At 32.7% G+C, this 109,334-nt stretch overlaps 12 protein-coding genes across 17 annotated transcripts; 5 read left to right on the top strand and 7 right to left on the bottom strand.

Annotated features, from left to right (window-relative positions):
- The first annotated feature begins 2,240 nt into the window (after window positions 1-2,240).
- On the top strand, window positions 2,241-3,411 carry WRKY5 (probable WRKY transcription factor 11). The gene is made up of 3 exons (NM_001305754.1): window positions 2,241-2,809; window positions 2,903-3,028; window positions 3,258-3,411. Exons 1-3 carry the CDS (start codon window positions 2,241-2,243, stop codon window positions 3,409-3,411), a joined length of 849 nt encoding a protein of 282 aa, NP_001292683.1.
- Window positions 3,412-13,604: 10,193 nt separating this feature from the next.
- Window positions 13,605-14,488, top strand: LOC101204143 (transmembrane protein 230). The gene is made up of 2 exons (XM_004146291.3): window positions 13,605-14,020; window positions 14,123-14,488. The coding sequence occupies exons 1-2, from the start codon at window positions 13,831-13,833 to the stop codon at window positions 14,242-14,244; spliced, it is 312 nt and encodes a 103-aa protein (XP_004146339.1). The 5' UTR covers window positions 13,605-13,830; the 3' UTR covers window positions 14,245-14,488.
- Window positions 14,489-18,256: 3,768 nt separating this feature from the next.
- LOC101203895 lies at window positions 18,257-19,015 on the bottom strand. The gene has a single exon (XM_004146290.3). The coding sequence runs from the start codon at window positions 18,815-18,817 to the stop codon at window positions 18,611-18,613; it is 207 nt and encodes a 68-aa protein (XP_004146338.1). The 5' UTR covers window positions 18,818-19,015; the 3' UTR covers window positions 18,257-18,610.
- Window positions 19,016-26,169: 7,154 nt separating this feature from the next.
- LOC101213124 (protein SMAX1-LIKE 4) lies at window positions 26,170-30,926 on the bottom strand. The gene is made up of 3 exons (XM_004146326.3): window positions 29,170-30,926; window positions 28,862-29,075; window positions 26,170-27,992 (listed from the first exon to the last, which is right to left on the bottom strand). The coding sequence occupies exons 1-3, from the start codon at window positions 30,507-30,509 to the stop codon at window positions 26,484-26,486; spliced, it is 3,063 nt and encodes a 1,020-aa protein (XP_004146374.2). The 5' UTR covers window positions 30,510-30,926; the 3' UTR covers window positions 26,170-26,483.
- A 5,343-nt stretch (window positions 30,927-36,269) lies between these two features.
- On the bottom strand, window positions 36,270-39,615 carry LOC101222755 (probable inactive purple acid phosphatase 28). Its single transcript, XM_004151159.3, has 4 exons — window positions 39,325-39,615; window positions 39,100-39,247; window positions 37,165-37,589; window positions 36,270-37,006 (listed from the first exon to the last, which is right to left on the bottom strand). Exons 1-4 carry the CDS (start codon window positions 39,508-39,510, stop codon window positions 36,539-36,541), a joined length of 1,227 nt encoding a protein of 408 aa, XP_004151207.1. The 5' UTR covers window positions 39,511-39,615; the 3' UTR covers window positions 36,270-36,538.
- Window positions 39,616-51,949: 12,334 nt separating this feature from the next.
- On the top strand, window positions 51,950-55,994 carry LOC101203659 (transcription factor bHLH35). Its single transcript, XM_004146289.3, has 5 exons — window positions 51,950-52,167; window positions 52,287-52,440; window positions 52,556-52,795; window positions 52,883-53,053; window positions 55,643-55,994. The coding sequence occupies exons 1-5, from the start codon at window positions 52,097-52,099 to the stop codon at window positions 55,730-55,732; spliced, it is 726 nt and encodes a 241-aa protein (XP_004146337.1). The 5' UTR covers window positions 51,950-52,096; the 3' UTR covers window positions 55,733-55,994.
- Window positions 55,995-58,671: 2,677 nt separating this feature from the next.
- Window positions 58,672-63,327, bottom strand: LOC101212653 (proline-rich protein PRCC). The gene is made up of 2 exons (XM_004146325.3): window positions 61,970-63,327; window positions 58,672-59,206 (listed from the first exon to the last, which is right to left on the bottom strand). The coding sequence occupies exons 1-2, from the start codon at window positions 63,251-63,253 to the stop codon at window positions 59,048-59,050; spliced, it is 1,443 nt and encodes a 480-aa protein (XP_004146373.1). The 5' UTR covers window positions 63,254-63,327; the 3' UTR covers window positions 58,672-59,047.
- A 687-nt stretch (window positions 63,328-64,014) lies between these two features.
- On the bottom strand, window positions 64,015-66,247 carry LOC101203411 (macrophage migration inhibitory factor homolog). The gene is made up of 3 exons (XM_004146288.3): window positions 65,977-66,247; window positions 65,479-65,679; window positions 64,015-64,369 (listed from the first exon to the last, which is right to left on the bottom strand). Exons 1-3 carry the CDS (start codon window positions 66,085-66,087, stop codon window positions 64,334-64,336), a joined length of 348 nt encoding a protein of 115 aa, XP_004146336.1. The 5' UTR covers window positions 66,088-66,247; the 3' UTR covers window positions 64,015-64,333.
- Window positions 66,248-67,144: 897 nt separating this feature from the next.
- Window positions 67,145-74,167, top strand: LOC101203167 (tRNA-specific adenosine deaminase TAD2). Its single transcript, XM_004146287.3, has 7 exons — window positions 67,145-67,412; window positions 67,776-67,813; window positions 68,053-68,119; window positions 71,920-72,079; window positions 72,233-72,329; window positions 72,996-73,096; window positions 73,288-74,167. Exons 1-7 carry the CDS (start codon window positions 67,347-67,349, stop codon window positions 73,332-73,334), a joined length of 576 nt encoding a protein of 191 aa, XP_004146335.1. The 5' UTR covers window positions 67,145-67,346; the 3' UTR covers window positions 73,335-74,167.
- Window positions 74,168-75,270: 1,103 nt separating this feature from the next.
- LOC101212408 lies at window positions 75,271-93,935 on the top strand. Of its 4 annotated transcripts, none has more exons than XR_004216781.1 (8): window positions 75,271-75,664; window positions 76,468-77,498; window positions 90,203-90,263; window positions 90,371-90,486; window positions 91,033-91,123; window positions 91,887-91,976; window positions 92,365-92,412; window positions 93,436-93,529. XR_004216781.1 is itself a non-coding variant. In XM_031885724.1 (7 exons), the coding sequence occupies exons 2-7, from the start codon at window positions 76,591-76,593 to the stop codon at window positions 93,532-93,534; spliced, it is 1,323 nt and encodes a 440-aa protein (XP_031741584.1). In that variant the 5' UTR covers window positions 75,274-75,664; window positions 76,509-76,590; the 3' UTR covers window positions 93,535-93,935. The 4 variants fall into 4 exon arrangements, 2 of the variants coding, with proteins under 2 accessions (XP_031741584.1, XP_011656989.1); XR_004216782.1 differs by lacking the exon at window positions 93,436-93,529 and adding an exon at window positions 91,743-91,791 and having other exon boundaries at window positions 75,272-75,664; XM_031885724.1 differs by lacking the exon at window positions 91,887-91,976 and having other exon boundaries at window positions 75,274-75,664; window positions 76,509-77,498; window positions 93,436-93,935.
- A 1,876-nt stretch (window positions 93,936-95,811) lies between these two features.
- LOC101212164 (pathogenesis-related homeodomain protein) lies at window positions 95,812-104,365 on the bottom strand. Of its 3 annotated transcripts, none has more exons than XM_031887609.1 (12): window positions 103,684-104,365; window positions 102,161-102,317; window positions 101,456-102,064; window positions 100,158-100,323; window positions 99,533-99,656; window positions 99,332-99,444; window positions 98,843-99,196; window positions 98,066-98,293; window positions 97,877-97,966; window positions 97,475-97,525; window positions 97,015-97,212; window positions 95,812-96,237 (listed from the first exon to the last, which is right to left on the bottom strand). In XM_031887609.1, the coding sequence occupies exons 3-12, from the start codon at window positions 101,995-101,997 to the stop codon at window positions 95,959-95,961; spliced, it is 2,145 nt and encodes a 714-aa protein (XP_031743469.1). In that variant the 5' UTR covers window positions 101,998-102,064; window positions 102,161-102,317; window positions 103,684-104,365; the 3' UTR covers window positions 95,812-95,958. The 3 variants fall into 3 exon arrangements, with proteins under 3 accessions (XP_031743469.1, XP_031743474.1, XP_004146371.1); XM_031887614.1 differs by lacking the exon at window positions 102,161-102,317 and having other exon boundaries at window positions 103,684-103,729; window positions 103,819-104,365; XM_004146323.3 differs by lacking the exon at window positions 102,161-102,317 and having other exon boundaries at window positions 103,684-104,364.
- A 1,203-nt stretch (window positions 104,366-105,568) lies between these two features.
- Window positions 105,569-108,666, bottom strand: LOC101202935. Its single transcript, XM_004146286.2, has 2 exons — window positions 108,304-108,666; window positions 105,569-105,861 (listed from the first exon to the last, which is right to left on the bottom strand). Exon 1 carries the CDS (start codon window positions 108,595-108,597, stop codon window positions 108,325-108,327), a length of 273 nt encoding a protein of 90 aa, XP_004146334.1. The 5' UTR covers window positions 108,598-108,666; the 3' UTR covers window positions 105,569-105,861; window positions 108,304-108,324.
- Window positions 108,667-109,334: the final 668 nt, after the last annotated feature.

The raw sequence follows: 109,334 nt of genomic DNA, 5'->3' as shown, positions 1-109,334 counted from the left end.
TTAGTTAAGAAATGATAAACAATTAACATTGACTTTAGAACAAAGATCTAGTTTTTTTGAAAGAAGAGATTTTTTGTTTGGTAAAATAAAAGCAATTCAAAAACACAATAATATAAATATTTAACCAAATTGATAGTCTTTTTCATTTGAGCTGTTTTTCGTTTCCAAATAAAATAGTTTGATTTTGTTTGGCATTTGGCAAATTGTGATTTATATAATATAAAGTTGGGTTTTTATTTTAGTTTCTTGGTGGTTTCCCTTTAGTGCTTCTATGGACCTTATTTATTCTTTTAATTTTGTTAGGAACAAAGTGGTGTATGGACTTAATCATTAAGAATATGTGCATGCCATGTAAAGACACACTTTTTTATGCAAAATGCACTATTAATCTTTCTCTTTTTGGTTTATATATCACATCCCCCACTTGCATGCTAAAATGCTATTAAATAAATATCAAACACAAAATATCGTTTCAAATATCACATTTTTAAGTATATTAAAATTAAGATTAGAATAGATCATTTTTATGTTTTAACTTTTAACCTTCATTTTTCAATGAATTTAATTTCACTTTTTAAATTTATTCTTTTAATTAATTTTAAAAATCCAAACAACCATTTTTCATTTCCTCAGCTAATTTTAAATGTTAACATCAAAATTACCCGATATTAAAGTCAATTCTAAAACGATCTATTTTGTTAAAATCGAAGTTAAAAGTATAGAACTGGAAAAATTTAAGGATTAAATAGAAAGAATAATCAACTCGGAACAAATTGCAATAATTTATATTCTACCATTAAATTGAAATGGGAAAACCACACCCAAAATCTGGAAGAAAAAAAAAAGTTTTTTCAATATAAAACCAAAAATATAAGTTTAATTTTGGAGAGAGTATTTATTTCTTAACAATAATTTTTTATTTTTTTCTTTTCCTCTTCTTCCTTTTTTTTCTTCTTATTTTAAGAACTGAATAGTAATGATTATAAAACTTTAAAAGTATCTAAAAATGTAATTTAACATATAAATAATGTAGAAAAAAATTGATATTCTCCATCTTTGAAAAATAACAAAAAAAAAAAAAAAAAAAAACATAACAAAATTTGAATAGCATATACTTTTAGAATGTATTGTTTCTATCCTATACTATATTATAAAGAAGAGGAGTGAGATATAAATGGTTTAATTTGTATCCTACTTAAATATTTAACTTGATGAAGAATATATTTGGAATAGGTAAAAATGGAATTGATATTTGAGAAGATGGTGGGAAAGGAAAGGATTTTACTTGGAGAAATTAAAAAAAAAATGATTAATTTTGTTATATTTTTCCATTTATTAGAGAGTCAAAACTTGAACTTGGTCTAGAAGCAAATTAAAAAAGAAGAATCAAACCTAGGAAATTTAATGAAGGAAAAATAAACAATATGTTTATTTAAAAAAAAGAAGAAAAGAAAGAAAGAAAGAAAAGAAAAGGCTCGACTTTTGGGAAATTGTCAATGTTGACCAAAGAGAAAAAGGAGAAGTTTCGATGGGTTAGGGCCTGCAGTTGCATACCTTGACTTGGATTCTTTCCCTATTAATTATTATCTATTTTACATATTAAATAAAAAGAAAAAAAAAACATAAATAAATTGAATTTGGGTTTAGAAAATTAAAAAGAGGGGAGTTGACTTTTGTATTCCCAATGTTTCTTTGTAGACAAGTTTTATTGGTTTTTCTTACCTGCTTTTCCCTTTGTTGGGAACCACCCACTAGCATCCACTTTTACATTTCCCTAATTTCTTTCCCACTCATTCAAACTACAATACCCACTCTTTAGCTCAATTATTATAGTTAGGGTCCCGTTTTCTTTCTAACCTATCCTGCATAACAAAACAATGTGACATCAACTCTATCAACTTTAGTTAGACTCTTCACGTTTTTTATTTCATAATTTTATTTTAAAGTAAAGAATTTTGAAATTAAGAAAACAATTATAGGAATTATGTATATATTCTTTTTATCTTCTCTGTCTTCCACTCTCTGCCAGTAAAACAAACAAAACTTTAATTAAACTATTTGGGAATTTAAAATAAATAAAGAAGAAGAAAAATTATTTATGGAAGGCAATATGAGTTGACCAAAATTGCATTGACTTTCTTTTTTCCTCACCACTCTCTTTTATAAATCTCTCCTTCCCTTTACTCTTTCTTCCCTAAATTACATTTCTCTCTCACATTCCAATCTTCTTCTCCAAATCCATGGCCGTCGATCTAGCAGCTTTTCCGGCCTTCTTCGACGATCAAACAGCCATTGAAGAAGCCGCCACTGCGGGTTTACAAAGCATGAATCATCTAATCCATCTCTTATCCAAACAACACCACCACCACCACCACCACCACTCTGAATCTCCTAATAACATCGATCTCAATTCTTCTCTTCTCACCGATTTCACCGTCTCCAAATTTAAACGGTTGATTTCCCTCTTAAACCGAACCGGCCACGCTCGTTTCCGCCGTGGACCTTCCGATTCTCCAAATCCCGTTCTGAATTCCCTCGATCCGCCTCAGAAAACCCATTTCTCTAAACTTAATTTCTCCCCTGTTTCGAAAGTCCCTGAGTCTAGAGATTCCACTACTACCTCTTCCTTTGTGTCTACGGTCACCGGCGACGGTAGTGTTTCTAACGGTAAGCTTGATCTGTCTGTCTATGCAACGCCGCCGGCCAACGCCGGTAAACCGCCGTTGGCGATGAAGAGCAAGTGTCACGATGTATCTGGATTTGGTTGTAAGGTTCCTAATTCGAAGCTCTGTCACTGTGCCAAGCGAAGGTATTGATTGGAGATTCTTGATTTTTCTTTTTTGTTTGGGATTTGATTTGGGATTTTGTTAATTAATTTGAAATTGAAATTGAATTTGTTCAGGAAATCTGGAATGAAGAAAACGGTAAAAGTCCCGGCGATCAGTTCTAAGATCGCTGATATACCCTCCGATGAATACTCATGGAGAAAGTACGGCCAAAAACCCATCAAAGGCTCACCTTATCCTAGGTAATTCCTCAATTTTAGTATTATCTTTGATCAAATAAACGCTAAAAAAAAAATACCAAATTGAAATAATTAATTCCGAAAAGAATTGGTCAAATATGAATATTTTTCTAATTTATTGTTACGATGAAATTGAAAGTAAATGGTAGAGAGATTGATAGAGAGAGAAGTAATGAATCAAAGTCAAATAGTGAGGATAATGAATTAATGTTATTTACTTTGAATCTGGCAGAGGGTATTACAGATGTAGCAGCGTGAAAGGATGTCCGGCGAGAAAAAAGGTAGAAAGAGCTCGTGACGATCCGGCGATGCTTCTCGTAACATACGAGGGGGATCACCGTCACCCGCACCCTACGGTCACCGACGGCGTTTCCCAAAAGAGTTGAAAAAAGAAAAGAAAAGAAAAAGTGTGGAGGAATGAAAGGCCTTTACCCATTGGGCTGTGACGCAGTTTCATGAAGATACCTGGTGACTCTAGCTAGAGTAATATGAAAAAAAGAATGAAAAGTGTAAAGTCAAAAGTAGCCTCGGAGTTGAGGGAAGCAATCGCGTAGGTCCAAGTCAAAGCCACGTTCGGAATCTCTCGTGATGGAACAACGAGGTGGAAGGGTATCCATGTAATTTTGTTAAATGTATTATATTATATAATATATATATATATATTCTTGAAAGCTAATTTGACCAAACAATATGAGGGTCCCACATGGTTGGACTTTTTTACTTTTATTTTTTTATTTTTATTTAATAAAAAAACAAAAAATGTTATACTTTTAATTAATATACTATAGAAATTCCATGATAATGGCTTTATAATTTTTCCTCCACTATTGGACTTTTTTTTCTTTCTTAAAGGGTAAATCAGTCATTAGCTAGCAAAAGAAAAATACAAATTTGCTTGCATGTTGCATGCATCTTTAAATACATATATATATATATATACTTTTGCAATAGTTCAATCACAAAGATAACATAATTCTAAAGATAATAATTGAAAACAAATATTGGCCGTATATAAGGTGGAAGATTCAACTCTTACTCTAATCTTGACCCAATAGTATAAGTTTTATGTTATTTTCATATGAGCTGTGCGTATACTGATAGATCAATAGATTTGGTCGATGGAGTCCTCTAAGTTTATTAAAAAGAAAAATTTGTGTGCTTCTCTCTTTACCTTTTTCATTAATTACATCTCTAATTTGTTAAGAACCCTACTTTGTTCAAGGAATTTCCAATTTTCTAGCGTGTGTTATGGCAAAAAAATAATCATTCCAATAAATCTTTGAGATTAACTTACAAAGATGAAAACAGAAAATCTATGTCCACCATTATTCAATATTTAATTCATTTTAAAACTTATTATTTCATAAATTTTGTTGACTTATTTACATGTTAATAGTTTTACCAAATAAGTTTAGCAAAATCGATCATTAAAATTGGAAAGCAAATTTTTAAAACTGGTTTTTTTTTGTATAACATATACCTCTTTAAACTGAGTTTCTTAATATTTATAAACATTAATTTTAGGTCTAAAATAATCTCCGACAAATTGATACACAAATTTATTTTCATTCATCCATTTCATTCCTTTCTCTAGCAAGTAGAGTATGCATTTGAGCTAACTTTGAAAGCATCCGCAACCGCAACCGACATATACAATTTAGCACAAATGTCGCATCAATTTTTACTTTTAAAACCACAAATTTCTCAAGACACAACAACGATTACCATTTGGTTCCAACAACGAGCACTCATAAAATCAATTCAAAGACACACTTAGTTTCGTCTATCACAAAAACAAAATGTTATATCTTTTTTATTTGAAAAAAAAGACCACTTTATACATGTACTAAAAAATAATTTGAAGAAATACTACTTGTGTAGGTTTCATCCACTGACTCTGTAAATTGAAGGGAGATTATAAAAACGGTTACATGAGATTTGGAACTATGGAAATAATTAAATAGGTAATCAAATTGCTAAAAATAATAATTAGAAAATTGATTTCTCATTTTTCTTTTTAAAAAAGCCTAAAAAGAAGTGACTTTCTTGATTGTTTGTGGGCCATTGGCAGATTCTTGGCTACATCTCAATAAAACCGTGTGGAATATAATTAAATATTTCCTAAAGTTTTCATTTTTAGATATAATTTGTATTTTCTACCATTGACTTTATATGTATATATTATATTTGTAGCTGAGAAGCATAGAGGATGGAGGTAATAGGTACAATATTTCACCAAACGAGAGAGCAAAAGGGCCGACTAACCATGCCTTGTTGGGGTTAAAAATGTATTGAGCCCATGAAGGTTTGTACTGGCCCAATAATTTTTGTTTGGACTTTAATACCCGTTAATAGTTTGGCCCATTCTTTTGATTTCTTTCAAAAAAAAAAAAAAAAAAAAGAGAGAAAATTGATAAAATAAAGGGTTGCCAAAATAGAAAAAAAATTATTCTATTAAGATTAATGTAACTATATTTTTTAAATTGCAACATTAACAAATTTAAAAGTCTAGTCAATATTGTCAATGGGCTTGAAAGGAAAAGAGGAAACTTTTGGATTTAGTATATTACACACATATATATAATTATATTACAATGTTTAGTTACATTAGAAGTGAATGGACAAGGTAATGTACAATACATACTTTCTTAAATAATTGTAATTAAAAAAATGTTATGGATTTTCTTAATACACACACACACACAATATTTCCTACATATATAATTAAAGTAATCAAAATAAATATATATATATATATATATATATATAATATATATATATATATATATATATATATATATATATATATATATATATATCCATTTAGCTAAATGACCCACACCCGACAAAAAGTTGATGTCATTTGATTAGTTCCATTAATTTTTGCCTTCAAAGTACTAATTATTTCCATTCATTCATATATATATATATATATATGTATGTATGTATGTATAATTTCAAAAAAAAGAAATGATTAATAACATATTACCGGCCAAAATTTGAAATAAAAAAAAAACCCACTCACAACCATTACTCAATGCAATCATTCATAATGGTTTTTTTTTTTTTCGTTTTAGTAAATATATTCCTTTCAAATCTCACCTATGCTAAGAAGTCCAATTATAAGTAAGGATTAAAATATTAATGTCAATATTGGTATTGATATCAAAATTTTATTTTTATGGATATAACTATAAAATGTCAATATATATTTAATAAGTTATCACATAACAAAACTTGATATATATTAAATATAATATTCCTTTTCTTTGTGATGAAAAAAGATTTATATAGAGTTAAAGACAATGTATTTCACATATATATTTTTTAGCTGAGATAAAAAAGTGTTAGATTTAGGTTAGGGTTTTGATAAGTCGTGTTTTTTAGATGTTATATAGAAGAATACGAGAGACCAATCTAAAATTTAGGCATTAAAAATGACAAAAGCAGAGTGGGAAACCCCATGTGATGAGTTTTGGCTAAACAACAAACCCACCATTTTTTTTTCTTTTTAAATTATGACTTAAATAGGTAGAGATTTTAATGAAAAAACTCTAAAGAGAAAAGAGAAAAGAGAAAAGAAAGAGTTTTAATTTTGAAATAGACAAGTTTTTCATAGGATGCTTTAAGGGTCTCCCTCAACACACTCTCTCTTCATATATCTTTCTATTCAACATAATGTTTGTCTATTAAAATTGCATGTATTTGTGTACTTGTATGTGTGTGTGTTTGTTTAATTTTTCCTTTGGGTTTGGCCCACTAGGGTTTGTTTATTTATTTATTTATTTTCCCTCTTCATATTATTATTGTTATTGTTAATTTAATTAGTTTCTATCTCTTTCAATCACACATAGGATTCTTATCTTTGAGAAAGACTTGAAGAAAAACATTATTATCAATTATGTTACTGTGTTGACATATTAACTTCTGCCCTTTAAATTACATTGGACATAAAGATCAAAACAAAGAAAAGAAAAGAAAAAAAACCTTCAAGCCTTTCTGCTAGCTTCTCAAGATCTGAATTTGACTTGCTGTGAGAAGTTTATAACTCAACTTTAACCCTAATTTATGTTAATCAATGTCTCTCTATATATATATTAGGGGTATGATCAGAAAACCCTAAGGTGATTATTGAGAGAAAAGGAAGAGGAGGTGAGTTTTAGAGACGAAGATCTGAAAACATATATTTGATTGGAGAAAAAGAAAAGAAAAAACAACAACAACAATTCCTCAAAACCACAATCATGTAGGGTTTTTCTGCCACCAATAATGAAGAATTTATCCAAGACATATTATTTATGGAACAATCCATTTTATTGATAACTATTTGACTTTTCAAAACAGCGCTTAATATTTTCTTTTTGTCGTTTTTTTCTAACGGTTTTATATCTTTTAAATTTTTGAATTTTTAGTCAAAATCTAAGAAATACGAGCTTTTAAAACCTAACGATATATGGTAATAAAGAGTTAATTTTTTAGCTAAAATTGACGAGAAGGAGTTCTTAGAAAACTATAGTAGAATGTCAAAAACAAAATATCAAATCCGATTTGGTAATTATTTCGTTATTTTAGATCAACCCTATTTACTTTCATTTAATTTTCTTACTATGGTTTGTGTCAATCTTATGTAGACTTATTGTATTCTTAGTCAAATTCTAAAATCAAAAACAAATTTTTTAAAACTATATATCCTTATTTTTAGTTTTTAAATTTTGACTTTGTTTTTTAAAACATGAACCAATAAAATGTAGATATCAAAGCAAGAAATTTAGAGGTGAAGAGAGATTTTGTAGAACTAATTTCCAAAAGTCAGAAACCAAAAATCTCGTTACCAAACACGTCTAGCCATTCTGTTTTTGGTTTTTTGGTTTTCGATTCTTGAAAACCGTATATTTTTTTTCTCAATTTCTTACCATGGTTCATATTGTGTTTTAACAAAAAGAGTTGTATTCTTAAAAACTACATATAGTTCAAGAAATTGTATTACATGACAATTTTTTTTTTAAAAAAAGCAGCTCATAGCACATTTGTTTTGCATATTGTAAATTTAGCAAATATGACGGTAATCTGCTTTTAAATTTATAATTTTAAAAAAGTAAGTGACACGAGCTCTATTATCATAAATTGTTTTGCTATTTTTGCAAACTCGCCGGTGAAATATATCTCAAAAGCTTAAAAGTCCAAAAGGAATTCACATATCTAATTTTAAAAATCATATGGTTTAGTAAAGGAGCCCAAATAATTACCAAATCTACCAACTTTGCTTTTATTTTAGTTTTTCAATTTTTCAGTTTTCAAAACTCCCTTCAATCTCTATAGTATATATAGATAAAACATAAAAAAACTCATATAGTTACAAAATAGTACATAAGTTTCCAACTCTCATAAATGATGGGTATATATATATATATATAATATATATGGTTTAAATTATTTTACTTTTTTCTAAGTCTAATATTCTTCTCATGAATCTAATGTGCATATGACATCAAGACACTATGTCGGTTCATTTCATTTAGACTTCAATTTTAAAGAAAACGATAAGTAATTGTGTAGTAATTAATTATTTAGACTTTTCTTCTTTGTTTGTATATATACTTTCTCTTCTTTTTCATTACTTTTAATAATTTTTGTTATAACAAAACTAAACAAAGCTCATATGAAAGCATGTTATCCTAAGGCAGCTTTTGTCTGCAAAGTGTTTGCTTAATTATTAGATTAACTGAGTTGGATCTTAATTAATTAGGCAATAATCCCCTTTTTAATCAAAGAAACAAACTACACTTTAATTTAATTTTAATTTGTTTGTTTAAGACATTCTAAGCAAAGATCATCATCATCATCATCATGTGTTGTTCTTCCAATAGCTCGTGGTCCCTAATTAATTAAGTTCTCGTGATTTTTATTAAATACTTAACCAAGATCTCAAAATTATATAACACTAGTGAAGGTTAAATAAATTAATCAAATTTAATTTTGACTAATTTTGTAAACTTTTTATACTAGAGATATTCTAAAAACATACATGTGCTAACTAATTTACATTATAATAAATTTCCACCAAACTATCACTCTTCTTGATTTATTGGTCACCAAAGTAAGTTTAGTTTTGTTAAGCACATGCCAAACTATTCCTAAAATTTATAGATTATATAGTTGTGCGGTGTGGTTATAATTAAATGTTGTAGAGTGTGGTTGGATAGACTTGTGAGTGGCTATAGTTCCACTCTATATGTAGCTAGCTTTGGAAATATTTGAGAAATATATGCAAACATTCAAATGAATATAAATATATACAATACACGACGACATGCTATAATCATCTTAATTTTATACATTAATATTATTTGTTTTTAAGTGATTGTGTGAGGTGGTTTTTCACCTAAGTTGAGATCATGTGCTTGGATGGCTATGCATCACTAGTGTATTAGTTTTTTTTTTTTTTAATTTTACCTAAATTAGTTTACTCTAATTATAATTAAACATTAATGAAGTTACCGTACATATAACTATGATCTATGATCAAAGATAGAAACGAGATATTTGTTAGAAGAATTAGAAAGTAATGGATGAATATAATGAAAATAATAGTGAAATTGATAGATTTGTTGAAGAAGAGAGAGTGAGTTGCTAAATTGACCAAATGTGTGAGTGTGTGTGTTTTCTTATTATTTCATTCACCTTTTCCCCTGAAAAGAGGAATAAAGCCAAAACATAACTAGAAAACAAAGAGGAGGGCATCTCTCCCACACCTATTACCCAATCTTCCACTTTTGAAGTGGACAAAAATCATCAACTTTTTACATAAATGAAAAAACAAATAATAAAGTATGAGAAAGAAAAATAAATGTTTTTAAGAGTGAAGCCAAAGAGAAGGAAATTATATAAAAGTAGAGTGAAAAAGAAGGAAGTAGAAGATGGGATATATATATATACACATATAGATTTGAGTGTGTGTAAGTGAGTTAAAGTATAATGGAGACAAGAAGATGAACAACCCTTCATTTACTGTTTGTCAGTGAGTTTAAAGGCTGCTCTTTGGCTTTGTTCCTTCCCATATTATTTCATCTACTGATCTTTAGCCTTCCACACATATATATTATATTTCTCCTTTCTTATCTTTTTGTTCCCCTTTGACTCTTCCTTCTCATTTCTTTCACCCTCTTTTCTTCTTCAACCTAGTTTGTACAGTGAACTGTTCAACAGAATATATATATATATATATGTATATTTGTTTGGATACCAGGTTAAGAAATGTATCACTGTAAATTTCTTTTTAATGTATAATAAGAAAATTGAAGCTAAATCATGGTTGAAAAAAAACCGTAAGAGTACTTGAGATTAGCAATGAAAGTGGAGAGTTGATGGAGATGTATCAATGTAATTGAAACATGATCTTGATATATATGTAGTGATCTCTGTATATGTTATATGTTGTTAAATTAGATGACGTAGGATGAGAATATTGCTAAATTGTTATTATTGTTTTCACTTTTAACTGAAAAAAAAGTCAAGATACATTTAGTAACCTCACTTCCAAACAAAGAGTGAAGTGTTTCTCTCCTAGGGTTAGCCCCACTGAAATAAAACACTATTTGAATTGATGATAGTCCCCACCCCATGTTCTCTCCCTCACATATATCTCTATCCATCCCTCTCTCTCTCTTTTCTCTTCTCTCTTTCATCACCATTTCAATTCCCCTTCTCATCAACTTTACCCATTATTATTATTATTCAATTTCCATTCAATATTTCTCCTCCAAACTTACAAAAATATGGGTATGGAAATTCTAGATGAATTCTCCCCACTTACACCATTATCCTCCCTTCAATTCATCATCCCCAAACATAAAACAGAACAACAACAGCAAGAAGATCAGGAAGAAGAATGTCTCACTCCCACCGCCGCCGCCGCCCGCCTGAAGCCCGCCATCATCTGTCCACCGGCGCCAAAGAAACCCCGTCCCCCTCGAAGGAAATTGAACTTTCTGCCTCCTCCATTCTTTGAAGCTCCACAAGATCTCAATTCTGTATATTTTCAGTTCCATATTCCTTCCAAGAAAATCAAACCCATTCACTAATTCTTCTTTTCTTTTTCTTTTTAATAATTATTGATTTTAACGTGGGTATGTGTATAAATGAACAAATTCATGAAAACAACCATTGTATTTCTAATTCATTATCTCTTCCTCTCTAGACTATATATTTTATTCCCTTTCAAGTTTGTAACTTTGTTTTGGTCAAGACCTTTTTTTTCCCTTTGTGTTAGTTTCAATGTAATTAAGACTATATATATTTATGTATTTTGCCAAATCATATTCATCTTTTTGCTTATATATTGTGTGATTGTGTTTTTATTTTTCACATAATTCTTATGGATCCAAAGATTATTAGAAATTCTAATTAGTTCAATTATTGAATTATGTTTTAGCTAACTTTGTTTTTTTTTTCTTTCTTTCAAATATTTGGAGTTAGAGATTCCAAGGATTATTATAAATTGTGGGTGAATTATCAGAGTTTATGTTGAGTTAAGAGTTAGAGCTTTATTAGGCTTTTAAAAAGGGTATAGATCCCTTTTCTTTTCTCTTTTAACATTGATTAAAGGAAAAGCTAACTAAAACCAAGCTGGAAGTTGGGTGTCAGCATGTGAGGGTTAACTGCTCTTCTTCACTGTTAAAAATTGACAAATATTTGAAACTAAATATATTGTTATTATTTATAATAATTAAGTTTAAAGGGAAAAAACACAATTGGGATATATTTAGAAACAAATTTAGAGAGAGAAAAGAAAAGAAAAGAAAAGAAAATGAAATGATCTAATAATTACTATATATTCATGTCTTCTTCTTCTTCCCCAAATCTTGGGAGTGAAAGTTTCTGTAATTTATTTTGTATAATTGTGTTCCCCATGCCTATATTCTTTTGGGATTTTGGTCTTTAGGATTATGAACTTAAAAATTAATAAATGTCATTTTATAGTATTATTTTTCTAAAATATTATCATCAATGTTTGAACAATATTCCAATATGAAAACAGTTCAACCAAGAGAATCAAGAACTGAATTGTTTAAATGTTTCAGTGTTGATTACTTAAACTTATACTATAACATATAACACTTAGAAATTGAAAAAAGAAACTACTTCAAACTTTGATTTGTCCAAAGTGGACTTTTGAAAACCAAGTCGTAATATTAATTTAAAGGGTTTCGAGTTAAGTTATCTTTAATAATAGGTTTAATAAGGATCTTAATGCCTTCTTAACTTAGTTGTCAAAGTATATATGTGTTTGTGATTGTCACACAATGGAAATATAATTCCTTTTGTTTTGCTTCTCTTGCTTTTCTTCTTTGAATTGATTGTGCCTAAATCTTAGGAAGTCCACAACTATTTATGATTATTGTAATTCGTTTCATAATTATTTCTAGTTTCTCGTTTATTATACGGTTTTCTTTATTATTTTTTGGTTTTCCTTAGTTTCATAGTTTAAAATATAATTTAAAGAGTTTAATGGGTTTAAATGAATCATAAGATTCACACAATACAATACAAGAATGGTCAAACAAAAAATAAAAATTAAAGAAACATGTAAATTGATAGAATCATTAGAAAAAAGTTATAATGAAATAAAATTTCTAAAATTCAAGGCTACAAATTAATAGTAGAAAACAGGCCAACCCCACCAGATTAATCAACAAACATATATACCTTATTTTCTGAGAAAAAAAATAAAAAGTATGAATATCCAAAGGTATGTATATATAAAGAATGAAAATATGGCTAGTTCTGAAAATATAATTAAACTAAAAATTGGAGAACAACTTTCCATATGTATGTGTGTGAGATGTCAAATCGATGAGAAAAGTAGACAAGAAAACTCTGAATGACCAATACAATACAGATTGAAATGTGATAAGAATGGAGTACTACCCAAATTAATAATAATAATAATAAAACTCTACTTTTCTTATAAAGAAAAATGATCGTTTCAAAGCAAATCAATTAAAAGACAAAGCAAAGGCACATATGATCGTCTTTAGTATGACATATACTTTCTGATTAGTTATACCATAGCAAAACCCCATCAACCTCCTATAGTTTCATAACCATTAACATTAAGAGAGCACATGAAAATATCCTTCAACTTTCTAGTCTTCTCATGAAAGATTGGTTTGATTTTGGCCAAAACCAAGGATGGAACCAAACACAAACACCTCTGATTTTGAAGTTTTGGGTTGGGTTACAAAGGTATAGGTTTGGGCCTCTTGATTTGTGGGCCTCTAAGGCTGGGTTAATCAATTGGGCTTCATTGACTTGGGGTCTCTTTCTTTTAGAATTCTTCTTTATTTTTTTAAAGATTGTATTATTGTAATATAATTTTGTTAATTGAAATGGAATTATCATCATAAACTGGTTGATTAACGTTATCTAAATAAGACCTTTTCCAAAACAATGAGCAATCTATTGAACGGATCAAATATTAATTAAACAAAAACAAATGGATTATCTTAAACTTCAATTTAATATTCCTTTTGTTTGAATATAATTAAATAATTCATTAATTAAGACTTTAAATGTTTTTAATTTCCTTACACGCTGACGTGGAAGTTTTTGCCTTTCTTCTCACTCAATCCTTCGCTCAGAGTCAAAATCAGGCAGAGAGCTTTTCCCTTCTCTTTGCTTCAATTATCGTATTTCCACCGTCGCATTGCCGCCGCCGCCGCCACTACCTCCACCTCCCTTTCCTTCACCCAATTCCGACACTCTTTTTCTACAGATCCAACCTCCAACCCCTTCTTCTCCCAGAAATGGCGTATGTGGATCATGCGTTTTCCATAACAGATGAAGACATTATGATGGATTCTCCATTCACCGTCAATAATCGCCCTCCTATCAAAGAGATCGCTCTTGCCGTTTCTCTTCTCGTTTTTGGCATGATTGGAATCATTGTTGGTGCCTTCATGGCCAGTAATCGGGTCGGTGGTGATCGTGTTCACGGTACTCTTCTTTTTCCTTTATTATTTTTTCCTGTTCTTCCTCCAATTTTGCCCTAGTTCGTTCGAGGGTTAATTTTTGGTTTTGTTCTTCAAATAATTTCAGGGGTGTTTTTCTCGTTGTTGGGAGGTCTCCTGTTTATTCCAGGCTTCTATTACACAAGGATTGCCTATTATGCTTATAAGGGTTACAAGGGTTTCTCCTTCTCCAACATACCCCCTGTCTAAACTCTCAAAGTTCAACCAGTTCTTTACATTTGTACAGATTTTCTTCCACCTTCCCCTTTCTATGAAACTGTATCCGTTTACTATAGTTGAAGAGTGAGGAATTCTATGTGGATTTGCGTTGTGCATTATCAAGATAATTCTTCTTCTGTTTCTTGAAGTTTTTCTTTTTAGTGGTCGTTGACATAGCCATTTCAATGAATGAAGGCCTATATATAATATAATATACACAGTAAATTTCTGATCAGGTTTTTCTATCTCTATAATTTGAAAATTTCCTACTTTTTTGCCCTTGTCTGTTTGTTTGTTGGTTTGAACACATAGTTTATGATGTATAGGAAACAATGAATTAAAAGAACTAAATTAGCTTGCTAGTTTCAAGTCTCTTCTGGACTTGGCTTATCTAGCCCTAGGAGAGATACTAAGGAGGTTTTTATGGAAATTAGTTTATACATTGGCATCTGTCTTTTGGAAATTAGTTTATACATTGACATCTAGCCTTTTGCTTATATCTTATATCATTCACATACAAAATGTTGTGAATTTGTTGCACAACCCTTGCTTGGCCTCTTGCAGTTAATGAATGAGTTTTGTGTTTTTTGTGTTTACTTTCTTGGTTGGTAAAGATGCTTTGTGGAGTGATTTGTAGATTTGCTAGAAGACTATTGTTTTTGTGATAGGACTTGTCACAGTGAAATGAATTTTAAGGCATTGGTAATTAGAAACTAAAGCTTGGTTCTACGTGGAACTTTGGATGAGTAGTGTCCTCGGGAAGTTTGATTCGTCATGAAACTTTGGACGAGTAATTTGCATCCTCGGGAAGCATTCTTATCCTTCAGTTACTCACATTGCGTATCAATATTTGTTTTGTTCAAAATAGAGGTTTGTAGATTTTTATGTTCCATTATTTTCCAATTTGCATAAATTTGAAATACTTTGGAACTTTAGCTATCCTACTGGATGAGATGAGATGAATGAGGACAATAATGGATGAAGTAGTATGTCAAAGTTGGGAAACTAGTTAAAGTTCTTTATACAAACAACTTAAGTTCCACCAAGGTTTGGTGCAACTTTGGGCTGTGGAATAGACTATAGCATGAAGGTGCTAAAAGAGCTAACATGGATGGTACAGTTGAGTACATAAACCATTATTGTTTTGCTTGTTTATTTCATATTTTGTTCTTTTTTTCCCCATAAATATTGATTAAATTTCAATAGAGCACCCTTTGTAGGACCCGACAAACACAAATTCATTCAGGATATTGATTGGCTTTAGAAGTTTGTCAAAAGTGCCTATTCATGACTCTTTAAGCAGCATGCCTACATGCTGGTTGTTTAGCTATTCTCTGGATATGTAGTTATGGCTAGTACAAGAACAATCCTTTACTGCATTGTTATAGCCTGTAGCCTTCAAAGTTGCTTATGTGCTCTGCTGGTTTACTTCTGCCAAAAATTATTGTTCAGGGGAAAATAAACTTTCAGCCTATATGTTCCTCTAGCTCTACCTTTGATTATATAAATTAATCGGATTTTTCTTGTAGGTCTTTTCATCTTCAGAAACAGTTTTAAGGATCCCTGATAGTGAAACTTTTGATACAATATTACCCCTCAATTTCTAGCCTCGTAGCTCCAATTTGATGGAGGAACTTATTATATCCCCGTAAGTGCATATATATATGTCAAGGAGGAACAGATTGAACATTTTTGGTTCCATTGCTCATGCTGTTCGAGTAACTAAGGCCATTGCACGAACATTTCCTTCTCGATCATAGTAAGAATGAAGCACATCCTTTTTCTATCACATTTCACATGGATGGTTGATGTTGATATTGATATTGATATTGATCAAGTTCCTTTTTTTGTGTCGGAGACAAACTTAATTCTTTAGCCTCTGTTTTTCACTCCTTTAGTGTGCTATCTGATCTGCTAGTTCAATTCCAAGAGTTTCACATATACTAGGGGTGGTTTATTTGCAAGGTTGAAAATCTGTAGTAGCTAACAATCCTTGAATTGGATTGTAACTTACTAGATGCTTTCCCCCACGTTTAGATGCATCTGGGTGGGTCAGGTCAGGTCGGTTTGCAGAAAAATCAACCTAGTCTTGTCCATTTTTTGACCCCTAATAAAGCCCTCAAATTTAATGAAATGTGTATGTTGTTATTTGAGCATGAGTTGAATCCAGGGGCTGGGACACTTCCTTCATCATACATATAGTCAATTATAAACGTGGATGTTTGTTTGGTGGGAATCAATCTTTTGATATATATATATATATAATGAAATATATGTATATTCACAAAAGTCAAAATCTTGAATAATTAAAACACTACTATAATTGTTTGAATGTTTGGTTCGAAAGTTGGATGATATAATTGAGATTAAGTTAGAAGTTCATTTCATTAATTGAAAAGGGTATTGCGTGAGAATTAACTCAACTAATCTAATAATTATGGTCCCTATTCGAATTCTTAGCTAAATTAAGTATGGGATAATGAAGTATTGGTAGGCTTCATTTCTAAAACTAAATATAAAGAACTGCACTATTACTTTTTGTTTTTATTATAAAGATAAGTTTATTAGATGAGTACGTGTGAGTGAGTCGGTTGAGATGTAGGACACGTGTTACCAAACTTGGCCTTTAAAATAGAAGTATGTGTAAAGAGAAACGGTGAAGAAGAACAATGGATGTGAATAAGAATCACCAACAACAGAACCAACAGAAATCCAAATCGAACAACGATACCGGCCGGGAAAATGAAGCCATGGATCCGACGACGAAGCTGTTGATTCGACAAGCAATTGTAAACGGCGGCGGCGGCGACGATGACAACGGCGGCAGAGCAGAAATTCGCGGCCCCTCGGAGGTTTTAGCCTTCACCAGATCAGTCAACAAAACTGACTCTTCTCTCGAATGATGGTTTTGTGTTCTCTTTGTTTTGTTTTGATTTTTTAAATTTATGCTTAGAAACAAACACTAATTACCATAATGCTTAATATAATGTTTTAAAAAGAATAATAATAATAAAAGAAGACATATCACATATGAAGAAGAAAGAAAACATGGTTTAAATGTTTAGGTCCAAGTAAATGTTGATGTGCCCAAATCCTTTATCTTTTCATTTAAGTTTGACCAAAAACAAAAGTGGGAAAAGAAAAAAGAAAGTATGAAATAGGAATAGAAAAGGATGGTGGTTTTGCTTTTTGTATCTTTTTATAATTACTCTTTTGTCCTTTTTATTGATGAATTATGTTGTATGCGACTATGTTCTAGATCATTATTAATTATCAAAATCTAATCATCCAAATACATCACACTCTCATTTCTATGGTGGTTTTAAGATTTTGTAGCACCCACACTTGGTTTGTATAAGGTCTTTAATCTGTCACCAATTTGTAGATCTTAAAACCAAAGGATGGCCGTATGATTTGAAATTTTGTATAGACAAAAAGGTTAATTAACAGTTTTGTTTTTCTTCTTTTTGATGAACTAATTAAAGTAAAGAAAATATAGGATAAATTTGTGGACATTATTGAAAAAATACATAAGATAGAGCGGAGTGGGCATTGTGATACAAAAATGAGCTTAAAGAGAGGATTTGCCACCCTAGTAATCCACATTGAAATTTCAATCACATTAATCAAAATATGCTTTTTTTCTAAAAATTTGAAGACTAAACATGAACTTTTAAAAGTTCAGGAACCAAAAAATTAATGAGGAGCAAATCAAAATCAAATAATATTTTCTTTAACCCCCTCGTGTTTGTTTTCTATTTTTTAGATCTACAGAGAAAAAGAGATTTTCAACTTTGAAATGCTATTTTTCTCGGATCCAAAATCATAAAGTTTCAATCGAATTATACCTAAACTTTAATTTAATTTAATTGTATCCATTATCTATGTTAATTGTTACAAATTTTATCCATTAAATATGGCCCATGAAAAAGAGCATATTCTATACATTGAAGCCATCTAAATCAGAGAGCATAAATTAAAAGCAACCACATGCAATGGCAAATCAATCAAGAAGATGAACCAATATTTCAATTAATATAGAAACGCCGAAGATAAATGTGTCTTCCTCTTATCTACAACCTTTTTTTTTTTTTTTTTACATTTTACTGTACAAAAACAAGATTAGAGTAGAGATATATATCCATCTGAATTCGATTCAGATCCAATAACTCCTGATCCTGATCCTCATCCGTTTCATCAAAATTCAGTCAAACACTTGAAGGAAGAACAGCCACACATGAATTTTACCAGTAGCGGTTCCAATAATTAGACGATTAATCGATCGATGAAGAAAATTAAACCGATCGACACGTACGACCTAATTTAATTTCTTTTAGATTATAATTAATCAGTACTACTACCAGTGGCACAATTCGAGGCGGCGAGAACAGAGAGTACAGAGATACTTCCTCTTGATCTTGAGACAGAGAGGAAGAAAACAGAGCTTCCATTGCCTTTCCACATCAATGGCGTACACTTTTCCTTGACAGAAAGGACATGTTCCTGGCGCTTGTTGCCTTCCGAGCTCTTGCTCTTTCTCTTCCCACACGCATGCTAGCCACATTCTTCTACAGCTAACGAGAGAGGAGATTCTGCGGCGGAGCGACCGAGCGAGCGAACAATCTTGGCCGGAAAGCGAGAGGGAAAAAGAGGGGGGAATCGGAAAGCGAGAGAGAGAAAGAGAAAAAAAATAATAAAGAAGAAGAAAAAGGGAAATTTGGTGCGAAAGAGAAAGAAAGGCGCTTTTTAGTTGTAATAATAATAAAACGAAGATATGAAATCCGATATTTATAGAGAGAGAAATTCAACTTTTATTTATTTATTTATTTTTAATATCCATTATACTCTTTTTAATTTATGAATTATCACTTTTCTTTTTCTTGAATATACTAGATTACTCTTTAGGGTTCTTTTTCATCATTAAATTTTCATTATTTTTGTAATTTGTTAAGACTAATGTTTTCAAATTATTCTTTTGTTAATTATTCTAATAATACATATACATCATAAAAAAAATTAGAACACGATGCTTATCAAAATCAAAATGTAGAAAATAAATGGCAACTTCTAAGTTACCTTCTCCGCTCGACTATGATGACGTGGGTCAAACCCATTACTTGTTTTCCAATGCATTACTTGGAAATACCTCATTTGGTCCAAATTATTCCATAACCAATGTAAACTTAAATGTATTATTGATTTACACTTACAATTGATAATAAAATTTTAAGAAAAACTAACTTTAATTACATATAATCAAATTATTAATTAAACCATATGATTTTAACATTGTTATTCTTTTCATAAATAAAGAAAAAAATATATCATAAACTTAATTATGACATTTTTCAAAGAGTTTATCTTCGTTTTTTTTTTCCTTCTAAAAGGTTAAACAAGTCTTTTTCTCTTCAAAATAATTAATTTCCACTTGAACCAACCATTAATCTAAAAAAAATGTTAAATATATGTACTTTATTTTAATATCACTTAAGTGGATATTTGAAAAGAAAAAAACAAAAACAAAATTGCATAGTCATGTGAAAGCTTAGAGTTCATACTTTGTCTAATAAAGTTTCAACAAAACCATAATTATTTTGAAATATAAGATAATAATTATTTTAGTTCATTCAAATTGAAATTATTATCTATATTTTAATTTTATACATTTACTTTAGTTTTAATGAAAGTCTAAGTCTTTAGTCATTTTTTAATTAGTGTCAATTTTTTCTTGATCAATGGATGTGTGTATTAAAACTTGTTAGTTATATTTAATAAGGTGTAAAAACATTCGTTAAAACCCTTTTTCTTTTACTTAATGTAAACTGAAAAATTGAACAATCAATTCAGCATCTAAATTAATAATTTCAATTATTTTTTATTATTGTTATATTCATCCATTTTAGCATATGTTTCATGAGTAGTAAATGAAATTCAATAATAATGTAAACATATTCGTATTAATAAATGTGATCTCATTAATATGTTCTTTTCTATTTATAATACTAAGATCAACCCATCTAATTTTTCTTTTTAAATTTTAGTTTGAGGAATTACTATGGATATAATACAACATTGAAATTATTTCCAAAAAAAATGTTTTCTTTTTATGTATTGTTCCCATTATTTATTTACATCTTTATTTTAGTCCTAGAATTTTGTGGTTTATTTTTCTCTCCCTAAAATAGAACCTTTTCTTTAAAAAAAGACCCAACAATTATAGACCTTTTACGCAATATTCTATTTTGATATTAGAAAGAATAATTTAGGGATAATAATTGCAAAGTAGAACAATGATTTAGGATGCATCCACATACTTTACTTTTATTAAAGTTTATTAAATTATTGCAACACTATTATTATAAGATTAAGAAAAAAAACTATACAATTCTAATTAAAAAAATTTAGGGATAAGAAATATTTACTTATGTTTGCCTATTATTTTTATTGCAATTCAATGGATTAAAAGAAATGAATATAGTAGCTTTTTTTTTTTTTGTTCTTTTTGTAAAGGATTAAAATTTTAAAAACTGATTACTAAAATTGGGTAGAATAATTCAGAAAAAGAAACTGAAAGTACAAAAATTAAAAAGTAAGTTTGAAAAATTAAAAAGAAAAAAGAAAAAGAAAAAGGGTAGGAAAAGAAAAGGCCAAACTGAAACAGAATAGTTACGTGGCGTCACTATCAGACGGGGGTTTCCACGTAGACGTTAGGAAATCCACGTCACGCGTTGCCATAAAAACCACAAGCCTAACCTTCTACGATTTTATATCCCTTTTTACCAACTCACCAATCTCTTGAAAACGACCTCTTCATTTTTGTTCTCTCTCTCTTTTTCATTTTATTTTGTTACATTATTTTCATTATTGTTTTTTCTTCAATTTTTTTAAAAATATTTTTACTATAAAAATTTGGAGAAAAAAACTTAAGTATTAGAGTTTATGAATTAAAAACAATAATTTAAAAAGCGATATTTAACTCAAATAAATAAAATTTGGACATATTTTAATTTTCACGTTTGCTTATGTAAAGGAAAATGGAAAATACTTGTGAGTTGTGATGAGAGCGTTGGACAGGTCATTTACCATTTAGGAAAACACGATAATATATTATTGTTGTGATGGAATTTTATTTGATTGTGATGTTTTCTCAATTAAAATATTATTTTATTTAGAAAAATTGCTAAAATTGCTAAAATATTATATTATTTTATTTACAATGGAAGATCAAACTTTCAATTTTCAAACTTATTAGTGTTATGTAGTTTTTAACATTTAGACATATATTATAAGGAAAAGAAAAGAAAAGTTCATATGTTTATTAATAAACAAACAATAAAGTTAAAAATCATTAGACATATTACCTGATACCACGAAGCTCAACCACCTAATATTATTTAACATTTTGTATATTTTGAATTGGATTTTTGCAATAAAACAAAATATACTTATTAATTGATTGTATTTTAATAATAATAAAAATATTACATTTAAAGCTGGTGAATATTTTGGACTAACTTCCACCATCTTTTTATTCCTTACACATGTCTGTCATTTTCCTCATCACAAAAAGAGTATATATATATATATATAAACATTTATGCTATTCATTTAGTTTTATATCATTTTGCTTTTCATCTACAGTAAATATTTCAATTATATTAAAGAAAAAACTATTTTCAATTTAATCCATAGTATAATATAAAATTCTAAAATATCTTATTGTGAAATGGATGTTTGAAAATGATTACATGGAGGAGGTGTTTTAATGATATTTAATTAACTTATAATTGCTAGTATAGTTTCAGTTGAATTCACGTCGACGTTTATAAAATATTTCTATAAAACAACGTTTGTACCGTTATAATATAAGCAAGATTTGGTACCGTTATCTTGTTAAATGATGAGTTTGATTCATTAAATTATATTATGGTTGTGTGTGGTTATATTGTTATTATTGGGTTTTTAGGATATTATTATTGTTATTAATAAGACCACATGAAACCTTGCATGGATAATAATAATGAATTGTGTATTACATATTTTAAAAACTATAAATATATATATAAAAAAAATATGTTATAGTCTATTCAAGATATAAATCTATCTCACTCATATATACTATAAGGGTACGTTTGGGAGGAGGAGTTGGGTTATGCAACCCTTGTTTGGGGGAAGGGTTATCATAACCTTAGTTTTACCCCTAACCCCTCTCCTCAACCATTTCTTAATCCTTCCTCAACCCTTCTCCAACCCTTTCTCAACCCTTCTTCATTTATAATTAATTCATTTATTTTAAATTCCATTTTTTTTCTCATTTATAGTTTCTATATACATTATTAAAATTTTAATTTCTTCCGTTACTTTTGAATTAGATAATTTATTGTAAATTACACAATTAAAATTTTAATTTAATTACCTTCAATTAACTCTATGTTAGAATTCACATCAATATATTTATGAAATTAAGATTTTGATATCAATCTCAACTTTACTGTATTTTGTTAATTAGCTTAAATATCTAAAGAATATCAATTCAATAAAAAAAAATGGTACAATTTTTACAAATTACCATAAATTGATTACAACAATTAACGAATTATAAAAACTATTTGATTAATTAAAAATTAGTGAGGGTCGTAAGTTCAACAAACCTAGAGGTGGTTGGTCTATATTTCGTCACTTTCATAATGTTATTTTGGTTATTAAATTAAGTTTTGTTAAATTAACATAACAAATCTTTTGTTATAGAGATGGTAGATTCATGATTTTTTTACCTAATCATTATTGCAGGATGACTAAAATAAATATTTTGAAAGCATATAAACCATCGTTAAAAATAATAAAAATTAAAGTTGATATTTTAAAAATATTCTAAAATAAATTGAAGAGAAACCTAAAACTAGATTTATTGTAATTTTTCACCAAAAACAAAACTAGAATTGGTAAAAGCCTTGATTGTTATTTTCTATTTTCACGACTTCGTAATTTGGATAGTTATTTGCTTTTATTTACATGTTTATGGGTCATATGTCACATTCATAAAAATCAATTTATTGAAACGTAACGTTACTTACAAAATGTTGAAAATGAACGTTGTAGTTAAATAAATCAAGACAACTTATTTTACAAAATCTAGGACAATTTGGTAAATTAAATAAATGAAATTTGTGTTATTGAATTTAGAATATGAATTAAAAAAGAAAATTATTTGCACATAACCACTACTTAAAAAAGATTAAAGAAATTAAGGAATTTTTTTATGAAAACTAGAACGATTTGGTAAATTAAATATACAAAATTTATGTATTAGATTTTGAATATAAATTTTTTTATCCTTCTAATTATTGTTATTATTTTGAGAAAATTATTATGCTTGTTATCAATAAGAGATGTATGTTCTTAAATATGGTGATGCCATGACTCACTTGTTTGGATCAATTGACTTGCTGAAAGGATCATTTTTAGGTTTTGCTTGTTTTTCACGTAAGTTTTAGAAGAAAAAAAAAGTAATTTGAGTACATTTTCCTCTCTTAAATCACTGATTGATCTAAAAAAATATGTTATCTAATGCTTCCCTCTACTTGTGAACTTGATATATGAAGAATGTTCAGCAACTTGGAATTTCAATGTAAATCGGGTAGGAAAAATAACATTGCATCAACTTTGAATACAAGACCTCTTTAAAACCATCTAATATACTTTGATATCATTTCACCGAATGACCCAAAAGCTTAAGTCAATAAATGAAGGTAAATTTCAACCTCTTTTCTTTTACTTGAGAGTCCAAATTCCTTCGCCTTCATCCTTCGTGTGATTCAAGTTTTAATTTTCTTTCTTTTTAGTCGTTTTTCTTTTTCTTTTTCCTCGTGCTATGAATCTTTTGATCGATTAATTTGTTAGGTGATTGTTTTTGTTGCCTTTGTCAAAAGGGGTGGATAAATTTTCTAATTTTCTTCATGGATTAGTTGTGCATATGGTGTCTTTGACCTTGAGTTTTAGCCCTTTGTGATTAAGATAGTGATCTGTTGTTGTGACTTGACCATGAATTACGAGATGTTTCTGCTTAGAGAAAATTAATTAATAGATGCAAAATGTTTTGAAATAATTTATGAATTTAATTTATTATTTAATCAACAAAATTAAATATGAGTACGTACCTAATATTTAATTTTATAATTAATAAATGTTTAATACAAAAGCAAAGAAATCTTACCATATCCATATTGAATGGACACAGGCACCGACAACAAACCTTCTTTGTTTGGTCATTATTAATATTCACGTCAAGAAATAGATCAATCTTAAATTTGATTTATAATAAAAAATTCATTTCATTATATGCTAGAGAATTTAATCACATACACTTGAATGCTCAAATCAATCTCGTATTTATAAGTAACTAAATAGTAGCTATTTAGATCTACCAAAATTTAAAATTATAATCCTCCTCTTAAAATCTTGTCTACCAATAACAATTGTATTATTGCTCAAACTCGATCTCAAGCATATTTGTTATTAATATAGACAAGTTCAACTTGAATTGCTCAACCAAGCTCTCTTAAGCTCCTCTAGGCTCCATACATGGATCTTGAAAGCTCAACTCTCTTAAATTGAGCTTTCCATAGGTTGCTCTAAGTTTAAACTTGGGCTAATTTCTTATAGATTCTTCCAAACTCTTTTCCTACCAACCAAATAGTTACCCAAATGGGGTATGATTGTGTTAATTATTTTAGAGAAATTATTATAGTTTTCAACATAAGAAACATGTTGAAGAAGTAACATCACCACACATATGTTTAAAAATAATTAATATGGATACCCCGCAAGCTTGCTGATTTCAAAAGTATATGTTTCCTTCTCACAATAATTTTCAACTTTTCAAATTATTTCCCACACAAACAGTTTTTCTATTTTTAAAATGTAAAAAAAAAACCTTACCTCACACATCATTCCAACCTTAAGAATTATTTACTTTGAAATTTTTTTCATCAAAATTGAAGTTGAAATTTGAAAATGAAAGGTGGCCAATTCAATTTCAAGAGAGCAATTTGGGTAATTAATTTTGAATCAGCAATAGTAATATAATAGTATTTGAAAATTTAATTTGCACGTTGGAATGTATTAATTAAATGTTTATGGATCATTTAGTCAAAGTTGATGACTTAAAATTCAAGTATTTTTCTAAATTGTCCAAATAAATGGTTTTCTCGTTTCAATTACTTTTTTTAATAATTAAAAAATTGACCCAATTCAATTTTTAATTCTTGTAACCATTTTAGGGAGGAGATTATAAAGATTCCGATACCGATAGATATTGGAATAGATATTCAAACATTTTACTTTGAAAGTTGGTATGAATTATGGTCAAATTTATTCTAACATAGATATAATAATTTTCTCTTTAAATTGTTTATATTTAATTTTAATATCAAGTCGATTCTCTTTTTTCTAAGGAGAAAAACTTAAGCTACGTGTAAAGATAAGGTATACTACTTTTGTATTCAACTTTTTAATCGTCTTACTCCAAAACATAGACCATACATTTACATGAATAGATTTTGAATCCACACAAAAACTTTTGTTTTTAAAACATTGATTCTAAAATGGTTTTTCATGATCCTACAAGTTTAACAAAATTTGTAACATAACTTTGTCACATTGCACACGAGCTATGTTGTATAAAATTGCTTAGTTCAGGTGGGAGCATGTCTTCTTAAAAGACAACGTTCTATAGCGTGTATTGGTCCAAGCTACAAGTTTTTTCAAATCTTGATGGATTGATTTGCATTACTAAATTTATACAATAGAAAATATATCGATTAAAAAAACGAGATAAAAAGTACAAAAAAAATAATATTAGACATACATATACACATTTTCATTAAATTTCACTGCACACTAATTAGAAAAAAATTCTAAAATAATGGACGTGTCATTTCATTACTAATCGAGACTTTTAAATAATAGATATTATTTTAGTTCACGGGTCTCACATGGAAAAATTAAATAAAAAATTATATAAATACTCAAACTCAGTTCTATTGATTATCTTTTCCAAAATGAAAAAGAAAAAAAAAACTTTGGATTAGGGAAAAAAAGACCCAATAATAAAATCAAGATCAAAATTAAGAAGAAGAAAAAACTGAAAATGAAAATTACAAAAAGGAGATTTTCCATTGTGTGTTCTTCCAATGGATGAGTAGCAGAATAAGAAGTCGTAATTTTGTAATTCAGTCCATGAAAGAAAGCCTTATGATTTGAGGCAAAGCTGTTCCTTTAAACCCATTTTCAATGGCCCCATCTTCTTTCCCACTCAAACACAGCCTCACATCGGCTCCTTCTTGCCCGCCAAATCCAACCCCTCTCAAGCTCGTTTCGAAAATCTCCGTTAACCATTTGTTGAACACTCCATTCCCGAAACAATCCGACCTTGATGAAATTGATTCCAGTACTCTCTCTTCCACGCTGAAATTCGCTTGTTTCTTTAATCCGAACACCCCTTCAAATGATCTCACGATCTTCGACTTGAACCATTCTCTTTGCTCTCTTTTTGATAATGGGGTCTCGTTGAATACGAAGCGGTTGTGAATTAACTGCTGAAATTGGAGTTTCTTTGGTGGGGATTCTGGATCGGTTACCAGATGTATGTTGTCGTCCTCTGTTTTTTCTTGTGCTTCTTCGTCTTCCTCTGCTTTGAGATTTAGGTCGAGTTTGTTAAAGCTTGATTGTCTCGATAGGCTTCCACTTCCATTGATTTTCACTGCATCGATCGTATTAGTATTGGGGTTTGCATCTTCTTCCTCTTCTTTGATTGTTCTTTGATGCTTTGTGTTGATTGGGGATTCCCATTCAGCTCTGCGCTTTTGATCTAAACTAAGCGCTCCAAAGCCAGTATTGATCGCAATATTCATTGTCATTGGGATTATAGAATCTGTTTCCTTATCTCCTCCTTCTCCACCGCTGGTTAAAATGAATATGAATTGCCTTGTATCTCTATCTTTTTCATCCATTCCTCCGAATTTCCCACTCTGGAATCCATCTGCTAGGAATTTCATGAACTGAGGATCTCCCTGATCGATATCTTCAACTAAAACAACTAGTTTTTCTTGTGTTTTCATGGCGTTTTCAACGATTTTAGAAGGTGGGTTTTCCTCATTATTACCTCTCGCATTGATCTTGCAGAGTTGTTCAACAGACCCAAAAATAGATTCTGCTATAGCTCGAGCTAACCTTCTTTTCCCAATTTTATCATTCCCTTCAATCAGTATCCAAAACAACTCTTCATTTTTGGATTTGAAACTCATCAGTGCTTTTGCTATTGAAGGAATGGTGTCTGATTGCCAAGGAACATTCTCTGCCAATGATTTGCATAGATGATCTCTTTGTATAGTTGCTTCACTCTTCTTTGTCAAATCTTTTGGATCTTTGAATAAAGAGTCACCTAGAGATAGAGAAATGTCTACTTCTTTGTTATCTTCTTCCATGTTCTTGAGATTGTCTAAGCTTGGCGTTGCATCTTGATATTTGTCGAAATTGAACTCGGTGATGCAGGATTGCTGGCGTCTAAATTTAAGCATCTGGTTTGAACTTCGTGACATTTTTAATGATGGTTCGGTGAAGCAGATTGTATTTGAATCTTGGAACATTGTGTTCTTGGTTGAAAATGGATTTGACCAAGTGTTGAGGAAGTTGCTTCCACTTGAACTTTCATTGCTCTGCATTGTGGATTTCTCCTGACTCTGATGACACAAGAATGGAAACCACGTTCAGATGTTAGATGAAGATCAATCCTTTGAGAGCTCATTTGGTTAATAACATAAAACCTAACCAACTTAGCATAGACTCTTTCACTCGTCTCAAATTTTAATATGAAAGTTGAAAGGATCGGAACCTCAACTAGGATATGTTGTCATGCGAAATTGAGGATTGAGAATTGAACTATGCTCATAGCTACTATGAAACATATGTTATAATTTCTTTGCATAAATACTAAAATGAATAAATTTTCCTTTGGATGTAGTCCTAGAGCCTATAAAAAAAAGTTAATTACAAATGTTGTATTTGATAATCAAAATTCAAGTTTATTAACACAATTCCACCTCTACCTATTTTTGCTACTAATGTTTTAAAAACAAAACCAAGTTTCCAAAACTATAAATATATAAATAGTTTTTAAAAACTTTTGTTTTTGTTCTTTTGAGGAAACAAAAACAATTTTTAAAAATATAAAATTGATTATTTAAATGTTTTGATTTCTAATTGAAGTTTAATTTTTTTTTTAATAGAAACATTAATGGTTTAATTTTTTTTACAAAACAATCAACCTAATCGATATAAAATTGAATTTTAAGCGTAAGTGAGATAAGTAACAAATTAAAACTGCAGAATTATTTAATTTTAAAATATATATAGAGAAACAAAATTGAAAGTCGTTACCAAAATAGAAACAAAGAGACAAATTTTGTAAATTGAACTAAAGCAAATCATTGATACATGATTCCTATTGGTTTGTTCAAACCAACTTAATTGCATTGGTTTTCTCTACACTAAACTTCATCAATCAATCAAGTTCTTCATAAACGAGATGAATTCTGTTTCGTATTTGTACCTTAAGATGGGATAGTTGGGTGCTGAAGGGCTGCAGCCAAGAAGGCAACTCTTTCTGCTGACTTGACTTCAATGGATGAACTTCCTTATCATGATTAGAAGAACAATCACAGCAACTGAGCTTCTCTTGCCCCTCTTTACCAATACCAAATGGCTTTGTTTCCCACACTTGTGATGGATTATGACCCAAAGCCGTGGTCCTTGACCCATGAAGACTGCAAAAAAGAAAAAGAAAAAAAGAGGTAAGATCATCAACCAACTTATAATGCTATCTATCTTTATACTTCAAGTGTAAATAGTCAATCATACCTGAAACTGTGCAGGCTTAAGCCAAGTGATCCATCTGAAGGAACAGGTACTGCTTGAAGATCCCAACGAGTTTCGAGTGTCGGATGTCTCATTTGACATCTCATGTAAGTCTGGTAACTTGCTGTTCCTACTAGCCATAACTTTGTGCAGGAAATACTATGGAATGATATTAGTCTCGAGATTTCTTCAATCATGTGATCGATTTGGCTGTAACTTGAAGCTTCTTTACTAGACGAAAAGCTAGTTTCTTCTCTTTCTCTAACATCTGTTTCTACCATCCATTTCAAATCTCCTGTATATATTATGGCTCCCCATCCTCTTGATGTAATGGAGTCAATGTTCCTTCTCAGCTCTGCTACCTTCATTTCAATGTCTTCTCTTTTCATGGAGCTTAAAGAATCGGGAGATAGCAAAAACTCAATGAATTTTGTAGATTTTAGTTCATTTGGGACCTCTCCTCTTGCTACTCTCCCCATAAGCTCTGAAATTAAACCTTCAATCATTGTTATGGAATCACCAATTATGACAGTGTTTTTTCTCTTCCTCCCAAGCATTGCTTCAAACACTAACTTGATATCTAGCTTTAAGGAAGAAGCAGATTCAGCAATAACATTAGTGTTGGGTACTCTCTTTTGTGGGGAAAATGGAAGCGGGTTTTGCTCAGAGGAGCGAGTCAAGAACTGGGTTTGCCAAAAATCCCCTGGATTGAAAATCAAGTTATCTCTTTGGTCAGAATGATGATCGGTACGAGAAGGGGAAGAAGGAGAAGAAAAGATGCCACCAGAACTACCATAACAATGAAAAACAGACGAAACAGAGGAATCCTCTAAGTTACTCTTGACAAGAGTACTAGAAAAACCAGCCTCTCTCATAACTCTACTAACACTTGGATCATCCAAAATGGAAATTATGAGCTGCTCCAATTCTACTTTAATGGCTAACACTGGCTGATGTTGTTGTTGTTGTTGCTGCTGCTGCTGTTCTAAGCAGCCTCTTCTTTGGTTGGCTTGAGCTCTTTTAAGTGCTGCAATGAGTGCATTAGAGAGTGAAGGTTGTCCATGGAATAAAGGACCAGGTGTAGTTGGGAGTCTATTGAGAGCTACATTGAAACAAAGCTCAAGAGCTCTACAATGCAGAGGATGTGAAGTTTGATGTGGTTGAGACTTGAGGCATGCTTGTCTTAACAGATTACTACTCCTTGAGCTGAACAAAGTAACAGCCACATGAAGAGGAGTGAGCTGAGCATGACCTCTCCTCCTTGCTAAGCTCAGAGATTGCTTCAACACGGAAGCAGCCTCCGGTGTGAAGGTCTGATTCGCTGCACAACCTCCCGATCGCATCACTTACCCGAAAAATCCCACCCCCACCAAACAAGTTTATCCTTATCGTCCAAAAGAACAAGAACAAGAACAAGAAAAAGAGTTCCTTTCTTTCTTTAGTTCAGTGAAGGCCTCAGTTTGTGATTGGAGGAGAAGTTTTTTGTTAAAGCTGTTGTTGCTGTTGTTCTTATTCTTCTTCCTCAAAGTAGGAGTTAGCAGAAGAAAAATGGAAGTGTCTAAGAAGTTGATGAGCTGATGTTAAGTTGTGAGAGTGAGTTTTTGAAGAATATGGAGAGAGAGTATATGGTTGAAAGTTGAGAGTTAGGCTTTAGAAAGATGAGATTGGACCAAATCCCATTCTTTTTATACTAACTTCTTCTCATGTTTTTGTTTTGGTATGAAATTAAAAAACTTCCTTCTATTTTGGCTTCTCTCCCCCTCCTTTAGGCTTTCTTTCCATCTGTTATCTCATCCTCTTTAACTTATTAACCTCTCCCCACTTATTTTCCCTACTTTTCCACAAGTAACTTTTCTATTACGAATATCATCAAACAAAGAATATAAAAACCGTAAAAGAAGAGACAATCAACACACTTACGTAATCTACTAATAACGTATTAGCTACAAAAACAATAACACCCGACTCATACTAGATTATTAGTAATACTAAATAACAAATTCAAAACATTTCCAAACAATCTTATTTTTAACTAACAATTCACCATCAAATGAATTAATTAATTAATCCTAATTTATGTTATCTGTGTTATAAAAAGAAAAGAAACAGAAAGGGTGTAAAGATGAATCATAGAATTAATAGAAAAAAGAAAAGTAAAAACATAAAAGAAGAAAAAATAATAATAAATGCATTATTATGTCAGAGGAATCAAAATGTGATGATTGTATGAGATTAATGATCAAGAACTTTATGAAATGCTGCAACTTCTTTTGGTATTCAAAATGAATGAATAATATTATTTGATGAGAAAAGAAGGGGTCCATAAGCAAAAAAAAAAACAAAATAAAAATGGTGATTCATATTTATATATTCTTCATAAAAAGCTTTATTGGGAGAGAGTGAGTTTTGAAAATTTTTACACATCAGCCTTTGAATTGGAGAAACAACAGGAATTCAAAAGAGAGTACTACTAAAGGCTTAAATTAAAAAAGAAGATTTTTTTTTTCCAACTTTTTTTCTTCTTCTTTCTTTCACTTTATTTTTTTTTTTTCACTTTGATTCAATGTTTAATTATCAATGTGTTCTTTATATGTAATAAAGGATGCAGAATGTTGGAATGTTGTCTGAGAAAGAACAAATAAAAGGGTTTTGAGTCTTACCAAATATTCTACTTCACTAGTGAAACACACCATTTCCTATACTAAAATCTTTCTCTCTCTCTCTCTCTCTATCTCTATCTCTACAAATTCAAATGACCAATCACGAAACCGTTCTCGAGGATTGTTTTGGGTCGCTTTAAATCGTTTCGATGTGTTTTTTCTTATTCTTTCTTTTTCAATAGGCTAAAGTGTGTAAAAGAAATGCCTGGACTTTTATCCTTTGATTAAAAAATACTTATGTTCTTTCAGTGGTAACGTAGCGTTTCTAGACTATTTTTGAAGTAGAAATCTTTTATATAACGTTGGATTGAGAAATGACATATATAGAATGATTAGGGTCACTACAATAATGCATGTCTAGATTTAGTTCGAAATGTTCAAGAAAGGATATGGGTTAATATCGTAAGTACTTTTGAAACAATGAGTAAATTGCATTCATCTCCATCCATTTTCTCACTTACAAAAGAAAAAAAAAAGTTTACCATTTACCTCGTGACAACTTATGATTTGATATCCAGGTGAATCATATAAATTAAAGACGAGTATATATATCTCGAGAAGCACAAAGTATTTTTCTTTATAATTAGCCTTTTTGATATAATTTTTTTACAAACTTTCAAACTTGTGTGAAGCCTAGAGTTTGATTGATATGTATAATATGAATGATTAAGATATTCAAATAAGTGACCAAAATGATGAAGAGAAGAAAAACATAACCCCCCAAGCTGCAATCCCATAGACATTATTACTCAAATAAAGAGAGAAAGAGAGAGAGAAATAGAATGAAGAAAGAAGAAAAGAAGAGAGATAAACGTAGAAGAATCTGAAAGAAAAAGAACAAAAACCAATTATTTGAATTAAGACAAGAAGATTCAAAACATTATCAAAAACTTTGTGATTTTTGAAAATTATATACAAAACCCAGAAGGTCACTTTTGGGTCAAAAGTGATTTACCAAAAACTTAGGTCTCCAACAAGCTACATATATTCACATTCACAAATTAATATATATCCCCTTCTGACCAAACTTTAATGTTCCACACACCATTTTCAATTCATATATTCAACCTTAAGCTTTCACTTTCATAGTCAAAGTCATCAAATTCCTCCCTCCATTAATCCCTATGCATCAACCCCTTCACTTTGGACTTTGTGTTATTTATCTAAACTTTATTCACATAACTTTGGATCCTCTCATTCTCAACATTATTATTTCTTCCCACATACATATACATAACTATATCGACCTTAATATACCGTCTTTGTTTGATCAACTTGCAACTCAACAAAGACTAAGTTATTGGTTTTATGAATGTTTAGAGACCAAAAGTGTTTATAATCCAAAATTTACAAATTCTTTTAACATGATTATACCCGGAGTTTCATTTTGTCATGAGAAATCATTGGAGCATTATACTTAAAGCAAATTTTTTTATATAAAAGAAAAAAAAAACCTTATAATTATTATTAATTGATTTGCTCTAGTTACAAGAAAAGTATCAAATTGCCCTTTTAAATTTTATGATCCAAATGAAGCTAATGGATAAATAATAATTGAATCTCATTTCTTTCTAAAAATGTGAATGATTTGGTCCACATTTAACCCAACAGATTGTCAACATAAAAAGGAAACAAAATTAAAATCAAAAGTTATTAACTGTTTGTTTCTATATGAATTTAATTACAAAAATTCATATACCAAACTTATGTCCCAAACCTTACCATTTTTATAATACTCACATCCCAATGTCAAAGTTGTTATGAGTTTTTTTTTTTTTTTTCTTATCGAATAAGTTTCTTACAAATGTATCTTCACATCTAGATTTGGAAAATATGATTGGTAAATCATACAAATTATAATTAAAATTAACTCTAAATTATATGAAAGAGATGGTAATTTTTATTTTATTTTCTTTTAGAAAAAGAAGAGTCAAAACTAGTTAGAGATTTGTAGAGATTAAAAAAAATAAGAATAAAGCTGGCTCAAACTTTAACACACAAAAAAGAGAAAAATCAAAGCATCCAACACAATTGGAATTAAAGCCAACTAGTAAAAATAGTTTCATTTCAGGTCAAATTATTACAACTTTCAATTGCATTAAAATTAATATGATTATACAATAAGATATGTCACTCTTCCAACTAGCTTAATTATGTTTCCTTTGATTAATTTCAACAACCAATCTAACGAAGAAAGTTGGATTAAGGTTATAACCTTTTATTGATCACCAAATAGGTCAATTCCATGATAGTTAGGATCGATAGATTTTGAAAAATATTGACTTACAATTAGAATGTGAATTCAGCACTATTTGATGCAAAATTAGTTAAACTCATATTAAAAAAAAGTTCAAGGAACTATTACAGTTGAATTGGAATTAAAGGTTAATTAAGAACACATCCATAAACCTAATTAAACACAAAAATCTTAGTAAGTTTCAACACCAAACTTCTAATTTAATTAACTCTAATTAAAGCTTTAATAAAGGTTGACACATTGAGATATTTAATTGCATCACTAACTAATTTCTAACATTAATTAAATGATCAATCAAATTCAAATTTTCAAAGTTCAATTAAAACCTGTCCACATCAGTTTAGGTTAAAAATTTTGAACATTTGCTTTTCAAAATAATATATATCAAATAAATTAACAATTATAGTAAGATGATTTTAAAAAGAAATTACTTAATTGGATTATTTTTTAGTTTGTTGAAACAAAAATCTAGAAGGTGCATTTAGAATTATAATAACAAAAATTTCTTGAAAAATAGAAAGTTTTAGGGGAAAAAGAAAAGCATTTTGATGCTGAAAGAAAGGGAAGAATTTCTCTTTTTTACTACAATTTGACTGTCAGGTTGAAGACAAAAGTTTCAATGTTTTTCTTTTCTTTTCTTTTTTCTTTCTTTCTTTTTTTTCTTTTTTTCTTTTTTTTTGAAGAAACAAAAGTTTTTCAAGGTTTTAAATCATTAATGTCTTATAAAGATATAAAAGTATACAAATAAAAATATATATACACATTGTATGCCACCAAAACTTATATTTCAAAAACATAATAATAACCTTAGTAGATTTTATTTTTCCATATTATTCCATATTATCCAATCCATATATCTCACTTGGCGGTCTTAAATTTTTAAATTTTGTTTAATTTTGTACTTAATCATGTGGTGGTTTATATCATTCGATTATCAATTTATTTTTGCATTTCATTCGTTATGTTTCTATACTATATCTTAAATTTAGATTTGGAATTTGACGTAAATTTAAAAAGTCACACAAAAACATTTCTACACCCAACGTTCTTTTTTGACATATTTAAAAACGTGTGGATGTTATTTAGATCATTAAAAAGAATTGAACTTTTTATTTATATAGACGAGTAGAACAAAATTTTGTCGATTAGCATGTTAATTTTCTAGTAGTATATACAATTTATATGTTTGAATAAGTTGAGAAAATAATGTGATTAAGATTAGGATTGAAGAAGATAGATAATCTTTTACAAAAATATATATATATATATATATATATTTAATATAAAAGCTACTACAAATGGATTATATATGTGTTCTATCTTTCTTTATCATACTTATACATAATTACAACTTTTGAGTTATAATTTTGTAATTACAACCATGGATTTGAATCCAAAACCCAAAAAGGAAAATGATTATGGTTGTAAAAATTATGAATATGAAAATCTATATAGCTTTCCATCCAAAATCTAGAAAATTATTTGATGAAAGAAACTATAATTTAAACTTGATCATCAACACAATCTTTACTATTAAAATAATAATAATAAGAATAACTCTTACAAGAATATTCAAATCATAGAGATTAAGCTTTATTAAAGTAAATGGCACTAATTTTAAAAAAAATATGTAGAAATTATAATAATAAACATATGGTCTTTAAGAAGAAAAAAGAAAAATCCTCATAAAAAGATCGATCCAGCAGCCTCTTTGGGCTCTCCTTTTCAAGTAACCTTTGGATTCGCACTGCAAAACCCATCACTTTTGATCACCAAAGATTCTAAATATTTCATTTTTTTTCTATTTAAAAATGAATTATATGCAGCTTTCATTAGTTTCAAATTCTTTTATTTTTTACTCTTTCATCAACTTTGGTACTTTTGCATGGGAATTTTAGGGCTTAGCTACTTCCTAGAGAATGATCGTTTTCATCATTATGTTTTGTCCTCTATTCCTCTTTTGGGAGCCCTTTTTACATAATATATATATATAATAATAATAATAATCTCCTTTTTCTAACATCAAGGTTCTTTTTCTCCTTATAAAATTTAATTAAACAATTATGAATTTACTGCCCACATGAAATTTTGCTATTTAATTTCATAAAGATGCCACACTTGAATATGCTTTTGAAAATTCTACACTTTTTGATTTGTAGTCAAATGGGTAAATTTTGAAAAGTGTATTTTCAATCGAACTTTAGAATGAAGTAATCCAATAAAGAAAGGCAAGGTTTCGTTCAACGCTTACAAGTTGCTCATGTCGTAATTTCATTGCTTAGGATCATGTTTTTAAGTTATGCAACTAAAACCCAATTGAACATCATTCTAATCTCTAGACTATGGATGGATACAATGATCAAGAATTCTAGGGTATAAAGATATTTGTGTTCGTAGTTCAACACTTAGACATGGTTGGTTTGATGTTTGTGATGTTGAGCATTTCAAACGGTAGTTACTGAGGTTGTTGATCGCGTTCCCACAAAATCTGTTCATCGATCTTGGTCAGCTCTTCGTCATCTAATCGTTTCCATGTCCTGATCCTCTCGACTCCCATCCAACTCTTCTTGTTGTTTCCAAGTTCTGCTACGATAACACGGCCTCTCCTTGACCATCCGAGCCTCCCGTAACCATGATATCCGAATCCTCCACCATAACAAAACCATATACCATCAAGATTACCACAGAAATCATTGGTATGGTCATGACCGATGAATACAGCTTTGACATCTCCCATGGCGACTAAGTTCTGTAGAACTCCCGAGTTCACTGAAGAACATGCCACGCCTTCCTGAAATTGGCCGACGATTTTTTTATAATAAAGGTTCCATATTTCTGGGATCGGTATATGGAAAAATGTCAGTGCTAGAGGCTTCCCTTGGGCCAAAGCATCCATTGAGGGAAAACGTTCCTGATTAGTGCCCTGTTAGTGTGTGTCCTGCAAGACGTTAATGAAATCTGAATCTTGGAAATATCCCTTTTGGGAATTACAATAAAAATCATAACCAAAATTACCTTTTTCAGCTTCCCAGGGATAAATAAATGAATATATAAATAAACCTTAAATATATTCTACTATACCTGATATCTTTGAGAAACATCTCTAAGCCACTTAAGCTGTGATTCCTTAATCCATCCATATGTTCGGGCTCCTTGCACTACAGCTTTGTCTCCACTGTCGAGGAAGTAAAGATTAAGGACGCTGGAATTTGCCAAATGTGAACCCGGAGCACCGTAGACATTAATATCATAATTCCCAAATCCGTCGATGTTCCGTATCATCTGATTTCCATTTGAAGGAAGGTTATTGGTCGATGGATTGGTTTGAGATACTGAATAATCCATGAGGGAAATGAGTGACATTAACTCTTCTCGAGTCATAGTAGACTCTTGATCGTGGTTTCCCAAAACTGCTGCCCATGGAACTTGATGTTCAATAGCAGGACGGAAAGCTTTAAACAAGGATTCAGCAGCATCAGCAGTGCTTGGCCCAAATATGTTGTCACCTGGTCAGCGAACTAAATCTGATTATTTTCACACAACGGCGATGCATACTCAATTACTCATTGTATGGAAAAAGTTCCATATAACCAAAACGAGTAAGCACCCAAGCACTAGAGTTACACAATGACAAGAAAGGGGATATCTTCACAAAAAATTTGTTTCAGATTTATCTATAAATAACTGGTTCGACCAAAATCAACAAGGTTAATGTCCAGCTCTACCAAGTTCTGACAAAGACATTTAACATACAATGAACAAATGTTATAGTACTATATTAGAGACATACTAATGCATTCTGGTCGATCTAATTACCAGAGTTCGCTTGCATGTGATCACCAATAGGCAATACTTGAAAATAACAAGAAAGAAAAAGAATTTAAAGCTAGGATTAGCTTTCATCCTATGTGATTGTTTAAGACACCATCATTTCACTAGACAGAAAACGTGATTCTGGGACCACCAACCAATCTCCCAAGTAGTTTAAAGATTAAAATCCCCTTTTCAATTGTAATTATTATGCTCTGTATCTCATAGTCCTAGTAACAGCTACTCCTTACCATTAAAATAGCTGGAGCTTCCACAATATATTCATATAGTACAAGTTTGATAATTAAAGGGGAAAAAACAGCATTATTTCAAACAATGATTGGCAAGATCAATCCAAAGAGGTTGTTATAACAAATGAGACCAAACTGTGGCCAAAAGAAAAACTAAAATAACATTGAATAACAACCTTTAAATTCAAAAGTAGCTGGAAAACTATAAATCTCTAGAAGGAACGAGTTAGAATTGCAAATAAATATTTAGAATAGGTTAGAATTGCAAAACCGTTAAGTGAAATATACTCCCACATGATTGGAAGGGCTAGCTCATGGGCAGGAATCGATTTGGTGCACATCATATACCTTACCATAATCTTCCACGCCTAATTAAACTTTTTTGAACCTCCAAGCTCTTGAATTTTCTGGCTCAAATTGAACCCTTTGGATCAATCCCCTATCATGTTTTCATGAAGTTATATAGACTTATTGCAAGCAATGTTTACTAAACTAACCCCTTCAACCCTCCTAATTTTTCCCTTTCTCCAAATTTTGATAAAGCTTCTGCTATGCATCAGAAAAGCAATAGCTCTCACTTCGCTGAATTGCCGCTACTACATAGATTAATCTTACAGTATATTCCTTATCATCAACCCTATCCTTCTCAGTATGCATTCACCTTTTAATGGACTAACTCTTTTTATTTCCAACAAACTGCAGATCCAACTCCTTCTCATCCTATTCTAATTATGAGACAGGACGAAGTTAATTTCAAAAAGACACCTACATAACAATAGTGGGTTTTTTTGTATGAACTTAATTTTAAACCAATAACCAATCATTTTTCGGAACTATCAAAAACAGCGTACACTGTGTATGCCAAAATCCAGTAAGACAATACTAAAGAGAACTTCATAATGAAAGAACAAAAACAATCAAAGATCGAACACATGGGCAGGGTTAAAAAAAAGACCTGTAAAAGCAATGAAATCAGGATTTTCCGCCTCGATCATTCGCTTGAAAAACCGAGTCGTGTTAAGATCCGAGCAATGTTCAAATTCAATATCCAACACATCTCGACACCGCGTGTTAACTCCATTGCCAAAATGCATATCAGCGACCTTACATAACAAAAGTCTCAGTTCCGAACAGAGAATCAGCCTGAAATTGAATTGAAAAAAAGACCCATAACACAAACCTGTAGAATCTTGAAGGTACCATCAGAACGGAAGCGGAGAGGAAGATCCGGGTTCTTCTTGATGTGAACAGCTTGATATCCCAGAAGTAATTTATGGGAAATGAGAGAATGGAGGAGGAATATAATTGAATAAATAAATCCAAGATAGAGAATCGAGAACTTCCATTTCTCTGCCACAAATTCCATTAGTTTCCAGTAAAGGCAGAGAGTAACAATGTTCAAACTGATTCATAGGTTTTTGTAATAGTGTTTCGTTGGTCCTTTTGAAGATTCTCATTCAATGTTCATTCCGAAAGAGAAACATATGAGAAAAAGGTATTTATACAATGGATAATAATAGTTGGGTTTTCTTGAGAGATTAAAAGGCCCATTAGGCCCAGCCCAACTACATAAAAATTTGTCTATCGGCCTAGTCCACACAAATGGCAAATTATATTGATAAAGGCTAATATTTAAAGTTACAACTTTAATTGAAAATGAAGTATCAATTTAAATTTACATTATTATGTCTTTCTTTCTTTTTTCTTCTTTAGACATTTATTTAGTATATGTCAAATTTAGAAAAAAAATAATTGTTAGATTCGTTGAATTTTCTAAACTAATGAAATAAACCTTGATTTTTATTATAATCAATAAAATATTAAATATGTATATCATTTTCATTGATTTTTCTTCCTGTCCCCTTAATATTTTATCAAAACACTCAATATTTTATATTAAATTTAAAATGTTTTTTTAGTTTTTAAAATTAAAATTAAAATTTTGAATGATTTATTTATTCTCTATGCCTTAAATTTTATAACATCTAAGTTTGGTGACCTCTTTAATTATCTAACATTCTCAAGATACTCACTCTTAACTACTATCAAATTTACCTTATGCTTCTTAAATTACCTATAAATAGTGACGTTTGGTAGATGAGTAAGATATACATACATTATATAGAGAATTCATAGAATTGATAGCCACTGATATGCTTCTAATAGTGACATTGATAGCGAAGTTATTGGTGGTTATCATCGATAAAATTCAAATTTTAATATTTTAATTTATTTTTCTATTTTAAAAAATGTTCTTGTATTTTATTTATTGTTTTTTAGAGTTCCATTCATCCTTAAACTTTGTATATATTCTCTTCTCCATCTCTCTCTTTTTTCTTTTTTTTAGAAAATTTGCATTACATATTCAATTTTTGTCATTTCTTAAGTATTGAATTTTTTTAAAAAAATTAAGGATAGTTAAAGCAAGAAAATAGGGAGAACCGATTGAATTTAAACATACAAACATATTATCAAAGAAAAGTATCGAATTCAAACATAATCAAAGAAAAGTCAAACACAACTAAAAAAACATGTCTCGATGAGGAGAACGAATTTTGAGCCCTTTTGATCGAGACACCAAACCACCTAAAAAAATAAAGAAGACGTTCGAACCATACCTAACTAACCACCTTGGTTCTATATATAAACATAAAAGGCTATCACATTGCATTGTATGAACAAGAAAAAAAAACATAAAATATAATTGAAGTAATAAAATGTCTATACACTGTCCTAACAAAAACTATTTTGTCATTAACGTTTTCTATTTTACCACGACATTAAACGTACAATACCACACCTTTTGACGATCATTTTACAAAAATGCATCAAGTCATATAGACTATGTTCTTTCATATTATAACTACCAATTAAGTTTTCAAATCATAAATGCAAAATTTTCTACCTTTCTTCCTCATCTCTTCATTTTCATAATGTTTATCGAAAGATTTCTCGAGTGAAGCTTTTGTCCTCCATTTGAAGAGAGGGTAAGTTTCTTTTTTTTTTTTTTTCTTTTTCTTCTTTTTTTTTTAAGAAAGAGAACAAGAAAAAAAGAAAATTATTGTAGTGGTAAATTTGGCTTTGAGATTTACTTTGCCATTTGAATATGATGTTTATAGATATAAATTGTTTAAATAATGGTGTATCTATGAAATATATAGCATATTTCATTAGGTAGTTTTCCAATTCTATCCAATATAAATTTATGATTAACTTTACTTTTAGAGTTAAAAAAGGTTGGTTAGTCTTCTAATTGAAAATTAATTGATCAAATATTTATTTTATCATTGAGATATAATATAATATCAAAATTGTAATAAATAAAAATACAATATTTTGTTCTTTTAAAAATAAATTATGAGTTATCTCCTGTTAAGTGAGACAAACAAATAAAACTACAATGATAATTCCAATCATATACAATAATAATTGTATAAGTTAAGTTGCGAGAATTAAATATTTAATAATTTTAGAAGTTAAACAAGATAAATTGTTAAAATAGATTGTATTTATCAAATTTTGGTTAATTCATGATCGTAAACATTAAACTCTTTCTAAAATATGCACTTATTTGGTTATTGAAAATTCTTTAATAAATTATGTTATAAAGATTTTAAGTCACGTACGCCACATCGCACGTGTTGTAATAACTTATTATTTATTGCAGTTAGAGGGTTTTAAGGCCTTTAAATCCAACATGAGAAGATTAAGACTCCTTCTATATGAAAATATTTTAAGTTTCTTTGTGGGGAACATAACTTGTGTGTGTGATTTGAAACAAAGGGTTAATAATTGACATTAAAAACATGTGGTGATTGAAAGTTTGAAATTTCCTTTTACATTTTTTGAACGAAAATCTTATTTTTGGATTTAAAATTATTATATTCAACTTATCTTGGACATCTAAAACAAGCAACACAAAATCTTCTTCTACCGTTTTTTCAATAAAGTTGAAATATTGTAGTATCCTTACGTAAGTTTAACCTAACATGATCGAAGTTCTTTATTTGATTATTTAAATCCTTTAATTTCCTTGATGTTTAGTACGTTTGAGAGAAGAGTCGTATTGTGTTAACCTTTGAAGATTATCAAACGTTGCATGCGTTGAAATTACTTTCAGAAGAAGTATTTACTTTTTCCACAACATATATGTAATTCAAACTCAATCTTACCCACCATATGAATAAATTATTAATCGTTATTATTGTTTCTAACACATCAACAACACACGAGAATAAATCCAACTGACGACTTGTTTTATCAACTTCACATATTTACGTTCAACTTTTTCACCTTACATATTGTGACTAAAAGAGCATTTTGTTTCAAATTGAGTAGAACAAATATAAGGTAATTGAAACTGTCAAGAAAAAGATTGTGACCGAATAGAGAAAGGTTGCAACAAATATGAAGGAAAAGAAGAAAAGGACGAGAATAACACACACAGTCATTTTTATATACAAACAAGCTAAGACCCCTATACAAATTTAAGGTCAAAATCGGAGACAATAATAGAACAATCTGACTATATAAAATAGAAGTTACAAACTTTATTCTTTTACATTAAAAAATACGAAACTCTCTTATAAAAAGAAACTCTCTCTATTTTACCCCACACGTACATTGTTGGAGATCATGATCTTGAGATGACAAATACTTAGTCACTAAACAAAAGCTAATAACTCTAACAACTCCAAATGTCCTAGTATGATGTAAGAATTGTAAAAGCGACTATTGATCTAATTTTTTTTAGTAGAAAAGTCTCATGAATAACCAGAATATTTATTCATAATTGTCCACCTAAAACTTCACTATCACCTTTTTTCTAACCAAAAAATACTTCTATATATATATAAATGAAAGCCGTTTTTTGTTACGTGATCTATAGGTTAGCATGTCCATTCCCATTTAACATTATGGTTTATTATTAAACCATATATGTATATGTGTGGGTCACCATATTTGAAATTATGTTATTTTCACACCAATGTATAGACGAAGGGCGGCCATCCTAGCTGTCCTATTAACATCATGTCTAATTAAATGCTATTTTCTTTTATAAATAAAACAAATAACTTATTTTTCAACTTTCAAAAGTTTATAAACTTTGTTTTCCTAATCAATCCAACTAATTCCAAATAAACAGTAATTATATATAATCACTATATTTAATTTCAATCTTGATTTGACCAAAGTATTACAAACAGTCTCTTTCTTCACTCAAATTCCAGGTATGTTATAAATAATTGAGTGAAATAATCTTGTTTTGTGTTGTTTTAGTATTTTGGTATAAAGTAAATAAGATCATAAATAAATATTCCGTCGATTGGTTGGGTTGGTTAGTGTAGTTTTAAGGTTACGATAAAAATTGACATTTATGTATCACTATTTTAGTTAGGGGTTAAAAATATAATGGGAAAATATGATGATTACGAAATAGTGAATATAGTATACAATAAAAGTTTTCAACTATTTATGGGTTAGTTAATAATTGAATTGTTATAGTGAGAGACATATTCTAGGAGAAGGTCGATAGTGATCTATAATATATACCAACTACGTTCTAAATAAGTTGACGTGATGTAAATGACTCTTTGAATTTTGTTGATGTATGGTGACATTTTTTTAATGTGATAGACAACCATTTATGAATCAAAATAAACGTTTGCTTATTAATGTTTGAAATTTATATCTAATTTGTTGACAAAGTTTTAAGATAATCGTTAAGGTTAGTTGATTGATGGAAATTGGCACATAACCAATAACATTTATTTATTAGAGGATAAAATATATTTATTTTTATATTTTTTGGGTGATTTAGGCGGCGACATGGGTGACATGGCAAATAAAGTCAATCTTCTTCCATCTCCATCTCAAACAATGATTAGGTGCATCGTAAGACGACATATCTCACGTACTTTCCATCTCTCCGCCATGTAAAAATAAAATTAAAAGTTTAACTCTGATTTAATTTTGGGTGGTAGAGTCAAGTTGGTACACTATTGTCTCGGTAAGAAAATCTCTAGTCTTATATTAATATGAAGATTTTCACCGCAGGGCCCGATTCATGAAACAAATGAATAAATCATTTAATAAAACTTATCAAATCATGAATGAAAAGAGTAGAATGTAATAATAGTACGTACTAAATATTTTCTTACAACCCATAGTGTATCATTATTTAATCAATTAATAAATGTTAGTCATATCACTTGTTTGTTAGTCAACTAGCAATTATATCAACTTACTAGCAATTATATCAACTTAATTGATGGAGGACCCATTTAGCACAAAAAGAAAATATTTCAAATTGATACACATCTTGAAAACGTGTATTTTGTCTCAAAACTATAACTAAAAGAGAGGGTTATATTTTAGAGAATAAACTCTAACTATAATAATAAATAGAAAAATATAGACAAAGTATATAGCTGGAAATGTAATGAAGTATGTCACGTATAATATCGTTATCACGAAAATTGTGTCCAAGAGTGCGTTGTAAATTTACAAGGTTATGTGTGTAAGAAACATTCAAACATGCATGTGTCACATGTATCTAAACATAAAAGTGCATGTGTGTGTATGGTACATATTGTCTCAACATAAATAGCTATAATAATTCATGCTATTCTTTTAGCCATGTGTATTATTAATTTGGTTTCACACCACTTGTTCATGTGATATATTTAATGAAAAATATTCGATCTAACTTTAATATACGCCTAAGTTGATATGCTTAATTGATACAATAATTGTTTAGGCCATTCAATATTGCACAAAATATATATTTTTTTTAAAATCTTTATATCAACAATATATATTTTTCAAGTATAAAAATATAAGTAAATAAAATAATATGTATTTTAATTCTTATAACGGTTTATTTAAAAATAAATAAATAAACTATTTTAGAAATGAATTATGTTTTATTATTGCAATTATTCATATAGAAGTCTAACATCTCTCATGAAATGAAACCATAACAAAGTTTATTCTCAAATTATAATTAGACTTTGATCGTGACATTTCTCAACATGACCTTAATTCAAGACTTTATAATTAAATAATATAATTGATTGACTGGAATTTTGAATTCACATTATCATTGAATATGCAAATTAATGTGAGTATTCAATATGCTTTTTAATATAATCAACATTCTTGACTTTTTATATTTCATGTCATTTTATTCAAAAGCATTGTATGAACCATACAATGGACCACAGACAATGGACAAATGCAAAGAGCAAAGGGATAAGAACAATAGAAAAAGTAGGATCACCTTACTCCTATATGAATTAATTGAGGGCGTGCTTAAGGGAAACTTGACATTTTGGCTATATATATAAGATTTTCAACACACAAAAGTCCATCTAATCTTGAAAATTTCATTGAAAGAAAATATAATAATCATTTTAAATGACAAAACCAATTAAACTATTTATAAATTTAGCAAAAATATATCATCTTTATCTATAGTGAATCCATATAGATTGTAACGGATTGTTGTATGTGTCTATGTATGCCATAATAAACACATGTGATAGTCTATTGCGATCTATGATCACAATATAGACTCTGATGTTTGTTAAATATTTTAGTTCATTTTACTATATTTAAATATTTTGGTTAAACACCCATAAATTGACATATAATCTTTTAAAAATTAGTTGAATCTTCTAATGTATTATTGATAATTTGATCTTTTAAGTAGAATAAATACATGGATGATTACACAAATTGAGGAATAAGTAAGGAAAGAACTAACTGACATAATTAAGTAATAAAATAAGCTAAATTACAAATTACGCTTCAAACTCAAGGTAGTAAAGTAGAAACGATTATGTGACAATTCTTTAGTGAAGATATGAATAGATTGCTCTATATAGTAGAGATAGATCGATTTAAATTATATAATTTATAAGTCACGTTCAAAAGTTAATGATTACAAATTCGATATTAAGAAAAGATACCGAGAGAAAGTGTGAATGATTAACATGATTTGTTGATGTGAAATTAAAGAAGTGTATTTTGGGAAATTGACAAAAATAGGCCAAAAATGGAGTAGATAAAGACTTTTAGGATTGATTGTAAAAAAGTTGACATTTAGGACAAATTGAATGTGAAATGACGAAAATACCCTTATTTCAGATTAAACATTTCAATTTAAGAACCTGCGAGATGTCTGCGAGATGTCTACCAGATGTTTGCGAGATAAAATAATAATAATAATAAATTGCTAACATCCTTTGAAACATCTCTAAAACAACCTTAAACAACCACAAATCAACTTTGAAACAATAAAAAATAATATTTGATTTATACATTTAAGATGCAAATATATATACATATAACACAATTCATATTCGGATTTAAAAAAATAAAACAATTAAAACAATTTATTATTATTATTATTTTATCTCGCAAACATCTGGTAGACATCTCGTAAACATCTCGCAGGTTCTTAAATTGAAATGTTTAATATGAAATGAAGGTATTTTCGTCATTTCACCTCCAATTTGTCTTAAATGTCAACTTTTTTACAATCAATCCTAAAAGTCTTTATCTACCCCATTTTTGGCCTATTTTTGTCAATTCCCTGTGTATTTTTTGGTGGTTTGGAAAAGTAGAGTAGTTTTATATTTAAATTAAAAAAAATGGATGATTTTAAAACAATTTAGGTAAAATGAGTTATTTTTTTTCATTGAGTGGATTCCTTTTTTTATTTAATTTTTTTTTTTAACTCTAACTTCATCACTTATTATTCTCTCTCCTCCTTTCTTTATCATTATAATTTTTTAATTTTAATAATGTATTAACCAATTATATACTTAATGATTTTTTAATATTTTTTCACAAATTCATATTTACTATTATATACTTAACTATTTTTAACTGAATGATTTTGTAATAATTTATTATTCTTAATTTTTTTTAAAGTTTTTTTCACAAATTCATATTTACTCACTTTTGTAATAATTTATTATCTATATTTTTTGTATGATGCACTTCCCTATTTTTGGAATATGTTTGATAATTTATTCTTTTATTTTTTTTCTCCTCGATCTCTATAATGTTTTGTTAATAATTTAAAATTTAGAGAATAATTTTTAAAAAATTTTATATAATTAATCTATATATTTTCTTTTCTTTTCTTATTTTGAATATATCGAGTTTATACTATAATTTTTAAATTGACACAGTTTTTAAAAAAGTTTGATCCAAAGATTGGCACAATATATGTATTATGAACATTGTTAATTCTTTTAATGTTTTATTTATAAGTATGGTCGATTAATTCTTTTAATATTTTAATTAAATTAAATTTTTATGTATTTGGATGCATTTTTTTTAAAACGGCGTCGATTTAAGATTTGTAATATGAACTAGATACATCCAAAATAACAAAAGAAATGAAAAAAATAAGAATAATAAATTATTATAAAAACATTAAGTTAAAAATAATTAAGTATATAATAGTAATTATGAATTTGTGAAAAAAATATTAAAAAATCATTAAGTATATAATTGGTTAATAAATTATTAAAATTAAAAAATTATAATAAAAAAAAAAAGAGAGAATAAGAAGGGATGAAGTTGTGAAAGGAATATTTTATTGATGAAATTTCTGTGTATTACAAGAATATCAAATGATGCATAAATAGCTAAATTATCCAACTTAATTAAGGAATGTAATATAATTAGCCTAATGTAATGTAATTAGCCTAATTTACAGAATTTACATTAATAGATGTTTAAAAATATTAAATAGAAAAGAAATCCATTAAATAATAATAAAAAAAAACTCATTTTACCTAAATTATTTTAAAACAACCCATTTTTTCTAATTTAAATGTAAACTACCATACTTTTCCAAATGACACGTGTTTTTTACCACACTTCATTTTGACATTTAAAATCTACTGCCCATTAATTTTATAAAGTTGAAAATTGCGTAAAGCGGAAAAAAGAGAAAGAGAGAAAAGTAATTTACAAATTTAATCTTTTTTTAAAATAATAAATAAATAAATAAAGTAAAAAAGGGTATGACGTCAGCGTAAAATAAATGCGGTGACATAAGCCGATGGCGTAATATTTAGATTATTTGTGTTTTCTTTCCTTTTTTTCTTTTTTGAGAAGTTTGATTCTTTAACTATCTTTACCCTTTTTTTGTTTTCCCAAATTGTAGATTTATACCAAACCATTAATCCAATTATATGGTTGTTAAAAGATATCAAATCTTATATTAATCATCGTGTTGTCGTGTAAACTAACACGAGTTCTTTTAAAATGTTTTGTCCTCACTCTCATTCAGAAAATCATCCAACATAAAATTGCTTCAAACTCACGTTTAACTTTGAAGCTCATATGATCGAACTACCAAAAAAGAATAATGTACACTTGTTGATATAGGTAGTACCTTCTAATTCATTAATGTCTTCCTTTTAAATTCGAATATGCAATTAGTTAAATTGATTAGATAAATAAAAAGCGAATATTTAGTGAAAATTCAAGAATAATTATATATTAGTAGAAAAGCACAAATAAAAAGTGATTTTTTTTCTCCTTTCATTTACTTAATTTGCATTAAGCTTTGTGATTTCTGTTTTTAATACAATAAAATAAATAATAACTTTTCTAAAGTCTAATCATTTCAATTATTTTAATGGAGTGGATTGGATTCTATATTGTAATTGGTTCTTGGATATTGATTTGAAGTCATCTTATACACTTTGTTTATGGTATGGTGGTTAGACTCATATCTTTTTTGTATCAAACACATTGAATAATTGTCTTCAATTAAACACATTCAATAACAATTAAACTTTTTCTAAAGTTTCTCCTCCGTATTATTTTAAATAATTTTTAAACTTATTTCAATCCCATTATTACTCACTCTAATCCTTCTAATAAATTTTTATGATTAGAAGTTCATAGATAAATAAATAAATAAATGTGTGGATTTTAATATTAAAAACTTTTAAGTCAGTGGAATAAAGTAAAACTAACTAAAATATTACAAAATGAAAATGATATATAAATAAAAAACAATAGATTATCTTGATCTATCGAGATTCATTACCGTTAAATTATGATATTTTGTTATATAATTATCTAAAATCTCACAAGTCTTAGTATTTAAAATAATATCCTTAAATTAACTCAAAAAGTATTTGAAAATGAAAAATTATATTAAATAACAAAAAATACAGCTCATAACATTTTTTTTACGTATTACAAAATTGACAAATATGACTAGTAATTAATGTTAATTTACTTTTAAATTTGTTATTTTTATAACTTTTAATTCAGAAAATATAAACGACATAAGATCTATTATCATCATTTTTTTTCTTTTTTCCTATTTTTACAAACTCTCATTTGAAAATGAGGAAAGTCTACCAAATTAACAAATAATAAAATAATAAATGAGTGATCAAGGGGTCAAATTATTTTGGTTTGATTTGAATAAATAAAATAAAAGGATTATTGTAAGAGAGAGAGAGAGAGATTAGAAAGTTTTTGTTTGTGTTTTTTAAAAGGTTTAGACAAAGAACAATTGGTAAACGAAATGATTCATTTGGAATATAATATGAGCAATAATAGAAGATTGACCAATGAGTGGACGCCACGTAGAATGTATAAAGAAAAAATAAACATGAAATCAAGAGCATACGCCTTTGGAAATTAATACCAAAGTTCGTTCTTTTGAGGCACTGTTTCCTTTGCGGCCTATTCATTACATAATCAAATATTTCAATTCTTTTTTCTAAAAAAAATTTATATTCAATTTCAATCTATCTATTTTTTCTTCAAATTTTATACAGATAATACTTTATGATTGTGCATTTTTTTCATCACCCCTGCCAACAAGTGATTGAAATATTTCAAAAGATGGAATAAAAATAATTTGAAACGTCCCAAGTGTTTTTTCTTTTTTTTCTTTTCAAATATATAATATGTTTTTTTAAACTTTTATTAGGGTTATGTTTAAAAATCTGAATTAAATAAATCATTACATTTAAGATGAAAGCAATTTTGTTTAAATCCTTCGTTTGGATTTCACCAATAATGATGCTATGGATGGATAAAGTATTTGAAAATTTACCCATTTATTTTCTTCCTTTTTTAAGAAAAATAGAGTTTTGAAAGGGTGTTTCTTTTTATCTCTGTTTGAGGTGTAAGTAGTACGGTTTAGCTTGATTATTTGTGCAAAATTGGAATCGAACAAAAAGTTATAGAAGAAATGTTAAAAAGTTGAAGAAGAACCTCTAATATCTCAAAGTGCCATAGCATAACTTATTTGTTAGTTTAGTCGTCTAAAGTTATAATCATGTCCAACTGTTGATTGAATCTTAATAGTAAGGACTAAAACAAGGACTTTCTTAAAATTTTAAAAGCTAAAAAACTAACCAAAATAAAACAATAATGGAAGTTCAAGAACTAAAGATTTGTACTTTTTTTTTTAATGTTTTCAATGCATTGAAATAAAAATTATAAAAGATATTAATGGAGAATAAAAATAAATTTCTATGCCTGCGTTTACATTTGCTTTACATAAAAACGTTCTTACAAATGTTAAATTACTAAAAAGAACAAATTTTAAACATTATGAGAACTATAGTTGATAGTCAAAATTATTTTACGTGATTATCAAACACCATAATCTCATAAATGATTTGTTTCTTGAAATCAAAACATTTTGAAAAAACAATCCGACTGTTATAAAATCATTAACTCATAATTTTATCGAGTCAAACTTTTGATGGTCATCCCATCTCGTGACTTATTGTAATTCAATTGTTTTGATCAAAGTGTTGATGTGAAAATAAGTAAGCCAAAACCAAAAGTCAATTTGATTGCATTTGGTAAGTCGTACACATTTAGTTGCAATTTCCAAGTTTACCTAATCCAAAGATATATAGTTTATCTTTTTTTTTCTTTTTTTTGTTCTTTCAAAATTTTTCAAAACCTAAAAAAAAATCTTCATGGAAAAGAAACTTATTTTAACTTTCTTAGTTAATCATTTCATTTTTTAAAATTAATCAATAAAAAAATCATTCTACCCATGATTTTGAGAAAAATAGTTGGAACAAAAACGTGGAAAAAAAACCAATTAAAAGTTTGAGAATTTAGGCAAATGGTTTTCAACAAGACCATAATTCTAAAATGGTTTAAAGACTTCCAAAAGTGCATCTTTTGAAATCCTATTTTCAAAGTCATCCAAATAGAATATTTGACCTAACATAATTGATAATTAGGAAGAAAACAATATTCTCAAAATGTACCAAATGTAAAAAGAGAAAAGGAAAAGTAAAACCACCTCTTAGAAAAAAATATATTATATCATTCACACAGAAAAATTGATAGAAAATGGGATGATATCAACTTTTAAATTTACTATTTTTGCAATCTATAAAATATAGTGAGATGTGTTTTATTATCATAATTTTTTTTTTTGTTATTTTTGGAAGGTTGCATTCATATATAGTCACATTCATACGTTACAATATTGTTAAAGATGTTTAGGGTAAGGAATTGGTTATTTTAATTCTAAATTATTAATGATTTATGTTGAAATAGTATTTAGGGTAACTAAAACAAAAAGGGGGAAAGTGAGTGAGGAAAATGAAGGAATCGTTCCCACGGGGAATTGGACGGTGGAGATCTTTCGAGGAAGTATCAAGAGTTTCACACAAGAGAGAAGGTGATTGGAAAATTGAATAACCCGCATGTAACTGTAGCATCACCCGTGTCCGCTCTATCAGGTATATATATATATATAATATTATATAATGAAATTCGATCACAGTGATCAAATCATTTACTAATACTGAGATAGCAACACATAATAATAAGAAATATTAACTTATAAACTCATCATTAACAACAACGATAACGATAATAATCATATCTTCCTCTCCGTCGAAGCTACCTACAGCCACCGGGGTATGGATATTATCGGAGACGACTACTTGAATCCCTTCGGGAATGAAATCTTCATAGGAGAAGAGCTCGACAGGTCTTTTCTATTTCTTTATTTCTTTATTTCTCTTTTTAAAATGTTGGTGTTAATGAGGGTTTTAGGGATTTTTTTTAAAAAAAACTGGAATTTGACGCCCGTGTTTTTGCTGATTACAGTTGGGGATTGGAAGAGCCGTTTTCGGGTGATTATGATTCGAGTTCGCCGGATGGATCGGCGGCTTCGAAGAACGTAGCATCGGAAAGGAATAGAAGGAGGAAGCTGAACGAGAGGCTTTTTGCACTTCGATCGGTTGTTCCGAATATAAGTAAGGTTAGGTTTAATTGATCAATTCGTTGCTGGTGTTTGATTTTCCATAACTAGGCTAATAGGCTTGGTTTTTTGGATTTTTGGGAATTAATCGATTGACAAATTTTGGATTGAGCAGATGGATAAGGCTTCGATTATAAAAGATGCAATCGATTACATCCATGATTTGCATGACCAAGAGAGGAGGATTCAAGCTGAAATTTACGAGCTCGAATCAGGAAAGTTGAAGAAGATAACAGGGTATGAATTTGACCAGGATCAACTTCCCTTACTGCTAAGATCAAAGAGGAAGAAAACTGAGCAATACTTCAGTTATGATTCTCCTGTTTCAAGAATTTCCCCAATTGAAGTTCTGGATGTAAGTTTCTTTCTCTCTTGCTAAGTTTCATAAATGAATTCGATAAGCGATTTTGAAAGTGAGGGGGATTTTGATGAATTATTGCAGCTTAGTGTAACATACATGGGAGATAGAACAATAGTAGTGAGCATGACCTGCTGCAAAAGAGCAGATTCAATGGTTAAACTCTGTGAAGTTTTTGAGTCACTCAACCTCAAGATCATCACTGCCAATATTACTGCTGTTTCTGGAAGGCTTCTGAAAACTGTCTTCATTGAGGTAACCACACTCTCCTCACCTCTTAGATCATTAATATAATCCATATAAATCAAATTGATTCTGAATTCGAGATACTATTCTCTCAAAGTCAGTCACATTGTGGCGCTCTCACCCAGTAATTTTAAAATTTGAACGGTTTTTGTGCTTGAAGTATTTTGTTTCATTATTCTCTTAAGATGTTCAAATGGGTATTAAATGAATAAGAGAATTCACTTATTAGCAGAATCAAACCAGTTTGTCAATGACTGTAAGAAGAAATGAAATGGAAAATGAATTTTTAAGAGGAAAAATAAGGAACTCGTGGCCTTTGCTAGGAAATGGAAATTGGGTATGTTTCTTTTGTGATTTGTCATGTGCTACCATACGCATAATACCCATAATTGGTCCTCAAAAAAAGGAGGAGATCAATATATGAAGATATATGCTTTTGTCTAAACCTATGGTGGTATCAGTGGAATGTTTTCTTTCTCTTTTTTTAAATAAACCTTTTATTATTAGTATTGTGTCGTTTTCTTTGGGCAGTTGCTTGCTGCTGTTTATTTTGGTGGTTTTGAATTAGAAATGTGCGTTTTACTGTGACGCTCGTTTTTTTCTTTACCTAATCTTCTTTTGAAAGACATTTATAAAGAAAATTAAAGGTTAAAATTCTCCCAAGTGTGTGTTAATAATCTCTTACTGAACAAAAAAGAAAGGTAAACTTCTATTTTAACGAATGAATATTTATCAAAAGAGAGGGTTTTGTGGATGGGTATGTTGGGTGTTGGATGAAAGAACTGTTTTGGAATTATCTTTGAAAATTGCTTACAATTTCTAAATAATGATAGTGAATAAAACAAATAAAGTCAATGATGTTTTGTTTCCGCGTGGGCCAGATTGTGTCTTTTCTCCCCCCCCCCCCCCCCCTCCTAAATGAAGTTCCTATCCTTACATTTGGCCTGTGTATTTTTCCTTACATAGAATTGGACACTTTGGTACTAATTTAGGAATATTTCCAAAATTTTGCAACATAAATTACGAAATTGGAAATAAACTCTTTTTTGTAACACCATCCACTTTCTTGGGGTTTTTGAAAAAAAAAAAAAAAACTATTTAAATGAAGTGTAAATATTGTTGTCAATTTTTTTTTGGACAAATTTTCCTACCTCCACATCCCTAAATATAGAGACAAACTCGTATTTGCCTACAAAATTTTAGAACTTAGACCAGATAATTATTTCATCTTTAATTTTTTGTATTTTGAACTTCATGTCTGTTTGCCTATGAAGTTGCATCTTGCTTCTCACTTATCGAATATGATTTTTCACATGAATTCCTAACTAAATTCTAAAAAATAAAAATTAAAAACAATTTTCTTAGTTTTCAAGACTTCAACTTAGTTTTTTAGAACGTTGAAAAAGATGGGATATACAACATGGAAATTCATGTTACTGGTAGAACTAATTTTAAAAGTTAAATTCTTATCCAAGTGAAATTCATGCTTGAAACACTACTTTCAAGTAAAACTTTCATTTCCATTGAAATTCTAAATACATTATTTTTGAAGATTTGTTTTATTATTAGTAGTAGTATTATTTAAATACACGAGTGGGAGATTTATTTGTCACTTGAGCTATGTTTTGGAGAACCTTTTCTTTCTTTTTTTTAAAGGCAAACATAGAAAATACACCACAAAATGGGGCATAATCTAAGTCTTGATTGCTTTTGGGTGAAGAAAGGTAGAAGTTGGTCTACGGGGAATTCTTCTGTGATGAGCTGTCCAAGACAAATTTATAGTGTGAGAAAGGAAAACAAAAGATATTGTCCAAATAAAGAATAGGCCATAATTTGTGGACTTAGTCAATAGAACCACTTTAGTAAAGTGGAAAATTCACTTACGATGCAAATTTTGTGAGGTTGGGAGTGAAAGCCATTTTTCGATTACCTCACCTCATCACCCCCACATCTTTAAGAACATGTAATTAGCTGACATGTCTATTGCTTTTCTCCTCTTCATGATTGTGCTTTCAATTATATACACATTTTCCCATAGTAAACGGGAGCCTCACCGCAAACTTAGCACATCCAGCCAGTGATAATTTTACGTTATAGAGGTTAAGTCACATAGCAGTGAAATTATATTGATAATGATAAAGCACTTAAACCTTATATTAATCTTTTAAATGATAATTAATGGCATATTCACGAATCAACCTAAAGTATGAAGACTACAAAAGTTCATACAATACAATCATTCCTTTCCTAGTAAGGAAAATAATTGTCGAATAAGTGCCCCTACTTTAAATAGTTATAAATTATTAATAGCTTTAACTTTTACTTCTTTCTAGAAAGCAATCAGACAAATAGAAAAAAAGAATAATCATATAGCAACCACCTATTTAAAATAATGGCCAAATCAGCTAGAACACTAATGAAAAAATTTCTTACTATATTCCTTCCTTGTTTGAAAATATAAGGAATATGCAATACCATAGTATTCCAACAACTCCAAGTATAGTATAGGGAAAAGGTTTTGGTGAGATTCAAGCAGAAGTAACTCTTCCCAAGCTGAAAATGAAAATGTAATTGAAATTATGCTTTGTGGCATTGCAGGCTGAGCAAGAGGAGAGAGATTGCTTGAAGATTAAAATAGAAACAGCCATTGCAGGTCTTAATGATCCACATAGCCCCATGAGTATCTGAATCTACAGATGGAAAACACACACAAAAAAAGAGATCGGACGGCTGGAAACTAGTTCTCTCCCTGATCAGAGTGTTCCATTTTGCTCTTTCTTGGGGTTGTCATGTCACATAAAATTGTTTTCCTTGTTGAGAGAGTTCTCCTTTCAGGGGTTCCGAGATTTTTTTTTTTCTTGGTCTAAGCAGATGTCTGTAGGAATGTATTTACACAATGATATTATAGAGTATTCACATAATGATGATTTCCCTTTGTCGCTTCAGTTTCTATGTACAGAATCTCCTAATAATGCCATTGCACAGCATCAAGATAGCAATATCCAATTTCTTAACATTTTTATGAAAAGGAAGGGGAAAAAAGGTGAACTTCTCCTATTCGACCAACTGCAATATTGAAATGAATCAATATACTTCAAGAATGAACTGAATACTTGTGGTTTTGACTTGAAATACAAAGTATAACCATCTAAGGATAATTGATAAGAAAGTTTGACAAAAGAATAAAAAGACAGAAAGGTGGTAACACATCCATCTATTTCCTTTAATAGTATATGGGTGGGGGTTGGGGGTTGGGGTTGAGGGTTGAGGGTTGAGGGTTGAGGGTTGAGGGTTGTGGGAGGGAGGGAGGGCGGATAGGAGATAAAACCATTCCCAATCTCTTCTAATAATAACTATTCAGATGGATCTAAATCAAAAGGCACGGAACTTCCAAAATGGAGCTTGAATGTGGTTCCAATATTTCTTTTAAAAAAAAGAGAAATCTCACGTCTTCCTGTGTTTTTTTTAAAGCTTGAGGTGCAATTAAGCGCAATAGTCTTCTAGGCTTAAGCGCATAGCGCAAAAGAAAGTGTGTGCTTTTTGCAGTACTACATTAAGTAGAGAAAGCATAGTTGAAGCAGGAATATGAAGAAAAAACCTCTAACCACAGAAGTTTGGCATTTGGGCTTACTAGATTAATTTTTTTTAGTTAATAGAGAAGGAAAACCCCTAATTACTACTATTTAAAAATAATAATGAAAAAGCCTTAAGGCGTAGGATTTTGAACTTTGGGGCTTCACAAAAGGCAAGCCTTGCCTTAAGAGGTACTAGACTTGAACCTTGAGACTAGGCGTGCGCCTGGGAGGGCTTTTTAAAGCACCAGTATATATCATTTATTTTATGTATTAGGATTCCACCCTAAACAATAGATAAGGGTGACACAAACACCCATAGACGTTAAAGTTTAATGATTGGCACAACTAGAACCTTCTCTTTCCCCTGATGACAAAGGGATGGATGAGGAACAGAGACAGTGGAATGGCTAAAGATGATTTGGGAAGTGGAAATGATGGTTAGGAGAAGGAAGAGAGAATACAACGGAGGCCACGAAGGTCAGTTTGAGCAACGACATTGTCTCCCTATATCTCTTTCTTACCAATTATCATCGTCTCCCTACATCTCTTTTTTACCAATCTCCATCTTTAACCCTGTCTGATCAATGACATGTCTCGCCCTTTTTTCCTCTCGACTTCCGTCCTTCACTATCGACAAAAAAGATCTTCTCCATTGAACTTGACCATGGCTTGTGCATCATGAAGATTGGAAAGAGAGATCTTTCAGTCCATCTCAGAAGGAGTTTTGTTGTTGGATAGCCCTTGTTTATGTCGCATTGATTGACAACCCCGTTCACCAAAAGTTCTTCCAAAAATGTTGTCTTGATGAATACGACCTATGAGTTGAAAAAGTTTACCTACCGGAAAGGACATTGTGTAGAAGTTGTTAAGCTTGCCATTAATAGAGCCTTAAAAAAGTCATCATCCCTCAAGGGAATGAAAAAGAAGGTTTGAAATTCATCTTTCTAATTAAAGATTCCAACCAGCTTTCACTATCATCTATTTTTCTGCCCAAACAATAACCTCTCTCTACTGTTGACTTATCCCATGCATCGTCTTTTGATTTACACTCGGAACAAGTCTTCTCATCTTTCTCTTTCAGCCTCTTCGGTGACAAACTTATTCTCTCTTTCACAATCAGATACACTCATACAACTTATTCTCTCTTTCACAATCAGATACACTCATACGCATTTTCTTCCTTCATCCAGTCCAAATTACTTCTCTCTTCACCTTTCCTCTTCTGCTCTTTTGAAAAAAACCTGTGCACAAAACAAATCATACCACCAACAATCTTCCTAAGACAAATTTTTGCCCTCGTGTTAAGCACTTTACTGCCATTATGGTGGTGCCATCGGAACCCAATATGAAATTCTACCTTTCCAGCCCCATAGTCCCCATCCCAACTCCACTTAACTCCCCTCATCCTTCATCTTTTAATGAACCTCATGAAGCACACTGGTATGACTTCATTCGCATAAGAGTTTTTCAATTGGATGCCACACGTACTTGCATTGGCACCTTGGTGTAGAGCAACTGTATTATAGCTATTTCCTCTAGGACAAAAAGAAATGAAAAGAAAGAAAAAGCAGATGATGCAACAAAAAAAAAATAGAGTGATACAAAATCTGGAATGCTCAATCTCATATGAGAAAAGGCTACATACTTGCTTTGAGAGGGGTCTGACAAACAAATCCTGGCTCTTTAATATACCTTACCCTTTTTCGCTTTTCTCTTTGTATCAGTTTCTTGTCACTTTGTTATGGATCACTGGTGGATGTTAATGGCTTGGTTTTTGTTCCACTTTTGGGGTGCTTTGGTTTTATGTTCCTTGGATTGTTGGTTCATTTAGTTTTCCTATTTTGTGGGCTTCTTGCACGGGCAATCCATTTTACATTTCTCTGGTTTTCACTCCTTTTTGTCAGCCCTCTCGTTGGACTAAATCGTTTTCTTCTCTTCTGCTGCCCCTTAAAAAACAAGTGTATAACTATCATAGAACAATATTTAAATCTATGAAGAAAAGAGGCCAAGAATTTGAAACGCAAGGATCAAATAGAACTCACTCAACCTCGGTGACCAGAAAGATCATTATCTCAACAAAAAATAATCCACATGTCCTTCAAGTCGTTTAGACCGCCACTATCAACATTAACCAGCATTCTCAAGTTTACTACACCACAGATGTCCTATAACTCAAAGACAGAGAACTAACAAAGCTTAAAACGTAACCTCCAAGATGAGCGTTGTATTTCAATGAAGGTGTTGAAATCCATCATTCTTAAACATAGAAGAAACCGTGTGGCAAAAAGATACAATGAACCATTCAAGTTACACAATTGCACTAAGACCAATAAAGTGTACATTTGCGTATATAAACCATGCATGTTTAAGAATTTTAGCATGCCACCTGTGTGAAGCACATGACTTACATACAACTGTAGTGAAGGGGTCACCAGCCATACTTTCCTTGTGTTTCAGCCTTTGTTAGTAGACCTCTAGCACGCCTCTCTGCTAGTTCTGTCTCTTTCTGCTTCATATCATAATACAACGAAGTAATTTGGTGCTTTCTCTTGTGCAACTTTGAAGGCTTCCCCTTTGCTGAGGCAGGCTACAGAAAACGCAATGCAGACAATCATACCAGTGCAATGGAGAAAAAAAATGAAATATAGCACCTTACTCAAAGCATTCATATTTTAGACATCATTTTGTCCCCCCCCCCCCCCCCCCCTCCAAAAGAAAAAATAATAATAATAATAAAATGAGCGCCTTCCAACTGTTGGTAATCATGAGAAGGCTGTAATTAAAGAATGACTTTGTGTAGTGTGTACACCACCAAGAGGCTGTATGCTGCACAAGAGCCCAAAAAGAATCACAAGAGTGCACGGGTTGCACAACTCCACAAAATTTTTCCTTTTACCCACAAAAGCTGCCACCATACAAACCCTCCATCATCCAGCCATTGACCCGCAAAGGGAGACAGCCATCCAACCCAAAGGTCTCAAAATTCCTATACCACCCTTTGGGTGCAAACTTGCAGGTGTAAAAAAAGGTGATAAAGTCTCAGCCTCCTCCTGGCAATGCGGGCCTAAGGAAGGGGAAAGATTCCAATTAGGAAACTTCCTTTGGAGCTTTCCTGGGTGTCGAGACTTCTATAGGTGAGGGAAGGGACCAAAGGAAAAACTCGTTTTCTAGGAATTTCGTTTTCCAAATAAGATTGACCAAAAGAAGGCTAACTTTAGTAGCCCCCTTGGTCAACTTCAGGAAAGTAGACTTGTTAGAAAACTGGCCCGAAGCTTCCAACCTCCACTGCGAGCAGTCCTTTGCTCTAGTCAGCAAAAGCAATATAATTGCCAATTTCTCTATCAAACAATCTCCTTCTCAACCCAAGATCCTAAGCTTGACTAGAATCAACCCAAGAATCTGCCATCACAACATTCTTTTTTGAGGAAATAATGCAGATGTCACAGTACAGGGAAGCATGAGGCTGGGTTGCACACCACCTATCCCCCCAAAGCTTTAGGTGCCTCCCATCACCCACCACAAAATCAACAAAGGTAAAAAATGCTCATTTTGTTTTAGAATGCCGTTCCATAATCTGAGGCTGCCTTTGTCTCTAGGCTTTAGAGAACTCAACCCACGCTCCTCCACGTCGTAAATAGCTCTAATCAATTTCCTCCGCAACGCTTTTTATTCATGACAAAACCTTGAAAGCCACTTCCATCAAGAGAGCAGAATTCTTCTGATTGAGAGAGCCGATTCCCAACCCTGTAAATTATGGGGAGAGAGGTCCACTTCCAACTGACAATATGGGAGGCCAGTTTATCAGATCCACCACCCCAAACAAAGTCACGGATTAGCTATTCCACGCAAGAAATAAAACCTTTCAGGGTCTTCAATAAGGAGAAAAAGTAACACGGTAAACTTTGAAGAACCCAATGAGCGAAAGCTTACCACCTTTGGAAAGGACCAATCCATGCCACTTATCAATTTTAGTTCTAAATTTCTCCTCAAGAGCAACCTAAGCCTCCTTAGCTTCGACCTTCCCACCAAGAGGACCCCGAGTAAACAAAAGGTAATCTATCAACTTTGCAACCCAACTCACTAGTTCTAGAAGCAACCTCCTCATCACAAAGATTAATTCCAATAAGAAAAGTTTTGGCAGCATTGAGGGGTAGGCTTGAACAGAGTAAGAAAAGATTGACACCACCAAGCCCTAAGATTTTCATCACCCTGAGAGCAAAGATGAAAGTATCATCCGCATACTGAAGGTGCATTACCCCTCTCTAATAGTCAAAAGTCTTCTAACGAGCTAGCATAAAGTTACACAAATCTCACAAACTTGCAACTCCAAAGAAGGTGATCCAACAACTCCAATTTTTTTATCTTTTCGCTCAATGATAAAGTTCTCCAAAAGGACAATCCATATGATGAAAGCTTCCAAATCTCTGTTTTTGTATCTTATTTCAATGATGTTCTTCCAAAATGCTTTAGACTTTTTCTCCCCAAAAAAATCTCAACTCCTCTCAAGCTAGAGAAACCATAGAAAAGGTCTCAGGTTAATCTTTGCATTCCTTTTGCAGGTATGCCATCCAAAGTGTAACTAAGGAGACATGTACTGTCATTCAGAAGTAGTTCGCAAACAAAAAGAGGAAAGAGTAAAGCTCTAATAACTGATCATAAATAGCAATAAATTAGGGGAGGACCAATCAAAGGAAAGTTGAATCTAGTTCTTATTATGTATCATTGTAATTTGAGCATTAGTCACTTTTCATTTCATCAATGAAAAGTGATTAAGGAAAAAAAAAATCTTGACTGTAGATATTGCTTCATATGCACAGCCACGAGAATACCATGATTCTTTTTTGGGTATTTACCTTTGTTATAACTATTCTATTTCGATCATCCATGCAAATCGGAGAGAAAGCACAACTCCAGTTAACTTTTTGGGAGATTTTCCTCTTGATACTTCATTAATTATAAAAGTGTTTCCTTTATTTTATGAGTATCCCCAAGCTAGCTTGCACATACCTTGAATAATCTCACAATTCAATTGGTTAACCTAACAACATTTAAACCCATAACTGATAATCTTAAATATTTACGCATAAAAATAAAAACCAAATAAAAGCCCTATGGAATGGTGGTTTTACCTTCTCGGTGTCATATAATATAAATATCCAGTGTCCTAACGTAGCTCCAATATTTCATTAGATGCCACATTTTAATCTTCTATACTAGCAGCCAATGTACATATGAAAACTAAACCAAGAACATAGACTTGCTAATGCAAATTTCAAAAAAGATCCAGACATAAACTACCTCATAAAACCTCATTGTATGTTATTTTGCCATGAATTCCTAACTGACATACCTGGTAAGAAGGACCAAAAGCGATTCCAGTTAACTTGACCTGGTCCTGCCTCGGCCGATTCTTAATCAATTCATCCTGCTTCACCTCAACTATTTCTAATGGAACTTCATTTCTTCTTCTCTTCTCAGGTATTCTAACAGCATTTTCAGTGTCCCCAATTGTGGGCTGGCCGGAAGCTTCACTACCGTATTGCATGTGATCACCATAGTTACCATAACTCTCATAGCCTCCATGGTCACCAGCATTACTTGCAGTAGAGGCGGACTGTGGTTCACCAGCAACATTTTGATCGACGCTGTAATGGTAATTCCCATAACTATCATAGCTTGCGTGATTCCATGCATTCTGTTCTGTACCGAAATTGTAGGTTGCAGCATTCTCATAGCTCTCCCTATGATTAGCAACGTTCTGCTCAACACCTGAACTGTAATTTACAAAACTATCGTAGTGTTCGGTACTGTGATCAATATTTTGAGTGCTGCCCGAATCATTCACTACGTTAAAACCATCAGAAGACGAAACCTCCGTTTCGATAATCGACCTCCGCCCTGAACCTAAGCTCGAAGCAACTCCCAACGTTGCCGAGTTCTTCGGCGCTGGAATGCTTGACAAGAACGACGTCACAGAAGGGGTTTGGAACGACGACTGGGATGCCTTCCGGCGCCTTATTTCTTCTTCTTCTTCATCATCATCGTCGTCGTCCTCTTCACCCAATTTCATCAAAGAAGAGTTAACGGGGGGCTTAAATAGGACGACCCTTTTCGGCTGGGACAACGAGGAAGAAGGATTCGATTTAGGCTCCTGCAATTTCTGTGAGTTAGGTTGTGGAAGGGAAGAAAACATAGACACTGATTTCGTGAGATTCCCGTCACTATCACCATCACCATCAAATCGAGAACTTGAACCGGAAGTCGAAGAGTTCGTAGGGTTCCCCTTGGGCCGTGGAAGGGAAGAGAATAGAGAGGAAGGTTTAATTGAAGCGGCACCAAATTTCGACACAGAGGAGGAATCTTCTTCTTCTAGGTCTTCGTTCTTACCACCGTCGAAGAAACCAGCGGGCAGAGAAGGCTTGGATGATTGTTTGGGATGGGGTAGGGATTGGAAGAGGGAGGAGGATTTAGGCGGGGGAAGAGACGAGGAGAAAGATGAGCTTCTGAAGGTGGAAGTTTCTGAAAACTCGGATCTCGGGGGGTTGCTAATAGACGACGGTGGGTGCGGCGGCGGTTGTTGGTGATGCTCTTCTTCGTCGTCGTCGGAGGCGTAGTTGGCTAATAGAGAGTCCATGAGAGAGAGATCGCGAGCTTTGCTTGGAAGTGAGAAATGGAGGCAATAGCAATTGCAGCGGCCACGCGGCTTTTGTGGTGAATACCCTTTTTGGAAAAGAAAAAAAAATCAATTTATAATTTTTGTATTATTAAATTGCTAATTTAATCCAATATTTGAAAGCAAAATAATAATAATTTACAATAATTTCCATTTTTAAAACTATAACTAAATTCTAACTTTTTCAATGCAGAGATAATTTTGTAATTTAATCTATCTTTAGATATCTAAATCAATATTGCTACCAATTTAAATTAACTTTTGTACTGAAAACTAATTTAGTTGACTTTACATTTTAATTTGATTATTTTTTCTTATTAAGATTAATATTTGTTACATCTTTTATTAAGTTCATAAATGAGGATGGAAGAGAATGTTGTTAGACGTGTTAAAAGATAAAGAGAATGTTAACAGAAAAATAACCATACTTTCAAGTATTCAAATTTGAATAATATAAAAAATAGTTTTTGAATATATAAACTTAAACAAGGAATTAACTTAAATGATTAATAAAATCATGTGTTAGAAGGGATTCTAAGATGATTAAAACTGTCTTGTAATTTTTCAATTTGATCGTTTAGAAAATCAAAGTCAACTTCAATGTTTAACATTTATAGAGTATACAAATAAACAATAAATTCATTTTAGGTGATTAAAGATGATCTTTTTGAGTGATTTTAAACTTAACAAAACTGATTAACTACTCAAAAACTCTTGAAACATACACCACGATCAAAAGTGATTTGGAATATGATAGAAGTGGTTGCTGCATAACCGAGGACAACATGGACCAATTCTTCGGTACAATCAAGATCAAATAACTCAACTGAGAAGCACAACTTGTTGCTATACTTAATAGATATGAAACACTAAAACAAATAAAAATGTAATATAATAATTTTCACTTACATCCACATTCAAATAGTTTACAAATAATGGCAGAAAATGGTGTTCCATCAACTCCCTTGAATAGTTAGTCTCAGTACTCCACAATTTTCATTCTTGACCACACTTCTTTTTGTTTATCCTGCAAAATACTTATCAAAATGTTGAGCCGTTGTACCCGAAGTTTGAGCGCTGGAAATGATCAAAATGGATGCGTTAATTTAATCGACATCTTACTCTCATCGAAAACAATTCTGTTATAAAAACATCAACATATGTAAAATGTTAGGATGATTATGACATGGGGATGTGATGCAACAACTTGAAATAGTTGGACTAAGATAGTTAACACTGTTAAATCACTACTAAATTCAAAAGTTCAAGTAAATATGTTAAGATGTCTGTTTATAAATACAATTAATACTAACTTATTATTTTGTGAGTTTGTTTATAAATACAATTAATACTAACTTTTTATTGTGTGAGTTGAGTTTTGAGTACAAAACTCAACGAGTGCGGATCAATATCAAATTAAGCATAAAATAACTGATAGGAATTCAAACACTTTTTACTCTAATGTCATGCCAAACTAACTAAAACCTCTTGGATTTGACAAGGAACTGTTAATATTGTGATTACATAAATAGTTGAATTTCCCGCTCAACTAACGTAGAAACCTACCTCTAAGTCTCAAGAGGTCAGATGAATGTTAAAAATTTAATGCAAGTTTATGATTTAGAAGATTAGTTCTTCACAAAAGTCCAGCTAGTTAAATTATAAATTCATTCTATGCAATTTGAGTTTTGTGTAATTTTAAAAATTTTGTGAACCAAATACACATAAACCGGAGTTAAGAAATAATTGTACAAACAGACGGCTTCAAAAAATATATAAAATTTGAATAGCCAACCATCAATTTGACCGTATTAGGATAGATATTATGAACACCTTAAGCAAGGGGATTTTTTAGGGAGAACATGTTCAATGAGACGATGAAGTTCAAAATTTGCGACGACCATAACAAATTTAATTAAATTATTGTGGAACCCCAAAACTTAAAAGATGTTTGAACATAGTATCTCCAAAGATACTAGGTTAGACTATCACAAAACTCTAAAGATAAGTTAGACTAATTTAATTTAATTAATGGAGCTCAAAGAGTGAACTATATGCATGATTTGAGAGGAAATCGTAATGTGAAGATTCAAACACACATCTCTTCTATCCAATTTTCATATCACAAATCAACTAGCACTAATCTCAGCTAGTCAAAACACATTGAAAGGACGAGAAACACTTGCCTGAACGTCATAAAATTTGATATAGAAACGTGAACCATCAATTTGGAGCTTAGTCTGAAGAATCTCAGCAATTGTTGAGCTAAGTTTTCCATTCACGCCAGGTCCAAGGCCTCCTATGGAGATCAATTCTCCATACGCGGCTGGCTCTTCTGTCGTAGCAAATACAATTGGAGTGCCACCATTCAGCAAGATCATCACATACTGAACCATTGAAGAAGAAAAATGTAAGTTCATGCCCTTGAATTATCATAAACAAGCTTCCAATGCTACCATAAAAAAACAAAAATAAACAAACTTAATCTATCACCAAGAAAAATGAAATTCAGGGCAGTATCAATCGAACAATGGTAAATCACAACTCAATAGCTTAAAATGACTTCTACTTTCTCACAGTAATTTCGTCGAACATCATGTGGGCATGTGGAGCACCGGGTAAACGTATAGACCCAGTAGAAGTAAGAGACTGAGGGAGGATGGAGAAGGGGCAGAGAACTTAACAGATTCAGGTTTGCCGAGAATTTTAGAAACGGCTTTCGAAGCGTCCTTGAGGATGTCAGCGGCGACAACAGTATCAACTGGAACATTCGTGAATAAATTCAAAGTCGGCATTCTTCCTCTGCAGCTGCTAATGGGGGATGACCAGCTAAAGCTTGTGTTCTGTGCATATAAAATGGCAATGGCGACGGGTGGCTTTCAGAGAGACTCTGCAGATAAAATGGGTAGGAACCTAATCTCAATCGGATGTTTCATAAATCATGCAATTTATAAATTTTATTTACGCTAATAATTAAGTTTCTTTTTTAATCCTCTATTAATAATTAGCTTCTTTTTAATTCCAAACTAATTTATGAATATTATTATTAGTATTTTTCGATACCATTTTAAAAAATCAATGTTCATCTTTTTCGAGAATGTGCTTGCAATTTTAAAGAAACCATTTTTTATGAATAACAAGATTGTAATTTGCTAATCCATCACCTCTCATAAATTGCTATCCATTTTTCTCGATAAGGTATTTATATATATAGTTGTAGGAAACAATTCATTCGCTAGCCATGTCACTTTGAAATTTTGTAATTCATCTTTTTCGATAGATGCTTTTTGTCTTAAAAAAAGTTAATTATATCTTTGTATCAACGTTAAAAAGACAACCAACATCACTAATTTGATATTTTGGTTTATCGGTACCTCACATGAATGAAGAGAAGCTCATCTTTGTGGAGGGTTAGGTGACAAAGTCATTGTAACATCAAAATAAATTGTATTTTAAGATGATAGATTATACATTTTATAAAAAAAAAATTAAAGTAGATACAAACAACTAAATATCAAATAATAAGAATAAAGCAATTCTTCATTCGATATTGTTTTTTCTCTTTTCAACTTGAGATTCTCAATTAACATCCGTTGTATTTGAGTTCTATATTTTAAGGAGTTATCTAATTTCAACTTATTATTATTAAATTTCAAAAAGGAAAATAATCTACATTGCTTGGAAGACCTAGTTTAACTAGGGCTGAAAAACCCGAACCGAACCAGCTCGGTTCGAATTGAACTGGTTTACAACAAGTATTACCGAACCGAACCAAACTGAAGCGGTTCGGTTCGGTGCGGAACCAGTTACGTTAAAATTAAATTAACTAACCTTATCGTGGGTCTTCCGCCTTCCGTCTTCTGTCTTCCGTCCTTTGTCCTTCCGTCTCGTTCTCTGTATCTATGCTCCAGTCTCCACCGCCGTTTTGGGTTTACCAGTTATTCTAATTAAAATCAAACCACTCTTCCTTCTTCGCGCCTTTCTGTCCGAAAATCTCCGTAATTACCCTAATTTCTCTTCTTCTACTCACTCATCTTCGCCTTTCTAGTTTAAGATGGATTCTTCAGTGGAGGATTGCTCTTCTGATACTCTTAGATTTATGGAGCTTGCCATTCAGCAGGTGATTCGCTTCTCTAGAAGAATATGGTGGATTTTAGTTTCATAATTGTTATAACATATTCACACTCAAATTGTTTGTAGTTCGTTCATTTACTTTCCAGGAAACGTTAATTCCCATGCATCGGGATGTCAATCGTTACTATCTAATTTCATTGAGGTGCTGCTATACTCTTGTTTATGTTCTGATTTCATTGGACATTGTTGAATGATATATAATTAAATTTATTTGATCGACTAGCTTAAACTTTGGGTTAATTGGTTATCTAAGAGAGTATTAGATTGTCATTAAATTTAAATGTTTGTCTTATTGGTGTCAAATTTATTTATCTTCATAGTAACTCAATATTTTTCCATGTCATGGCAGGCCAAGCTCGCACTAAACAACCTTGAAGTGCCTGTGGGGTAAGCTATTGTCTATTTTTACCATTTTTGCCCCCAAGATCTGCCGTGTTGCATAATGAATTTATTGTTTGGTGCGTCTCAATGCCTATTTTGGCCAATAATTCTTGCTTAAACACAATGGTTAGAATTAAGGTGAAAATGATTATCGTAGTTCTAACTTAAACTCTTTGATTTTTCCATTTTTGCAACTGTTCCAATAATCTTGCTTATGAAGTTCTCTAATTATTCTTGACATTCAGCTGTGTGATTGTTGAAGATGGGATGGTCATTGCCACTGGAAGAAACCGCACTACTGAGACCCGAAATGTAATCTATCATGGTTCCTATCTTTCTTCCTCTTTTTTTTTTTTTTGATAAGAAACGTGTATATTCATATAACAAAAGAGAACAACCTAACAAAACATGTAATTCTACTATTCCTTTCTTTCAAAATTTACCACAAAAGGGACCGGGTAGCACATCTCCATAAGATGTTTCCTTTCGGGCTGTAACCTCTAATGTTGAGCCCTTCAATCAACCAACTATCAACCTTACTAGGAAGACAAAGCTCCAAATCACAGATTCTAAACAAAGTGTTCCAAGCTTTCCTAGTAAAGAGACAGTGCAAAAATAAGTGGTCCATGGTCTCCTCTTATTTCAAACAAAGGCAACACATCAAGGGGCTGAGCATAGTGTATTGAATTTTTTTTTGGAGTTTCTCATGAGTGTTTAGGCTTTTCTAAGCGAGCGACCATAAGAAAAAATTTCACACTTTTCGGAATTTTAGTCTTCCATATGTGACAAATCAAAGGAACAGCAATGGGGGAGGATCTCTTGGTTAAATTGTGAAATACTTTGTAGTAAAGCTGCCATTAACGCTAGAAGTCCATTTAAGACTATCACCACCATCTGAGGAGCTCAAGAATGAAAAATTTTCAGAATTGAAGCCACATTGTCAAGCTTGTTATCGAACATAATTTTCAAAGTTAGTTAGTCGTTGGCATCAATTTAAGGTAGCCTCTTTTTCTTGGGCTCCATCCTTTATCACATTATTGTTGTTGTTCAGCTGTTACTTAGGGGGTGAATATGCCTCCGGACATGCGTATCTTGACATTTGTTGAAGCTAGTATTTCTCAATAAACCACCCAGGATAGGGATATTTCTTTTTTATTTGAAAACAAAACTTGAGTTTAAAGGAATAGGGTCAAGACACCTCTATACTAGTGTACAAACAAAGTCACTATTTACATTTTATTGAAACTTGAGAGTGATTAAGAGTTAGTTGGAGTTTGAGATAAGGAGATCTATTTCTCCATTTCTCTTTGTCTTGTTAATACTAGGTAGGGGTCCTCTCATCCCCTTGCCTTTAGAGTGTGTTCCTGTTTTGGTTGGAACATTTTTGTTTGTTTCCTATAAAAAAAGATAGAATTTGATGTGTTGGTAAGACTATCCCTTTTTTAACTAGGCAGTTAGAAAATGAAGGACGTGTGGATGCCTGAAATAGGATAGAGGAATCAACGGGCAGTGGCTTGGCGCAAGCGAGCGAATGAGAACTACTCAGCTAATAATAAGTATCGATAAGAAAGCGAGATATCTATGCTTTTTAGCTCATCTGTAATGGTCAACTCTAAAAGATGGGAATATTTGGATCATCATGATCTAGTCAAAATACGTCAGTAATGGGATTTGACAGAACAATCCCATTAACCGATCTGTCTGTTCCAACAGATAGTGCCAAGAAACCAAGAAACTCTTGTGACCTGTTCTAAAAAGTGTAGAAATACAAAAGTCATGTTAATTTCTGACTTTTGATTTCAGAGAAAGAAGAGAATTACTCGTTTAAATGCCCAGGATGTTGACACTGATGCGAGGGACTAACAAGTTCAGTAAGTAAACACAATAAATAGGGGTAGGGGCTTTGTTTGGGGGAGCAACTCCCCTTCCCTTCCTTTGGAGAGTTAGTGTTGCTGCTGAAGGTCTTTCTTTTGCTGGTGATGTGGTTTGAAAAGAAGTTTGTTTAGGTGCGGAATTCAAATTGCCTTGGCTAATATGTTATTTGTTGTGCTGTGTTTACCTTAGCCCCCGTTAACACCCATAAGGGGTCTTCTCCATTTCTGTAGGTGAATGGTTGTTTGATACTCTTGTCCTAACCTTTCAACTTAGCACTTTTCGGACTATCAAAGTCAAGGGCAAGTTTCACATACCTAAATTGATGGATTTTCATTCCAGAGGTTCTTTTGCTTAGGAGTTGGTTACAATTGTTTTCAAGCTTAAAGGATTTTTGATCCTCGGAAGAGAATCATCTTGCTATAATTCAAACGAGTAAATCTTTTTGAGGCCTCAAAATTGGATTGCTCACCTAGGACAAGAAAGTTCTTACAAGATTGTTATGTTAAATAATGCTCAAGCAATTGTTTCATGAGATTTTTTTAGGTAAGAAATCGATTTTCCATTGAAAGAAAAATGAAAGAATACAAAACTTACAAAAAACAAGTCCCGAAAAAGTTGGAGCCCAACAATAGCTACAAAAAAAATGTCCAATCCAAAAAAGTGAGACTAAGATCATAATTACAAAAAGGCATAATGGCTAACACCCATCGAGAAACATTAAACCTCACTACCTCCTAAATCTCCTCTTCAGACTTCTTAACCTCTCTGGAAATCCCATTATTCTGTTCGAGTCAAATACCTCACAAAACAACAAAGAAACTAGCGTGCCACAACACTTGGCCCCTCTCTCCAAAGGAAGGATTTAGAAGCAACTCCTCCAACAAAAACTACCCTTTTTGGTTGCATGCCTCACTAACACTAAACAAGCCCACCGAACGATCCTTAATGTAGTTCATAAACTTGATATCTCATAACAAATGGCTTAGATTTTTCTGATGCCTCCGTTAGAAAATGCATTATCGTGGGGAGCACAAATGAAAAGTGTATTTGAACAAAATCCAAAGTATTAACTTTTCAAGTCATGCAAAAACCTTACCTTCTCTGAAATTTTCCTCTTTATGAAAAGAGGAAATCTTTGGAATTCTAACCTTCCATATAAAGGAGAAAACATGTACCTCAAAAGCAACCATCAAAGCAAAAGGTAAAAGATAAAGTATAAAAATGTGGATGGCAAGAGAACCCCCTAGAAGGATATGGGTTTAAATCTTAATACCCCTTCTTCTCAAAAAAAAATCCTGCCGCATTAATTGCCTTTCTATCTGATAGAAGACAACACGAACCCAAAGAAGCCAAAGAAGAAGGGTATGGGGAAGGCAACATTGTGACCACATAATGCAATCTCTTATTTGAGAGAAAGTAAGGACGGGGAAATTAAACACACAAATACTTATCTCACACCCATAAACATTTTAGCCTTCTCCAACTAAGCCATTAACAAACTAAGACAAGATGGGGAAAGTAAAACAGATAGCTTTAGAGGGTTTTACTAAGGCCTCTCAACTCCTCACTCGAAGCCCACTCAAAAAGAGGAGGGATATACCTACTCAAAATCACTCTATACCACATGTCTGTCTCCTTGAAGAACTACGGCAACCGTTTAGCCTAAAGTGCCTAATTTCATAATCTCAATTTTCAATACCACCCAATCCTCCAAGTTCAACTGAGTTCAACACCACCTCCCACTTAACCAAATAGAATTCTTCCCCTTCCCTCGTGAAGTTTGTCATCAAGAAATTTACTTACCGAGTTCTGGAAGCAAAACAAGGAAAAGCAAAAACTAGGTACCCGCTTATAACTGTTTGAACAGAAGTTAGTTTCCTTCCTCTAGAGAAATAGATCTTTTTCCATGTAGACAACCGTTTTCTCAAATCAATTAACTGTCGGGAGCCCTAAATAAATGGAAGAGAAATGTCTCACTTCACACGCATAGTTATTGTGTGATATCAGGCAAGGTAGACATAAGCTAGCTAAGACATCACGTTATCCCATTGAAGAGAGAAAGAAGAATTGCAATGCTAACCCTTTGTGTAGTTAGATCTAAAGGAAGAGTACATGGGAATTTTCTTCACCTCAAGCCGAATTTTCCTTTAGGGTGTGGTATTCTACTGGCTTGTTTTGCATACAAGTTACAATGTTCACAAGCTTTCTTCTGAACAGTTTTTTTCATATCCTCATAGGCCACCAGACACGCAGAGATGGAAGCTATTGATATCCTGATTGAGGCATGGCAGAGGGATGGGCTTTCAACCTCAGAAGTGGCTGATAAATTCTCGAAGTGCAAACTTTATGTTACCTGTGAACCATGCATTATGTGTGCTTCTGCACTATCAATAATTGGTATGCTTTCTTTTCCCTTTTGTTTTTCTTTTCTTGTTTCTCAATCCAGAGGCAACGTTTTCCCAATGGGTCACAGCTCCAAGGTCATAGTTACCTTTCACTTAAGTTCATTGAACATTGTTCATTCATTGCTTTTTGGATCTCCTGTTATAGGTATAAAGGAAGTATATTATGGTTGTGCAAATGATAAGTTTGGTGGATGTGGATCTATATTGTCGCTTCACTTAGGTAGCGGGGAGGCACCTACAAGGTTTATTTCTTTATCTACCATTATCAGATTTTAGATTTGGGGGTGATGGACTCTTTGCAATTGAACACACTGCACAAGTTAGCTGTTCACCTTTCCAAATTAAATTGTAGTTTTATGTACAAGTCCGTGCTTAAATTATTTGGTGGAGGCTTCCCAACTTTGATTGCTCCACAACAGTGGGAGCCGAACTTTGATCTTTGTCAAATATCCACCCTTTCACCAAACCACAAAAGGGGCAACTTTTGTCCTCAACATTTGTTCAATTGGCCCAAGCACTGTAATTAGTTATAGGTTACAGTCACAGAATTCAATGTCTCAGCAATGATCATGTCATCGTCCATTTCAGGCTTGGACTACTATTATGTAGGAAGCTTTCTTTTCCGTGTCAATAAATAGGTTAAGTTTTAAGACAACATAAATTCATCCAGATTTTACATTTTGCACTATCATCCTCCCACATGAACAAAGGTTAATTCATGTTTTCTGGATTCTATAAAGTAATACAAATAATACAAACTAAATTACACGAGAGTTTAGATTTTTGGGAGGGCTGATAATTTGAGCATGTGAAGGAAGTCCTTTCATATTCTTTGTAGTCTTTTTATTTATTAATTTGTGTACTACTTTTCTTTGTTATTGCTTAATCTCTTTAATTTGTTATGATAGCGGTAATGGGCTAGGAAGGGGGTTCAAATGTACTGCAGGAATAATGGCATCAGAAGCAGTTGGTCTCTTTCGAAGTTTTTATGAACAGGGGAATCCCAATGGTATGTGAAATTATTTGATAGTCTGATCTGCTTGGTTCACTCTGTGTATTGCATATTGTATATCCCAATTAGATCCGTTTATTTTGTTGGTGTAATTTACCTATCAGATTTTTCTCTTTTGGATCAAGAGACTATGAAAATATGTATCACATCTTAGAGGTTTCATTGAAAGTGATGGTGTTCTGTTGCAGCTCCAAAACCTCACAGGCCGCTCGTTAACCATCAGGCAGGCCAATGAGAGGCTTTTGAAATGAGGTTGCGTTTGGTTATGATTCTGTTCCTGTCAAAACCGACATTAGCAGTGAGAAGAGCTTTTGAATTCGGCAAAGGCGAATGGTGGATGAATTTCAATTCCCATTTAGTACTTGTTTCAAACAAGATTAGTTTTTGAGCTTGAAGATACCAACCTCGAGGTCATGATATACAATATCTGTCCCCTTGCCATTGGAACTGCTTCCTGAACTAGTCCTATATGTTCACATATTGATTCAAACTCGGATTGCAATTAAATCATTTATATCTACTATGAATCAGTTTTCAGCTTCAAATGTTCGCAAATAGATATTACTGGAAAGTCAAATCGGTAGAGAGAGAGTAGTGATTGAAAGGCTAGAGGAAAAACTTCCACCGAATATAGTGGCTTACAACTAGAGGTGGAACTATTTTATTGTTGTCCAATGGCTTGGTTGAAGCATTCTGAATTTATTCAAACGCGGTAGTGAATTTGAAATGACTGGTTTTGTACCACCCTTTTGAACTTGAATTAGTGTCATTTATGCAAAACTATGGAGAGCCAAAACTCAAATGAAAGAGGGATAGGAAATTCAGATGGAGGAGAGCAATTGGATAACTGCAAAGCTTGTTCATTGCCTGTTGCACACACAATGCTTGAATGGGGTGGGAAATTGCGGTGTCCTCTTTGGGGACTGATTCATTTTCTTCCATCTGAGGGTTTGTTTACATTTTTCACTTTTTTGCATGTCCTTCTATTTGTTCTATTGGATGGAACGCAAAACAAGGTTGCCATTACCATCATAAGTTGATATTCAAATTGTCAGTTTTGAGATTTAACACACTGTATTCGTTATTTGATGTTTGAACAATTTGATGAAATTGCTTCGATGTTAAGACCAAATTTGATGATTAAATGGTATCATTTGGACTGTAGTGTTCAGGAAAATTCTGACAAGGTCTCTATCTTCTAAACCTATGTTTGGATAGTAGGCATGCGATGAATCAAAATCGTTGAAGTTGCGATGATATCGACAAACTGAATCACTTTCAGGTGGCTTATGTGAGCATAGTTCAATTGTTAAGATATATTTACATCTCTATCTTCTTCTTAAAGATCGCAAAATTCAAATTCTTGATATGTTTTAAAAACTAGTTTCAAGGAAAGTTTTCATCTCTTTATATTGTAACAAAGATAAATATATGAAGGCAAGACTTTTTAACAATTTTGTTCAACATAACTTACACAATATTTTTTCCACATTGACCGTTTCATCATTTTTGTGCTCTATTAACATCCTTAACACATTACTCAAAATAAATTGACCATTGATATGTTGTCTCTGGTTTTTCTATTCGTACTATTATTATCCTTACAAATAGAGGTGAGAAGATTTGAACCATATAACTTTTGATTAGGTGAGAAGATTTGAACCATATAACTTTTGATTATTGGTGTACACTAGTAGCAATTGAGTTTTGTTCTTGTTGGCATATATTGTATATGTTGATGTTGGCTAATTGACCATCAAATAATAAAAAAATTAAAGCTTCTCAAAAGATAGCGTGGATCTTAACTAATGGATTTGCAGGTCACGGATCACTTTTAAATCATTCTCTCAAATTGTGAACTTTAGTCTATAACATACGAATACACAGTAAATAAGAACACTATATGTTAGTGTTGATGTAGCATTGATCGATCTAGAAGCCATTTCCTTAAATATTCTCGTTCGATAGTGTTTTTTAACTTACTAACATTTCTTAGAATCCTTTTAAAATTGGGTAGATATTAAAAAACTTTTAACCTTTTGATAGAAGAAATAACACAAACTAGACGCATATTTGCTACATAGAATTCTCGGTTTTTATTTTTCAAGTTTGATAGGGTCTGTCCACCCGTACAAAACCCCCCAATAAGTTATAGCTGTCAAATACACCTATTCGGAATCATCAATTATTTTTGGTCATTTTGCCTTCTCTCTGTTTGTAACACTTTTGTATATTACAAAGAGAAAAAGAAAACGAAGCATAAACTTAGTGTAAATTTGTAATATGCAAAATGAGTGATCTACAAAGGCAAAGTGAAAAGTTTGCGTCTATTGAAGTCAGGGAACCCCCCCAATGAATCAAATTTGAGTTCATAAACACGGACGTTGTCTTTTCTTCAAATATATAAAAGAGAAAAAAGAGAAAAAAGAGAAATAAAAACGCATAATTTTGAATTAAGATGAATCTGGGATTCTGAGTGGTAAAGGAGCAGAAAGGAAAGCATATTTTTTTTTCCACAACTGGGTTGATCATTCGGAAGAACTGGCTGATTGTACGCTTCTTTTGGTTAGTTTAATCTTTCCTTCTCTACTCTAAGAATCGGGAACAGAGTATAGCATGATGTTGTTCAACTTTTTTGCCCATTTTTCAATTGTTGGTTGCTTGTTTTTAAACTTCATTTGTTATTTGAATGGATTCTTTAGCAGTATTTGAGTATATAACTGATTGACTTAAGAGGTATTAGTGTGGAAAATATGGTCTGCTATGATGGATTTTTCTGATATGGTTGTGGCAGTCGACGAAAACTTTAGAATTACATGCGTAGATTGTTTTTTTATTTAATGGGTTGTGATTTAAAGTGGAAGGTTTGTGTAGGAGGATGAGATAAATTGGGATAATATTTTTTTCTCTAAGTTGCTCGATAATGTGAAGTTGGATGGACGGTTATTATTATTTGACTGGGAAAATTTAGGGTTCAATCTTTTGGAGTTGGGGAGATTGGGACTGAGTAGATAGATTTTGGTGAGTTCCAGGGTGAGATTTTGTCCGTGATTTCTTGGTTTGCCATCGTGTCATTGGCTATGTCAACTTGAAGGGTTTCCAATCAGGAGGGAGATTGATACATTAATGGAGTTATATTCGATTCTTTTTTTTCTTTCAGAAAACTAAAAGAAATCTTTGAGAACCTGTTGATGGATTATAGATTTACGTGAGATCTGCAGTTCAATTTCTTAAGAGAGGCATGTTGCTTTTTGTCTATCCGAGATAATATGCTGATAGAAAATGATCGGATGTGCTCCACTGCTCTAGAAAAACTTCCCTGTTTTCTACTTAATGTCTTATGTCGTGCTTGCTCTTGAAATTCACAGATGTGCCCCCATTGTGATGAATTCTCTCATGATGGCTGCAGAAAAGCTGGACGCATTGAGGAAAAGAAGAACAGTGGTGGATTGCGTTGCTTAAATTTTCCTAGGACCTTTCCAACTGTCATTATGATGCCTGAAGGTTCAAAATCTAATGTAGTATATAGGAGAAAGAAACTGCGGGGCAGTTCTGATTCCAGGTTTTTGGCTAATGGGACAGATTGTATATCTTTGATTAGTTGTGATGGTAATTTGGCAGAAGACAAAGAGCAAGCTGCAGCTTCTCAACATAACCACGAGCGTGAAATTGTTGGAAATGCTGTCCCTCCTTTTCCTGTTTGTGATGGGAAAACTCAAGTTTCAGAACTAGAATCAGCCAATGGTTGTATCTTTGGGGAAGGGCATGGTTCAGACGAAACACCTAACAATAACTTGCAAAAAAGTTTGGAGGTTGACAGCATTAATGATAGCTGCTCCTCATCTAAGTCAAACATGGAACTTGTTTCAGCTTCCCTGAAAGTTGAAGTGGATGACACAGGTGAGTGCTCCTCTTCTAGCATTCAAGTTATGGGGGATGCGATCGAGGATATTTCTGGAAGAGATCTATGCATCTCTATACTTAGAAGCAATGGGCTGTTGTCTTCTACGACTCATGCTCCTGAGGAAGAAAGTGATTTTAGAAGTGACAATAACTGTTTTCGATTGTGCAAAACTTGTGGCTCTTCAGAATCAGTCTTGAAGATGTTAATCTGTGATCATTGCGAGGATGCATTTCATGTCTCATGTTGCAATCATCGCATGAAGAGAGTGTCAAATGATGAGTGGTGTTGCAATTCATGTCTGAAAAAAAATCACAAAATTTTGAAGGAAGCAATCTCAAAGAAATTGACAAACACCTCGAGTAGAAATGGATCTTCTAAGGGTGAATCAAATTCTATAGCATTAATGTTGAAGGACACAAAACCTTATACAACTTGTATTCGGATTGGCAAAGGTTTTCAAGCAGAAGTTCCAGATTGGTCTGGCCCGATTTCAGAGTATGTTATTTTCTTTAACTATATGTATATTTTCTTCATGCAAACTTAAAATTAATGGTTTTATTAGGTAATTCATTCTTTGGGGGAAGTTGATTCCGCCCCCCACCCCTCACCCCCTGGTTTAGAAACAAAACTGAGGTATTGCCTACTCATGTTATTGACCATTATCCGAACTTTTAATGATACCAGAAACATTAAGTGAGAGGTAGAAGTAGTCGTGCCCATGGGCCATGAAAACCCCTATAAATCACTATGCTTTCATGAAAGGATTGAAAATTAGAGATTGACTCGTTGGGATCTTTTGAAATTTTTCGCTTGAGTGAATAGAAAAGTTTTAAAAGGACAAAAAGTTCTTGGAGTGAGGTTTGGGTCTTGGCTATGTGTTGGGCACTTGAATTAACCTAAAATTACATAGAACACAACAATAGTCTGGAACGATTATTGCTTTATTGAAAATAACCAGCAACTTCTAAGAGTTCAACAAGATAAAAACAAAGCAAACTAAAATGTAAAGACACTCCAACCATTCTAGAAGGCTGATTTTCTTAAATCACTGATTAACCCAAATGCTTAAGCTAGTGGATGAAGGTAAATTTAATTATATATCATTTAACACCTTCTCACTTGTGAGCTTGAAATATGAAGAAGACCCAACAAGTGGAAATTAATATTAATTGGGGAGAAGTTTGAACATAGGACTTCCTGAATCAACCTGATTTGATATTATCTTAAATTATTGATTGACCCAAAAACTTAAGTTAATAGGTGAAGACAAATTTAATATTATATTATTCAACGAATTTCTCTCCTCTAGAAGGGATAAATCCCTTCCAAAATTATGAGTGTCCCTCTTTCATTCCCCTTGTAGAAATAATGGACGTCTATTAGAGTGTATGGTGTACCACGCACAATCTCCTCCAACCCACTAACCAACATTCCATCACTAACTTTCCTTCTTACCCCTCTTAATACAAGTTTATATAATTGGGGGCTTCATACAATGATCCCTATTGTTGGACCTTTATAATTAAGGATTTTAGTGATTATTCTTTTATCTCTTATGGTTGTGAGTTGGCGGCCTTTCTCATAAATTTTGTAGTTTGTCAGCCATTTCTTTTCTCACACGATTTCTTTTTTCTTGTGACTTCCCTTTTCTTTTTTGTATTACTTTTGTATATTTTCAAAAAGGTATTACCGTTGTGTATCTTTTTTATGAATGAATGTTGGTATTTCTTTCTTAAGAAGTAAACATGATCTTGATGACAAATTAACTACTGGGAGGTTAATTTCTCTACTGGGAGATGGAGATCCTCTGTCATGCTAGAATCTAGGCTTATTTGATTACCCATTTTGGAGAAAAAAGGAAGTCATTTGGTTTAACTTCATCAGTGCCTTCTTTTGGTCCATTTAGATGAAGAAACCATTATATTTTAAAGGACAAAGATACGGACTTTGATTGTGTATTTGAACACTTATCTTACATTGCTCTCTCTTAAAAAGGGGTTCCAGTCCATAAGAATCATACCTATCGAATAGTTACAAAAAGAGCCTCCTAGACCACTGCTCTGACATATTCCTTTTCTATTACATATTCCAAACAAACAAACATGGGTCCCAAACAGCATAAATGGTCTTCTCTTGTGTTAAGGAAATTCCACGGAGCCTTTGTGGTGTACCTGAGAGAGTGAGAGTTACATGTTTTTAAATGAGGGAAGTTAGAAAGTTAGTTTTTTTTTAAAAGGATACGAGTCTTAGTATTATTAATATAAATAAAGAGACAAAGCTCAATGTACATGAGGATTATACAAAGAGCAAAAAGGGGAGAGGGAAGATCAACAGGCGCATCCGAGCATCTTAAACAAGGTTGACACTCCCTTAGTGCCCTCATCACATCCAAAAAGCGACAATACAAGATCAAAACAAAAGGCCACAAAAACAAAGCCAAACAAAAAGACCTCTCTCCTCATTTAAGTTAGTTAGAAGAGGGTAGTTTGGACCTTGTACTCACATTTCTCTATAAAGACAACACTTCTCTCCTCATTTGAGAGTAATCATTCGATAAAAGTTAGACTCTTTGGTTTACACCACTTAGAAACAACACACACAGCCGGTAGTCAAGGGTCCTTCCAAAATATTACCTTTTTCCTTTCCCTATTTAGTAGAGAAGAGTTTTCCTTCGCATTTAGAAGTGACTAAGTGAGAACCAAGGGTATTTACAATGTTTTTCTTTTCCTTTTTCAGTATTATATTTATTATTTTCATAATTATTATGCTGACTATATCTTCTCGCTGGGCCTTTTGCTGTGTACTTTTTTAATTTATATTACTTTGTTTCCAACAATATACCAAAGATGTATTTTTTTTTCATTGTTTTTATATGATTAGCATAGTGGACCATATCAAAGCTCAAGAAAGAGAGGGTAGCTCTCTATGGAGTTTGTTCAAGTTTATATGGTAGTAAGATTTTTGGTTGGTCAGGCAAAATGTTTATCCTGCAGCCGCAAGTTTTGTGGCATTAACGAGTGTGTACTGTGAGATTTCTGTTATTTTAGTATTTGGAGGCCACAATTGTTGATCAAAACCAACCTTGATAATGAAGTACATCTAAGTTCCTACAAAAACTGTCTTGTTTTTGTTTCTTTTTTCTTTTTTTTTTGGGGGGGGGGGGGGGGGGGGGGGGGGCGGGACAAAGATATGTAATAGTCACAAAAAGTACAACCAAAGGGCATTCAATTCCTGTTTGGAATCATTATATATTTCTTCTTTAGATGAGGTTGCTCTATCGGTTCATCTTGCTCTTGTGGTCTTGTTGTAATCTTTGGATATTTCATTTATCAATGAAATGGTTTTTTATCCAAACAGGGGTGGGGTGGGGGTGGGGGGTGAGAGACCTCTCCCCTAAAAAATTATATATATCATCAAAGCCTCATAATTGTGGAGGATTTGAGCAAGGCTGTAACGTCACAAGAAAAACCATGTGTCCAAAAGTCCATCCTAAAGAACTAATTTGAACATGGTTACAAGAATCAGCAAGGGAACTGGACTTATCTTTGAAAATCATTCTGTTTCATTCTTTCCACGGTTCCCACAAAATAGCACCAGCAGCACATTAGTTTATTATTATTATTACTATGTTCTTCTGTACCTTTTTGGCGTCAAAGAGTCTATCTGGAGTCAATTTTGTACCCTTCCTTTTGTAGTTTTTCTTGCGTCAAAGCTAGACTGAAGAAGCATAGGTTTTTGTTATTTTCTTTTTGCCCATGCAATTGCTGAAGGTCTTGGGGGTACAAGAGTTAATGCTTTTGTGAGGCTTTACATAGTTCATTTTTTTAAGAACCTTTACATTAGTTATTGTTGAAGTATCAATATATTAAATTCACCAAATTGATAAGTTTAAACTTTTGGGTTCAACAGTGATTTAACATTATGCTAGAGTAGGAGATTTGTGTTTAAATACTTGAATGTCATTTCCTCTCGAGTTTATGTTGGTTTTCACCTTTTGGACATTCTAAAAGTTTTCAAATCCACCAGTGAGGAGAATGTTAAAGTATCGATATAAAACTAAATGTACTGGCGTATGTAACTTCTTAATTGAATTTTTGGATTCAAGAGCGGAAGGAAAAGGATATTTAAAAAGGGCTTCCTTCTTTTGTTCACTTAGTCTATTGTACTGTGGGGGAAGGAATACTTATTTTTGGGAAGATCATTGGTTGGGGGAGAGACCTCCATGTGCCTTATTTCCTAGATTGTTTCATTTATCTTCTCTCATACCATTTTATAGTTGATTTCCTTGTTTGGTCTGGGAGCTCGTGTTTCTTTTCGTACGGGTTCCACCGTTTTCTTTCCTGTAGGGAAGCGCTAGAATTTAGACCTAGCCTCATTTTTTTTCTTTTCTCATGGGTCACTCTGGGAGAAGGAATTTGAGAGTTTGGAGATCCAGTCCTTGGTGGAGATTTTGTGTAAATCCTTCCTCGTAGACTAGTTGATCATTTGGCCTTACATGAATCGGTTTTTTCAGTTCTTTGGAGGATTAAGATGTAAGACCCCCAATTATCCATACTTATAGGAGGAAGGGTAGAAAAGTAATTGCACAGGAAAATATTATAGAGGAATGATTGGAAGGAAGATCGTGAGCGGTAGGGCCCACTGGGCTGAGGAATATGTGAGTCTATAAATATGATTATTAGGTATGGAGTAGCTAGGGTATTTTTTATCTTTTAGAAAGTAGGGCTGCAGCAGCCACCAGGGTCTCTTAAAGCAAGGAGGCTGGTATGTTCTTTTCTTGATTTTCCTTGTGTTCCTTGTTATTTCTTTTCATCTTGTGACTCTGTAATCATTTGGCTATATATATAAATAAAGTAAACCAGAGTACCGCCTCTGTTTAAGCCAGTTATACAGTCCTTTCGGCCTAAATTAGTGTTAGTATCCTAACAATTGGTATCAGAGCCCGAAAAAAAACTGGGGGTGGTTACTAGACTAATGGCGCAGAGACAAATAGAAGACAGAGTGGATGGAACTGAGAAGGAAATAATGGGTCTGAAAGAGATGTTGTTAGAAATGAAAAAGGCGATGGAACGAATGGCTGAGGATCTGAGAGAGAACCATAGCTACAAAAGAAGGGAGGAATCTGGGACCTTCGACGGTTCAGTAATGAAACTGAAGGGAAAAGCTGAGGAAACCGATATTCATAACGAAGGAAACTTGACCATGGGTGACCATAGTAAATATAAGAAATTAGAGATGCCAATGTTCTTGGGAGAAAACCCGGAATCTTGGGTTTACAGGGCAGAGCATTTTTTTGAGATCAATAATCTACCCGAGACCGAAAAAGTCAAGGTAGCAGTAGTCAGCTTTGGACAAGATGAGGTAGACTGGTACAGATGGTCACACAATTGGAGGAAGGTGGAGTCGTGGGAGGATCTAAAAGAAAGGATGTTTGATTTTTTTTTTTTTTTGATAAGAGACAAGTATATTCATATAACAAAACAGAACATCAAGGGACAAGAGGGCCCTCCCCGGAAGAAGCTAAAGAGCTAGGACATAATGGCCTTCCAATTGTTGAAAATCATAGAAAGGCTATAATTACAAAAGTGTTTGGTGTAATTCGTACTCCACCAAGAGGCTGTGTGTTGAACCACAGTCCAAAAAGAATCAAAAGAATTAAATCTATCTTCAAAAATTCTGCTATTCCTTTCTTTCCAAATGCTCCACAAAAGGGAACGCGACGCACAATTCCATAAGATGTTTCCTTTAGGGCTGTAACCTCTAATATTAAGACCTTCAATCATCCATCTATCAATCTTGCTAGGAAGGCAAAACTCCAAGTCGAAAATACCAAATAGCGTGTTCCAAGCTTTTCTTGTGAAGGGACAATGTAGGAATAAGTGATCCAAAGTTTCCTCATCTTTAGCGCATAGGCAACACATCGAGGGGCTAAGCAATGTGTTCTGGATTTTTTTTTGTAGTTTCTCATGGGTGTTGAGGCTTCTGTAAGCAAGCGACCATAAGAAAAACTTCACCTTCTTCAGGATTTTATTTTTCCAAATCTGACGAATCAAGGGGACGGCAATGTTGGGGGATCTCTTAGTTAAGTTAAGAAAAGTAGATTTTGTAGTGAAATTGCCATTCATGTTAGGAATCCATTTAAGACTATCATTCCTTTCAGTGGGGGCCCAAGAGTGAAGAATTTCTAAAGCTGAGGCCGCATTGACAATCTCATTGTCGAGCATATTTCTTCTAAGGCCCAAATTCCAAGAATGAGTAGCATTACACCAGCAATCAGCCACATAAGCTTCCTTATTCAGCGCCAAAGAAAATAAGTTAGGGAATTTTTCTGCAAGTGTTTCCGCGGCACACCATTTATCCTTCCAAAATTTGATTTTTGTTCCTTCTCCCAAAACAAAAGCAGAAAAACTGAAGAATATCTCTTTATGTTTTAAAATACCAGCCCATAATCTATGAGATTTTCCCCTGTTTGGATCTTTGGTAGACCACCCATTCTCATCTAAACCATAGATGGCCACAATTAATCATCTCCATAATGAGATTTCCTCCTTACTAAACCTCCAAAGCCATTTAGTGAGAAGAGCAATATTCTTTTGCCTAAAAGAGCCAATCCCAAGACCGCCGTAACAAGTTGGGGTGGAAGTGCATTCCCAATTGACGAGATGAGCAATTGGATTCGTAGATCCACCTGTCCAAACAAACTTCCTGATCATCTGTTCCAGTCTATTAATAACGCCAACTGGAGCTTGAGCAAGGGAGAAGAGATAACAAGGGAGGCTGTTGAGAACTGATTGCACCAGAGTTAGTCTACCCCCTTTGGAGAGGGAAACATTCCTCCACTTATCAAATTTGTGTCTGAATCTCTCTTCAAGATTGTTCCACATCTCTTTTCTATTATGCCCCCTTCCAATAGAGAAGCCCAAATATTTAAAGGGAAGATTATCAATCGAGCATCTCGTAGATTCACTAAAGGGAGCTAAGTCATCATTGCTAAGGTTAATACCGATCAGGGAGGTTTTAGCTTTGTTAAGGGAAAGACCGGCTCCCATAAGGAAGATATTAACCACCTTCCACCAGTTCTCCAGATTTCCATCCTCCCAAGAGGAGAAAAGAAGCGTGTCGTCTGCGTACTGAAGATGGGTTAAATCTTCTGCCAGGTTCTCAAAATGAAAGCCTCTTAGAACCCTTTTCTCATTACAGTAGTGGATAAGGCAGCTAAGAGCATCTCCCATAATCGTAAAAAGAAAAGGAGCAAGAGGATCGCCTTGACGAATGCCCCTTTTAGCAATAATTTTTCCTCTAGGCCTCCCATTGACAATTATGGAGAAATTAGTTGTCGACAAGCATCCCCAAATCCATTTCCTCCATCTCTTACCAAAGCCTTTAAGTTTCATGATCATATCAAGAAAAGACCAATCCACCTTATCATAAGCTTTCTCCAGGTCGAGCTTCAAAAGCACGCCTTTTCTGCCTCTTAAAGACCATTCGTCAACAGCCTCGGAAGCAGTTAAAATAGCATCAAGGATTTGCCTTCCCTCCACAAAAGCCATTTGAGAGTCATTAATTATCGATGGAAGAACTTTTTTAAGCCTTGAAGCAAGCACCTTGGAGATAATTTTATACAAGGAGGTAATCAAGCTAATTGGTCTGAAGTCACTCACACGGCCCGCCTCTTTCTTTTTGGGGATGAGGCAAATATAAGTCTCGTTACATCTTCTATTAATAACTCCGTTTTTGAAAAAATCTTGGAACACCCTTACGAGGTCGGGCTTCAGAATGTTCCATGATTTTTTATAAAACTCTCCAGTCATGCCATCAGGGCCAGGGGACTTGAGACAACCCAAATCAAAAACAGCTTCTCTAATTTCTTTTTCGGTAAAGGGAGCCTCAAGTAAATTCGAATCCTGTAAGCTAAGGCCTCTCCAATTAAGACCGTCACAAATAAACGGCGAGGAGATCCTTGTGCCATATAACATTGAAAAGAAGTTGAGGATCTCTTCCACAATCTCCTTCTCTGTGACAAGAGTCTTCCCATCAATACTAACCAAGGATTTGATTTTTTTAAAGACACAGATCAGAAGAGTTTAGTGGCGAGACTGATCAGGATTGAACAAGATGGTTCCTACAACGATTATGTAAAGAAATTTGTTAATTATTCAGCACCCCTGCCCCACATGACAGAGAGTGTGTTAAGGGATGCATTCCTGACTGGGCTAGAGCCGAACCTGCAAGCTGAAGTCGTGAGCCGCAATCCACTAACCTTGGAGGAGTGTATGAGAGAGGCACAGCTGGTCAACGACAGAAATTTAGCGCTGCAATGGTCCAAGGCAGAAGGGGGAGGACTAAATTACAAAAAAGGTGAGGGAAGCACGAACAAGGGTCCAGAAGGTGGGGAGAAAGGAATCACCAGGAAAACAGAGTTTCCTTTGAGACAAGTGACCATTCCCATTAAAGGCAACTACCAGAAGAGTGAACCACCAGTGAAACGTTTATCAGATGCGGAATTCAGAGCACGGCTTGACAAGGGTCTGTGTTTTAAATGCAATGAAAGGTACTCCCCTGGGCATCGATGCAAAATGAAGGACAAAAGAGAGCTGATGCTGTTTATCATGAATGAAGAAGAAAGTTTGGAAGAGGAAGACAGAACAGAGGAAACTAATGAAGAAGTGTTAGAGTTGAATCAGCTTACACTGGAGGAGGGAACCGAAATTGAGTTAAAGGCAATCAATGGTCTAACAAGTAAAGGAACGATGAAGATCAAAGGCGAAATCAGAGGGAAAGAAGTATTGAAACTGATTGATAGTGGGGCCACCCACAATTTCATACACAACAAAATTGTGGAGGAAGTGGGACTGGAGTTAGAGAATCATACTCTGTTTGGAGTCACTATCGGAGATGGTACAAGATGCCAAGGAAGAGGCGTGTGTAACAGGTTAGAACTAAAACTTAAAGAGATCACAATCGTGGCTGATTTTTTAGCAATTGAACTGGGGAGTGTAGATATTATTCTAGGGATGCAATGGGTGAACACAACGGGAACCATGAAGATACACTAGCCATCTCTGACCATGACATTTCGGAGGGGGAAGAAACAGATTATCTTAAAGGGAGATCCTTCACTTATTAGGGCAGAGTGCTCTCTGAAAACTATTGAAAAAACATGGGAAGAGGATGACCAAGGCTTCTTACTAGAAATGCAGAGCTATGAGGCAGAGGAAGATGGAGAATTGGATGAAGTACAGAGAGTGAAGGGGGATGAGGAAGAATCTCCAATGATTCAATTCTTACTCCAGCAGTACACGGATTTATTTGAAGAACCTAAGGGATTACCACCAAAAAGGGAGTGTGACCATCGTATTTTGCTGTTACCCAGCCAGAAACCTATCAATGTGAGACCTTACAAATACGGCCACACACAAAAAGAAGAAATCGAGAAGTTGGTATCCGAAATGCTCCAAGTTGGGATAATACGACCCAGTCACAGCCCTTACTCGAGTCCTGTTTTGCTGGTAAGAAAGAAAGATGGAGGGTGGAGATTCTGTGTTGATTACAGAAAATTAAATCAAGTAACCATATCGGATAAATTTCCAATACCCGTGATAGAGGAATTGCTAGACGAACTGCATGGGGCCACTGTTTTTTCAAAACTGGATCTCAAATCTGGATATCATCAGATACGGATGAAGGAGGAGGATGTGGAAAAGACAGCATTCAGAACCCATGAAGGACACTACGAGTTTCTGGTCATGCCGTTCGGCCTCACTAACGCACCAGCTACTTTCCAATCTTTAATGAATCTGGTCTTTAAACCCTTCCTCAGGAGATGTGTACTGGTATTTTTTGATGATATATTGATATACAGCACGAATCTCACAGAACACGAAAAGCATTTGGCCATGGTTTTTGCAGTAATGCGGGATAACCAGTTAGTTGCTAACAAAAAAAAATGCGTAATAGCTCATTCACAGATTCAGTATTTGGGGCATTTAATATCCAGTAGAGGGGTTGAAGCTGATGGAGACAAGATCAAGGACATGGTAAATTGGCCCCAACCAAAAGATGTAACCGGATTGAGGGGTTCTTAGGGTTGACAGGTTACTACAGAAGATTCGTCAAAGGGTATGGGGAGATGGCAGAACCGCTGACCAAATTATTACAAAAGAACTCATTCCTATGGGGGGAAGAAGCAACAGAGGCGTTTGATAAGCTGAAATTAGCCATGACAACCCTACCCGTACTAGCTCTACCGGATTGGAACCTGCCTTTCATCATTGAAACAGATGCGTCGGGGATTGCTTTAGGGGCAGTTCTATCTCAAAATGGCCATCCCATAGCTTTTTTCAGTCAAAAACTATCAAACCGAGCAAAAACCAAGTCCATATATGAGAGGGAATTGATGGCTGTGGTTCTGTCAGTACAGAAGTGGAGACATTACCTCTTGGGAAGGAAGTTTACAATCATCTCAGATCAGAGGGCCCTCAAGTTCCTTTTAGAGCAAAGGGAAGTGCAACCCCAATTCCAGAAGTGGCTGACTAAACTCCTCGGGTATGACTTCGAAATACTTTACCAACCCGGACTACAAAACAAAGCAGCCGATGCCCTCTCCCGAATAGAACAACCAGTGGAAATGAAGAATATGTCCACCACGGGTATTGTCAACATGGAGGTGGTAGAGAAAGAGGTTGAGTTAGATGAAGAGCTTAAGGCAATCATTGAAGAATTAAAACAGAATCCTGATGAGCCTAGTAAATTCCAATGGGTGAATGGAAACCTATGGTATAAGAAGCGGATTGTGCTGTCAAAAGAATCCACTCTGATCCCCACCTTACTACATACATTTCATGACTCCATTTTGGGAGGCCATTCCGGGTTCTTAAGGACGTATAAAAGGATGTGTGGGGAATTGTATTGGAAGGGTATGAAGGCTGATGTTAAAAAATATGTGCAAGAATGCGAGGTTTGCCAGAGAAATAAGTTGGAAGCAACTAAACCAGCTGGAGTTCTGCAGCCAATTCCAATTCCAGAAAGAATCTTGGAAGACTGGTCCATGGACTTTCATTGAAGGGCTACCTAAAGCAGGAGGTATGAATGTAATAATGGTAATTGTGGACAGGCTGAGCAAATACTCCTACCTTATCACCATGAGGCATCCTTTTAATGCAAGGCAAGTGGCTGAAGTGTTTATTGACCGGGTAGTGAGTAGACATGGAATACCTAAGTCAATCATTTCCGATAGAGATAAAATTTTCATAAGCAACTTTTGGAAAGAAATATTTGCTAGCATGGGAACCCTTCTAAAAAGAAGTACGGCATTCCACCCACAAACGGACGGACAAACTGAAAGAGTAAACCGTTGTGTAGAAACTTATCTGAGGTGTTTTTGTAATGAGCAGCCGACAAAGTGGAATAAGTTCATTCCCTGGGCAGAACTATGGTATAATACAACTTTCCATGCCTCCTCAAGATCAAACCCCTTCCAGATTGTATATGGACGATCACCCCCTCCGCTGCTATCATACGGCAACCACAAGACTCCTCACAATGAGGTGGAACAAATGCTGAAAGAGAGGGATTTAGCACTGAATGCTCTAAAGGAGAACCTGAACGTGGCGCAGAACCGAATGAAGAAAATGGCCGACTCTAAGAGGAGGGAACTTAAGTTCAAGGTAGGAGATGAGGTATATCTCAAGCTTCGACCCTATAGGCAACATTCTCTAGCACGAAAGAGGTCGGAGAAGTTGGCCCCTAAATTCTATGGACCTTACCGCATAATTGAAGAAATTGGAGAAGTGGCGTATAGGCTGCAGTTACCGCCCGAAGCTTCCATTCATGACGTCTTCCATATTTCCCAACTGAAACTGAAATTGGGAAAAACACATGTAGTACAAATCCAACAACCAGTACTAACGGAAGAGTTTGAACTACAGCTACAACCAGAAATCGTACTGGGCATTCGATGGAATAAGGACTTGGGGGCCAACGAGTGGTTGGTGAAATGGAAAGAACTACCGGAGAATGAGGCTACCTGGGAAGCAGTGTACCAAATGAATCAACAATTTCCCACCTTCCACCTTGAGGACAAGGTGAACTTGGAACCGAGGGGTATAGGGGTATTGTAAGACCCCCAATTATCCATACTTATAGGAGGAAGGGTAGAAAAGTAATTGCACAGGAAAATATTATAGAGGAATGATTGGAAGGAAGATCGTGAGTGGTAGGGCCCACTGGGCTGAGGAATATGTGAGTCTATAAATATGATTATTAGGTATGGAGTAGCTAGGGTATTTTTTATCTTTTAGAAAGTAGGGCTGCAGCAGCCACCAGGGTCTCTTAAAGCAAGGAGGTTGGTATGTTCTTTTCTTGATTTTCCTTGTGTTCCTTGTTATTTCTTTTCATCTTGTGACTCTGTAATCATTTGGCTATATATATAAATAAAGTAAACCAGAGTACCGCCTCTGTTTAAGCCATTTATACAGTCCTTTCGGCCTAAATTAGTGTTAGTATCCTAACATAAGATTTCTAGGAAAGTGAAGTTCTTTTCTTGGCAAGTTCCTCTTCAATTTGCTGCATGGGTCACTTTTTATGGCTTGTTGGGGTGTGTGCGATTTGGCGAACTTTGTGGGGGTGAGATAAACATTAGGACTTTTAGAGGAAGGGATAGGGACTCTTGCGAGGTTTGGTCTTGTTTGATATCATGTTTCTTTGTGGAATTCGATTTCGAAGACCTTTTGTTACTATTTTATTGACATTATTTTGCTTAGCTAGAGTCTCTTCTGTAGAGGGATATCTCTTTTTATGGGTTTGGTTTTTTGTATGCCCATGTATTCTTCATTTTTTTCTCATTGAAAGTTGTTTCTATTTAAAAAAGTTGGGTTCAATGGTGGTATAACAGTTATAGTAAATAGTTACATGATGATATGTTTACGTACCCAAGATACTTCTGTTTGTTGTATTTTATTTTTATATTAGTTATTAGCTGGAAAGTTAGTAGTGTGAGATCAGAAAGACGTATGATGGCATGGGCTACCCCCATAATTATCGCAAAGAGAAGAGTAAAGATAACAAAAATATTGCTTACAATAGAACCTTTACTTGGCATGATATGGAGAAAATGCATGCTAGGATTAAGTATCTATTTTTTGAATTCCTGGTCACATTTGCAGTCTCTTAAAACATATATTTCTTTTTGGCTGATGTAGTGATACTGATGCCATCGGAGAGCCACTGGAAATGGATTCTTCAGAATCTTTTCGTATGCATGTAAGGCTTCAATTTGCTTGTGTTAAATTACGTTCAGTAACAGAGTTTGTAAATTAATAAAAAAAATTGTGACTTGACTTTCTACTTCCTGACCAACAAAATAATAGGAGCAGAGTACCAATAAACCTTGTAGATTGAGCACCATTGGAAATTGGCTTCAATGTCAACAAGTTATAGATGGAGTGGGTGGTGGTAATGGAGGTATATGTGGCAAGTGGCGCAGGTAAGAAAATGCTGCACTTTCACGCTCTCTCTAACTAATATCTTGTTTGCATTTTGGAACTTCAAATTTGTTCTACACGATCTCAATTTCTATTACATTAACAAGTTCACTTGCTTCTCCATCTTCTCAACTTTATTCCGTGGAACTTTGCAATCAGAAACAAAACTTATGGTAGTAATTATTATTGTATTTCAAATTTAGGCAGGATTTATCCTGTCTATTTTGCAGGACTTTCTTCCTTCTTTCACAGAAGATTAAACTTATGGTCCTTGTTGTTTAGGTTATTATGTGTTCTTCTCGTGGCTGATTGTTTAAATTAATTTCTTTGAACGCTTGCCATGAAATGAACTTTATGCTCACGCATTCATTTGTTGTCATAGTATTCCAATATTTTCTAAAGTTGGGGGATGAAATCCTGATCTTCTTCTATTTCTTCTTTTTCATTGTTTTCTTGATTGTTGTTCATGATTTTGAATCTTTATAATTTTGTGAACATGCCGAACCCCGGGGTACAATATATTTTTAATTTAAAACTTGGCACTGTAGGGCTCCTCTTTTTGAAGTCCAAACTGATGACTGGGAATGCTTCTGCTCTATCCTCTGGGATCCGACACATGCAGATTGTGCTGTACCTCAGGTGAAATGATCTTTATGCTAGGTCTTTCTCTCTTGATCTTGTATACACAATTCTTTGGAAGACGCAATACACTTTTTAGGAGTTGACATTAGTTTCAAGGGGTCATTGCAAAATCTTGTATGTTCATTCATATGTTAATTGTTTGGCAATTGGCAATTGGCAATATGCCTCCTAAAATCTTAAGATCTACCGAAGGGGCAATCGAAGGATTTCTTTTAGGTTTCTACTCAACCCACGTGTTTCCAAGATTCATTAAACTTGTTTTAAAATGGCAAAGGCTTATTTCTTAATTTAAATATTTTATAAATTCTATAATTTTAATCTTTTTTAGAGATATCAGTACTTTTGTCTACATTTCCATAAATTGATAACTTGACAATTCTGCCGACATCGACGTTTAAAACCTTAGTTATAGAGTCAACCATAATCAGTTGGCCTAGTTGTAAAAAAGGAGATACAATCTCAATAACTAACTAAAAGGTCATATAGGTTCAATCCATGATGACCACCTACCTAGACATTATTAAAACCTTTAGTTGTAGAGTCAATTTCCAATGACGTTTGTTATACTATTCATTGTCTCAGAGAACTTTTGCTTGTGTTTTGTCATTTTCCCTAGCTATCATAGATCACTTGGCCCCCTTCATTATCGATTTAGTCTTATAAAGGTAACTTGTTTTTCAAGTCTCACCTTCTCTCTGCATTTTTATCTTGTTCCTGCACTATAATTTGCCATCTATAATCAATAGTTTTTCTTTTATAGAAATTCTACAAATTTTGCATTGTTGCAAAGATGAGAAATCTCAAAGTCCACATAAAGGTAGAATTTTAGTGCACCAACGTGGAGAACTAGGTAATGCATGTGGATGAATGATATTGTTTTATTATGGAAATTATTGGGGAGTTTTGTAATTTCCTTTTAGTCAATGACTTTTCTTTTTTTAAATCAAGCTTTCAATGTGAAAAGAAAATACTAGAGATCTACCAAGATTTGTTCAATACTTTGTTAGTAAATAGTTCTGAGTTAGTTGAGCCATTCCTTTATAAATAGAGGATTTGGGCTTCTTATTTATTATTTACTATTACCAAATTCATTTGTGAGTCATTATTCACTGAGAGAGCTTTAGGCTTCATTATTCTCTCTTCTGCTTTTGTATCATTTGGATTGAGTCACAGAAAAAGTTTAATCATAGTAGGTTGCAATAAATATAATCAAGGCAATTCCTTGTGCAAAATTGCAGGAATTGGAGACGGGTCAAGTTTCAAAGCAGTTGAAGTACATTGAGATGGTATTGTCATTTCTCTCACGTAGTCTTTACGCTGCATCTGCTTTTACGGTAGATTTTTTTAGTCAGACCTTTCTTTTATAATTATTATTTTTTGAATGCATTGTCCAGACATTGGGTCTCCTTGTTTTCCATTAATAATCCGTAAAAGGTTTTGGAAGCCCAAGCAACAGTTAAATATAGAAGTTCTCCAATCTCAATCGATATGGAAATGCAGTCTTCTTCGAAATCAATTTTGACACGCTCACCATCTTGCTGTCTTGCTTTCTATTCTGAAGTAATCAACTGTTTTATAAGCGCCATTAAAACCATGTAAATTATATTTCTTCTTAACTAAAGAAAGTGGAATCCTTAAATAATCAAATGAATCATCAGCTCTGAAGTTTGGTGTTGTTTGTTCTAAAACCATGCAAATAATTTGCTACGATTATAAAGACAACTAGATCGATTAAGCCATCGTCTTGATGGTGTTGATGTTAATAAAAAGGTTATCGGAAGTATACCTTTGAGGAGGATCCTTCTCAACAAGATTGCTATAGAGCTCAATTATCCCTGAATCTTCTCCATCCCTGTGTTCCAGATTGCAAATGATATTTTTCTTCCTACAGTCAAATGTAATAATGTGGAAATAAGCAGTGTTGGAGCTTCTTGCATTCATCCAATCTACCCTGGCTATTTGCATCCAGCTTATCTCCTCCCTTTGAAAACTATTTATGGAAATTAGAACCGTGGATTTGAAATCTGGAAAGTAGCATTATAATGTACTACAAAGTGTATGAGAACGATGGGGAGGGACTAAAACCCTTCCAACATACTCTATGTGCAACCAATCCATTAGTACACTCCTTTGGTAATGACTGATATTCTTTCCAAATATCAAAACCATATTCCTTTCATTTCCCCACTAATTTTACTGACTTAATCTTTTGGAAATTCGTTTTTTTCTCATCTCTCGTTGGTCTGGATTTGATAAAGTTAATTCTCTTTTCTCTCTCTCTCTCACTGTCTCTCTCTCTGGACTTGTAGTTGAGGCCTCGGTTAGCTTCCAAAAGACGGAAATTGGATGAGGTGAAGAGCAGAAGTGATGTGCAGAACCTTACAGAGGATACAGAACACAAACCTTGATATGGTGAGAACTGCTTGATAGTATTCAAGTGCCGTAACTCCATATTTCTTACAAAATCAAGTCATTCAGATTAAAATTGGGTCTTATTTTCTCTACCTTAAGAAGCATTGTAATAGTAATATCTTGTATGTTGCAAATGAAGGACCAAATATGATGTGTGAGCCATTTACCTCTTCTGTTGGCTTTTTGTCTCTTTTTCTCTTGGAGAACGTCTGTCAAGAGATAAGCGGGTAAATGGAAATTGCCTTTTCAGTGAGTAGAGAAATGAAATTGGAATAGTTCAAGATCTTTTACAGTTTTGTATTTGTTTTTGTTCCTGAGATTTGATTGAACACTGATAGCTAGTCAAGCACTTTAACGCTATTGTTAATTTAAAAAATTCTCCTAACTAGAAAGGAAATATAGTTTCATGGATTCCGGCTACATTTTTTACACCAAAAATATGAAACTAAAGAAGTCACTCTCTTTTCCGTTTGAATATTCCAGGAGAGATTAGTGTCAATTGTCAAGTATAAGAGGTAGAAAGAAATGAGAACGAAGGAGTTGGAAATTTATTGGTCTGTGGCTGTCTGATGTTCCACATGAATCTGTAATATTCTAAAAGACTATCAGAAGAGAGAATCACTGAAGAATAAACATTATATAGTTTGTGTAACATTATCAAGAGTGGGGAAATGTCTTCTTCAGTAGTCATTCCTTGAATATTCAAGTACATAACTAATTAATATATATTTTGTTTGTGTTGGTTTTACCATCCCTTTTGAGGGTACGTCCTCGGAAGAAAAATTAATTTAGTGAAGTTAATTTGATGCTATAAACTTGAAAACATTAGTTAAGTGAAAGCAGATAATATTGTTGGAGCGAACACTTTGGGAAGTTTAGATCCATTTCTTTTTCATAACAATTTTATGTCCTGTGATTGCCAAGATTTAGGCTTAATTGGTGTTCTTTTGATTCTTGCTATTTATTGATCTATCTATTGTCTTTTCCTTTTTCTGGGTATCTTATTACTGATTCTATCTCAAATCTCAACTACATTTGATATGATCTTTATACCTTTCATTCTTTAAACATGGCTATAAAATGTGTTAGTAAAGTAAGGTTCTTCAAGTATTAGTCTCTTTTCATTTAGTCAACTTGTCCCTTGTTTAAAAGCATGTGTTAGTCGGGTGATCAGAAGAATTGATGCTATGTTAAATAAAATTGATATTGTAGTCACATTTGATTCATGTTCTTTCACTTCTTTCCCAATTAGCATTGCATGTGTTCTATTAAATAGTGTAGCATGGTGAAATTTGATGTAATAAATCAATAGTCTAGATATAGGATGACATGACAGAGTCTAATGTCTTCAAATGGGGGAGTTGATTTAATTTGTCTGCAAAGTTTCCAACTAGAGAAGCCTTGCCTCCAAAGGAATAACCAGAAGAAAGGAGACTTTGGTTTAAGTTATGATTTGGATGTGATTGCTATGTTTTGCAAATTTCTTACCATTATCCTCTTCAAAGTAGAGCAGCAGGTTGAGGGCCTCTTAGATTTTTGTAAACAAATTATTCATTAGATCAATTATTGGGTTTTGTATAATATATATTTGTTCTTTTTTCATTTCTCTTTACAGATTTTTTTTTAGGGGAAATTCCCACCAGCTGTTAAACATTATTGAGATTGATTATGTGATTACAAACTAATAAAACGTTGCTTGAAGGATTAATATTTTGGTTGTATTTATTGATGGTGTGAATGGCATATACATTACCAATTAATAGCTGCAAATTTCAAATTTTCTTTTATAGTCTAATAATGAATTGTTATGTTTCCCCACATAAAACTAAATGAAAACAAAAAGAAAATGCGAAAAAATATGGAGTATATATCTAGTAATTAATGCACTTCTGATTTCCGACAACTGAAATAATTTTTTTCCATTACAAAAGTTATAAATTATAATGTTTTGGATGAAAAACATGAGTGATCTGGATGGACTTTTCAAGTGCAAATAGGTCTATCTTGCCATCTTTCAAGTCTTGAAAAGTAAATTTTTCAAACTCTTGTATGATAGTAACCACAAAAGGAAAAGGAAAATTTTCATCAAACTTTTATACGCCAACAAAAGCTTTTGGTAGAATGTATATATTTGGAGCCTCTAAAATGAATTTCCAAGTGCTATTATTCATCATTCACCTATTTTCTTCTAATTTTTCGAGTAAAAAAGATCACTCACCCATTCAGCTATCATTGATTAGAGTAAAAAAAAAAAAAGTCTAACAGAAGAAATGTTTTAAGAGAATATTTCCTTAATATGCAATATTGGAACTTGAAGCATCTGATTGAAAGTTTAAAAACAAAATTCAGGTATTTAAGATTATATCATAAGACCCCACCTTTGAAAATGGGGTAGAAAAATCAAAGTAAACTGTACAAGATCAAACCTTTTCCTTTAACACTGCCACAGGAACATATACAATAGACTGTTCAATCATGTGTGACCTATCTAAAATCCCATCATCCTTCCTTTTCGATAGTCTAAGTAATTTCTGCTTCATTGTCTCTAATCTACCCTTAATTTTACACAATCTCTCCATCTCCAATTCTGCTGCTTGACCTTCACCTCTCGCTACAAAGTTTACCCTCTTCTTTACCTTTGTTTTTCTTTTCTTTAGGAGATTCTTCAAGCTTATATCATCACCAAAATCAAAAGCATCCTGGATGAAGCAAATTAATCATACCCAAGTTAAATACAATGAGTCAGTTTCTAACTTGGAAAAGCTTGACATGAAGAGTTAGGATATCTAAGCTCGACATAGGCCAATCTTTTTGGTATACTTACTATATTGAATGAGCCTAAATCCCGTATACAGTGAGGTTTATCAGATTATTTTGTCATATTATATGACATGCATCATATATCAGCTCTATGTTCATTTTGAGAATTCCAAGCCATGATTACTTTTTAAACATGCACAAAAAAAAGATAATAATAACAGCATAGTAGACAGGGGGTATGATTACTAGACGATAATCAAATCAGGGGTTCTTGCTTCCAATGCAATTTATGAAAATACGAAAACTCATATAGTTGTGTTACAGAAAGGTTCGCAGAAACAGTTCTATTCCTAATTCCAGACATGGTTTCTTAGTCATTGCAAACTGCTTTCTGAAACCAACATATTTTGATGTTTCATATCTAATAAAAAACCACAACAGTTCTGTTCTATTATATGAATGCCTTTAAAATGAAAAGCTAAGTAATGAAGCAAAGGAAAGCAATGTCCTTCCAAACAAATTTTCAGACAAGAATCAGCCTCATATTTTAAGCTTTTTTCAACGCATTTTCTTTTTGGAAAAGAAAAAAAACAAAAAACAAAAGAACCTTCTAACACACCTGAATTGGAGTTCCCCTCGATGCTATTTTTCCTTCGTTTATATTTTGTCAAGCATTAGACAATACTGGATTTATTGTTGTTATGAGAAAACGATACCTTGTTATAGTTGGAAGATACATGTGATGATTTTCTGTGCTGCTTTTTCTTGCTATGACTTCCGTGCAACTTCAGCTGCAGTTCTTTAATTGGTGCGTTCTCTAATGAAAGAAGATTCTTAGACATTTCCTTTGAATCTGCTAATCTGAGCTCATTGGAAGTCTTATGAGAACTATGGGGTTGTGTTGCTCCCTCCGCCTGTTATGTAAAGAAGAATTATGTGAAAATCAGAGTCAGGGTCTTCTTCAGGCACAAAACTGGTAAAAGATAAAAAGCCCTCTATTTCTATCTTTCTATTATTTGGTCAAGTTTAAAGAACTGCTTCTAAAGGGATCAAACGCAGTCTTCATCTACGGACAAATAATCCTGTGAGAAGAACAGGATTGCTAAATTTTTACAAGATGTCGGAAATCACAGAAAGGAGGAAAAGAACTGACAGTCACAAGGACATCAATTTCACCTTTCTAGTTCTTAGTGCAGAATATCGTGCATTCTTGAACCATTTGCTGACCTGAAAAACAAGATACATACTTGATGACAAAATTAAATTATAAATGAACATGTAACGAATAGAAAAGAGTTGTAGATGACAACGTAAACCAATCAACTGATTCTCTAGGGAAATCAAGTCACATCTAGAAGATGCAATTTGCATAAAACAATTATACAATTATTTAACCGTCAGGATAGAATGTAATCCTATAAAGAGAAGGTGCGCATAGGACATATCTATTGGCTAACTTTTATTTGCTCACCAATGCTTTCAACTGGATTTAAATTAGCATTAAGTAATCTGTTTAATATAACTCTTAAAAGAAAAACACAATTTCCAGCATTTGATAACTTAGATGATTGTTGTTACCTTTTCAGCATCAAGACCCAATTCTTTTGAAAGGTTTTCCTTGACGTCTCTAGAGGGAAGTTCATTATCAGCAAACACTTTGCGAAGTTTCTGGTAAGGTTCACAAAGTGGCTAACATGTTAATTTGGAAGAAGTGCATCTATAAACTTTAAATGAAAAACTATACACATTGGATGATTAAATCTGTACCTCAACTGCATGACGTGGGATTCTGAAAAATGATCTACCGTGAGAATTGAGAAGTTTTTTCTCTGCTTCCATGTCAATGTCTTGACTCTTTTTTTCGCTTTCACAGAGGGACATGAGAGTACTTGCAGCATCACATTCCTTTTCTCTCCGTCTTCTTTTTGCAGGTCCCCAGTCTTCATCTTCACTCACTTCTTGTTCGTGTGCTGGAGTATCCTTTCCAAACATTTCCTGAAAGGAAGACTTGCAATGTCAACTACAGATATTTACAAGATGTCCTTAAAATCGATTCTAGAAGATTCTATGTGATATTATGCTACACAAACTAATAATTTTCCTGTGGTTCTTAAAAGGAAACTTCAAAAGAAAATGGAGGCAATGCATCCTCCATTGTAACCCTTCATTGATAACAGTGGTGCCTTGCCACTCATAGAACGCTTTACAGAATTATTCCTAAAATAAAATATAATAAAAATTATTTTGATCAACAATTCTCTCTTGATTCCTAACCAAAAAGAAAACTACCAAGAAATCATAATATTGACAGGAGAAATTTACCAGCACTGGACCTATGACTTGAAGTATATATATAAAGATTATGATTTAAAATTTTCTAGTACACCCAGGCTCAAACTTCATGCAATCCAACTACCACATTTTTCTTCCGCCTTTATAATTGATTAACAGGTAAGCTCAATCAAAATGTTCAATTTCAGTAGCCAGGCAGCTTGAGAATATTACTTCCTAAGCTTGGAAGAAATAGAATGCTGATAAACTTACATCATATAACTTTTTATAATCAACAGCATGTCGCTGCCGTCGGCCGCATGTGATGCCCTCTTCATTGGATCCATCAGAAACTATGCTGGTACCAGCACCAAAGTGATCTTCACATCCAATACCGTTTCCGGAAACTAAATCCTCGCCATCTAAAGACCAACTCAAGCTGGTTGAACTACTGGACTCCTCCAAAACCTCCTTGTCATTTTCTTCCTCACTTGCGTTGTCATGGCAATTCTCTTTCTTATCTGGATCATAGTCATCATCTTCCGAATCATCTGAGGGCCAATCTTCCTCATGATTAAGCAACGCATTCCCACCATCTGGGAAAGCAGCTTCTTCTTTGAAAATGTCCTATTCGGTGAAGGGTTAGAATTTTATGATTACAATTATATTGGCTTTGATACATATATCACAAATTATGTGAAGGAAAAATTATCATTTAAACAAAGATGGAAATTGAGTTGGAGGATCTTCAAAGAAACTAACCTCCCAACCAATGTTCAATGAGAATCGAGTACCAAGATGTGCATTCATTCCTTCCAATATTTCCATCTTGCACTCACAAAATTTGCAAAACCAACCCTGATCTCCTGGAGGAACTACATATAATTTCAGGAATCAATGTCAAGCTACCAGATCAAACCCCAGTTCGCAAATTCAGGAGAAAAATACGGGGTGTCAACTTACTACTTTTCGTGTCTAATGGTGGATCCAGACATTTTTGGTGAAAAGCACAGTTGCATGTCCCATCACAAAGTATAATGTCATTGTCTGGGAAAGCTTCACGTAGTTTACATTTTGCACAGAATATCTAGAGAACAGAAAACAGATTTTAATGCAGTAGAATTTGAGATACAAGATTATAGCATCCTAACTTTTACTGGCTATGTATAATCAATTCATTGTAAGAAAATAAATGCCACAGTACTTGGTCCTTTAAACCAACCATGGTTCAAACTTTCCCTCACAATTCACATTTCTCACAGTCAAAGAACAAAGCAGAAGGTACTAGATAAAAGGCATCAACCAATATTCCAAATCTAAAAGTTAATTGAAAGGTTTAAAATGTTCAAGAGAAAACAGTGGTTCATTACTTCCAGACTATCATCCATGCAACCCAATGAATATGCCTCATGGCATGAATTTATCTATCTCCTTTCTTTAATGACTAAAATAATAAAAACTTCAGGCATGAACCGTAGTCCACCTGGAACAAATCACAATGATAATATAGTTCTCTAATTAATCTGATTCGAAAAAGAACCAACACATGTAATGCTCAACGCAGAATACTTTTAACTGCATTATTTACATGCTCGTGGTAGACAGATCCATCAGGACCAATAACAGAGTCTTCAATGCATCCTACTGAACCAAGCAAATCCAGCTGGCGAATAGCATCACGGATTCCAAGTTTGCACTTTAATATCTGCTTCATGGCTCTCTGAAGTTCCTTTTCTGGCCTAATTTTTTCTCGACTGTAGTAAATAGTTATGTGGGAGAGAAACCCACATAACAACAAAAGGTCAGATCATTTCTACTTTCAACACAAAGGTTTCAGCTTCTAAAAGAACTTTATCATTTGAATTTTAAAAAATTTTCTTCATGGAATAATATAAAACAAAAGAAATGGGGAGTATATCACACCATTGTAATTCTTTGAGGCTGCTGTAAGGGGTTCCTGGGTTAACAGAATAGTAGTTTCATATCATTACATTCTGTATTCAACGGAAAAGATTAAAAAAATGGCTTCACTTCTCCATTTTTCTTCAGCAGAAATGTCATTTGCATGAAATTCTCAGTTCAAAATAGATTTTTTTTTTCCATTTTTTTAAAAAGTTACATATCTAACAAGTGTGCAACACAGCCTACTATGATTCTCAGATTGGTTTGTCCTGTTATGAAACAACAAATTAGATCTCTGTCAATAGTTTTGGTTTTGGCAGGGCTATCCAACTAAGGATGGGTAACGTGTACCTAGATCAACTGTGTCAAAGTCCGTTTTTTGAGGAATAGGATCTGGTGTTTCTCTTAGGTTTCAAGGGAAATTTTCTATTTGTATGTGCTAGTTTACGGGAAATTTGGAATGTATGAAACAGAAGACTTTGGAAGATAGATATATAAAAGATATCTAAATTTTTGGAACTTAGGCTAAATATAGCTCGTGGATCATTTGTAGTAAGAATGTTTGCATTTATACATCATTTTTATTTCAGCAAGGATTTAACTTTTGCAAGTTTCCATGCTGCTGGCTTGGAAATGTATAAAATCTCCTTGGTCTTTGTTGAAATTTTCATTGTCTAGCCATTTCTTTTAGAAGCGGATGGCATCCTATTACAGAGGGAGAAATTAAACATTGAAAGCTAATGAATATAGGCTGCTCCTATTAATTCCACATTTCATCAATTCTGAACCTGCACGATCCTTGTTTCTTTTTTTGCTTTCTCTCTATCTCTTTCAGAGAGATTCTCTCTCATCAAACTCACATTATACCTTCTCCCATACTTTGTTACAAGAGGTGAAGAAACATCAGATCTATCATTATAAAGATAAGAAAATGAACACATAACTTAATTGAATACAGTGAGATGTTGAAATAATACTTTTTACCTCTGGCCTTTCCAACCTTCTCCAGAGTAAGCATCAATAAGGTTTTGCTCTAGCTTCATTTTAATGATAAGGTATCTTGTTCTCCTCTGTAGGCGAGAAGCTTCATCTAACTCCACTTTTTCCTTTTTTCCTTTGTTCTTCTTCCTCTTCCTTTGTTGGTTTATCTTGACCACCGGCTCAACCTTTTCTGCATTCCCTTTCGTATTAGTTGATGACAGAGATTTTTCACCTTGAAGCTTTGACAAGAGTAACTCCTTGGACGGTTTTGTATCAAGTTTTTTTAGCAAAAATTTTTTACCAGCAAGTTGTCTAATTGTCACATTTTTATTCCCCTTACTCAAAGATTTAGGGAGAGGTCTCCTCTTGAATGTTGAACAAATCGCCTGTGAATGTGATTTCATTCTTGATTTTTTCTGCTTGGAATGGGATATTTTGCTACACCTTGTCAACTTCAGAGAAAAGATCAACTCTGATCCAGATTCCAGCTTGGAGTGAGAACATTTTTCAGATTCCTCCATCAATCTCTTTCCAGCACCTCTCATATTGATCTCCAATGCATTCTCATAGAGAGTTTGCACAAAAGAACCAGTAATTTTACTTCACGTGTACCTACACATGGAATTATGGAACATGTTAATCTTCACAGCATAGCGTGGAGAATTAATAAAAGAGAGGAAGTACAGCCCGTCCCCAATGCACACGTACAGTTTTATTTGTAAAAGAAAATAAATAAAAATGCTTCTTTGTGATAAGACTAATCCAACAGCAGATGCCCTCTTCTTCTTCGTTCAATGCCAAACCAATCCATATTATAGAAAACTACCATTACCATTCCTCTGAAAAGGATCTGAAGAGGAGAAAGCTATCCACCATTCACAGGCAACTTATTAGTACTGACTAGTATGTGGATGCTTTATAAGCACATAATAAATAATAATGGCTTAAAACATAAACAGAATGGATTGTCAATCTACCTAAATTTATAGCCAGTCTCAACTAGAAAAACTGAAAGATATAAAACTTCTGGAGCTCATATAGAAGATAGAATAAAGTGTACTGATGTCTTGACCACCTTGCAGTATACCTTCTGAACAGAAGAGGCCAATTCAGCTGGCCTATAACGACAGTCTTCTCCAATGAAAGAAACAACTAACAAATTTTCCACATCACAAAGTTGGTTTAATTTTGAAAAAAATGATATGATACTCTTGACATAGTTTTGAAATCAAATTCAAGGAACTAATTTTGAAAGAATTTTAGTACAGTCCCAGATATGAAAAACTCAAAAGCAGCTGATTTGAAGACCATTTTCTTCTTTCCTTCATTTACTGCAAATCCTACTCAAAACCATTCAAAATCCAAGTCCATGGACTTCAGGAGTGCACAAGTCTGTGCAATTAATCATGCAAGAGAGTTTCATGTATGTTGCAAAATGGAACATAAATAACAACTCACTCTAAGCAAAATCCGAAATCAAGTTTCCCTGTGCAATTTGAAAATGACATACTATCAAATAACAACCAACATGAGTTAAGGCAGTAAGTTCTTGAAGAAAGATTACAGCAATCTCTGCATTAGAAAATCAATACTTCCAAGTATATTAGGTCAAATAGAGCAACTTGTCAAAAGAAATTATCATCGATAATCACCAAAAGGGGTAATGGCCAACCATGAAAAGAAACCTAAGCCACCTGTTATACTTAATATAAGCGAACTCAACAGTCAACAGAAGCTTGTTAGGCCTAAATCCCCAACAAATTCACACATTATAGTCAATCCCCGTAACAAAAATCCCCACGTAGTGAGATATGGTGACAGAACACAAATTCATAAAACCTGAACGAAATTTCCTCACACATTTTCACCGAAAATGTCATATTATCAACCAACGTGAGGTAAGGTAATGAGTTCTTGTAGACAAAGAAGAACTACATAGATTCCCACGACAGAAATTTAATTCTTCAAAATACATTAGGGAACATAGAGTAACTTGTTTAAAAAATCTATCATCAGTGATCATCGTTCATCAATATCACTAACGACAGTCCGTTCAAAACTCTCCAAAAGATCAAGCTCTTGTGATCCGTAACAGACCAATTCCACAAATACCCAAACGCTAGTTTGGCCAAAATCCCCAATAAATCCACACACACATAAACCCCCCAAGAACATGACTAGAAATCGAAAATCACATTATGGAATATGATGAAACAATGAAAGAAGGGTACCTTGGGAAGAATGGCGAAAACGAAGGGGTTCTTCAAATTGAATGATCTAACAACCACAGCCATAATTTTCAGCAGCAGACGGAAGGAAAGTAAAATCAAAAGAGGAAATGACAAGTAAGAAGATGCTTCTCATACTGAATCAAGAATCTGGGTTTTGAATACTACATTTATCAGTAGCCGCCACAAGTTCTTTCTCCTAAAGAGATATCATAGCAATGGTCACCGCTCTATGTGCTCAGCCTCTGCTTCTGCGATCTCTAATCTTGGAAACTCTGTCCCAATCAAAACAATAAACATACCATAAACGATTGCAATGCTCTAGATTTCTAGAGAATCAAACTGAAACCCTTTCATTTATGGATCATCAAATGATGCCCATAGGTGTGATGAAACGATTCGAACTAAAATGGATCTGATATTCCAATAACTTTTGAGAATGACTGATTGATTGATTCAGATATTTGTGGAAATAAAAATGATTGCGAAATACTAAATAAAGGGATTATTCAAACTCCGTGTGGGAATTCCAGGTTGAATTTGAGGTAATCTTGAAAGAGAAATTGTGCTAATTATTTGATGAACTTGGGTTTAAATTGTTCCAATCATAATCATAATTGTTATTATGATAAAATGAAAGCAAGTTGAGATAAATTTTGGCCTTGGGTGCAACTCAACAAGACTTGTTTCTGCCCTTTTAACATACTCTACTTCTAATACAACACTTTTTGGCAGTGTATATATATACATTTGGCTTTCACCTTATGAATTGATATTAAATTTAAATTAACTGCTTAAACGTATTTAAATATTCTAAATGACAAATAATTCAGTTTTGTTTAAGGAAATAAATGAAATGGTTATGATATTATATTTTCATATTATTGGACGCGACATATCAGGTAGGCAACTTCGAAGCTATACTCTGATTCTTTTATGTGTGCACAACTTTGAAGCTATACTTTGATTCTTTTTTGTGTGCACGTGTATATTATAGTAATTTCATTTGAATTTAACGTCACCAATAAGTCATTTCATGTTCTTTTTTTTCAAAAACTGGATCGAAAATTTACACATTCAAAATAAATAGAGATAAATAAATATACTAATATTAGATAAATTTGAAGTTGAAAATATATAAACTTGTTTTTCACATGTAAGCTGATGGAAATCTAGAACTCAAAAGGGAAACTACATCACTCATTTTACCATTATTAGAATCAAGATGATTACCAGTTTCCATTGATTTCAACTGTATAAAACAATAGTTTTCCTTTTTTTTGTCTGTGGAAAAATTTATGAATAAACCACTGACAATTTTAGTCGAGAATCAATGAGGGTTTAATTATAGTAAAGTTTTGCCAATATGAGCTAGACGTTCTCAGAAGAAAAAAAAAGTTTTCGTACTTTAGAATGAAAGGGGAAGGTGTTCTATACTTTCATCTTCTTAATCATAGATTGTTTTTTTTAACAATATGCTAAGTATCAGAATGTACATAGCAATTGAACTATGTTTTATAATTCCTGTTTTTCAAATACTTAAGTCATATAGTCATTTGAAATAGTATCTATGTAAATTTCGATTATTAATAAGAGAACGATTTGAAATTCCATTATTTTACCAACTCTCTCATTCCCCAATAACCATTCATTCACATCAGATGATTTAGAGTTCAGTCCGAAAAGAATTCTAAACACCAAGAACAGATGCACTCCACAAGGTGGTATATCATTAAAAATTATTTTAAAACGGTAAAAATCACTTTTGTTATATTTAGAATCACTCCAACATCCTTTTTATCACAAAAAACTAGTGAGTATTCAAATTAAATTCATCACTGTAATCCTAGAGATTACTACTAACGACTTGAGGAAATGAAAGAATCAATTTGCATCTAAAGTCTGCAGCAATAGTATTATAGGCCATTGGCAAAGAACTAACTAGAGAAACAAGTATGGGGAAGGATAATGTGCAATAAAGTAAAGAAATCAGCCATGAACATGTGCTGCGACTCAAGAATGGTTACCAATATATGATTAGAAATCACAGAAAAGTACGTTTATTTCCTCTGGCACCATGTATAAAAGAAAAGAATTGCAAGTTTCAGCCAGTAAGACTAAGATACAAAAACATTCAGGAAACAAATTATTGACCAGAAACATCTTTGAGGCACCTTCACCCTGCAGAAAAAACAAAAACGTATGAAAAAGGGAGTTGAGTTTATGAACATAATTGAGACTAAATCCAAGTCTCCAGCATTGAAAGAGACGTGAGTTTAAATTTACAATCACACGATTATAAGCAAGTTTTAAAAGCCTGCACAGACTATTAATACCTTAAAAGTCAAGTCTTTATATGGCCCAAAGCAGTAAAGGATTTATCATCTGAGCTGTGGTTCGAATGGAATTTTAGAGGGTTGTTCATTTTCTTAGGATGATCAGTTTGGTTCTTTCTTGTCTGAAGGTTTCTTCATGGTGTTCTCTTTCTAAACGCTTTGTCGGATATACTACTCAAGATACTTATCTTAATTAAAATACTTTTATACGACTCTCATATTTCTATTATGTTTTGTTGTTTAAATTCACTTTCTATTATGATTTTGTATCCCTTACAAGATTTATTGTATTTTGGAGAGGATTGGTCACTACAATTCCAGACTCGTATATCAATAGATTATTCATTGATCTGCTGTCATTGTGTACAGGAGGCTTAAATTCTGGCAAAGGTAGCAATTCTAGGACTCCTATCACGGGTACTTTGTCCCCAAAATAAATATCCCTTCATTTAAATACTTGTTATTGTACACTTTCAATCACTCTACTCTCGCCTCCCCGCTGTGCCTTCAAGAAGCCAAAGCACAAAAGACAACTGATCTCATCAGATAGAGGGAACAAAATAGCAGAGCAATAGAAAGCAACAAACTTCATTCTTAGGAAATAAAATAGACTCGATAACTCTTTCAATCACTCTACTATAACATCCCCACTAAGCCTTGAAAGCAGCCAAAGCACAAAAGACAACTGATCTCAACATATAAAAAAGGAACAAAAAGCCAGAGCAACAAAAAGCGGGAAATTTTATGAGTTTGATCTTAGGAAATAAAATAGCCTTAGCAGTTTCCAGAAAAAAATAAAAGATAAGAAAGGACATACTAATACGGTATGAGAAAAGATATCTTTTAAGTCTATAATGATGGAAATTATGCATATCAGACATGTTTCTTTCAACCAGCTACAACTATAAGAAATCATAAAGAGCAATGAAATATCCTAATTGTGGGGAACTAATGGATGCAGAAAAACTCAAAACTGCAAGGGTAGACCTCAAATGAATGGTACTCACATTCACCACAAACACCGAACATTAAATTTATATAAAGAAAAGATGCCACTAGTGGTTCTATGTCCCATAAAAGAGCATTCATTTAATGGCCATACGTATTGTTTCCTCTTTCTATCATCGTCAAGCGCCAAAAATGCATAAGATTATTTTAACGAATAAGTAATAGAGAGTGAAATTAGTGAAAGTGCATGTCACGTTTTAATTATGACAAGTACTTCTTGGTGGCACCAAGATTCAAGAAGCAAAAGGTCAAGCTTGCAACCTTGGAAGCCAAATAAAAATACAAGACAGTAATACAGAGAACACAACAGCAACCATTTATTAAAAACTACATCATGGACACGAAAATGATACATTCATTAAAACATACATTTTAAAAAGATATATATCATTTTTAAATATAGAAATTCAAAGTCATTAAGTTTATATATTTATACGCCTACAAAATTGGTTTGATGTACTTCGCTCTTAAATGTTATAATTTTTTTCATATGTTTGTCGACTTTAGCATACATAACAAGTGTTAGATGTATGTTTAACAAATGTTAGTCTGGGTCCTACATTGTCTATGTCTAAAACTTTTATTGCACTAACATGTGTTCGATAGTTTTCCTACAAGTGCCAGAGCGTCCACACTAGCCAAATTAAAGTTCTTTCTTTGCTGCAAGCCTATGAGGTCAATAAAAGCCAAGGCCATGTTATATTGTTTTGGGCTGTAAACCATGCTTTGCACTTGAGAATCATGTTAACGTTCAGCCAAACACAAAAAAAAACTCAAGATCTCTGGTTATGCCAGAATAAGAAGAATTGCCTTAATAAGGAACTAAAGATAGTCATATGCCGAATGCTCTCATACAATTAACAAACTCCACATGAAACAGTATTCATTACGTATTACCAACAGTAATCACACACACAAAAAGAGTTAGAAAGAAAGATCATTTGAGCACCAGCGTAGACAAAATTCAACACAATAATAACAATTGTCTTGGTTTCCAGTTCCAAATCCCAGAAAATGAAGGGGGAAAGGGAAAAATTAAATGGAAACAAATTCAATCTCAGCACCCAAAGTTAATTGACAATGAAAAAGGGAAACAAATTCCAGCGATCAGATTTTAAATCCAAAGTTTCAGATCACAAATACCCATTTTAATAGATGCATGAATTGAACCCGAAATCAGTCAATCCAACAAAACCCAAAAATACAGAAAGATTTGGTTTACATAATCCTAATTACTCAAACCAACAATAACAAAAATACTCCACATTACAACACGTACCTCAAAATATAAAGAACTCAATCAATGGCCGCCATGTTCTTTGGCGTGTTGCTGATGTTCAAGGTGGCGTCGTTCCTCAGGAAGCGCAACGAGGTACGAAAAGATCATACCACCAAAGCAGACATGAAGGAGAGGATCAATTGAACTAGTTTGAATGTACTTGGCGTTGTAATTGTCGAGACTTCTCTCCACAGCCTTCTTGGCAGCATCAATGGAGAGCATCGGTTTCACATAGGCAGGCAGCTCCTTAACTTTCAAGCCCTTGATTTCGGAGAAGAATTGCTTCATTGCCATCTCTGAATAATTTGCCCAAAACTCAAACCCTAGCCCTGAAATACAAGATCGAGATCAAAAAAGGAGTTTTTGCAGGGCGAAATGGCAGTCTAATCGTGCCCGTCCATTCCTTTGGCCCTATTTTGCTGATTGGACGCTTTGGATTTTTACAAATGTCATTGAATTGCTAAGTCTCCGCAATTGGAAAATGAATTTTGTGTTTTGTTTTTTTAATTGAAAAATAGAAAAAATATTTGATCAAATCTTCTACTTTTTACCATTTTTTTTGTATTTTATGAGATGATTTTAAAGTTACTTAAGATAGTTTATGTTATTTAAAATGAATAAGCTAGTTCCTAATTTTATAATAATTTAAAATTGCTTTGATTAAAATAAATGAATTTTACAGAGTAAAGTTACTGTAAATGAGAAAAAAAAAGGTGAAAATTGAATTGAATTTTGAACCTTATGTGATTGACATATATTTGAGTGTGAAAATCATTTAAAGAGACCATACAATAAATGGATATATGCAATTGACTGTCTTATCTTGTTTCACAAAAGTAAGTATTACAAGCCTTTTGATTTAAATACTTTATGATGGATCACATATGAACTTTCAAGCTTGTCCTTTAGTGTATTGTATGGATAAAAATCATCTAATAATTGATTCAATAAATCTATCATTTTAGAGACTTAGACCAAATAGAGAGCTAGAAAGGTAATTTCATCAAGTTATCACTTAAGCCATTGTAGAA

Source organism: Cucumis sativus, chromosome 1 (assembly GCF_000004075.3).
Source record: "Cucumis sativus cultivar 9930 chromosome 1, Cucumber_9930_V3, whole genome shotgun sequence".
NCBI classification, from domain to species: domain Eukaryota; kingdom Viridiplantae; phylum Streptophyta; class Magnoliopsida; order Cucurbitales; family Cucurbitaceae; genus Cucumis; species Cucumis sativus.
Note: the sequence above shows the minus strand (reverse complement) of the source record. Positions and strands in the feature narration are given on the sequence as shown.

What these genes read in the sequence shown, in the direction of transcription:
- WRKY5 (NM_001305754.1), top strand. Translation starts at nt 2,241, where the DNA reads ATGGCCGTCGATCTAGCAGCTTTTCCGGCCTTCTTCGACGATCAAACA. An exon ending in TGTCACTGTGCCAAGCGAAG is followed by an intron (nt 2,810 to 2,902) that starts GTATTGATTGGA and finishes GAATTTGTTCAG; the next exon opens with GAAATCTGGAATGAAGAAAA. An exon ending in AAAGGCTCACCTTATCCTAG is followed by an intron (nt 3,029 to 3,257) that starts GTAATTCCTCAA and finishes TGAATCTGGCAG; the next exon opens with AGGGTATTACAGATGTAGCA.
- LOC101204143 (XM_004146291.3), top strand. Translation starts at nt 13,831, where the DNA reads ATGGCGTATGTGGATCATGCGTTTTCCATAACAGATGAAGACATTATG. An exon ending in CGGTGGTGATCGTGTTCACG is followed by an intron (nt 14,021 to 14,122) that starts GTACTCTTCTTT and finishes AAATAATTTCAG; the next exon opens with GGGTGTTTTTCTCGTTGTTG.
- LOC101203895 (XM_004146290.3), bottom strand. Translation starts at nt 18,817, where the DNA reads ATGTGGCTAGCATGCGTGTGGGAAGAGAAAGAGCAAGAGCTCGGAAGG.
- LOC101213124 (XM_004146326.3), bottom strand. Translation starts at nt 30,509, where the DNA reads ATGCGATCGGGAGGTTGTGCAGCGAATCAGACCTTCACACCGGAGGCT. An exon ending in TTAAGCCTGCACAGTTTCAG is followed by an intron (nt 29,076 to 29,169) that starts GTATGATTGACT and finishes TCTTTTTTGCAG; the next exon opens with TCTTCATGGGTCAAGGACCA. An exon ending in CCCAACTATCCCATCTTAAG is followed by an intron (nt 27,993 to 28,861) that starts GTACAAATACGA and finishes TTGTGTCATCAG; the next exon opens with AGTCAGGAGAAATCCACAAT.
- LOC101222755 (XM_004151159.3), bottom strand. Translation starts at nt 39,510, where the DNA reads ATGGAATTTGTGGCAGAGAAATGGAAGTTCTCGATTCTCTATCTTGGA. An exon ending in GTACCTTCAAGATTCTACAG is followed by an intron (nt 39,248 to 39,324) that starts GTTTGTGTTATG and finishes TTGTTATGTAAG; the next exon opens with GTCGCTGATATGCATTTTGG. An exon ending in TGATTTCATTGCTTTTACAG is followed by an intron (nt 37,590 to 39,099) that starts GTCTTTTTTTTA and finishes TTCGCTGACCAG; the next exon opens with GTGACAACATATTTGGGCCA.
- LOC101203659 (XM_004146289.3), top strand. Translation starts at nt 52,097, where the DNA reads ATGGATATTATCGGAGACGACTACTTGAATCCCTTCGGGAATGAAATC. An exon ending in TTGTTCCGAATATAAGTAAG is followed by an intron (nt 52,441 to 52,555) that starts GTTAGGTTTAAT and finishes TGGATTGAGCAG; the next exon opens with ATGGATAAGGCTTCGATTAT. An exon ending in TGAAAACTGTCTTCATTGAG is followed by an intron (nt 53,054 to 55,642) that starts GTAACCACACTC and finishes GTGGCATTGCAG; the next exon opens with GCTGAGCAAGAGGAGAGAGA.
- LOC101212653 (XM_004146325.3), bottom strand. Translation starts at nt 63,253, where the DNA reads ATGGACTCTCTATTAGCCAACTACGCCTCCGACGACGACGAAGAAGAG. An exon ending in CTTTTGGTCCTTCTTACCAG is followed by an intron (nt 59,207 to 61,969) that starts GTATGTCAGTTA and finishes CGTTTTCTGTAG; the next exon opens with CCTGCCTCAGCAAAGGGGAA.
- LOC101203411 (XM_004146288.3), bottom strand. Translation starts at nt 66,087, where the DNA reads ATGCCGACTTTGAATTTATTCACGAATGTTCCAGTTGATACTGTTGTC. An exon ending in TTCTCGGCAAACCTGAATCT is followed by an intron (nt 65,680 to 65,976) that starts GTTAAGTTCTCT and finishes TCAATGGTTCAG; the next exon opens with TATGTGATGATCTTGCTGAA. An exon ending in TCAAATTTTATGACGTTCAG is followed by an intron (nt 64,370 to 65,478) that starts GCAAGTGTTTCT and finishes GATCATTTCCAG; the next exon opens with CGCTCAAACTTCGGGTACAA.
- LOC101203167 (XM_004146287.3), top strand. Translation starts at nt 67,347, where the DNA reads ATGGATTCTTCAGTGGAGGATTGCTCTTCTGATACTCTTAGATTTATG. An exon ending in AACCTTGAAGTGCCTGTGGG is followed by an intron (nt 67,814 to 68,052) that starts GTAAGCTATTGT and finishes CTTGACATTCAG; the next exon opens with CTGTGTGATTGTTGAAGATG. An exon ending in TGAACAGGGGAATCCCAATG is followed by an intron (nt 73,097 to 73,287) that starts GTATGTGAAATT and finishes GTTCTGTTGCAG; the next exon opens with CTCCAAAACCTCACAGGCCG.
- LOC101212408 (XM_011658687.2), top strand. Translation starts at nt 76,468, where the DNA reads ATGTGCCCCCATTGTGATGAATTCTCTCATGATGGCTGCAGAAAAGCT. An exon ending in CAGAATCTTTTCGTATGCAT is followed by an intron (nt 90,264 to 90,370) that starts GTAAGGCTTCAA and finishes ACAAAATAATAG; the next exon opens with GAGCAGAGTACCAATAAACC. An exon ending in ATATGTGGCAAGTGGCGCAG is followed by an intron (nt 90,487 to 91,032) that starts GTAAGAAAATGC and finishes TTGGCACTGTAG; the next exon opens with GGCTCCTCTTTTTGAAGTCC.
- LOC101212164 (XM_031887609.1), bottom strand. Translation starts at nt 101,997, where the DNA reads ATGAGAGGTGCTGGAAAGAGATTGATGGAGGAATCTGAAAAATGTTCT. An exon ending in GAAGGTTGGAAAGGCCAGAG is followed by an intron (nt 100,324 to 101,455) that starts GTAAAAAGTATT and finishes TATTTACTACAG; the next exon opens with TCGAGAAAAAATTAGGCCAG. An exon ending in CTGCACTAAGAACTAGAAAG is followed by an intron (nt 97,213 to 97,474) that starts GTGAAATTGATG and finishes TTTACATAACAG; the next exon opens with GCGGAGGGAGCAACACAACC.
- LOC101202935 (XM_004146286.2), bottom strand. Translation starts at nt 108,597, where the DNA reads ATGGCAATGAAGCAATTCTTCTCCGAAATCAAGGGCTTGAAAGTTAAG.